At 35.8% G+C, this 116511-nt stretch overlaps 3 protein-coding genes across 5 annotated transcripts; 2 read left to right on the top strand and 1 right to left on the bottom strand.

The window, feature by feature from the left end:
- Positions 1-4772: 4772 nt before the first annotated feature.
- On the top strand, positions 4773-57641 carry LOC306873848 (short transient receptor potential channel 5-like; the record flags this gene model as incomplete). Its single annotated transcript, XM_079423351.1, has 10 exons — positions 4773-5159; positions 10637-11158; positions 40137-40473; positions 43332-43471; positions 45382-45704; positions 50313-50508; positions 51862-52074; positions 54489-54530; positions 54748-54837; positions 56760-57641. 10 exons carry the CDS (start codon positions 4773-4775, stop codon positions 57639-57641), a joined length of 3132 nt encoding a protein of 1043 aa, XP_079279477.1.
- A 3766-nt stretch (positions 57642-61407) lies between these two features.
- Positions 61408-67088, top strand: LOC306873863 (protein canopy homolog 3). The gene is made up of 6 exons (XM_079423377.1): positions 61408-61627; positions 62142-62268; positions 62680-62776; positions 63100-63222; positions 64729-64846; positions 65506-67088. The coding sequence occupies exons 1-6, from the start codon at positions 61528-61530 to the stop codon at positions 65772-65774; spliced, it is 834 nt and encodes a 277-aa protein (XP_079279503.1). The 5' UTR covers positions 61408-61527; the 3' UTR covers positions 65775-67088.
- Positions 67089-69469: 2381 nt separating this feature from the next.
- Positions 69470-114751, bottom strand: LOC306873855 (dachshund homolog 1-like). Of its 3 annotated transcripts, none has more exons than XM_079423365.1 (12): positions 114135-114751; positions 91725-91840; positions 83039-83152; positions 78764-78883; positions 78313-78482; positions 77231-77372; positions 75781-75852; positions 74508-74638; positions 74284-74431; positions 74051-74188; positions 73895-73960; positions 69470-71406 (listed from the first exon to the last, which is right to left on the bottom strand). In XM_079423365.1, exons 1-12 carry the CDS (start codon positions 114584-114586, stop codon positions 71369-71371), a joined length of 1707 nt encoding a protein of 568 aa, XP_079279491.1. In that variant the 5' UTR covers positions 114587-114751; the 3' UTR covers positions 69470-71368. The 3 variants fall into 3 exon arrangements, with proteins under 3 accessions (XP_079279491.1, XP_079279492.1, XP_079279493.1); XM_079423366.1 differs by having other exon boundaries at positions 77231-77369; positions 114135-114725; XM_079423367.1 differs by having other exon boundaries at positions 74508-74548; positions 114135-114725.
- Between the last annotated feature and the right edge of the window lie 1760 nt (positions 114752-116511).

Below are 116511 nucleotides of genomic sequence, written 5' to 3' on the forward strand. Positions count from 1 at the left end.
GAGGCTATTGTTTGGTAAAATCATTGTTGGGTACCACAGAATGACTTTCTTTCAATATAAGATGTGTAGTTGTGATGTAACAGAACTAGGGAGGAGACTTGGTTTTATCCATTGGCTGATTGGAAGAAGGCATATCTGAACGTGATCTTGAGGTCAACTGCAAAGGTGTGTTCACACTTGGTCGGTTTGGTTCAGTTAAAACCAACTCTAGTGCGAATGCTCTATTAGAGAAGTTAATTTAAATAAGTGAACACTCCCATCTGAACTTTAGTGCACACACAACAAGCGGACTGAGACCTACCATTTCAGGGGGTCCATTTCCAATCTCTGCTGCAGTTTGACTGATATATGAATGCAACAGTGTGAATTTTGACAGCCATTTTTAATTTAGTTTTAGGCCTGGTTTCACAGACAGGGTTTAGACTAAGCCAGGATTAGGCCATAGTTCAGTTAGGACATTTAGGTAATTTCTCTAAGCATGCTTAGAAAAAAACATTACTGGTGTGCAGTTTGAAACAAAACAAAGGCACTGATGTATTTTAAGATGCAAAGTCAGTGCAAGTTTATTTCAGTTGAAACAGCTAAGACTTACATTTTAGTCTAGGACTAGGCTTAAGCCTTGTCTGTGAAACCGGGGGCAAGTCTTTTAAAGTAGTCTTAGTTTATTTAGTCAACCTTGTCCAATTTTTGTTAAGTCAAATTTTAGTAGACTAAGGCCCAGTTTCACAAAGGACAGGACTTAGTTAAATTAAGATATTTAAGCATCTTTTACAAAAATGCCTTAGAAAAAAAACATTAAGATGTGCATTTTGACATAGAACAATGACACTGACATATTTTAAGATATGTCAGAGCAAGATATTTTCAGTTGAGACAGCTCAAACATGTATTTTAGTCTGGGACTAGCTTAAGCCTTCTCTGTGAAACCAGGGGGTAAATGTCTGAGCATTTAAATCTTGTTTTAGTCAATGAAAACTTAGTCACATTGGCGTCATGCTGTATAATGGTTAAATTAATAAAGCAAAAATATATAATTTTGCTTAAAATTATAATTCCAATGATTTGTAGTCATTTAAGACAAATATGTTTAAATTTTAGGTAATGCACTTTCACCAATAAACACAAATCAATAGAATGTGGACTCCTAATAGTAATTCCAATAATGTTCTTCTATTAAAACAACAGCGGTTGAGTAAGTGCATTTATTGGGCAACTACAATTGCAAACAAAATAGTCGAGATCTCATGATAGAACACCGACTGAATGACACTTTCATTTAAACCGAAAATCTCACATGGAGATTGCTAAACTCTAGCTTACTTGTTTGTCTGTGTTGTCTGTGATCATTATCCCCACTTCTGCAATGAAGAGTGAACGCGTGTGCATGGTTGCCAGATTGCAAAAATTAAGCAAATCACCGGGCAGAAAATGTATCGTTTTAACAGAGAAGCTCTGATTTAGGGATTTGAACTCTTGATATCTTGCAACCACACACATGAAAGCTTGTGTAGTAGAGTCACGCAATAATATTTTGTCTCTTTTCTTTTTAAATACAGTACATTTTAGTCTCATCTTTTATCGTCAATGATATTGCATGTTGGTATAGTCATTGTTATTGTTTATTAACATTATTGTCGTCTCGCCATCGTCTCATTTTAGTTATGGGAAAAAAGCTTGTCAATGAACTTTTTTCATCATAGTTTTCGTTAAAGAAATTAACACTAATGTGAACCAAACATGAAACAAAGACATCTAAACAAACCAATAACCGAATATGATGTCACAAGATGCGACTCTTAAATGGTATCACATCAGTATCATCCAATATTGAGAATTCTGGTTTCGGATCAGTTTTGAAAAAAATGGTATTGGTGCATCCCTAGATTTTAGTGGACTAAATTACTGAAGTCCAGCATTTGTCACCAAAGAGAAGTCATTTCAACAGGAGGTATAACATTTTTATTAAAAATTACAAGCTCAAAAAACATGCATGGATAGGTTGTTCACAATAAAACCTGTGAGATCCATTAAGGAATTAGATTTCCGACTTTAAGTGCAAAATGCAGTGGTTCAACAGAAAATACATATATAAATATTGAAATTGACGAGCTGAAAGAATGCTAATAAATTAAGTCATAGTTCTACTGTAGTTCCCCAGATTTTTTTTTTTTTTAGACATTATAGATAGCATGATGTCTAATTTATGAGTGGATTAGGGGATCTGCATCTATTAGACCACATAATGTAAAATTCAATGCAAAGTGTAAATTGGGTGCTAATGAGTCTGAGTGTGCTGATAAGTGTGTGTGTTCATGTGTGGTGTCAGTTGAAGCGAGACCATATGGAAGACGCCACCTGGTGTGTCTGTTCATCTTCTTCAGAGAAGAAGATCAAAGCAAGATGCAACATCATCACGGAGTCAATCTCAGTAATTACTCAAGTTCTCTCATTTATTCTAAAATTAGTGGGATATTTTTCACTCACTGATCGGCACGCTTTGGAATGATTTGAGATGAACTGTCAAAACGGGTAAACATCCTTTTGAATATTCCACTGGTTTGCTTACCAATAACACTAAATTGAATGTTATCATACACAGAAAGCAGAAAAACAGAAATAGAAAATAAATGCTTGTCGTGACCAAAGAAACAGCCACTTATGTGGAGCTTCCTTAAAGGCATAATCTAGGTTGAGTTTATGGGCCGCATCTGTGAAAAGCTGTCGATTACCACAAACAATAATTTCACCCCTCTGTATAAATGAATGAGAAACGCATTCATAAGTGTATTATCATAATAGCAGCCTAGGAGGCAAGCGGGTCTGCAGTAAATGTTTAATGTTATTATTATAAGTATTGCTCACCAACACTATATGTGCAAAGTTAAATAAATTTTTTTAATTAAAAGCATCACCAGCTAAAAATATAAATCTAGTTCCATATCAAGATACAGGAATACCATGGGAAGGATGTAACACAACACAAGTAACCGTATAGCACTGTTTACATGGAGCCAACAGCCAAGTTTTGCAAACTACACCCACAGGAATTACACTAGTAAGGCATATCCAGAGGTTCTAATCTCACTTCAAAATTATTTTACATTTTGTTTACCTTGAAAGCATCGCCAGATACTGTCCATAGACAGTGGCCAAGTAAATGTGGCCAACGTTCATTCAACATTTTATATGTACAAATATAATGTCATTGCCTTGTTTGGAATGTATTAATATTTTGTTTAAAATGTAATATTATCTTCACCTGTTGTTTTGATATCATAGTGGTTTGATGATGTTCTAAACTGATGCTGAATGTTGATTAGCTTGAATGGTTTTGTTTATGGACTAGGGATGCAACTCTGAAGCAAACAGCATTGCGTCATTTCCATATCCATTCTGACTGGTCATGCTGTCAGCCTTTTTTGTTGATCTGAAAGATTATAATGTGTCATTAATTATATGGATTAATGCTTGGGATTTGTGTCTTTTAAGGTGAAAATACTTCCTGGAGTTTCTAACAGATTTGAAGATAGGATTATGCACAAATATGTCACAAAAGTTTGTCGCCACCTACTGGTGAAACAATGTTACCTGCAGAAAAATTTGCTGGATGAATCAATGAATGAATCTGAATGAATCTGTTCAGTGAATGTGTTTATAAGATTTGACTTACTTAAATCTGATTCTGATTCAGATCGCGTAATTAATCCTTCCATACACTCTTCTAACAGACACTTCTTCTTTGTATAAATATAAGAGTAGCCTTAAAGACAGACCAAATTATGTAAATATTAGTAAAACAAGGAATGCGATAATGATTCAAATGATCACTGCACTCAGCCCTCAGATGACATGATTATAAAATATCAACACTTCACCTTTATCTAAATGATTTTCTAAAAAAAAAAGTGACAATAGAGTGTGATAACACCATTATGTTTACACACACACACACACACACACACGTTTGTTTTTGTGAAAAGTGGGGACATCCCATAGTCATAATGGTTTTTATACTGTACAAACCGTATGTGCTATTGCCCTACACCTACCCTACAACTAAACCTAGCCCTCACAGGAGACTGTGCATTTCTACTTCCCCCAAAAAACTCACTCTGTATGATTTATAAGCATTTTGAAAAGTGGGGACATGGGGCAATGTCCTCATAAGTCACCTTCACCTTGTAATACCTATGTCATACCTGTGTCATTATACAAATACACACACACACACACACACACACACACACACACACAGACAAACACACACCTGAATTTGCTCTATCTTTTTTTTAAATAATGTATCAAATGTGACCAAGCTGAATTACTGGCACCATAGTTTGATGACTGAACATAATAACAGAGCTAGCTGTTGCTTGTGGCCACAATGTGACCATTAAGAAAAATGACTTGAGGCATCAGTCACTCCCGGAAACCTATTAAAAAGTAATTTCAAGTAAGTGTTTTTGTAGATGTACTGAATATGAATGTTTACCTATTATTTTCTCATTTCTGTCTACAAGTACACTTCTTTTTATCTCTGATTGAATTTTTCTCAGGTTAAACTTCTAAAAGCATCTTTTAATGCATTTCAAGATCACTGAAATTACTTCTGTGGAATGATATGTATTTCATAAATGTACACTATTTCCACTGCCAAAGAGCAAGTAAGCTGACTCACTGTTTATCAAGTGCCCATTTCCTGTTTGTTAGTGAATATTAAATAATTACAGCTTCTCTGTCTCTGTTTTTTTTCCCTTCTACCAGCATCCATCATGAATCCCATGTCACATCTTTACTACAAAAAGAGCAGCTACTCTCCGTACCGGGACCGAATCCCTCTACAGATCGTCAGGGCGGAGGTAGAGCTTTCCCCAGAGGAGCGTTCGTTCCTTTTGGCTGTGGAAAAGGGTGACTATGCAGGGGTCCAGCATGCACTACGTGAGGCGGAGGTCTACTACAATATTGACGTCAACTGTGTGGATCCATTGGGCCGCAGTGCGCTACTAATCGCTATTGAGAATGAGAACCTTGAGGTGATGGAGCTGCTTCTGGATCATGGAGTGAACACTGGAGACGGTCTGCTCTACGCCATCCGCAAAGAAGTGGTGGGAGCTGTAGAGTTACTGTTGTCCCACAGGAAACCCAGTGGAGAAAAACAGGTGAATTAGTATTAATTTCTATCGTGGTCCAGGCTGGTTTATGCTTTCTAGTCTAGACTTGGTTTAACAGTGTTGGATAAGTTAGTTAAGAAGCCTGAGAGGGATACCAGCACAACATATGCTGGTGACCAGACATACTGAACTTTTAAGCTGAATTATAACTTATGGGCTTGAAATTTGTTAATCAATGATTCTTTTGTTGAAGCCATTGTTTTGAATTATTTATCTTGTTTTTCAAAGTATCATGTTTAAAGGTGCCATAGAATGCTTTGATACAATATTTTAAATTGTTCTCTGATATCTACATTGAAGATATGTGGCTTAGGGAAGGGCACAAATTCTCCAGAAACGGTTTTACATGTGCATTTACAACCCTAGGATTTGTCCCTATAGTGGTCTTGTCCGTAATGGTCTGTTATTGGCTTATTTGGAAGGGTCATGAATAATAATGTTGAACTCTGCTCTGATTGGCCGTTTCGCAGTGCGGTTCAATGTTGAGCTCTGCACTGATTGGCTGTTTATAAATCAATTTTTGATCAATTTAAAATTTTGACTGATTCTTTAAAAAGAAGAATTTTGTGCATTGGATTCATGTATAGAGGACAACGCTACAGAATCTTTGTCTTTGTATTCTTTCGTGTCTTTAAGCTAATAATTCAGCTAAACCAAAATTCCTCTTGCTGTGGCGATGTACATTTGTTTGCAAAACAAGAATGCTTTTGTGGTCTGGTTCTTTAGTACCGCATATTATCCACATCAGTGATAAAATTAACTTTATGATCATCAGTGGCACTGAACGCCATTAAAATAATTTGATACAAGTACTAAAAAATAGAACCTATATAACAACCAGTTCTTGATTCCCAACCCTGCACACATAGTTGGGACACACAGTACATATAAATATAGTGATTGCATATGTATTTTGTCGGTGTCTTCCTACTTATGCAATGCCATATCGCTGTTTGTGTGAACAGTGTGTATGCAGGTGGGAACTGTTCATATTTGTGGTTGTACTCTATGTGTTCGGATGAGTGGGTGTTCCAAAGCTAATAGAAAAGATGAGATGGCAGAGATTTATCTTTCAGATTTGATTTTCACCTCACGTGGCACCACAAATCTTTATTGGATTGCATTTTGTTATCCTATAATCTTTCCCCTCATTCAATGGTAAGATTAACCTGAAAAGCTTGCATTCCTGTATTCTCATAGATCGAGTTTTGAGGCATGATTGATTTGGTGGCTAGTGGAGGATGAAGGGGAACGTAACTTCAAGCGAGTTCCTCTAACATACACTGAAAAAGGACATGTGATAGCAGTATTCACTGTGAACCGAGGTTCGATTTGTACAGTGTGGTGCCAGAAGGAAGCTACTGCACACAAAATGCTACCACTACCCTTTTTTAAGAATCAATGATGCATATAGAATCACTCTCATCTACAAGTGAATAGCTGACGTAAAGCTGAGCAAGAAATGTAGATTCTGCAAAAACTCGTTAAATTATTTTTTTAAAATAATTTTTTCATATACAGCAGTTCCGTTGAGAAGCCTTCACAGTTCTTCTTCACTTAAAAAATATAATTATTTTGCCAGACTTTATTCAGTTGTGGAGAGTGGTTCTTTAACATTAAAGTAATTTGAAAACTTCTCACTCACATGTAGACAGTTCAATTCTCAGCTCTGTAAAGTAAGCATGTGTGATCTGAACAATCAGATCTGTTTATACTTTATCAAGTCATATGTTCTCTCTGGACAAGGTGCTCAACAGTTCCACTTTTCTCCATAAAAACACCACCCTAACATACTGAGTCCCCTAATAACTGATCAATAAACACTAAAAAGCCTCCAACTTTTCTCATTTTGCACAAAACACATTAAATAAAGCTTTAATTCATCATTTACTCTCCCCAGCCAGTCCCATGCAAAGCTTGCTGGAAACTGCCCAGTTTCAGCAGTGTTACTGCCAAAGAAAAATATTAATGTTAAGGATTATTGGATTGAGTAAATTTCTGTTTTACAAATTTAGACAGATTGCATGGAGTAAAAATAAATTGTGATTGTTCAAGAGCTGTATTGCGTTAGTGTATTTTAATTATGTAAATTGAGCAAGCAGGGTTTTTGTGAGCGTTTAATGGAATATAATTTTTTTTACATAATGTCAAATTATTCTTTTAAACTAAAAATGATTGGCTGTTCAATGTGTCCCACCCTAAGTTTCAATAGAAAACAAGTCAACACAGGAAAATAAATCTGAGCTTTTCTAGTGATTTATGAGGTCTTTAAGAGTTGTGGTGCTGCTGGCTTGCTTAAAAATGTATTATGTACTGTGAACATAACATACATAAGTAAACAAAATGTCCCAAAAATGTTGCCATATTATGCCTTTATTTCGACAGGACAGTGAGTGGGCAGGAAGCAAAGTGGGAGAGAGGGAGAGGGAGACAGGATCGGGAAAGGTCTGCGAGCCAGGACTCAAATCTCTGGATTATTGTAATATAGTTATTTCCATTTTATATATTAAACATGGTTTAACATGGTTAACATTTGTGCTGGTTAAAGCAGTGTTTCCTAATGGAGGTTTGTGACCCCTTGGGGGTTTGTGAGTTGATGAAAAACGAATAATGAAATTCAATGTAAAATTAAAATAAATAAAAATGGCTGCACAATTATTTGAAATAAAACTGAAATCATATTAAAGCTGAGTGTGATTATCAAATCAAAGATGGCAATGTGTTTGAAATAAGTTTAGAGTCTGTTGCATTAAGTAAATGCTCCTTCTCACCAATCTCTGTATGTGCACAGTTTAACGTGCATTTTGGGAATGCATTGTGAGCTTGGTTCATTTTATATTTGCACAATTTCCAAAATTTCCATGGATATAATTTACAGCATTTCACCAGTATTCCACCAAAATAAAAGCTTAAAGATTAGAATTTTTGAAAGTGAAAAATTGAGACAAAAATTTTGGCATTATAACTTGCAGTGTAAAATAAGTATCAGACCTATAATTATCAAATATTATTTTTTATTTTACAGGACAATTGTAATTTACATTTTTTTATTTTAAAATGTAAAATAAAACACTAACTAAAGACTAACTAAACACTAAAGCAAGATCTGTTTACTTGTGTGTCGTGTGGTCATAAACCAACATCAGAGAAATATAAGCTTGCGAATGTGATAATAAATCATTAAAACATTAACTTCAAATCTCAAGTAAATATTTTACGACTACGGAGTTCAGCTGCAAAATGTTTGGGAAGCCCTGGGATAGAGTAAATATGTGGACAGATACATTTTTTGTACTCTATTATTATTCTACAGCTTCACTGAGTTGCACTGGAGCAGCAATGATGTTTATGCAGCTCAAGGTAGCTTTGTTGCTCCCTCTTGGATTAGACGTGCTCACTTTTATGAAGTGAAGTGCTATATCACTAATACAGTTCAGAAGAGAGGCACAGGGTTCCTATACTTTTGATGTTAGAGTGAACAAGCATTAGGGGAAATAAAGCCGGTAGCCAGGTTTGTTCTTTTTGCTTCATTATTTGGTTTTCTAAAGTGAACTCCGGTGGTGCAGATACATCAAGTGAGAGATTGTTGCGGGAAGTGCCGTGAGGCCTAAATTGGAATCTAGCCCGTGTACCATGTGCCCGCCGTTCACAGAGCATGGGTTATTTTGCATTGCTATCACTATAGCAACCCTTGCAGCCACTTGGGGGTACTGGGGGAGGACTGTTATACTAATGGACTGAAAATAAATCTCTAAATAAAACGCGTTTGCAAACAAAATAGGATTGAGTATTTTGGTCATATGCTGGCAATTAAAAATGAATTAATGGTATTATGCATATGATATGGTTATAAGTGTGTTTGTGTGTTTACACGCAGTCATCTGCTCTTGAAAGTACAGCCCTTGACTCCTAAACGAAGGTAAACAATCAGAATAAAAAGGAAAGGAATTACACAATGGTTCGTGGTAAAGCATATGAATGAATGTGAATGTGATGGATGGGGAGAAAAGGTACAAATGGGGTGAAAGACAGAAAGAAGGAGAGGTGAAAGAGAGGAAAGGCTCTAACAGGCTTGTGGTTCATCTTTCTTTATCTGCCTCCATGGCAGACAGCTGCAAGGACAGCATGATATATATGCAGTTCTCCTCCATCATCACTTGTTTTGTCTGTTCACTCATGCTGTAAGCAGTCTTTCTCTCAAGTTTAATCTTTCATGCTCTTGTGTTGCATCTGTGTTTGTGAAGAAAGGAGTGAAAGACAGAGGAGGTGGGGCTTAGGACTGTCTCACATCTTGTTCTGGAAATTATCTTTTCTGTCAAGTGAACATTTCTTCCTTCATCCCTGAAAATATGCATCAAATATAAAGCTCCAGTCTTGGCCACTCATTCTGACATGTGTATCTTTGATCTGCTTTCTCTCTCTATTCTGTTCTCTATTATAGCTGATTGAAAAATAGCTTTAATTACGAACTTTTAATTATGAAAAATTACTCACGGTTCAGTGAAGGAGTCAATTGTGAACAATCCATTCACTGAGTCTGATTCAAAGTGATAGATACGCATCAATCGTTTATTTTATATATTGTGTTTGTGCTATTTTGCAAATTGTCCATTTTGTATATTTGTGCATTATTTTTTATTATCTGTGTCCTGTCCTGTCGCTGTCATTCTGTCGCACTGTGGAGCTACTGTCACTAAAACAAATTCCTCGTATGTACAAACATACCCGACAATAAAGCAAATTCTGATTCTGATTCTAATTCAAGAGGGAGTAGCGGGTTCGAAGCAGTTTTGTGAATCCTTTTGATCGACTCATTATAAAGAACCAGTTCATAATCATTTGAAAATCATTTTTCATGTTCGTTGCTGATTGCAGCTTGGAAATGATAATATCAAAATTAGACTGGATGAAATGGCCACACAAAAAACTTCTGTTCAATATTATAAATACATTTTTAATTATTGTTGCACACTGTTATTTTTGTTGCATTTGTGAGTTGGGTTTTCTCTGTACCGCCTGTTTTTATGGTGGTTATCAGTATATTATAGATGTAAAATCAGATTTGAGTAAATTTTCTGTTAATTTCACTGCCAATTAAATCTGTTAAATGTTGCTCTTATTTTTTAAAGAAAAGTTATGGCAATCACAGCTTCTGTTTTGTTTTGTTTATTTTTCTTCAGTGTAGTGCCTTTTTCTCACTGACCAGCTAAATGGTCAGTTTGTTCCCTATTTAATCTCATGGCTGGTACAGCAAGCAGCTGGGATATTAGAGAGCTCATTTGTGGTTTTTAGTTCCTATGAGGAGAGCTGGCTGCACTCTCATCCAGTCATCTGTATTCTGCTGCTTCGCTGTGTAGTTTGTGTTTATATTCTGTGTGGGTTGGTGGATTGCCATACTGATAGACTCTCAGCAGCAGCTTGTGCAGGTGTTTTTCATACTTTCGTTCTTGTCCCCTCTTTTTCAGGTTCCATCATTAATGATGGACGCCCAGTTTTCCGAGTTCACACCTGACATCACTCCCATCATGCTCGCTGCCCACACAAACAACTATGAGATCATCAAACTCCTGGTCCAACGCAAAGTCACCATTCCTCGGCCGCATCAGATCCGCTGTGACTGTGTGGAGTGTGTGTCCAGCTCTGAGGTGGATAGCTTGCGTCACTCTCGGTCCCGTCTCAACATCTATAAAGCGCTCGCCAGCCCCTCTCTCATCGCCCTCTCCAGCGAGGATCCCATCCTAACCGCCTTCAGACTGGGCTGGGAACTTAAGGAGCTCAGTAAAGTGGAGAACGAGTTTCGACAAGAGTATGAGGAGCTATCTCAACAGTGTAAGCTCTTTGCTAAAGACCTGCTTGACCAGGCACGTAGCTCCCGTGAGCTGGAGACCATCCTCAATCACCGTGATGACCAGAGCGAGGAGCTGGACCCGCGAGAGTGCCGAGACCTGGCCAAACTCAAGCTGGCCATTAAATATCACCAGAAAGAGGTGAGGAGGCTTTTTGTAGCTTCTTGAAAATGTAATTGTTGCTGGTCATTTCTATCCAGTCTAATGTCGAACATACAAATAAATTAGATGTTCACCTACATTTTCTGTAAATTGAGTGTGGGGGGTGTGCTGAATTATCATGAAAATAACAAAATTTTAATTATTAATTTTAAAATTGTATTTGTCCAATCATAGTTTTTATATTTAAAGGTGCTGTATGTAGGATTGTATGTAGCGGTTGAACTAGGTATTGCAGTCCAAATTCAAAATATTGGAGAGGGTTTTTTTCACCCGGCCCCTCCTCCTCATACTTGACGCACACGCAGGTTGCCAGATTAACGACACCAACAGGAACGAGCGCACATGACGATGAATGAAATGAAATATGCTGTGTTTTCCGCCAACTGGCAACCCGGCGTGCCGAAATACAGTTGGGTAAACTGGCAGTGGGCGGGTTCACAAACCAAAACACAAAACAACATTCTGGGCCGGAACGCACATTTTCAAAGGAGAATAACTGACTATAGCATTATTTTTCAGATAAACAAGTATGTTAACTTAGCATGTTTCTTAAATACCTGCAAACATATTATGGTATTTTTATGCTTTAGTAGAGTCAAAAACTTACATACAGCACCTTTAATACAATTTAATTTTGTCTGATTATGTGGTGAAATATAATCTGGACATGTTTTTTTGACAGGTTTTGTGCAGTGCACCCAAATACACCAAGAAAAGTATTTTTTGTACTTTATAAATTTGTAATTTATGCATTTCTGTGGTATAATTATGCAGTATAAATGCATCGAATTTGCTTCACCAATGCAAAATTTTACTTGAGCAGCTGAAAAATGCTCAGTGTAGAAAATACTAAGGTAAAGTGAGAAACTTTATGAATTTCTTTGATGCATAATTCCACTCACTTTTTTGCAATTTAATAGTATTCTGCAGACCTTTGGAATATTTTAGTAAGTGTTGTTCCAAACCTAAAGCAATAGACAAAGTGACTTTCTGGGTTTCCCTCTAAACTTTCTGATCCACAGGGGATATAATGTGTGCTGAAGACCAGACGTTTGATGTGATTAGAAAGACAGGAGATAGAGACAGTGAGAAAGAAGCACTGGGCAAATGATAGACAGTTGCTCTGTTCTAAGACCTTGTGAGCTGCCACATTGCATATTTGCCTATGGGCAGCTGCCTTCTAATTCAGCATCCAAATAGTCTTGGATGAGATTTGAAACTCTTTAGGGAATATCGATAAATGCACCAAATAAATAGTGGTTTGCAACTGAGACTTGACTTAAAATTGATTTCAAATCACACAATTATCTAATAAACAAAAATACATCACACACAAATGTTGGGTTGAATGATCTTTTTTTTTTAATTACCCTGAACCATTTTGATACTTCTCAAGTACTGATTGAAATATATAGTTATTTATAGTATAATCTAAATTTCTCTTATCCTCATCTGCCATCTTGGATTTATTTTTTTCACTGAGCTTGTCGCAGTCAGAGGTGGGTAGAGTACCCAAAAACTGTACTCAAGTAAAAGTAAAAGTACTTCTAGAAATATTTACTCAAGTAAAAGTAAAAGTAATAGTCTGAATAGTTACTTGAGTAAGAGTAAAAAAGTATTGGATAAAAAAACTACTCAAGTAGTTAGTTACTAGTTACTTTGGATCATATAGGTACTGAATATAGTCTATTTTTATTTAGATATATAGATTACACTTATGTAATGTGTATGTGTATACACACACACACACACACACACACACACACACTGCCGTTCAAAATATATATATATATATATATTTTTTTTTTAATGTAATTTATTTCAGTGATGCAAATCAGAATTTTCCTCAGCCTTTACCCCAGTCTTCAGAGTCACATAATCCTTCAGAAATCAAGTTGATTTATTATCATTATCAGTGCTGCTCTTTTTAGCTTTCTATTCATCAAAGAATCCTGAACAAAATGTGGCAGGTTCCAAAAAATATTAAACAGCAAAACTGTTTCCAACACTGGTAATAAATCGATATATTATAATGATTTCTGAAGGATCATATGACTCCGAAAACTGGAGTAACAGCTGATGAAAATTCTGATTTGCATCACTGAATTAAATTATATTTTAAAGTAAATTAATTATGTATTATCCTATAACCTCTGACACTGAAACCTCTGAAAACGCCTCACATGACTGCTCTGAACATAACGAAACAAATGCATATTGACAGATCTTCTGTTCTGCAAAATGTAAACAAATGTAGCCTATATTTTTGCAAGCGTAAATATTGTAAAAATATGAATATTAATCGTGTCTAGAACAGGCCGCGCGCCGCTGCGTAGAGCTAACGCGGGTTCCGTGGGTGTTCATTTCATACTCTGTGACAGCTTATTTAATGTATAAATTATACACTGTATTTAATGTAAGGTACATGTACAACAAACTGGTAATGTCATAGTGGTATCGTGGCCTATACGTGTGGAACAGTAGACAGCACACGCGGTGTTCATCTAATAAAAGATCTTCATATAGCTCTAGCAAACAAGCCTTTGCAGATTTGCTTTCAACTGACTGTAGATCCAAAGCCACGTCTTCAGCGCTCTTGATGTTCTTAAACTCTCTGTTATCTGAGTGAGAACCGCTTCAGAGACTCAGAGCGTGCGGCAGGGAACTGAACGAATCATTCAAACTGATTCGCGAACCGATTCACTGGTTTGCCAACTGGTTTGATAAAGCCTTTAAACAGAATCGACTCAAAAGAATGAATCATTCACGAATGGGCATCGTTCATTGCCCAGAGAAAAGTAGACGGCGCGTTTGGAATAAACCAAAGCATTTTTAACTTGTATTGCATTAAGTTACAGTAACGAGAGGAGAGTCGCCCACAGTAACAAAGTAAAAGTACCGTTTTTTCTCTAAAAATATACTTGAGTAAGAGTAAAAGTACCCAGTTTAAAATATACTCTAAAAGTATTAGTTACCCAAAAAATATGCTCAAGTAAATGTAACTCGTTACTACCCACCTCTGGTCGCAGTGCATCACGGGATTGCATTCTCCACAACTATACATGATGTTGCCTTAGAATTTGGCTAAAAGAAGGCAGCATAATTAAGTTTTTAAGCCTACCTTTTGGAACAGCTTTCATACTGGAAGCACTCCAATGATGCTTTAAAATGTTACCTCCGTAAGCAGATGTAAAATATTTGCAGCATTTTGTTGAAGCAGGCAGTGTATTTTAGGTGTACATATGCAGCAAAGAAAGTACCATAGTATTGAGTTTGAGATAAACATAAGCAGCTGCAACATATTTTAAGATTTGCATTTGAATTAAATTTCTTTCAGCATTTTGATTTGGCTGCTGTAAGTCATTGTAATACAATACGGTATTAGTGTCCAATTAGGTGTATATATTTTGGCCATTCTGCACGAAATGTACACTATTTTTAAAGAAAATATGCATTAAATGGACAACTGTGAAAACTTTTACATTGCTACAGAAAAAATCTGTTTATTCAACTTTCTATCAATCAAAGAATCCTGAAGAATCCAGCAGCACGACATTAATAATAAGAAGACTAATTTCTTGAGCACCAAATCAGCATATTAGAATGATTTCTGAAGGATCATTTGACACTGAAGACTGGAATAATGATGCTGAAAATTCAGCTTTGCATCACAGAAATATTTTAATATTTTACAATTATTTTCATTTGTAAAAATATTTCCCAATATTACTGCTTTAGATGTGTTTTTGATCAAATTAATGCAGCTTTTGTGAGCATAAGATATTTCTTACGAACCATACTATTGAACAATAAGTTGCAACGTAAGTTATCCAGGAAAAAAACTGGCATATGGGTTACAATGGGACTAAAGTTATAAAAGGAAATATGCATGGTTAATTTAACACTTACATTAAAGGTTATAAATGTCTTCAATCAAACAATGTGAAAAGTACCAGCCATTCCACCAAAACAAGGATAACATATTGATGATGCATGGGAAACCACCTCAAGTTACATTTCCTTGCTTTACACGCTTCCATGTAAGTCCATTTTAAAAACCGTCTTTGGCTTTCCAGGGAGATTCCAGTGAACATTTTCATTCTAAAATCCAAACGGTTTCATTGCAGAACTGACACATGCTCCAAACTGAGGATTTGAGAGCCTGCGTCAGAACGTCTCGTTTCTCTTCCTGTCAGTCAGAGGTGATGCTGGCCCTGACCTGCGAGACTGCTCTACCAATTAGCTCTAATTGTTTTGTGTGCCTCAAGGAAAGCTGCTGTGAATACAGATCACAATGCTGTACGTGTACACACACGGGAAAGATGGTCAAGACAGATGTGGGGCTTTGAGCAAAGAGATGCAATACAACTGAAAAAGAGAGATAAAGACTATTATGAGCCCATTTAGTGTGCCTTTATATTTGTAGTGATTCAAGTTTTATAGAATGAGATTAAATATTGAGAAAAAGGTTACCAGAATTATACTCCAGATTCCGCGCAGTAATTTGTATTAATTTGATATGAGAATTAAATGAGTCAGAAAAGATGATGCTGTAATAGTAAACAGGGTTGAAAGGGTGAAGAGAGTGCAGAGAATCATATACATCTGGTATAAAGCCACACAGGCTTGCTTGAAACATTACTCAGGGTCACTGAAGTGACAGATAATGCTGCTTATGGATTTCATTATACGCTCACAGGTCTCAGGAAGAGCCTTTGTGTTGCTTAGAGCTGTCTTTAAATGGGACGATACCGGTTCTGCTCTTTTGTTGTTGTTACTGCTAAAGGATTGTACAACCTTGCACACAAACATCAACAAGACATCTACTTGGTTTTTGTCTTGAAGATGTAATTAATGCTGATTCTTAGGCTTGGGAATTGGAACAATCTTCAAACATTAAGTATCAACGGTGGCTGAGAGAGCTCAACGCGCTGCAACTTCAGAAAACACATGCAAATAGAAAAAGCACCAGCAAATAAAGAAAACATCTTCATCAGTTAGACAGCAGGTGGTGCAAATGCTCACAACACAAATAAAAAAGAAACACACTGTAAATGCTCACAATACAACCAAATAAATTGTATTTGCAATGCGTTTCTTTGTTTGGTTGTGTTGAGAGCATTTGCAGCGTGTGTGTTGTCAAATTGACGAAAGTTGTTTTCTTAATTTGCAGGCGTTTTTTTCTATTTGCAATGCGTTTCTTTGTTTGGTTGTGTTGTGAGCATTTGCTGCGTGTGTGTTGTAAAATTGAGGAAGTTGTTTTCTTAATTTGCAGGTGTTTTTTCTATTTGCAGCACGTTGAGCTCTCTCGGCCACCATAAGTATCAGTGTTATTTAGTATTTTTAAATTCTATTATAGTGTTTATTACGAATTTGTAATGGACTTTTTTATGTAGTTAGTTTTTGTTTTAATTTTAGTTTCCTTTTGAGTAATTACGTTATGTGCTTTTGTAATTTTTATACTTACTTAGTCCTGTCTGTGCCATCTGGTGCATGAGGCTACAGAAAGTGTCCTCCACTTCGTTCTGTCTACTGCTATCCTGGGGGCCGTCTGGAGAGTAAGCTCTTTTCTTTTCAGCTCTTTCTCAACTGTTCTTCGCCATGTTTCTTTCAGTCGCCTGCGGTTTCTTCGCTTCCTTGTGGTGTCCATTTCAGGTCTGTTCTGGGTAGTGAATCGGCTGGCATGCGGCAGACATGACCAAGCAAACTCCATCGGCATGACTGGACTGACTCTTGCACTGACTTCACTCCAGTCCTGTCCTGTCATCGTTGGAGATGTTGTTTGGCAAGAAGACTCTGAGAATCTGTCTTAAGCACTTGTTCTGAAAGACCTACAGCTTTCGCTCGGTGGCTATTGTCGTCTTCCAGCATTCTGAGCCGTAGAGAAGAACACTCAGGACATTGCTCTTGTAGATCCTGATCTTGGTGTGCAAGCTCAGTTTTGTGGATCTCCAGACTTATTTGAGCATGGCGAATGCCTGGTTTGCCTTACTGATTCTGACATTCACGTCAACATTGCAGTCACCATTTGCTGTCATTTTGCTGCCTACTCCTGCACATCCTCCAAGGATGTTTCATCTATGCTGACAGGAGTATTGACTGTGGCATTCTTCCTCATGACTTTAGTCTTCTTGCTGTTGACCTTTAGCCCGATGGTACTGGCTATTTCGCCGAATTTTTCTGTCTTCTGCTGAATATCCTGGTGCTTGTGAGATAGCAGACCAAGGTCATCGGCGTAGTCCAGGTCCTCCAGATATGAGGTCAGGGTCCACTGTATGCCTTGACGCTTTCCTTGGGTGATGCTACGCATGAGCCAGGCAATGGCTAGGGAGAATAGGATAGGAGACAGGATGCAGGCTTGCCTCACTCTGGTTTCCACCAGAAAAGTTTCTGTCAGCTCTCTGTTGTGGATGACACGACACTCAAAGCTCTCGTATAGTGACTGGATGACACTGACCAGTTTCTTCTGAATGCTATAGTGTTGTAGAATCTTCCAGAGTGTTGCACGATGCAGACTGTCAAAGGCCCTCTCAAAGTCAATGGACACGAGGTATAATGGACTGTTCCATTCATTGGACTGTTCTAGCTTCTGGATCTGTAATTGTAATTTTTATATTTTTATTTAATTATTTTTTTTATATTTCTATTATTTAAACATGTTTATTCTAGGTATTTTCCATGTATTAATATTATTTTATTTTATTTGGTTTTATTTTTAGATTTTCATTTTAAGTTTAGTATTTTTGTTTTGTGATTTTGCCATTTTTATTAGATATTATTAATTTTGATTCCTGTTTTAATTTTAGCTATTTTACTGCGTCAACTCATTATATAACTTGTTTTATTTCAGTTATTTTCCAAGGCAACATTGAATGTACAGAATAGCTATTACTACTGTCAACTCAAGCTACTGTCAAATGTGCATTTCTAAGAGACAAAAAAAGTTATATTAATAACACAAACCTGTAACTGGAAAAGTGCAAAGAATTTAAAAACATGAAGTGTTTGTCAAGTTCTGACCATAAAGAATAAAATTGACCACAATTAATGGTCTGACTTCTGCAACTTTCGCTTAGGAGCAAAAATCTGACTTTAAACTTGAAAGAAATAAAGATCTGAAATTGATTGTGATAATTGCTGATATTGACTGATATGAAAAAATTGATCGTGATAATTTTTTGGGCCATATCGCCCAGCCCTGTTGTTAAATATAAAACTTTGATGTGTAACTCATTGTTTGTACTATGAACATGAATGAAACCTTGAATCTTGCAATCAGGCTTACAATTTTTACCTGGCAGATGAATAAACTGGCACAAAACCCATAGATAACAGATATACTATAGGACCCTCCTATGCTTCTTTTTATGTTGTTTCCTCATCATTCTTTTCTTCTCTTGTGCCTCTCCCCCTCACCTCCTGTCCTTCCATCATCTCTTCTTTTCTGTAATTTTGGAAAGTTGATTTACTGCAGGGGAACATCAGCACAGTCAGCATCCCCCACCCCACATCTCGCTCTCTCGCTTTTTGAATCGATATTACATACCCCATATACTCTGAGCATCGTTTTGTTCAATAACTGCTGTGCTTCAATCTCCTTACCTCGCCTCTTATCTGATCTGCTGCTTGAATGCAGCGCTGTATTCATGTGCATCGATAGACACAACTGCTGCTGATAGAACTGGAAGAAGTGGGCTTTGGCCAGTGTTATTGAATGGGACTTCAAGGTGGTTGAGCGTTTCAGTGATTTAAAGTCACCAATAAATCAAAATTAACCACTCTTATTGTTTTATGGAATATTGCAGTGTTTATTATAAATAATTAATGTAATAATATTTAATCAAAAACATTAACTTCTCCTCCCCTTCACAACAACATATCTTCTCTGTAAAAGCTGTAAATATTATTTGGGGATAGGACTAGGGATCCACTGAAATATTTTTTTTAACAAACTGAAATTGAAGTTTTGATTTTACTGAAAATGAAAATAACTTTTTTTGGTATTTATTCATGTTGTGTGCATTAAATAGACGCTCACACAGTCAAAATGTATCATCGGAGAAACGCTAATTAAACATCAGTCATTTGAACCTCCAAAATGATTTCAGTGGAAACCAGAAATGATTTATATATTTGTATGTTTGTTTGTTTGTTTTTTTCCGGCTGAATATTTTAAGTAGCCTAAATTATGTCACTAATTTCAACATTAAATAAATGACATGATTTGAAACGCACTCATTGAACTCACTTTAAATCTCTTGAATGCTCGATTCTGTTTTTTTTAATTGAAAGCATTTCAATTAAGATCATCATTAAATGCAAAAAGTCCTGCTGTGCTTAATGGGTACACTTTTGTACCCTTTAAGCACACCCCTGTTCCCATTAAGCTCACATCATGTTTTATTAAAAATTCTTGTTTATTTTAAACAACATTTTTAAAGAATAATTGAATTTTTTTTTTTTGAAGGTACAAAATCAATTACAAAAGAAAAAAAACAGAACACTAAAATCAAGCAATAAGGCATTCAATTTGATCAGTTATATATTCATAATGAAGTGTTATTTAAGCAACATCTAGACTAGTCCACATTCAGCGAAGTAACATATATATAAAAAAAAAAAATTTACAAAGTAGGTAAGTGTATGAAGCCTAGTGTTTTAAAGATTTGTTCTCATTTTAAAAGTCATTTGAATGGATGATATTCCTCTTTCATCTTTGGGCATAAACTATAGTTATGTCTAGATTTTGTCATCTTAAAGCTGTTAAAATAAGTTATTAATCATTTTATAAAGATTAACTTAAAGTGACAGCCATCAGTTTATATGAAAAAAAAAAAGTTTAAACATTAATCTGTTAATTTTACAGTAAGTAGTGAAATTTACCCAAAATAAAGGCTTAAACATCTAAAAAATGCACATTTAAAGGGCTCCTCTTTTGGTGAAAGTTTTTAGACAGCTTTCAAAATGGCCGCTAGACATTGTGAACACATGGAGACCCATATCTCAGTGTGCAAGAGTCTGATTGACTTGAAATTACAGGAGGTATATAGTAACAAACACATCAATTGGTTAAGACATCAAGTAGGAAAATGAATAATATTTTCTTTTTATAATCTGAGCTCAAAAATGGCAGTGTGCTTAATAGGTATGTTTAGCCTACTTCTTGACTGTATATTTTTTTCCTTACATATTCATACTTTCCTGATGGCTATTAATTACTTTGTGTTTTTAAGCTGCAAACTAATGCCAAATATCATATTAAACATCTCAGAAGAGAAAAAAAGAAGAATAATGTAGCAGAAACGGCATTCTTTGAGCCTGTCATGCTCTAAAAAGGTCAACATAGCATCATAATAAAAGTCTGTTGCCTTATGATAACATTGTGTGAGGAACAGACTGAATCGCTTTCATTGTACAGAAAAGAGCAGCTTGGACATTGTGCAAAACATTTGCTTTTATGTTCCTAAAAAGAAAGTCAACTGGGTTTGGAACAACTTGAGAGTAAGTAAATTAATTTTTACTTTCGTGTGACAAGTGGCAGGCTCTCGTAGGCAGGCACTCGTTCTTCTTCACATTGGATACTGGATGAACATTGGATATCGGCCTGTATTTTTAGTTCTGCACCCTGCCGGAGGAATTGCTCGCTCTGTTCTCACTGACGGCACCCTGGGACTAGAGTACGCTCCCTCCGCTCTCTCTCTCTCACAGCATTTCTCTCGCTCACTCTTTCTTACTGATCCAAGTCAAACACACAGATGATGGGGGGGGGGGGGGGGGACGAGAGATAGATAGAAAAGACAGCGAAAGTAGATCTGACTGAGAATAAATTGTTGCTGAATAATACAACACAAATCAATTTCTCACTCTGCCTGGTCGGCAGGTTGGATCGCTCCCGGCCAACTGAGCAGCAATGGCTGCTTTTGTTCTAATGGAGCGAGGGAGGAGAGAGAAAGAGATTTATTCTTTCTCTCTAGCACTCTACTGCTCTATTCTGCTGTTTTGGACCTTGTGTGTGAAGTCAATCAATGCTTCTCTGCTTTGATGACTTGTTTCGTTACAGAAATCCAAGATAAGCTGTGCAAAATAGTTTGCTGTAGTTTTTGGCCCTTGTATTCATAGCATAATAAAGAGATTATAGGAAATTATTGGGCATGTGGTCCATCAGATGTTTGAGTTAAGTGCAGTGTTATTTTAACATTATTCATGTACATTTATAGTACTGTGTTTATAAATATTTTAATTGTAAATGTAGTTTAATTTGTAGTAATTTTGGTGTTATTTTTTGTCATTGTTTATATTAGGCTATATTTTTCTGTTTAGCTTTAGTCTAAGGAATTTCAGTACTTTTTATTATTTAATTTAATATTTTCATTTTAATTTAGTTTTTTTTTATTTCTGTTTAGCTTTAATTTTAGTTTTAGCTTTAAACTCTACTTTTTTTTTCAAAGTTGTAAATAAAACAACGATTATTCAAGTATGTGTATAGTTGTAGTTAACAATAACAACACCAAGCTGTTACATTTTTTCCCCCTTTGATCATGTTTTTAACATTTATAAATTGTACATTTTATAGTTTTAGCCTTTTCCACATTAAAAAAATATTACCTCTAAAGAAATACTATTATACAGTATTTTTGGACAAAGAATTCTGTACTTACGGATTTTTACCAGAGGGGATTGTTGGATACCAAGGATCTATGAAAACTAACCAGATCTTAGACACGTAAAAATTATTTTACAAAGTTGTAAATAAAACAATGATTATTCAAGTATGCTTTATGAGAAAATACCTTTTCAGTTACTCCAATTTCCAATTTTTTTAATTATTATTTGTGAAATGTAATATTTATTTTTAGTTAACAATAACAGCACTAAACACTAAGATGTTAACCCCCCCCCCCCCCCCCCCCCCCCTTTTAATCTTGTTTTTAACATTTATAAATTATACATTTTATAGTTTTATAGCCTTTTCCACATTGTATGCTGCCTGTGATGGCAACATTACGCACTCTCCTGATACTCAACATTTTGTGCAACCATGTTTTATCATTTAATAGTACAAGCTTCCTGTGCATAGTTATCTTACTTATGATGCCATACACTGTTCAAAGTTGCATACAGTATGTGCTGTTTTGCTAATTCATAGTTCCATAAAACATTAATATGGGCTGTAAATTGGACTAAGCAGGAAGGATGACGCATGGGAAGGAGCCAAGGAGGTAACAGGAAGCTAAGAGGCAGAGAGACAGAGAGCTTATTCCAGCCACAAAAAAAGACGACTTTCTGGCTACAGTAACATCAGGCTTATCCCCGGCAGCTTGTGTGTGAACTGGAGTTTCAGCCCGCTGCCCGTCTGCTTCTACACACTACCCTGCCTAGCCTTTCCTTGTCATTTATTCATCTCACTCGGTAAGAATAGCAGGGCTACATAAATTAACCAGTGTCTCTGTGACAAGCAGATTAAAGCAGACAACTTAAATACACAAGGAAGTTATGACAACGACTAGGGATTTCTCTGTGACAACCTATTACACAAAATGTTAACAATATGTATTTGTTAATGTGAATATGGCTACTAGCTCCACCCACTGCAGTATTCTGTGCTTGTGTTAATATACTAGAGTAGGCATTGTGGGTAATTTTGTTAGTTTTTTAATGTTGCTGTTTGTATCAAGAACAACACACTTCTATTCTAATACGCATGGATATGTATATGTTAGGTAGCTTCAGCCAAATGCCCATAGTGATCACAGACACAGAAGTCAGGATCTTGAAGGGGTCATCAGATGTCCATTTTTCACAAGTTGATATGATTTTTTAGGGTCTTCAAGGGGTCATATGATGCTTTTTTAAAGATTATTATTTTGTGTATTTGGTGTAACAGAATATGTTGACATGCTTTAATGTTCAAAAAACATTATTTTTCAAATACTGTACATTATTGTAAGTCCTCTATGCCCCGCCCCTCTCAAACACTTCGTTTTCTACAAAGTCCCTCCTTCCAACAAGCACAGTCTGCTCTGATTGGCCAATTGGCACAGTGCATTGTGATTGGCCGAACACCACAAGCCGCATCGGAAATGTAATGCCCCTTTCCATAATCGCGAGCTTCATCTTTCAAAATTAAAGTAAAAACAGTTAATAATGTAGTTAGTTTTACCATCAGTTCAAGCCCGAGAGGGGAACAGAATCGCATGACAGACACAGTGATGATGCTCGTATGTGTTTGCACACAAGCCGCAATTAAGACTATTTCTAACGGGCTGTATACTCCTCTGTGATGTGACCGTCTCTCTCTCTCTCTCTCTCTCTCTCTATTTCTCTCTCACACACACAAGCCGTGATTAAGATAGCTGATGTGCTGAGATGTGACCCCGTCTCTCTCTCTCTCTCTCTCTCTCTCTCTCTCTCTCACACACACACACAACGCGCAAAACTCTGCATTTGAACAGTCAATAGCAAATACTACTAAACTAATAACTAAACATACAGTCGCTGATTCAGAAGCGCCAGATTGTTATAGAAAAGTCAAAATTACCTCCTCTGTAAACTGTAATCTTCAGCCGTGAAACTGTCTAACTAGCATATATTAGAAAAGGTAATTTGCAAAGATTCATAAAAAAACCCCTTTATATTCACTTCTGTAGATGAAGCTGGATCACAAATGATTTGTGCGAACATAGATGCATTTAGGCAGATCGGGGATCGGTGCATTCCATTCAAAACAAAAGTAACGTTAATCCTCTGCGTCTTCAGCGGCTCAGATGTTGGGAGTAAATAACGACTGCTATGTTCATTATTATATCCAACAACAAAACACCTCAATTGCTTAATTGGAGACAATGGCGGACAGCTCACAGCTCACTCAGGGCGGGTCTAAGGTAAGACGGCTTGTCAATCAACTATCGTGGGAGCTGTCTGTTCAGAACTACGTCATTCTGACAGGAATCTCAGAACAGTCTGATTTGAGAAAGGAGATTTTAAAATAGGGATTTTATATTCAGTGGTGGTGACTGTTTTTAAATGTCTTGTCTGTAATAGTATACATATGCTTGATGATGGTGTACACACACTTCCAACACACATTTATTTACAAACAACATGTAAAGTGAATTTTGCATCCGATGACCCCTTTAAGAAAATATGTTTTGATATCATGACAAAATAAGACTAAAAATGCACAGTCATCATAAAAGGTATAATATAAAAGTAAAACTTTCTATTAAACCATGGTGTGAACAGTGAACACTGCTGTAGGGAAACCGGGTGAATGCACAGTTTGATTAATTCAGAAGATTCTTTAATTTTCTCAGAATCTGATGTGTGCTGTTGTGACATTCATGCATATTCTGCGTCATCAGTTTCAGCAAAGCATGAATTATATTTTTAAACTTACTTGCCTCCTAGTACTAAATATACCCTATAAATACTTATGTATCGATTAAACCACTTCACACCTCATCAAGCACTACTATGTAGTTGTGATTCACCCGCACGATTTGTTAACCTAAAATCAATAGTTTTACAATTCTCAATCTGCTCTGTGCACATTTCTCATGTGCTGTTGTGATTAGTCAAAAATTCAAAATGTGAGGACACTGATTTGAACATTTCACCTTCGATTTGTACTTTGTACTGTTGTGGTTAGCTCGAAGTTGTTTTGTGATTAAATATGAATTATGAGGGATTTCATCATATAAATGGCTGAATAATACACCAGCATTGTTCATAATTCAATACAGAGTTTTAAAGCGTTTTTTACAGATTGCACAGAGGAACATTGGGACCTTGTGCCATGTCGTTTTTGCAGCTGAACATGCCAGCGGGCACAGCTTACTAGAGTGACACAATGCCTATTTATATAACCCTGAAACAGCATTTTTCAGACCTGCGAGGACAGCGGCCATGACATCTGCCAAGAGTTAGCCAAACTCAATAGTGCTTTATCCATACAGTCCCTAAATTTGGTCTCCATCCTACTCTTATTCTGTCTCATCAAGATGCTCTTTGACTTAATTTTTTTCCTCAGCTACATCCTCCTCCTCCTATGTAGTTTCTTTTCCGCTGCTACAGTACAAACAGGGACAGAAGATCTCCGGGGAAAAAGCTGGGAGCGATTAGTCTTCACTCCATTCTTACACTTGCATTTCTGCATCTCTCACTTTTTCACTGGCCTCCGCCTCCATCTCATAATCTTTCCCTCTCGTTCTTACTCTATCACTGGCAGAGGTTATTTTTATCTATTCTGTGGGTTTACTGGTGAGTGAGTGTACAGGTTGTAGAAGTTCTCGCTGGTGGATTGTGCCCTGGAGAATATGTCCTGATGATTCCTCACTTAGGAAATCAGAGGAAGTGTTTACAGCTTAGTCAGGTTGTCATACTGTACAACACTGGGATTCTACTTCTGATGTCTGTTACTAAACTAGTGTTTAGTAGAGCTTGGTTAGTAGAACGAAACATTTATTATTGCTCTTGAGAATTTCTTGGTCATATTTAGGCACAATCTGTGAACACAGCCCTTTAAAGGTGATTGAAATCATAATTGGAATTCACTGACTTTCAGCGCATATTTGGTATCTTTGAGGCCATTTATATGCTAGTGTACTCCTAAAGGCTAAGGCATATATTTCTGTCCTTCTCTTCCTGAAAAGTGGACCATAAAAACAGATGGTGCATCTTGTATTTTAACAGGCAAATTCAAATGTTCAGTCAAAATCTCACACTAGCAATAGGAAGTAGAACTGAAAAATAAATTGTATTTTAATCTCTAATCCTCTGTGATATTTACGTCATTTATTCTGAAAAAAATACATTTCTGTTATCTTTCATAAGTTACAAGACTCAACAAGCTTTCCCCCAATCAGAGATTTTTATGAATATTTTGATAGTTTTTTGGTTTGTTTTTTAAAGTAATTTTAATAATTTAGTTGTCTTTTTGCTAGGTTTCTTAAAAAAAAATTCTATAGTTTATTTTTTATTTACTTTTTAATTTATTTTTATTATTATTTTAGTACATCAAGTTAAACTAAATGAAAGTGAGAAATGTTGCATTAGCAACTAAATGAAAAATAAATAAAAAAATAAATATTGAATAGAAATGTGTTTTTTAACACAATAATAATACTTTTAATAATATTTTTTAGGACTTTGGGATACCTCTTCAGAATGATTTGTATGGTTTTATTGTGGAACTTGACAAATTTGTCCATTACCCATATCTGTTGTATAAACTAGATACAAACTAGTTATGTATTTTTTATTTATGTTATAATGCTTTGAAATGTCTGTAGGCCTGACATTATTGCATACAGTATGCAGTTGGCCGGTCCAATCTCATTTCCTTTAACATCCTTCCTCTTTTAATTATAATTATGTCAGTTAGAGTGTATGAGATGAATGTACTGCAACAATATGAAATTAATATTGACTCCCCTGTTGTAAAAAGTCATATCATGATTTGTGAACTTTGGCTGGAGTGGCACCCGACACTTCCCGCAGCCAGCGGTGCATTATCTGCCAGGTTGCTCATGCTCAGCTAAAGAGTGAATGACATTCTGCTAACAGCGATCGTGATCTGTTGTTTGGAGCTCTGCCTGCTCTACAGAATTGCAGTGGCACTGCAGCAACAATGCAGCTGGGGAAAATGGAGAGGCTAAGTAAATTAGCATTTAAATCACATCTGACCCGAACTGTGTAAAATGAAATTGAGCAAGCTGAACGCTTATTAGGGGAGGTTGAAGGAGAACTGCATGGTGGGGAGGGGGAGATTTGAGGCGTAGGGTTTGCATAACTGATGTCTCCTAAACCACAGTAGCTCTTTTGTTACCATTGAAGCTAAGCTAACCCTAAAATTTGATCAGCTACAAAAAAAGTTAATATTAAAACATTGCAGTTTAAATAAGCACTTGCTACTTGCCACAATGATATAAGATAATATAATATAAAATAATATAATATTTCCTAAACATCCACATTTCATTATGCATGTGGACATTTGACTAATTCTTTGTTGCACTAATTAGTCATTAAATATTTTATTTATTTAATTATTTATTGTTATAGATGTATGTACACATGAGAATTAATCAAATTACAAAATATATTTTGAGACAAATGTTTTTTTGTTTTTGTTTTTTTTTACTGATTTACTGGTAATTAAATTAACAGTTTTTCCATAACTAAAGAATATGTAAAAGAACAGTGTTCCTGCTGTTGAGGCTAAAGGCACGGTAATTGATATAGACATCATGATAAATAGCTGAATTTTCCATTTGTTGACATGGCATGGTTAGATTCAGATGGTTAATATTTATATGGTTTATATACAGTCATGGCCAAAATGTTCGGCACCCTTGGTAAATATGATCAAAGAAGGCTATGAAAATGAATCTGCATTGTTAATCCTTTTTATCTTTTATTTAAAAAAATCACAAAAATCTAACCTTTCATTGGCTGATAAGAATTCAAAATGGGGGTGGGGGGGGGGGGGGGGGGGGGTATCAGTATATCAGTATGAAATAAATGTTTTTCTCTAATACACATTGGCCACAATTAACTGCACCCTTTTATTCAATACTTTTTGAAACCTCCATTTGCCAGTTTAACAGCTCTAAATGTTCTCCTATAATGCCTCATGAGGTTAGACAACACCTGACAAGAGATCAGAGACCATTCCTTCATCCAGAATCTCTCCAGACCCTTTAGATTCCCAGCTCCATGTTGGTGCTTCATCTCTTCAGTTCACTCCACTCATTTTCTACAGGGTTCAGTTCAGAGGACTGGAATGGCCATAGCAGAAGCTTGGTTTTGTGCTCAGTGACCCATTTTTGTGTTGTTTTTGAGGTTTGTGTTTGGATTATTGTACAGTTGGATGATCCAAACATGGCCTATTATAAGATTTCTAACAGAAGCAGTCACTTATTGATTTTTTTATCTGTTGGTATTTGATAGAATCCATGATGCCATGCGTCTGAACAAGATGTGCAGGACCTCCAGCAGAAATATAGGCCCACAACATCAAAAATACAGCAGTATATGTCATTGTACACATGGGTACTTTTTATCCCTGTGTTCACCAAACCCATCTTGTGTGTTTGCTGCTAAAAAGCTCTTTTGTTTGTTTCATCTGACTATAGAAGCCAGTCCCATTTGAAGTTCCAGTCGTGTCTGATAACTGAATATGCTGGAGTTTGTTTTTGGATGAGCTAGGATAATTTTTCTTGAAACCCTCCCAAACAACATGTGGTGATGTAGGTGCTGTTTGACACATTTCTAAAGGTTTTCTGACCCCGAGACTCAACTATTTTCTGCTGTGGTCCTTGGAGAGTTTTTAGCCACTCAAACTTTCCTTCTCACCATGCATTAGGACAACATAGACACACGTCCTCTTCCAGGCAGTTTCGTAACATTTTATGTTGATTGGAATTTCTTAATTGTTGCCCTGATGGTGGAAATGGGAATTTTCACTGCTCTAGCTCTTTTCTTAAAGCCACTTCACTAATTTGTGAAGCTCAGTTATCTTTTGCTGCACATCAGAAATATATTCTTTGGTTTTTCTCATTGTGATGGATGATTAAGGAAATTTGGGCTTTGTTTTCCCTCCTATTTATATTTCTGTGAAACAGGAAGCCATGGCTGGATAATTTCATGTTCATAATCACCCTGGAGTGCTCAATTTTGAATATGAATGGGAATATACTTCAGAGATATTTTACTCATCAGAATTTCTAGGGGTGCCAATAATTGTGTCCAATGTGCATTTGAGAAAAAAAAAAACATTTATTTCATAATGATATTTCCCTCCATTTTAAATTCTTATTATCCAATGAAAGGTTAGATTTATTTTTTTTTTTATTTATTTTTTTTTATAAAAGATCAAAAGGATTAACAATGCAGATTAATTTTCACAGCCGTCTTTGATCATATTTACCAAGGGTGCCGATATTCTTGGCCATGACTCTATATAATAATATTTATAATGAAACTAAGATATTAAAAATCACCCCACACTCGCCCTGAACACCTCTCCACACAACCATTCACACCTCCAGCAACCCCCCTCTCCCCCACACCTACAATTCAGATCAGCAAAGATGACGTGTGCCAGGTCTTCAGAAAGAACAAAAGAAGGTAAGCACCAGGCCCAGACGGTGTGTCACCAGCCTGCCTAAAAATCTGTGCTGACAACCTGGCCCCCATCTTCACAAAGATCTTCAACAGTTCACTGGAGCTGTGCGAATCCCCTCATGCTTCAAATGCCCCACCATCATCCCCGTCCCAAAGAAACCCAAAATTACTGGACTTAATGACAACAGACCTGTGGCTCTAATGTCTGTGGCCATGAAATCATTTGAAAGACTGGTTTTGACTTATCTGAAGGCCTCCACTGGACCCTTACTGGCCCCCCTGCAGTTTGCCTACAGAGCAAACAGGTCTGTGGATGATGAAGTCAACATGGGACTGCACTTCATCATGCAGCATCTGGACAGAACAGGGACTTATGTGAGGATCCTGTTCGTAGACTTCAGCTCCGCTTTTAACTATATAAATATTAAATATATAATATCATCCCGGACACTTTTCAGAATAAACTGACACAGCTCTCCGTCCCCACCTCCATCTGTCAGTGGATCACCAGCTTCCTGACAGACAGGCAGCAGCTAGTGAGGCTGGGAAAATTCACATCCAACCGCACCATCAGCACTGGAGCTCCTCAGGGCTGCGTTCTCTCCCCACTGCTCTTCTCCCTCTACACGAATGACTGCAGATCTAAAGACCCCTCTGTCAAGCTCCTTAAGTTTGCAGATGACACCACACTGATCGGCCTCATCCAGGACGGTGACGAGTCTGCTTACAGACAGGAGGTTAAGGAGCTGGCTGTCTGGTGCAGTCTTAACAACCTGGAGCATAACACGCTCAAAACTGTGGAGATGATCGTGGACTTCAGGAGAAATCCCCCTGCTCTCCCCCCACTCACCATCATGAACAGCACTGTGACTGCAGTGGAGTCATTCAGATTCCGTGGCACCACAATTTCTCAGGACCTGAAGTGGGACATTCACATTGAGCCCATTGTGAAAAATGCCCAGCAGAGGTTGTACTTCCTTCGCCAGCTGAGGAAGTTCAACCTGCCACAGGACTTGCTGAAACAGTTCTACTCTGCCATCATTGAATCTGTCCTCTGCACTTCAATAACTGTCTGGTTCAGCTCAACTACCAAATCTGACCTCAGAAGACTACGGAGGGTAGTCCGGACTACTGAGCGAATCATTGGTACAACCCTCCCCACTCTCCAAGAACTGTACTTATCCAGAGTGAGCAAAAGGGCTGTTAAAAATCACTCTGGACCCCTCACATCTAGCACACTCCCTCTTTGAATTGTTACCATATGGTCGACGCTACAGAACTCTGAGAACCAGAACGGCCAGACACAGGAACAGTTTCTTTCCTCAGGCAATCCATCTCATGAACACTTGACAATAAACGCGGAACACACAACACTATTATACATGATTTATTCACCACACATACTTATTTTTTCATTTCAAATTTGCGCATATCGGACCTGTACACACATACTGTAATTGTCTATATTATATATTGTGTTTTTGCTGTTTTGTACATTGCCTATTTGTATATTTGTATATTATTATTTTATTATCTGTGTCCTGTCCTGTTGTAGTCTTTCTGTTGCACTGTGGAGCTGCTGTCACTATAACAAATTCCTCGTATGTGTAAACATACCTGGCCAATAAAGCTCATTCTGATTCTGATTAAATATATAATATTAATCAGATTTTATAATATAATATCATATTTATTATAACTCCTGTAAAACCATTTAAATTATTATAGTATCTCCTTCAAGCAGTTTAAGAAACATTGAAAATCATTATATTTTTAAGTTATATGAGATGCACACAATCTGTTATGTAATGCCGAAAGAGCTAGTAGTAGCTTACCTTACTGTAGAAACATTTTTTCACACTCACTGTGTTCTGATTATAAGGAGCTTAATGAGAAACTGTCTTTTTAGAGTATGATTCGACTTGAGTAACTTGAGTAGATGCCACTGACATGCAGATAACTCATACTAATGTGACTTAAAGTAGCCTGTAGCCTGTACCCACCGCCTTGTCAGGTCTGCAAGTTCCATTACTCAAATAAAGTCAAAGTGGCAGCTAAATAGTTCTTGTTGAGTAATCTAAAGGGAGTGCTTATGCACCTGAATAACCTTTAGTCCTTTCTACATGTCATGTGGTTCATTGTTTCTTTCTGCATGTAAAAATAAGACAAATAATACACATTTCAAGGATATCCAGTTTTTGTTTTACTCTAATATTTGCCATGAGCCTCAAGACAGCTTTTCTGTGTGTATAATGAGATTTTAATGACCATTTTTCACAGATTTGAATATAAACCATTGTTGTATTGCACTGAGGATGAAAACAAAACATCATCCCTTCTATCCCTCTCTCTCTCTCAGGCTTTTGTACTTCAGTATGAGTTTTGATTCATCTCCTACTTTTACGCAATTTAGTCCACCGGTTCATATTGAGAAACTTTGATGCGCAAAGCCTTTTTTACAGCAGAGCGTTTCAAAGGGATTTGGGAAGCATTGTACCCTTAAAGAGACAATTTCCTAGAAAATAGCCGTTTTAAAAGATTTAGGAGGTGTTGTGTGTGGGGTTTAGGGAACGGCTAGATCACCAATGGCAACTTAATTTGGCAGAAATAAAAAAGCCGCTGATCACAGTGCACTTCTGCAGTTTTTCTGTAATCTTTTGAGATTGCAGTGAAGAAAACATTCAGATGTTGTTTGGTGGCTGCAGTACACATTGCAATGAAGTTGTTTTTTAAAGCGGTGGTTCTCAAAATGGGTCATATGTCAGTACTAATGAGGGTCAAGAACAGGAAAACAACACTAAAAGCAGATGATACATGCATATCATAGTTAATTTTGGAAAATAAATAGTATTATCAGTATTTGAAAGGAGAAAATGCTTACTTTTTGGTTGTTGTTGATATTGAATACTGTTTGTCCAATGAAACTGGACAATTCTATTAATAACGAAAATGTTATCCAGTCAAGTCTCTTTTATTTATATAGCACTTTTAACCATGTAAATTGTGTCAAAGCAACTGCACAATATCAAAAAAGGAAAATAGTGTCAATAATGTAAAATGAAAAGATTAAAAAAAGATTTTCAGTTAAAGGCATTTCATTATTGAATTCAGTGATGTCATCATCCAGCTCAGTTCAGTTTAAATAGTGTCTTTGCAATCAGGTCGACGATATCGCTGGAAAGGAAGTGTCCCCAACTAAGCAAGCCAGAGGCGACAGCGGCAAGGAACCAAAACTCCATCGGTGACAGAATGGAGAAAAAAACCTTGGGAGAAACCAGGCTCAGTCGGGGGGCCAGTTCTCCTCTGGCCAAACGAACCAGCAGTTCAATTCCAACTGCAGCAAAGTCAGATTGTAAGGGCTCAACTGGTTCCAGTGGTCTTTCCCGATGGCTGTCTAAGTGGCGGGGTCCTCACTGTGGATCTGTCTCTGGCGCTCATCTCGGTGTCCTGGTCTCCGCTGATGTTCAGGGCTGTAGAGGTTGTCTCTGGGTGCTGATCCACCATCTGATCTGGATACGGACTGGATCTGGTGACTGCAGTGACCATCTGGGCTGGATACGGACCGGATCGGGTGGCTACGGTGACTGAGGAGAATAGGCATGAATGATTTGTCCTTTGTGTAGTAAATTACTGGCTGCTGAGAGCATACAACCACCAAAATTCAATTGATATTTAGAAATCAAGCCATCAAACTGTAAAGAATGTATATAATATTTTAAATGATACACTTTAAAATAAAGGTCCTATAGAGGGTTTCGCTTTCCTTGAAGCGTTCTTAAACGAGTGTAAAGAACATTTTTATGATCTAAAGAACCTTTTTCCACTATAAAGAACCTTTTGTTCAATGGAATGGTTCTATGGATGTTAAATGTTCTTCATGGAACCATGAATGCCAATAAAGAACCATTATTTATAGATACATTATTGAAGCAATAGATATATTGTTCAAAATTAAGACTTAAGTACTTGGAAACCTTCTGGTTGTTAGATGTTAGTGAAACATGTTCATAGTTAATGTGATGAACTGCACCTGTTGCACACTTGTGAGAACGTGAGGAGAACTGACTTCTTAATTTCATGCAAAGACCAAAAATGAGTCAGAAAAGTAAAGTCGGCTGTGAAAAAACCTGTAAAATAATTTGTTTGCAGATGCCATGGTCATATTTTGCTATATAATGCATTCATGCATTTTTAAGCGTGACCTCAGCATTCAAATAGTGTTGGGCACACATGCAGTCTGTCATGCAAGTGAAATGCACATCATGCAGAGCAGGTGTGCACAGTGTTGGGGAAAGTTAATGTATTCTTTGACTCTGCAATAGTCAGCGACTCTTCAAGAGTGAACCAGCCTAAACTCTTTGCATTATCAGAGCTGGAGATCAATCCTCATTAGCATACTGCTCCCTAGCAACCAGAACATGGACAGGACATCTGTTGTTCTATAATCGCTTTCTGTCAAACAAGGCAGAAGAACAACAGATTAACTCATAACCTGTCCTTCTGTTCACCTCCCGAACTGTCTCATAAAGGTCGCCCCGTGTGAATCTAAAGTAATAGTGTTGATTCATACTAGTGACTTGAGTTTTTGAATGGGCGGACTAGCAGTTATGGGATTTCAATTATAAGTGAATACTTTTTTCATTTCTTCAATAGCCTAGACTAATTCTAAAACACTGTAATTTAATTTATTAAAGTGGATATTATTGCAATATTGATTTATTTTATTATTTATTATTACTGCATAACTTGGCACCTTTCAGTTTCAGTTCAAGATATGTTGCAAATGTGAGTTGAAGATCTTCAAGTGCTTGTCTTGTAGTATACCATACAGTGTAAACTAAAACAATGAATACTGCGAATGAAAAAAACAAACAAACAAATAGGTTCTCCTTTTAAAGGAGTAGTTTACTTCCAGAATAAAAATTTTGTGACAATTTACTCACCCCATGTCATCCAAGATGTCTTTCTTTCTTTCTTCAGTCGAAAAGAAAGTAAGGTTTTTGAGGAAAGCATTCCAGGATTTTTCTCCACAAAGTGGACTTCAGTGGGAGCCCACGGGCTGAAGGTCCAAAATGAAGTTTCATTGTGGCTTCGAAGAGCTCTACATGATCCCAGCTGAGAAATAGGGGTCTTACAGTATCTAGCAAAACGATCGGTCATTTTCTAAAAATGTCTATACTTTTTATCTACAAATGCTTGTCTTGATCTAGCGATGCACATTTGCGACTTCACGCATTGCGTAATCACGTTGGAAAGGTCATGCATGGTTAGTTCTTCATCTTTGTACTCTGGTTCAAAAAGGAGGGTAGGGTGAAAAACTCCATCTCGTTTTCTCCTCAGACTTCAAAATGTTCCAAAATCGTTGTTTTACCTCTTTTTTTTGTAAAGGCTGTTTGACTTTCTTTACACGTTCGCTTTGTAAAAACTGAGTCGGTACTTCCGCCTTCGTCACACATGACCTGTCCAACGTGACTACATAATGCGTTAGATCAAGCTAGTGCAAGACAAGCATTTGTGGTTAAAAAGTATATAAATGTAAATTTTTTGAAAATGGCCGATCGTTTCACTATAGATAAGACCCTTATTTCTCGGCTGGGATCACCTAGAGGTCTTGGATGCTGCATTAAAACTGCAATTTGGACCTTTCATCCATTGGTTCCCATTGAAGTCCACTATATGGAGAAAAATCATGAAATGTTTTCCTCAAAACCCTTAATTTCTTTTCGACTGAAGAAAGAAAGACATCTTGGATGACATGGGGAGAGTAAATTATCAGATTTTTTTTATTCTGGAAGTGAATTAATCTTTTAAAGAGCCATGCTTTTGTTTGTCTTTCACAGGTTTTGACAGTTCTGTGGGCAATAATTGAGAAATGTCTCTGAGAAAGACACATTTATTTATAAATTAAATGCAATTCAGTCATAATTTCTGTTAAATAGCTTCAACAAAGCAAACTAAAATCTTTGCAAACTACCCCTAATTGGAAATCTCTGTACGGAGATTTGAGAAATGGTGTTGTGTTTCAGTACCATAACAAATTAGATATATTTTTTTCCTCCAGTTAGCCTCCATTAACTTCTGGAGATAAGCTTCCATAGACACTTACTGTTCAACAAAAGCAGTGCATTTTCAAAAGGCTACTCTTCTTTGACGTCATTTGTGTGTGTGTGTGTGTGTGTGTGTGTGTGTATGGACATTAGTAATTTATCCACACCCATAAATTGAGGATAGTGCTATGTACACAAGTAAGACTGATCTTCAATGCACTTTCATTTGTCTCCTTGCCAAACAGAGTGAACAACATGCCTCCTTTCATTCAGTCATTGTCTGTCAACAAACTTTTACTCATGGTAAAATAAGCTGTAAAACCTATTATGTAGCTGAGCTTCTGTCATGGTACTGAAAAATGTAGTTAGTTTACTAGCATCACTGGTTTTAGTTTGTTACTCCCCAGGACTGCATGGAAGTGAGCAAGAACAATTCATTCACTTCATTCATATCAAAGTCTAGCAAACTACTACAGCAAACTCATCAATCTTTACAGTGATCCAGTTTCATTTATCTTCAATGCAGTGTTGAGGTTTGAACAGCACCCAGACCGTTCTCACAGGTCAGAATACAAGACGCCATTTATTTACTTGCGAGCCACGTGTTGTAAGTCATTACTACAGTCTGTAACGGTGCATGCTGGCTGGGATGCTATCAGTCTCATTTCGTGGGCAGGTTGAGGAATGGTGTTGTTAGCTAAAGGGCCGCCTGAAGGTTAGTGTTCATATTGATGGATGAATAAGAGATTTAGCTTATTGCTGTAGCATTACCCTCACACCATGGAAGAAATACCAACAAGTCAGGTGTAGGGAAGCGAGCCAACCTCACAAGCGGTTCATTATAAAATCAAACCTGAAGGAAATTACTGTCCTACCTCCTTTCTCAAAGCTCTTTGTTAAATTCACTCTTGTGTCCTTTTTCACCTTTGGGGTTCAGGTGCTTATATTAGCTTACTTCATTAAGTGGAGGTTGATTGTCTTTTCCTTCGGGACCTTTTGTGATCTTTGCAATAAGGTTGAGTGAGGGATTGTGGGAAACCAGTGATTAGCTGTGGATATTCAGAGGGGCACTGTTGGTTCAGAAGCCACTGATCTCTCAAGCTTGCTATACAGAAACTCTCGACAACGGAAACTTTTAAATCTGAGAAAGAGTTGTTAGTCATCTATCATGCAGTGTTGTCATCCCACGCAGAATTTTCCATTACAGCCACTAGATAACTTATCACAAATGTGCTATGAAATATGAGGCGAGTCAATTCTTGGCTCGCTTCATTTCAAAGCAGATGTTTCTGAGGATGCTCTCTTACAAGCAAGTCTACAGCAATGCACTAAACTGGTAATTAGTTTTGTTTACACTCTGAAGAAGCTTTTCTCAATTTATCCTCCACTTGCTTCTTTGAGAATGATTGATAATAGAGATACTTTTTGCATCATTAAAGAAATAGTTTACCTTAAAATGAATATTTTGTCATAATTGAATTGCCTTTGTGTTGTTGCAAACCTATATAACGTATCTGTGTTTGTATTTTTTTATTCTTAGCATTATTTTTTATGCATTTCCTGGCCAATCTTTTTAATATAATGAAAATAAATGAAGACTGGGGCTTTAAAGGGGTCATTGGATGCAAAATTCACCTTAAAAGTTGTTTGAACATAAATGTGTGTTGGAAGTGTGTGTACACATCCATCCTATAATGATAAAAATCCACCCAGTTTTTCTGTTTTTTTTTTTATCCCCATTTTAACATCTCCTTTCTCAAATCAGGCTGTTCTGAGATTCCTGTCAGAATAATGTAGTTCAGTACTGACCACTCCCACGATAGTTGATTGACAAGGCCGTCTTACCTTAGACCCACCCTGACTGAGCTGAGTGAACTGGTTTTTATGAATCTTTGCAAATCACCTTTCCTAATAATGTGCTAGTTATCCAGTTTCATGGCTGAAGTTTACAGTCTTCTCGTAACCCCACGGAAGAGAGGGGCGGGGTCAGCAGAGCTTATTAGCATTTAAAGCAACATGGATTATAATGGCTTGATGAAAACAGAGCTGATTTTGACAGGGTAAAGAAAGTGTTTTTTTACACTACCATTGAGAAATTTTAACCAAAGTATGTTATAGACTTTTTATTAAAGGGGTGGTTGATTGCAATTTTACTTTTTTAACGTTAGTTAGTGTGTAATGTTGCTGTTTGAGCATAAACAGTACCTGCAAAGTTGCAGCGCTGAAAGTTCAATGAAAACGGAGATATTAAGTCTTTTAAAATTCTGGCAGTTTAATGCCTACAAAAATGGCTCATAGGGACTACAACGGGTTACTTCCAGGGTCCGATACGTCACAAACCCAGATAAACCTCGCCCTCGGGAACATGTAAGGAAGGGTGCGAGGCCATACTGTGCTGCTTTAGAGAAGAAGAAGAGAAAATTAGGGGTGCATGTAAAAATCTATTCATATATGTATCGTGATTCTGTCTTCTAATGATTCTACTGGATTCACAACTTTCAAAATCAATGTTCTAAAACAGCCGTTCTTAATAATGTTTCTCGTGTCTTCCTGCTCTGCACACACTCTGCATCTCTCTCTCTCATTCAGATCATCAGATCAGCTTATTTTCACATAGCAATGAGAAGCGTTATACATGGGCGGGTGTGCGGTTGCTATGCTGTATTAAAGCTTTAATCAGAATAAAACCTATTAAAAGCTAACAGAAGCAGTAGAATTTACAAACAAGAGAGTATCTAAAAGTATGAGACAACAACAAACAAACATACCATTAAGAGCCGTGCTTGCACAGGTTCTGCGCTATACTCTTCACTAATATCCTCTGCGTTTCAATCGGGCTCACATTGATAAGCAATATTGACGACGTCATTGTTTACAATGCAACCGGTGCATTGTGGAATAAAGGTAAATTGCGTGAAAAATAATGTTTTTTTTTTTTTTTTTTTTTTAAATGAAGCATAAACACGTTAGACTGCACCTCATAAACACAATCAAGCCTAGAAAAAAAAAAACAGTCAACCACCCCTTTAAGACTCTAAAGAATCATATCAACTTGTGGAAAATGGGCATCCGATTACCCCTTTAAAGTTTCTAAATTACATTTTTCAGTGATTAATGGTTTGCATTTGGGTCTGTTCCTTACACAAAGTTATTAAGGACTCAGAATATACTAATGTACCAATTTATGATACTTTTGTGTTTACTTTTTGAAGCTTGACAGCTCCAGTTCACTTTCATTGTCACTGCATGCTTCGACCATTTTATTAAGCGAAATTTCTCCTTTTGTGTTCCATGGAAGAAAGAAAGTCAGAGGTGTTTGGAATGGCATAATCAAGATGAGTAAACCTTTCCTTTAGGAATATAATTATCATAGTGCCGTTTGCATTTGCCAGTTCTGTCTGTCTTCCTGTCACCACATTCTTATTCAGCTGCAAACCATGAGTGATATTTCTAAATGTGTTAACACAAATGGTTCAATCAACAACAAATGCAGAGAAATGAATCACAGTATTTGTCTGTTCTTTAAAACGAGATATGTTAATACAATAAATCTACGTAGAGTACTAGATGTATCTTTTTTTTTTTTTTACAAAAATCTAGACAGTAACTTTCATTTTCTTTTGGGCATCTGTGTAAAGCAGTGACATCTGATTTGTGAACTAATTGTTCTTTTGAACTGCTGGTTCATTTTAATGATTTGGTTGAAAGGATTCTGAACATATTTTCAAATCACTTGGCTGTAATAAAGAAATTAGGGTGTAAACCTTTTGTGCTGGTGAACTTAGAGACAAGGGAGAGTATGATCCAAATGCAGTATTTATTAAACAATAATTCAAGGACAAGGAACAGGAACAGTAGCCAAAAAAACAGGCACAGAACTGAAGAAGCCAATATAACATCCAACAGTGGACAAGACCTGACAATGAAATACAGAGGTTTAAATACACACAGGGTAACAATATGGCAAAACACACTTGAATACAATCAGAGAGTAATAAAGGAATCCAAAAGACCTACAAACTGGCTACAAAGACACTCCAGACAGGAAGCAACTTAAAAGTCCAAGTGAAAAACAGGGAACACAGGCCAGACTCATTACAAAGTCTTAAAAGTTAATTGTTGTATTTAAATCATAAATGCATATTTCAGAAATAAATCCATGCATCATAAAAATGTAGGATTTCTATTCATGCATCAAACAGAGCACCCAAAACATTTTTAAAAAGTTGAAATGTTTGCACCATGAGTGGTGGATTTTTTTTAAGATGGCATATGTGAATTTGAAAATATATTTTTTTTCTTATGAATTTTAAGAAACATCTGATTTGGATCTAGTGGACCCTAATTATAGTCAGTCAACTAGTCAATCATACCACCCACCAACAAATGGATTATGAAAATATGTAGTTCCCTTCCAGGAACGTCGAGCTGCGTCCGGAGACGCTATGGGAACGCCCTCAGCGTCATTCCGCTCTGAATATCGTATGTAATCAGTCCAATAGAAGGGCGAAGCGTCACGGGCGGGGTGACGTCACGACCAGGAAGTATATAAGCACTGCGAGACGCAGCTCTCGTTCCCTTCAGGGAACCTGGGTTACATACGTAACCTAGGTCGTTTTACCCATCTGTAAGATAGATGAAAGATTACTCATTCTTGTCAGAGTGAATAATGTTCTTTTTTCTCCCAGTTAATTGGTCCTTCTGCGTATGGTTGCCATTATGCATGAGCATTAACAAATCCTTTAAAATCCATTTACAAATCTCTCTCTCTTTTTTTCCTCCAGTTTGTGGCGCAGCCAAACTGTCAGCAGCTGTTGGCCACACTATGGTATGATGGTTTTCCTGGCTGGCGACGCCGTCACTGGGCAGTTAAGCTGGTCATGTGTTTCATTATCGGCTTGCTCTTCCCGGTCTTCTCGCTGGTCTACCTGCTGGCTCCAAAAAGCACACTGGGGCTCTTCATTAAAAAACCCTTCATCAAATTTATCTGCCACACAGCCTCCTACCTCACCTTCCTCTTCCTCCTCCTCCTAGCCTCACAGCACATAGCACGCACCAACCTACACATACAGGGCCCTCCGCCCACTGTGGTGGAGTGGATGATACTACCTTGGGTGCTGGGTGAGTATGATTGGATGTGTCATGGGGATGTAGGTCATATAGCATGTTTAAATTTTGTTAATGAAATATATTATGAAATTCTGTGCAAGTCAACACTGTATTGATATTCTTCAAATATTCAGGTCAGGGATTTTTACTTAACCCTTAACCCAAGTAATAAAGTTCTACAGCTAATTAAGCCTTAACCATTAAAAACACACTGTTTTCAACTTTATTTTGTGAATTATTTGAACTTTTAGTGTGATATTTATTTTAGTGTTTTCATGGTTTTTTCTCTCACATTGATTTACATCGAATACATTCAAAATATAACTAACATCAATTGAAATATTTGATTTAATTTCAGTTGTGGATGGTCTGCATGAAAATTTAGTTTGATGCAAAGAATCCTAAAGAAAGTTATTACAAAGAAAAAAGTTTTTCTCATGTACGATAACCAATAAATTGTTAAAATTCAAATACAATAATATTTTGTCTAAGATAAAATGACAAATAAAGTTCTAAAAACTAAAATAAATATAGAAGTGAATTTAGGCATGTGCTATAATGTACATTAATATTGGATTTTTTTTTGTTGTTATATTTGCTAAGATCACATTTAACTGTTATTAAGTTATTAAATTATTAGTGTTTCTAAATGTTAACTTTGAGTGTCAGATGATGGCAAAGCTAATCTAAATGTAAATGCAGGGAAAATAAGTATGCACAATTAAATATGTAACATCAACTGATACAATAAATTAAAATTAAAACACTAAAAAATAAAATAAATCTACAAGTGAATTCAGGCATCACTCCATTATGCACTATATATTATGTACTATATTAAAAATAGAAATTAATTGTGAGATTAGCTAAAGATTACATTTAACAGTGTAATTAAATTATTAGTGTTTTATGCATTTTTTTATTTATACAGTTGTATATACTAAATAATGCACAAATCTGTACATAAATCTGTTTCAGATTCATATCACAGTATTATTATTTATTATTATGATTTTCTATGTCCTATGTATGTATGCATGTATGTACCAAGAGCTCCTTAAAGGGTTCATATGACGTTGACAAAAAGAACATTATTTTGCGTTCTTGGTGTAATGCAGTGGTTCTCAAAGTGTGGGGCGCGCCCGCCAGGGTACACAAGTACTGCGGGGGGGGGGGGGGGCTGAATTTGTATTTAACCTGATCACGTTTAATAAAAAAACATTTTAAGTTGAATTAACGCAGCATGTCCACAATTATTCAAACAACAAACAAATTATACAGAGAGCAAATAACATATTATCAAAGAATATAACTGAATTCAGTCTAGCGTGAGTGTAAGCACACTAAAAAAAGCTATAATCAGTGATGTTGTCTGCAGTGACTTAATCTCTTATTTACATCAAATGTACATCAGCACTTTGTTGTTTCCAATGAGACAATTCGCCGAAGTGCACTGATCAAAATTTTTGAGTATCAGCGATGTTAATATTTAGCAAAATCCCCTTAAATAATAGAAATATTAAAGGAAAAATAAACTAAATATCACAAAAGCACAAATATATATTGGTTCGCATATAACTCTGTCTTCATTTGTATGTTAATAATCTATACGAATTTGAGCTGTTTAATGATGACGTCATATACGTTTAAAGCCGGCGCGAGAAAGCAAAACAATGAAGGAGGCAGAGGATCAAACATCTTCCAGAGTTCTTTCTGCACCTTCACGTTTTGAATCCCAACTGCTGGGAAAACATGACTAAAACGCTATGCAAAGTAACATAGCACTTTATTTTATTTCAGAAAGTATTTTTTATGCTCATTTTGTTGAACATTTCACTATTATATTCATGTGCAAGTTCAGGGTTTTGGTACTTTAAATATAAACTGTACACAATATACACAAAGTTTAGAAAGATGTGATGCATTGTTTTTGTTAATATGACTCATCATATGCAGTCTCTTTTAAGGGTATAATCAACTATTTTCCATTGTCTAGTCTAAGATCTGTTTTTTTTTTTTTGTGTGTGACAGTCTGTATATTAAGTGTATTATTCAACTTATTCCCATGGTCTAGAGTTAAAAACAAAAAACTAAAATCGCAACACATAGCAATGTCGAATCGCAATACTTGTAGATTCTTTAAAAAAAATTGCAATACATATCGTATCGGCACCCAAGTATCGTGATAGTATCGAATCGGGAGGTAGGTGTATCGTCCCATCCCTACTAATATTTAGGTTGAACTGTTCTGGAACAGTGTTGTAAATACAACTTAACCACTGATTTCTAGTTGTGTCCTCTTTTGGAAGCCCAAACAAAGAACCTTCGCTTTCACAACGAAACACAGCATTTCCAGGACATGGCGCCGACGTCAGCAACAATACTACAGTGAGAATAATAGTTCCGCCTTCTTTCACTGCGTATACATTTGGGCGGTGTTTTGCAAATCTTCCCACACCGTGACGTAGATGTGGGGGCGTGTTTGAATGAGCCGCTTTAGGGGGGGCGTGGCAGAGTCTTAACCTTTATAAAGAATATATCTTTGGCTTTGAGACTTTAGTGTTTGCAACTTCAGGGATCTTATCTATGCACAAACAGCTTGTAACACTCCAAAGAGAAAGGAAAACTTGAAATCGCATCATATGACCCCTTTAAAAAACCACAACAAATTCCTTATGTGCTTGCGCACACTTGTTGAATAAAGCTAATTCTGATTCTTATTCTATATGAACATGCACAATTAAAAATGCAATATCATCTAATATATAAACAATTATATCAACTGATACAATAAATTAAAATATTTTCCAATAACCAGTATATTCTGTATTCCAAGTTTAGGCCATTATGTTTGTGTGTTTTGCTCATAGGCTTTATATGGGCTGAGATTAAGGAGATGTGGGACGGAGGTTTTAATGAGTACGTCCATGACTGGTGGAACCTGATGGACTTTGCCATGAATTCTCTCTATTTGGCCACTATATCTTTAAAGATCGTCGCATATGTCAAGGTGAGCTCCTGCTGTAAATGTTTTGCTGTCGATTCAGTCATCCACGCTCACACTCGAATGCACGCGAGCACATGCACGCAGACACACTCCAGACTTCATGACCATCTGCAGCTGTGTTAGTCACCCTGCATGGAAGGGGTTCCAGCCCACTTACAGCATGTGTGTGTGTGCATACTTGTGCAAAATGATAAATGGTCCAAGCCATATAATTTATGTTTTGTTTAGTGTTTGGACACGTTTTCAAGAATTACATTTACAGGCTATGAATGTTTGTGTATGTTCCTGTCTACATGTATTATTTTTTTAAAGAACGATTCCAAAACGTGGGAATATGCTGTAAAAAACAAAAAAAAGGCAAACTGTAAATAACTATTTCATTTTTTTTTTTTTTTTCAGTTTTTACTTTTTACACATTTTTTTCAGTGTCACTTGCTGTTTCTTTTTAATTGTTTGTGAAATTTACTAGCAATTTCTGAGTGAAAATTGTTTCTACACCATTTGTTTTGTGTGTTGGGGGTGAATTTATTAGACAGTTAATATTGTGGTCTTAGTCCCAGTAGAGAACAGAATTTAAAGCAAGAAGAGCTCAGCCATGCCTGGCACTGAAAAGCCAGCCTTATTTCTCTGCCCACTGAAACATGGAATTGAGGGATGGTGCAGAGGGGAGAAGGCGTCTCGTTCCACCCTCAAGTGACGTTACGCAAGGCAAAAGCTCAGGAAATGCCTTAAGAATCTGTTAGACCTTTGACTCAACTGCCTAGAAAAAGACTGAGGCAAATCCAGAACAAAAACTAATGGAAGAACTTCCACACACTGTAGTTTCCGCATTGAACTTTTCCATTATTCTTCACCAAACCATTCCAAAAATTTCTAGAAGGAGTGATTTGAACCTACTTATAGTATTGTATCATTTGTGTCTGCTGTCGGTATTGTTACAGCACCTGATTCACTCAGTGAATTATGCAAATCACGTTAGTTAATGGTGCAATCACATGCTGATTGCAATTTTTATTGCACCACTGCAATCCAGGCATTTGAATCCACTCTTTAAAATGGCAAAATTTTACAGTATCTATAGATATGTGATAGTTATTACATTCTTCTCCATCTTCTGATCATCATTTGATGAATTACTGCTGCCATGATCACTAGAAAATAAACACAAACATTCCTTTTAAGTAGCGCAGCATTAACTGCAGCAGGCAAATAAGCCAATCCATTCACGTATGTGACTCCGATCCATTGAGCCACATTTGCATAAAAAGGAGGCTTATTTGTCCAGAAACAAATGACAGTGACTTGGCAATGAATATAAATATGCATGATGTAGCGCTATACCAGTGCATTTAGCACCTGGTTATGTTGGATTGTGGGTGTTAAAGTATGTGAATAAGGCTAAAAATGGACTTTACACAAATCCGCCAAGACTTGGCTAACCATCTGTAAGCATGATCACAATGCACATACACCAATGATTAAAAATTAAAAAATATGTAGCGCTATCATTGTTAATCATAAGAAATATTTCTTTGAGCAGCATATCAGCATATCAGAATGATTTCTGAAGGATCATGTGACACTGAAGACTGAAGTAATCATGCTGAAAATTCAGCTTCAGCATCACAAGAATAAATTACATTTTAAAATATAATAAAATAGAAAAATAGTTATTTTCAATTGTAATAATATTTCTCAATATTACTGTTTTTACTCTATTTTGATCAAATAAATTCAGTCTTGCACTTCTATTGCATTATGTTTACATAACTAGAAGTAATTGTGTTTATATACTTGTGTAAAATACTTTTTAAATCACAGGGTTTGGTGCTGATTTCAATGCACTAAAGTGGCACAGCATATACAGTAGTTCTTACAATGAAACTAAATAATGATATTTTTGTCCTCTCTAGTATAACAGTTCTCGTCCACGAGAGGAATGGGAGATGTGGCATCCGACGCTGATCGCCGAGGCTTTGTTTGCCATCGCTAACATCTTCAGCTCGCTTCGGCTCATCTCCCTCTTCACGGCCAACTCTCACCTGGGCCCGCTGCAGATCTCACTTGGCCGCATGCTGCTGGACATCCTCAAGTTCCTCTTCATCTACTGTCTAGTGCTGCTGGCCTTCGCCAATGGACTCAACCAGCTATATTTTTACTACGAGACCGAGGCAGCTGATGAACCCAACCACTGCAAGGGGATCCGCTGTGAGAAACAGAACAATGCATTCTCTACGTAAGTTTGTCAGCTTTCTATTTTCTTTTCTTTTTTTCAACCTCTGACATCTGTTTGTTGTATTATTCTGTTCATTTAGTTCTTTAGTTCATTTGGACGGTTCATTTAAATGAATCATTTAAAAACAACGATTCACAGATTCATTTTTGACTACTGTGCAGCAGTTGTCAAAGTTTGAGTTAAAATAATTTGCAAATTATAAACAAACACAACAAGGCTGTAAAAGTGGACTCGTGAGAAGATGAGTTTACCTGTTCCATGTGATGATGTTTAATGTCTTCAACAACCTCAATTTAGCCGCTTGTTAGCAGCTTTTAAAAAAGTCACAAAGGAGGGAAAATATCTTCAGCTTGTGTTAACCACAGACCTTGCTTCAGACATTTAACCAAGCACCCCTTCAAAAAACCATTGACTTTGGGGTGATGGAATTGGAAGTGCTAAATGCTAACTTGTTTACATCCTCCCTGCAGCACTCTGTTGCCCCCATATATATCTTATGTACTGTAGTCAACTACTTTTTAGTAGTTTTATGTAGTCAGTTTTTGAACTGTTTTTGAACAATTTTATATTGTTAGTAGTTTCAAGGAAGCTTTCTCAATGCTGTTTGTTTACAACATGCATTCATCCTTTCCTGTTCTGCAGCTTCAGGTCAGCCTCAGTCAATGCCTGATAGGGCAGCGCTGATGCTGCTTCTGAATATTCATTAAGACCTCTTGCTTTACCAGTGATTTTTTTTATCAATGACGCATCGATAACCGCACAATCATCCAGCACTGCACAATAATGCAGGTTCAAGAATCATCTCATGAATATTTATGAGAGCTAATGTTGAGAAAGAAGAAGATAAATCTGTTCTGTGTCCCTCAGAAAACTGCAGCTGCTCTGTGAAATATAAACACCTGAAACATAAAAAAAAACCTGAGCATGTTGTTGAGACCTCTGGGGATTTTCTTGCATTTCCATCAGAATTCCATTTTTTGCCTGCAGCTGTATGTGGCATTACCACACTGAAGTATCAAATCCCTCAACCCCTATCACATCTGAAGCAGCACAAGCTCCTTCAGGCTTCCTGTGGTGTTTTTCTGAGGTTCAGTCACAGAGACTCTCCTTCACAGATTAGTCTTTGATATTCCATGTGGCTTGGGCCTTTCATAAAGACACAGAAAAAGAAAAATGTAAATAAAAAAAATGTATTTCTCGAAAACAGAAAAACTATATATATATATATATATATATATATATATATATATATATATATATATATATATATACTGTATATATAGTAGTCAACATTTGAAGTGGATCAAAGAAACTTAATCAAGGTTGTCCTAAGACTTGATTGCATTTTGGTTTTAGGACAACTTTGATGAAAGGTTTTGATCCACCTCAAATGTTGACTAGTGTGTATATATATATATATATATACAGGGTACAATTTGTGAACAAACCAGAGGGATGATTGTTTTCTTGAAAATATATCACAAATCATAGTGGAGCTATAAATATATAGATTATTTTTGGCAGCTGTTACAGAAACATATTTACAATAAATATTCTGATTTGACCTTGACATTAGATAGCTATTTATGATCATAATTGGTTTCAGTGACACTAATAGGTCTTATTTCTGCCAGAAATGCAAAATCAATCAGGAGTTAATTATATTTTGAATAACGAGACACAAACCTGTACATATTCAATCGCATTTGTTTCCATTTATTTTTGCTCAGTGCTTTGCAAACTAACTTACAAACTTTTACTCCAAAAGTGCGCACATTATGTATTCACACGTTGACCTCATATTTCTTTAAATAGAGTAGAACCATAATTTCTTAATGACTCGCAGAAAGACGATTCTCTGCCGATTCAATATTGCGTGATCATCTGCATTCTGTCTCATAATTATGCATGGATTAAAGCGTGTGAACCAGGATCACGAAACCCAGATGGTCTCTATTAAGCGGGAGCGCTGACAATTATATATAAGGATATACAAAGAGTTAATTTGCAAAAACAGATGACTCCGTTTTAAAAATTATTCAAAATCATGTTTTTTATCCTGCATTCCAATTAATATCATTCAAACTGTAGTTGGGTTGTTTTGATAATAATTGAAATAATTGAAAATAATAATAACAAAAACAAAATACAGCTAACTGTATACAGCTAACTCTAACACAATAAAACACAATAAAAAATGATAACAATTAAAAAAAGTTATCTGTTTTTGCAAATAAACTCTTTATATACAGTACAGTATATACAGTATATATATTTCCAGAAAAACATAACCTATAAGTTTTTTTTTTTTCTTTTTTTAAGCCTGTATGGGGAAAATTTGTACACTTTAGGTACTAAAATGTACCTTTTAAGGTACTAATGTTCACCCTTTAGGAATAAATAAGGTGCCCCAGTGACAGCTTTTGTACCATTTTTTCTGAGTGTAGGGTAAGGAAAATAAACTTGATTCAAAATATATTCTCGGAAAACAGGTGTTCTCAAATAAATGAGAATTATATTTTACATTTAATTGAAATGTCATTTTTGCTTCTGAAGTATCTTGCCTTATGGATGTTTGGATATTTTTTCTAGAAAAATTCTGGTTCAGAATAATTTTTTTGTTCAGTGCATAGATGCTAAATTTATTTCTGAAGACAGATCTTACACACACCAGTACCACTCAAAATATATTCATGTCTTCTCTGTATTATTCTGGCCTTTCAATTCGAAAGCTTCAAATGTCAAATGTCGGCTGAAACGGCTCAGGATGTGGAGGGCTGCTGGCTCTAGTGGGCTGCCAGTTGTTATGTCACTATCTCTGACAAGTCAGTGAGGTGCTTGAGGCAAACCTGTGTGCCTCCATTAGGGCTCCGCCACGGCAGGTCTGTCATGGCAGTCCTGTGCTTAAGCTGCCGGCCACGCTCTATTTTTTATTAGTTTATTGTATCAGTGACATTGAAAGTGCCAAAAATATAACATGGATGCAACCTTCTAAATCCGGCCCATGTGTTCAAAATGGACACCACTATTCACAGCTTGCACACAGATATATCGATGTCCTGCTCAGAAACATCATGTCCATTCAAAGCGAGGGGCCACTTGTCTTGTCACATTTTTAGCCACAGGGATTTAAATAAACCAAGCATCAAGTGGTAATCAAAAACATATAAAGAAATCAAGCATATGTGTATAGTGTGTTTAGATAGATAGATAGATAGATAGATAGATAGATAGATAGATAGATAGATAGATAGATAGATAGATAGATAGATAGATAGATAGACAGATAGACAGATAGATAGATAGATAGATAGATAGATAATTGTGTGTGTGTGTGTGTGTGTATAATTGTTGTAAGATTTGTAATTCTAAATCAAACTTTTATATATATATATATATATATATATCAAATTTAATAAATATCTGTACAGTATACATATATATATATATATATATATATATATGTATACTGTACAGATATTTATTAAATTTGTTATATAAATCAGTATTGTCTTGGTTTACGGTGTGTGTGTGTGTTTTATAATAATTGTAAATCATTTAATACACACACACATACACACCTATGACTCATAAATGCATAAATTGTATTAATATTTCAAATATTCTGTACTACACACTATATACATACTATTACATGTTGTTGTTGGGGGTGTTTTCAGGCGTGTTTATCTTGCCTAGGGCACAAAGTGAGCCAAGGCTGCCACTGCACGTGCTGTTGGGAATTAAAGGCAGTGAGACATTACAAGTCTGCTATAAACACAAAATAAAACTGGATTTTATGATTTTCACACTGGATTCCCAGACACAGCACTTTTCATTGTCAGCGTTCTCTCAATAGTCTTGCTGTATGTTTCTCTTGTATGTCTGTGCCACTGAAGTTTCTCCCATCTAACTCTATTAAACGCAGTCTAATACCTGCTTCCATAGCTGATCTACAGTGCTATATCCTTTCAGTTCTTCTGGAACTCCTCTTTCCTATTTTCAGGAAACCACATTGTATTTATCTCTGGTAAGACTTTTGATGAAAGCTGATGATGTTGAATATTTAATGCGACAAAAAAAAAAAATCACAATTCCTTTCATCCTAAGGGAGCTTGTAGATGCACAAACTTCGACTCTTAGAGGCAGCCAGACATCGCCTTCTGAAATTTTTGCTCCTGTACATTGGAATACTTAGCTTCTTATTTACAAAGCTGTGACAGGCTCGCATCGCATTGCTTGTGCATGTTTATGTGCGTGTAAACCATCAGTTGGTGAGATTCATTCAATTTTAAATAGATTTTCAGACTGCCAGTGCAAAGATGATTTTGAAGTTTCTAAATGGAACAGCAATGGAATAAATAAAGCAATGTGAAAAATGAGATATATGTAATATATATTCCTGAATTAAATATAACTGGATAAACCTAACAAAAAACTAAATGGATTGAAATATATATATATAAATATATATATTTATCCCTGGAGCTTTGTAACCTTCTCTGGCCCATCCTAAATGCGTCTGTGATGTTGTTGCACAATATTCTGATTCATGTGTTTTCTCTCTCTCTTTCTTGCCTTCTGCATCTCCATCTATGTGTCTTTCAGGTTATTTGAAACACTTCAGTCACTGTTCTGGTCGATATTTGGACTCCTGAATCTGTATGTAACAAATGTAAGAGCTCGGCACGAGTTCACAGAGTTTGTTGGAGCCACTATGTTCGGCACCTATAACGTCATCTCATTGGTGGTTCTCCTCAACATGCTCATCGCTATGATGAACAACTCCTACCAGCTCATTGCTGTGAGTACTGACCACAATAATTAAAAAAGCCAGAAATATACTGTAATTTACACAGTTTCTCATTTTGCATGTACACATTGCAAGCAGGTCCCCATAGTACAAACTTAAAGGTGTCAATGTAGCACTTCCTGATTAATAGAAATTATAGACTTTTTCATGTACTCATGAAATTTTAGGCTTTTTCAAATTTAAAGATGTATTTTTAATTAAAAAGTATTATATCAGTCAAATTTTGATTGAAAAGTTTGAGGTTGGTAAGATTTTTAATGCTTTAGAAGTCTCTTGGTGAGCAAGGCATCATTTATTTGATCAAAAATTATTTGGCAAATATTACAACAATTTAAAATAATGTTTTCTATTTCAATATACATTCAAATGTATTTTTTTTCCTGTGATGGCAAAGCAGGATTACTCCAGTCTTCAGTGTCACATTATCCTTCAGAAGTCATTCTAATATGCTGATTTGCTGCTCAAGAAACATTTCTCAAAACTGCTTAATATTTTTGTGGAAACTGTGATACATTTTTTTCAGGTTTCTTTAAAGAATAGAAAGTTCAAAAGAAAAGCGTTTGTTTGAAATATAATTTTTGTAACATTATAAATGTCTTTACGGTTACTTTTGATCAGTTCAGTGCATTGTTGCTGAATAAAAGTGAAGAAAAAAAAAATTATTATAATAAAAATTCTGACAGACCCCAAACTGTTACGGGATTTAATGGTTGCAGTAAAAATAAACAAAGGATCACGAGAACGAAGTAGCATCAACATCCTTTAATGAACGTTACATAACATTAAATAACATTAAACTCAGGCTAAGACAAAGGGAGAACTGAGGACTTATGAAGGAACAAGAACAAAAGAGCAAACAAGATGATTGATACAAAACAGGTGAATGGAATAAACGATGATTAACTAAACTAGGACAGGAAAAACCAAATAAGGGCAAACAGGAACTAAACGGAAACCAACAGGTGACACAAACTTTGGTTACGCTTTATTTTAAGGTGTCCTTGTTAGGGTGTAATTATACATTTAAACACCGAGTAATATTAATTAACTACTTGTACTTACTATTTGGTTAGGGTTACTTGCATGTAATTATGCATTAATTGTTATTATAATAGTAAGTACATGTAACATGTAACAAGGACACCTTAAAATAAAGTGTTACCCACACTTTTGATCATTGTGACAAATTCTCATTCATAGGTTTTTAAAAATGTACTCTACTGTATAATATAAATATAAGTTTTTTTTATGCATTCTAGATACAATTGGTTTACGATCATATACTTCATTGATTATCATCATTCAGTTCATATTGTTAATCATTTATTTGTCAATGTGTTTTAGGACCATGCTGACATTGAGTGGAAGTTTGCTCGAACCAAGCTGTGGATGAGTTATTTCGATGAGGGAGGGACACTCCCCCCACCGTTCAATGTCATCCCCAGTCCTAAGTCATTCTGGTACCTGTGTCGATGGGTACACGGGCGGCTCTGCGGGTCGGAGGCTGCTCCGCCTGAAGAAGACCCCCATAAACATGAGAATCTGAAGGAGTTTACGGTAAAGAAAACAAGCTGAATCCATCTGAACATTCACACTGTGATTTCATCTGAATCTGATCAAGTGGTTCTGGTTTAAATGACACTTTAAGCACAATACAGCTGGCTCATTATATAACTGATTACCCATTACAATGACTAACAGCACAGCCACACACATATATCAGCACATTGAATGCTAAAACAGCTCATTTACATTTTTATTGCTTTTGAACTATTGGTTTTTGACTCGTAGTGGGATACAGTAATTGTATTTAGACTGGTATCATCATGCATTACTTTCAGGTATCACTGGGTGAGAGAAATACATATAAAAACCTTTGACTTTAACAAAGGCAGCTGCTCAAAAATCCAGCATGTCAGTCTCAGTGAGAAAGTGTTTACACAATTTTGTACATTAAGTTTATATCGTATTTGGTGTTAATTGGTTGCTATTACAGTTTTGCCATTTCTGAGATTAAATGATCTTGATCTCCAGAAACAGTGACATGAATGTAGCAGTGTATGTCTGCAACACCATATAACTCAAACATATTATGCACATATGCACTAATCGGGTAGATGTGAATAACATAAGCATGCTTTCTTTTTTTTATTAACATCAAGATTATAGATTAAAATTAACATGAATTTAAAAGTGCAATTATTCTGTGTCTCTAAAATGAGGTAAGAAAACGGCATGCAATTATTTTAAAATGACTGGTGGCATGGTATTTAAAATAGCTTTAGTTGTAGTTTAGCATGTTTAGCAGGTGCATTTAATGTCAACTACCCATTTATCAGTCCTACTATGGCAAAGGCTTTGGTGCATGAATATTAATTAGGTTAGATAACCAGGAAGGTTACCTAGCAACGTCAGCGTGACCTAATTAATATTCATGAGACAGGTCTTTGCCATATTTTTGACATCACAACCAGCTTGTCAGCCCCCCTTCCCCCACAAACTTCAACTACTGGCTTCATTTAGAGTGGCCTGAGTGGTAGCAAATTTCATTTCAATTGAATCAATGAAGTGGAGTTTCATATAAATTAATTAGACTTCTATGAAGGAACATTTTTTTTTTTATTCAACAAGTTTGTGTTTCTCCTTTGATGATGTAATGAGGTGTAACATGGCCTGAGTCTGTCTGGAGTTTAACCTCTTGTGTTGCCATGCAACTCCCCTTGAAACTCCCGGGACTCTCATCATCTCTGTTTCGAATATATCCTCCCTTGTTCCACCTGACGCACTTTTATTACAAATCCATCTCTCTGCACGGCATTTATTGGCCTGCATCAATACAGATGCTCCTGCACTCTCTCGCTTTCTTTTTCTCACACTGTCACACACACACACACACACACACACACACACACACACACACAGCTGAAGCACATTCACTCGAAACTCTCTCCCACATGTTTGCGGGCATTGCTGAGCTGGGATCAAACCTTGATCATTATATAAAGCTGCCTACATGCAGAGCTAAGAGGAGAGCAGCTTTCCTGCAATATCTGATAAGAATACTAAGAATCTCTCAGCTTATACTGCAAAATCATCTGCATGTGGAAGTGCTCATCTGATTTTGTATAGCAGCAAATAGCATTCCAGTTAGAAAGCATCTGCAGGACTCATACATCTCAATACAATGCAAAAACAGGGAGTATAACTGCACATGAGAATTTGCATTGAAATTGCATTTGAACATTTTTGATTGATTCTCCCATTGTGGATGCGATAGGAAAGTATTGATAACAAAACCCAATTGTTCCTTCATTTCCATGAAATTAGTTATTCAGTCTTTTTACTGTCAGACATTTTTGCAGTTTAGGCTGATGCAGTTTGTCAGAATTTTTGTCAGAATAATCATGAACATTATTATTTTTAGGACAATTACTAATAATAGTGCAGTGTTCTTAGACAGAAAGTACAACAAAATCCACATTTCAGAAAAAAGTTATTAGATTACCTTAACAGATATGATTTCTTTATAACAATAAAAGCACAATATTCTCAAAAAAGGAAAGGTTATTATTCTGTCATTGGAATGTTGATCATGATGAATGGGAACATTGATATTGGGTGACAAACACAATTAATACTTTATTCTACACTAAATTATACATAATGAATGTATACATTATATTAAATTAATTAAAATTCATTATAATATATTGTAACTGATTTAAACTTAAATGCCATGTTAATGTGTCAGTTAAATAATAGTAATTAAATAATAATAATAATAATAATAATAACAAGTAAATAATGGAGACTCATAGCACACAAATGGCAGTTTCTTGTGAATGGCCCTGGATTTAAATGAATAATTATCTAACAAAAAACAAAAAAAAACTAATAAAAAAGTGGAATGTTAGTTAATGAGCTCAATTACCCTGCATAATTACAGTGTGAATATTTGTTTCTCCTTTCAGGAAAAGCATGCTGACAGGCTGATACAGAATCAGCATTATCAGGTATGCCAGCAGATAAAGCTCTGCAATTACACACATGCAAGAATACAAACAATGTGCATGTAATTGCATTACATCGCTTCGCCTCTGGCTTTCTTTTCCCTGTCTCTCTTTTTCCTTGCACCGTCACACCAAAGATCCAGCTGTACATTTCCAGATTAACAAGATTAGGGAGTTCTATCTGATTGCTTGCTTTCTCTTCTTCTCCTTCAACCCTCAGGAGGTCATCCGTAGTCTAGTGAAGAGGTATGTGGCGTCCATGATCCGCAGCGCCAAGACAAGCGAAGGGCTGACGGAGGAGAATTTTAAGGTGCTTCTGAAAACGACTGCTCTCTATTTATCTCACATAAATATCAGGAAATGCATGCTTATAAACAAAAACTCTGACACAAGTAATCATTCTTCAAATGCCCCGGTGTTGACAGAAAATCTGGAGATCTTCTTTCATATTTAATTCTTATAATCTTTATTTGCAATCATTAGCACATATATGTGTCCCTGGACCACAAAACTTAAGTCTTGAGTGTCATTTTTTCGAAATTGATGTATACATCGTACATGAATAAATAAGCTTTCCATTGATGTATGGTTTGTTAGGATAGGACGATATTTGGCCGAGATACAACTATTTAAAAATCTGTAATCTGAGGGTGCAAAAAAATCTAAATATTGAGAAAATCACCTTTAAATTGTGTAAATGTTCTTAGCAATGCATATTACTAATCAACAATTAAGTTTACAGTAGGAAATTTACAAAATATCTTCATGGAACATGATCTTTACGCAATATCCTAATGATTTTTGGCATAAAAGAAAAATTGATAATTTTGACCCATACAATGTATTTTTGGCTATTGCTACAAATATACCCCAGCGATTTAAGATTATTAAGATTAAGGTTTTGTGGTCCAGGGTCACATATATTTTTTAGCTGTTAAAAATGTGTCAATAGGATTTATAAAATATTTGTATAGTAAAAATATAATAATAATTAGTAGGCCTATGATTTATACAGCTGGTTTTCATTTTAATGTAAAATACTTTTTTTTTGTCAAATATGCTGAAGTAAATAACTGTTAATCGATTAAAAGTAAGTTCCCTTACTGTATATTCGGTGAAAAACTGTAATACATCTTTACAATAAAATCCTGATAAAAGTACAATTTTTAAAGTGAATTTTAAGTGATTCCTTTATCACTTATGCACATTAGTTTTTTTCTTTTTTTACATCTTATGTTGTTAAATTAATATTTGTTTCCTTATTTTGTGTTACCATGATGGTGTTTTGTATTTGTGTGTATAAGTGTACACTCTCTATATTTTAATATTTACTAACTTTCATGTGGCTTTCAATGTTTTGAGTTAGTATTACATCAGTTAATGCAATATTTTTTTTCCAGTTAATTTGTGTTCAATCCATAAAACTTCAAATGTTGCTACTGTATTTTTCATGGTAAAGTTCTGACAGCCACAACTGCTGTTTATTTACTGTAAATTTCACATTTACAGTAAACGGCGTTGTTATTTACATTATTACACCAAACACAGCGAAGACATAAAGCAACATCAGGAATGTCAGTCCATTATAGTCCTTTAAATTTATTTTCTTTCTCCACTCACAGTGAAATCCAATATATATTTGTGCTTTTGTGATTTTAGATCAATATTTTTTTATTTAATATTTATATTATTTAAGGGCATTTTACTAAATATTAGCATCGCTGATATGAGATAATTAAAGAGCTGTGCATGTGATTGTCGGAGGCCATCTTGAGAATCGAGAAAGCTTCGGAATACGGCTCATAAAAAGGACGAGGATGTAAATGCTTTTTACAAGTTGGAATCTAAATTTACGGTTATATCGCGTGAACATTTCACATGAACGCTTAAAACAAATACAACTCCACTATATTTCTGTTTAATATGTAATTAATCACAAAACTATCTACTTAAAATTAAGTATCCTGGGGAGGATTGAGGGGCACAAGGAAAATCTGGAGGGTATTGACCCAGCCCTGAGACCCAGCCCTGTGGCGGGGGGTGCTGCAGCCCCCTCAGTACCCCTAGTTCCCGCGGCTCTGTAACAGTACATCAAATATGTAACACTGAAAATGTTTGGAGTTGTTGCAAACTTGCGAACAAGTTTAGTCATGAAACATAACTTTTATTGTAGAAAAAATGCATATATTTTTCAAATGCATTATGTAAAACTATAATTATGCTCTGCCTTAGGAGCTGAAACAGGACATTTCCAGTTTCCGCTACGAAGTTTTGGACCTTCTCGGCAACCGAAAGCCGCCCCGGCGGAACTATTCCTCCAGCAGCGAGGCCACGCTTCGAGACGAGGTCAGCGACGATGGTGAGGCCTGTCACCACAGCGACGGGAGCAGCATCGGGGCCAAAGGTGTGTCTTTCAAAACCATTACGCCCTCGGATCCGTCGTACGGAGTCTCTGCCCTCTTTTGCTCCATTTCCGGAATGGAGGTCGCTACTACTACGACAACGACGGCGGCATCGTCTGTGTACAGAGAGGGTAAACCAAAGATCAACGGACTGAGGAAGAACCCCTCACCCTCCTCTTCCCTGTCTTCAGTGGCTCCAGCAAGACCTGCACTTTCACGAACTTGGAGGCGCTTTTCCCGCTTCTCTAGTTCCAAGAAGAACTCCTTCAGACGGCTCGGCCTGCTGTTCTCACGCATGGGCAACCACCTTCCGCAGCCGGCAGGTGTCACCGCTGCGACCTACACTATCTCAGATGGATTGCTTCACCCACCGGGAGCTTGGCAAGACTTGGGCTTCACCAGGGGAGCCGGTCCCGTCACCAGAAGCGAGACCAACCTTAATCAGGTGGACGTGGGTGCTTTAAATGAGGGCGACGGTGCCATGACGACCAATGGACAGAGAGCTAATGGAAGGGATGTTTTACTGACATTAGGACCTCTGTCCCCACCCTCTTCTCTGCACTGTGCTTCCAGTTTCTCCGCCTCCAGCTCCCGCCTCCTGGACTCAAATGAGGACGTATTCCAGGGATTGGTCGGGCCCTGTGGCGGACAAACGCCAGACTCCTCCTGCTGGGTAACGGAACAGGATGATTCGGTGACCACGCAGCTATAGTATTGCTAGTATTACTGTACAGCACTTTGATAATAACAATAATCAGTGATGATATCAATAACTATTACCTTAACCACAACCGATTCTTCTGTTCGTTCTTTTGTTTGCTGCTGCAATATTTGTCATTTCTTTCGGAGATTTAACCAAATTGAAAGTTATTTACAAGACAGATGGGATGAGTGAATTAAATGACAGATGAAAGAGATTCAGAGGGGACAGAAAAGTGCAATGATCAGAGAAATGCTGGCCAGGTCGATTTTTGTATCTTTATTACATCACATTGTTCACCCTACAATGAAAATTCTGAAATCTGTTAATCAATTTCATGTAATTCCAAACCGGTATGATTTTTTTTTCTACTGCAGAACACAAAAGAAGATATTTTGAAGTCAAAACTAGTTTTGGCTACCATTGACTTCTATGGACTACTATGTGTTTTCTTACCTTGGCATTGGATTACATAAAACTAGATGATACCGTTGTGTTTGTGTTTCTAATACAACAGCTGAGGGAGCGACTGCAAATTTGACATTTGACTTTATTCTGACCCACATGATCAATTTCTTTATATGTTTTTTTTTTTTCTGTTTGGAAAGTCATAGAAACGCTATTGTAGAGATTTTGCTTTTACTGTTGCGGCAAGTGGGAATGCAAAAATTATATTAGTTGTAGTTTCCATTCACCACTGTAGAAGTTACCACTTCTAAGATCCCCAGAAATGTGAAAATGGTCCATTGTATGGACAAATGAGACATTTTTAAAAATGTTTTACAGAAGACAATAAGTTCAACAGGTTTGGAATGACATGAGGGAGAATAAAGTTTATTTTTAGGTGAAATATCCTTTTAACATTAAAACTCACTATTTACTTTCTCAATACATATTCCAGATATCATTGTGCATGATTCATCAGCGCATGTTATTCCAAAGAAAAAAATGTTTGTCTTCATCAAAAAATTTAATACCTTGATAATTGTCTTTTTGGCTGATGTTAAGTAGACTGTTCAGGATGGTAATATTAATTAGCCATTTAAACAATTTCTTATTGAATTCTTAGTGCAGTAATATAATGCCAGTTAAAGTTCATTTTAAAAAGGTTACTACAATAATAGCATTGCAGAGTGTTATTGTTGGGATCTAACCAATCCAATTGTTTTTTTTTTACAGTAAATATCCTATTTTATTCAAAATGTCACATTACATCAGTAAAATAGTTTGTGAGTGCTGTTTCATGTTGACTTTAACCCCAAACCACAGGAGCCTACCAATTCATGCCATTCAATTCATAATTCAACTTTATATCTCCAATGTGACCAGAAGCATTGTCAGTTCATGTATTTCTTTTTTATAGAAAGTTCTCATCGGAAAGTGTACTTGAGCAAGAAACACATCTGATATGGACCTACAGTGTATGTTTAAGGACATCATGCTCTTGGTGAAACAGGTTTGATGTTTTTTTTCCCCCTCAGTTACTGATCAGTGAGCTGTTGGCACTCATGCGGTGAAGGTTTTTCACTTTAGTGCTACGATACGTGCACATTATAGTGTGATATTACTCGTGTTATGCACCCGGAGGGCTGAAGTTATGCTAGAATCTAACATGACTGAAATCTTATTTTTGTATTTTGAATAGCATGTACAAATGATTTAATTTCAAGACTGTTTTAGTCTAGACAGACATTATTTATACATTATACTATTATAATGTTTTTGGAGCTGTTTTTTTTTCTTTTCTTTGACTGCTTACTTTTTACTGTATGTGAATATTAATTAGTATATTATAATAATCAGGTATAGGGGAGATGTCCAGAGACATGCATCGAATAAGACATCCCCCTGCTCTGCGATGATGAATGCCGATAAACCATGTACAGCGCCATGCAAAAATATTCAGACTTTTGACCAACTCTGCTATTTTACTGTATTATAAATATGACATTGGTGATACTTGTATTTCGAGGTAATTTTTAATTCGACATGGTTTTATGTTGGAGAGTATAAATAAAAAGTGGTGAAGGGACGAATATTATCTAAAAATTAGCTTAATTAATCAGTTTGAAACTACTTAACAATATGGTATTTATATTAAAAAATGTTCAACAAAAAGAATATTGTCCTAAGGTGACTATTTTAACATTTCTGAGTGATGCTGTCAGCTTCCAAAATATTAAACTGCAGGGGCTGAATGTAACAAAACAATGTCACATTTTAGGAGATTTGTTTCAATGCATTCTAATGAAACCTCAAAAAGGACACAATTGCAATGTGGAACTGTGTAATCCAGTTACATGACAGAATTGGTCAAGGCCTGATTACTTTTGGCAAGGCGCTGTAAATGCTTATGTAAACACTTGAATGAAATACATGCTCCTCTTGTATGATTCGTACCACTTTCTACTTTTCCTTGGAAACGTGTGAACATACGATGAAGATAAAAAGTAGTTCTGACAGCCAGAAACTGAACTCAAGGGAATGCCGAATATGCAGATTCAATAAAGCTGAATAACCCTGCCATTGTCTTTGATTTCTTGCCATTTCTCAACAAGATATAAATGTAGATGCTCTACTCTTTCCTGGCTGTAGCTCTACTGTAGGATGTACAGTAAAGTAAGTAAGGCCCAGATTTTTGGCAGTAACAACAAAGAACCTTAATATACTATACAATGTTATCATGGGGAACATTTGTAATGCCAGCACCATCATACGATAGTTTTGTCAAATTGGCACTATGATGTATTGCATGGTACAATGATTTATGTACTATGGTATATATGTTAGAATGATTTCTGAAGGATTATGTGACTGAAGTAGTGGCTAAAAGAAATACATTCTAAAATATATTCAAATAGAAAAGTTACTTTAACTTGTAAAACATATTTTGCATATTTTTCTAATTCAATTCATAAGAGACATAAGAGACTTTTTTTTCATGGTACATGAATCGTGTTTGGTGGTATTTTCCTCAGTACTGTATTCACTGTAAAAGACTTTACCAGGGTTGGGAATAATTTATTTATATTGAATCGTTAATTGCCATTTCTTAACAAATGCAAGTCATGTTGCTTACGGAAACATTTTTCCTTTGCCCTTGGAAGTGCTGATTCTTATTCAAATGTATTTTTGGTCGAGATGAGAGTTTTATGCATGTAAGATGTACACAGTGGTTCTCAACTTTCAATTTGGGCTCGTGAGTTTACATTACACATCAAGTGGTGACCCAGTACAATAGTAAAAAAAAATATCTTAAAAAGTTAAATAAAAATGTCCTTTGATAAAAATAATAATAATAATTATTATGAGTACAAATTTATTAGTATTACGGAATTATTAAAAATGCCTCTGCAAACCAGTGGGAAATTTGTGAATGACAGAGAAAATATTCTAGATTAGCCAACACTGTCACTGTAGTAATTGGTAAACGTGACATGCTAATTTATGAGTGCAATTTTCAAGAATCTAATTATGTGGATTGTAATGCCCTCTGGTGGTTGCACAAAATATCCACTTTTTAAAACACTTTCTTTAGTATATTTTATTTGTATTAACCTAATTTCAAAACGAAAACGTATTCTAGAACCGGATCCGCTTATTCTACGACATTCAAGAGCATGTACTTTTTCTCTCTACATTTGAATGAAGTGGGCTGTCAAAAATACACCAAGCCGTTCTTTCATAAACATCTCTGGTGCAGGATGTTTTGGATCCCGCCCACATTTGTGATTGGCTCAGTCATGCCACTTCGGCGTTCGTGATTGGTCCGCTCCGCGCAGCGTCTGCGTCAACCTGCCACAGCGGAAGTGAAAGCTTCAGAAGAAATAGTGGCTAGATAAATAAGCATGTTCGGTATTTTAGTATTGCACATTGTAAATATTTCCTACTAACAAAAATGAATGTTTTTATCTGCGTCGTGTTGTTTCTCGTAAGTGCCGCAGCTGCTAAGAAAAGCGGGGACGATGACTGGGTCCATCTGCCAAATAAATGTGAAGGTAGACTGTGCTAATTTATAATGAATCAATGTTTTGCTTTAAATACAACATAATCGCTTGTGCACTTCCACACTTATTTTCATCGCTTGATAAAATCATTTAAGGCAAACGCAGACACATATTTTACACGATATAATAGGTCTGAGATATGTTATCATACTCAGTGTGTCAATAGCAATCTGCTTATTTGTTTTATAACAGTTGTAAGTCGAAAGAGACCATTTGTTTTTATTTTATTTTATTAATTATTTCTCGTTTTATTATTTAATTATTATAGTTATTCATTTAAAATGTTGCATTGACATACTGGGAAGAAAACAAGGGCGGCAGATTTCCTCTTCACTGGATGTGTCACAAAACCTAGTGTGATGCCTCCCTAGGCTGCATGCTTGGAACCTTGAATGGGTCTGTAATGACAAACAATGCTGTCTATGTAGGCAGCACACTAGGATTTGAGGCACAGCTGCTTTCTGTTCCTCTTCTGGTGCTGAATATGTTCTGTATGTTTTTATAGTGTGCAAATTTCTTAGTATTGAAATGAAGTCTGCATTTGAAGAGACTGGCAAAACAAAAGAAGTGATTGAAACCAACTACCGCTTCCTGGACGATAAAGGTGCACCACCAATCAAATATGTCAAATCGTAAGTCACTTTTTTTTCCTTAATGCAAACTTTGACCATAAAAAGATCATTCATCCAAAAAAGAAAATTCTGTCATTTACTCACCCTCAAGTTTTTCCAAACCTGTATGAATTTCTTTCTCCAGTTGAACACAAAAGAAGATATTTCTTTTGATTCTCTTTTTTAACATTCTTTTGATATTTTGTTAACCAAACAGTTGACGGTAGCTGTTGACTTCCATGCACACCCCCCCCCCCCCATACTATGGAAATCAGTGGCTACTGTCAACTGTTTGGTTAACAACATTCTTCCACTAATTCTAGTCTAGAAATGCAGGAGTACCATGAAGTAATCATGGCATACTGTTTTTGGATGCAGTGTGACTTTTTGCACTTTCTAACATTTTATTAAGCAATGTCCTTTGCTTTTCAGTGATATTCGTTTCATAGAGGTGGTGGAGAATGTTTGCTCAAGGATTATGCAGTACAATCTACACAAAGAGAGAGATGGAAGTAATCGCTTTGCAAAGGTCGGCTATCACTTTTCCTTTTCTTCTACCACATTTGTTTTTGCAGCACTATTTCAGTGATTTAACTTTTTTTGTTTTATGAGTGAAGACATGGAATTGGAATTGATTTAGTGAAGTTGCAATGGCAATTTCATATAATAAATGTAATGTGAAAAATAAGCTTTGAAATTCTAAATGATAATTAGTAATAAATGGATGTATGTAGTATGTACTGTATGCAATTTAGAATTTCAGTCAGATTTTTTTATTTTTTACTATATGCTGTGATGTGTTATACTGCATTACAGCTGGTGAGATCTGATAATTTGTCTTTCTCTGCTCAGGGTATGTCTGAGACATTCTCTACCTTGCATAACCTGGTTAATAAAGGTGTGAAGGTGGTCATGGACATTCCTTATGAACTGTGGAACGAGACCAGTGCAGAAGTGGCAGATCTCAAAAAACAGGTATGTGAGTGACTGAAAAATCTTAGAATTAAAGGCCCGTTCACACCAAGGACGATAACTATAAAGATAACGATAAAGAATCGTTCTCAATATTAAAGAATAATAATAATAAACGATAAAGGCACAGAGAAACGATGTTGTTGGAATCACTTCCAGATCGATTTTTTGATGAACAATACAAACATTGACATCCAATCAGAATTGCTATAACGAGCTCGAGAATTTAAAGTGGCAGACGCACATGCGCTTATGCTGCATTCACATGCTATCGGAATTATGCTGCGTTCGAGTCCTCCTGGGACGTTCGTACTTGCAAGTTGACAAGTCGTTATTATGACATCGGGTGCGTTCAAGTCACTTTGGTTGGAACAAGATGGCGATTGAACTTTTCCACATAAAATTCAATGATTTTTTAAACTCTACATCTATAAAATGATGAATGAAGAATGTGTGTTTTTTTGTGTTTTTATTTCATTCGTGAAGGTGATGCAAACTGAATAATTATATATTCTATTATAATTATACAATAATATAATATTTTGTATGTGTAAATTATAGTTTTATTGTACATTACCAAATTGTTTTTTAAATTAATTTCAACAACATTACTGACGCTGTATAACTTTAGTCTTTGGCTGCGTCCACTGCATCAGACACATTTTTTTCACTGACACGTGACGCCACCAACTCGGAAACTCGGGGCTTAAAGAAAGTTTCCCACTCGTAATAACGACTTTGTGGTGGCGTTCATGTGCGTATGACGTTAATACGATGTATCCGACATGACTTGAACATGTTCACTTGTTCACATGTTCCTCTCTAAGGCCGTTTATGTCCAATTTCCGACTAGGAAGCTGGTATTTACGATAATTCGATAGCAAGTGAATGCAGCATTAGACAATATCTGTTTATTCTAAGCACATGCACGTTTGCCGCTTAAAGCCCCGTTCACACCAAGAATGATAACGATATTAGCGTCCACACCAGCGAACGATATCTGTTTATTCTAAGCGCATGCGCGTCTATCGCTTTAAATTCTCGAGCTCGTTAATATAGCAGGATGGATTCTGATTGGATGTCAATATTTGTTTCGTTCATCAGCTGGTAAAAAAAAAAATCGTTCTAAAAGTGATTCCAACAACATTGTTTCTCTGTGCCTTTATCCTTATAGTTGTGGTGTGGACTCTGCTATTCTTTAATACTGAGAACGAGTTTTAGAACTGTGTCTTTATCATTATAAAAAAAAAATGCATCAGTTTTCACAAAAATATTAATCAAAAAAACTATTTTCAACATTGATAAAAGTTCTTTATGTAATTTTTAAACAATATTGTTTAACTAGTATGCTGTTTTTTTTTCTTGTAAAAATCTGTTTCTTTTTCAGGCTATAACTTTGATTAGCATTGGTTAATGTGAGTGCGAATAAAAACAATGTATGTAAATGCATGTTTGTGCAGTATATGTACAGGTACATGGAAGTATGAGACGTGTGTTTTGTTCCCTCAGTGTGATGTGATGGTAGAGCAGTATGAAGAAGTCATTGAAGACTGGTATAAAGGTAGCCAGGAGGAAGATCTCACTACTTACCTGTGTGAAAAACACGTGCTGAAAGGACAAGACACCGGTAATGTGAAACTAACAGCTGCTTTACTCCGTCACAAACTCTTTTATAACAGTTAAACCACTCTAGACATAATATTATGACTACTTACGGACTAAACCTCTTGATCTCCTTTATCGGCACCAGCTTTAAGAGCTGTTGTTTCTGGGAAGACTTTACAGGAAGCTACTCAAGGCCACAGGAGCAGTAATAGTATAGGGACATTCTTAAAAAAAACTTCTTTTTTTTATCCAAGGAATTAATACATTTTGCTAAGCATATTTTTACAAAGCATATCTGCATATTCTGTCTGCATGTGTGAATGTGCAAGTGTGTTATTTAAGTAAAAACTGTACAAAATGTAAACATATTTATCAAATGTAATACAAAATAAGTAATGAATCCTCAGTAAAAAATACCAGTTGGGTTGTAAATGAACAAATACAAATAATTTGCAGTCTGTCTTCATAAGACCAGCTTGTTGCTTCCTGTCATAAAAGATGAATTTGGCATTGTACTGGCCTTTTTTGCCATTGCTATAGCAACCAATATAGATCTGCCACAAAAAGACATCACTTCCTGAACACGCAGCTCTGATTTGATCACTTGTTGCTAATAACAGTGAGGACAGTCAGTATAAAGATCAGGACTGTGCAAACACATACTTCTGATTCTCTCTGCAGACTGTCTTAAAGAGAACTGGTCTGGGAAAAAGGGAGACACAGCAGCTATCGCAGAGGACAAGAAGAAAAAGAAGGGCAAAAAGAAGAAGGGTAAAGACAGTGAGGATGGGCAGAAAAAGGAGAAGAAGGTGAAGAAGAAGAAGAAGAAAAAATCCAAGCTGACTGACACTGAGACCAGCAAACGGAAAACTGAAGAAGCTGCATACACCTCAGATGAGGAGGAGATCCAGAAGAAAGTTCCTCTTACTCAGGATAAAACTGAACTCTGATTTATTTTATTTTACTTTTTTTTTCTTTTCTTCTGACACTTATCTCCTTGATATCTAAATTTATGACTAATACTGAGATGTACATCGAGTTTTAGTCTATTAGAAGGTAATATTGAGGTCCTCATTCTAGATCACTTGTTACATTTAACTCTAGAAAGCTAAAATCAAATGCCATTTCAAATCCAAAAATGGAAGCTAGACCAATCAAACTATACTGTAGCTCGGATGTTTGCTTGTGTTTGTTCTCATGCTGGGAACATTGTAAACAAGCTGAAATCTTCCTTTCAGGAAAATGTCGGTCTTTGAAGACTCTAGTGTTTTGAATCAATCAAGTTGGCAAGCTTTTGGAATGGATTCTGGAAATCCTTGTGGTTCTCATTTCTATTACTCTGACTCATCTCACTTACCCCCCCCCCCCCCCCCCCCCAAATTTAGTTTAGGTAATAGGTTATGAATTTAGTTAAGCTGTTACTTTTATTTGCCATTGATTTCATAGTTAAAGATCCTTCATAGATTCCCACTAAGGAAATACATGGAGCTTTTTCAGTATTAACATAATTAGGTGGTACAAATTTTAAAAGATGTTTACAAATATCAGATTTTTTTCTGTGTAGGAAAATATTTTTAGGTTTACTTTTATGTGAGGCAACAAATGCATGAAAGATTGTGTTTTCTGATTCAACATAAACTGTGATTTATTTTTCACCCCCCCCCCCCCCTAAATTAATTGTTTAATTGTTATTTCTATTATTCTTTTGCTTTGTTTTTAAGTCTGAAGTTTAAGTTTGAACAGTCTGAAGTTGGCATCTCATAAAGTCTCTAAATTTCCCACATTTCTCATTTCAGTAATACAGATAATGCGAGAAACCCTGAGAAACTACTTGGGACCTTTTCTTTCTTTCTTATCCAAATAAGGGTGTACCATTTTTCTTGATATGTTCATATTTGTTTTTGCATTTTCTGTGTTTATGTGTGCGATGTCACTTACAGGGAATGTTTGAGTTACATTTTTATTTAATATTTTCTTCAGCCGTAGTTACTTAAGCAGTTTATCTGATATCAGGCTTCGCTATTTCCAAAAGCTGTGTATGTGTGTGTGTGTGTGAGCTCATGCAGGTGTTAGTATGCCTATTCTGATAACTGTTGTTTGGAGTGTATGCAAGTTATTGACCTGAGGTTGAACTGTATATGCAAATGTTGTAAATGGAGGAACATGTGCAGGGTTTTGTGTTTCTTGGCAGCAGCTCATTAGCTGAGGCTTTTGATAAGTGTTTTTTGTGAGGTGTAGACTGATGAATAAAGAAATTAAATTAACAAGAACTCTTGGGCTGATTTTTTAAAAAACAAAACAAAACAAAAAAAAACGTCAGAAGGAAATGTTTTTAAATGGTAGTTGTCCAAGCTTCACCACAAGGGGGTGGTAACGCCGAGAAAGAAGAACAAATCCTTGCTTGATGTGAGATTGTAGTCAAGTTTTATTCGAGTGTGCACGTGTCGCTGGGTCGTTCTGTTCTGTATGATTTTTTAGTTTGTTGCTATATATATATATATATATATATATATACTGCATAAGGTGTAAACATTGTATTTAAAACTAACTGTTGGTAACTTGTTTTATTTGAACAGTGTTATGCACTGCTATACTTATTTATATCCATTAACATTTCTTTCTCATTTTTATTAGAATTAATGTGGATAAACGACATGCTGCAAGTCTACCAATGCTCTTCAGACGGATATAAATAACGTTGTGTTATGAAGAGGCTTCAGCATTGCTCCGTCTGTCACGAGGCCTGTTTATCAGTAAGTGACCCTGCTGCAGTGCAGAAGGCTTTGTCTGCATTTCCACTTCTCAATGTCACATTCCTCTTCTGTTATGTTTGAGCAATCTGTATTATTTGCCCTTCAGTATTGGAGCAAATGGCTATTCACTTGCACAAACACATCTCAATGAATAATTCACAAAAACAAACATCTTGCACCCAGGCTAAAACCTTTTCATTTTTGCTATCAGTAAGACTGGGAGATTCTTCCTATGGCAGATGGAGAAAATCGAGAATTTGATTGTTCTCTAATCTCCGAGAATAAAAATGCAGTCTGAAATTGAAATATTGATCTTTTACATTGCAATCACCTGGTATATTACACGAGAGACAGTAGCCTATGTGTGAGCAAGAATATGAATCTCTCTTCTCTGGGTCTGGGCCTTTGTTTTGTGTCTGTTTATTTTTTATGTTTCCAGTTTTCAGTGTTTGACCATGTCTGGCTATATGAAATCATTTATACGCCCCTGCATGGTTTCCCCTGGATATGGTGCCCAAATAATAATTAATTTCTCTCTTTACCACATTTGAAATCATACATCATCCTTTTTGAATATCTGTTTAACTGATGTAGAATATATATTAATTTTGTTTATTGAACTAATTTAAACCTTTTTTAATGTTAACATTTAATTTTAAAGAATTGAGGGCCTTTTTACCCTATTCTTGCCAGAAGTTTATTAATATGTTTAATGCAGATGTTTACTTAAAATGAATACATTACAAACACTACTGAGTGATAAAGACATAATTTTATAATACAAATGAAAAAATGTTTGCGTATGTACAGTCAGTACTATTTGATATATATACATACCATTCAAGATTTAAAAATAAAAAGTAAAAAAGAAGGAAATTAATAGTTTTATTCAGCAATGATGCATTAATCAAGAGACAATAAAAAAGTCACTAAAATGTAATTAAGTGCCACAAAAAATGATGATTATAAAATAATATAAGAAATATTTCTTGAGTATTAAATCATCATATTATAGTGATAGTGACTAGGATGAAAATTCATCTTTGCCATCACAGGAATAAATTACTATTAATTTAAAATATATTCAAAACTTTAAATTGTTATAATATTTCACAAGATTCTTTTTTTTCATGTATTTGTAATAAATTTATAACCTTTATAAATGTATAACCTTTACAGCCTTTATAACGCTTGATTAAAAAAAAAAAAAAACATTCAAAAATCATACCAACCCCAAACTGGAATGGTAGTGTAGGACTATAAATAAATATGTTAGTTAGGCCTAGATTTTTCTTGGATCATCTGAAACCATAATTTAAAGAAACATTCTCATTCTTCTACACAGTGTAAATCAAAAGAGTGAAACATTGGTCATTTTAGATGAGGAAAAACATCCTCTGTTATCTTCAGATGTCAAGTAAAAAGTTATTCACAAGTTCAATGACTTAATCATGGTTTAATAATTTCCTTTCCAAGCGTTGCCTCCCTTTCCATCCCATCATGCCCTAATATGGGAATCTAGTTAAACAAACATTTTTTCATGTCTTATTTAAGCTTTTTCCTCAAAATGTGTCTTTATTTGAAGGTTGTGGTGCATGAAATGGGTCTATAACTCACTGAAGACAACAAGCTTCTTCAAATCACATTAAAAAAAATCTGGGCTGCCTTTTTTATGAGAAACAAAATAAACTCATGTTTCTATTGTGAATATTATGGGCATATCAGTCAATCAGTGCGTATGACTATCTATAGTCATAGTCGCACCACCCTGAGAAAACAGCAGCCACCCTCAATGCATCCTGGGAATAATCTGACATAGGCACATTTCTGTTTACCCCGCTCGAGGCAATTGAAAGAGCCCACAACTTGTCTCATCATTTTAAAGAAAATATCAAAACAATTTTCTGTATTGGTCTGCAGTTGTAAACAAATGTTTTGAAGTGTATTATTAGAGTATGTTTCACACACAAAAAAAAGAAGTTTTTTTTCAGGTTTTTTTGCTTCAGAATTTAATGTTTAATGCATGCCGTTTCTTTGTAATAATTTGTTAATGCTCGCACAATATCCTGTATGCAGTTCCTTTAATGCAGAGACTCAAAACTTGTGTACAGCTAAAATAATATATTTCCCAGGATGTTGAACTGAACTGAATACACAAACAAACGCAACAGTCTTCTTCAAGTTTACAAGTACTGATATATTTCTCACAAAACAATCCCAGCAAAGCAGATGCCATTTATGAATCCTAAACACATATGTTTATCTTCCGCTCCTATCTTTTGCTAGCTGTAGTTTTGAAACCACACTTTTCCCACGTTCCCAAATGGCCATTTCCCATTTTTAGGGAGCAATTCCAAATCAGAGTAAATTGTTTTCAAATCTATTTATGGTCCCCACAGATTTATGGTCTCGGGTGATATTCCTAAAGTATGCAAAAGAAAAATATTACAAATCCATGTTACAGTACTGTACTTTGAGTCATGATACCCTTGTTTGAATATCATACAGCTGGAGCTGTTGGAGTGCTGTTTTAGACTAGAAATATCAGAACAATACTTAGCTTGTGTCTGGCCACGAGAAGACCACAAACTGAATGTTAATGAGGACTTTGATACGTGTCAGTAAAGGCCGATATGTAGCAGCGGAGGCATTTAAGCACTAATGGGGTCTCATTTGCATGACCTGAATCGATAGGATTGTTTGATGGCTTTAGCTTCATCAGGAACGCTATTGACGACAAGGTGACCGGTGACATGAGCATCGCTTTGTTTATTTGTGTTGTTGGTTCATTCTGGTGCACAAAATGGTGACAGACATCGATCTAGACCTTTCAAGACATCATTTAGCATTCGAATGCCTATAGGATGGATGGCTCATCCTGACAACACCAGCAGGGAATTCTGTTCTGCGGGAAGTCTGTTTTCCTCTTTAAGTAACTCACAGACTAAATAAAGACTCGTGTGTTGGGGAAAATGCCAAATGCATAAGAAAATATCCTCTGCGGCCTTAGTGTCTAGTTTTAGCTTATGCTAAAATGGTTAGTGAATCAAATTGCTGTAAATGCTTGAGAACAGGAAACCACATCAACAATATCCATGTTCTCCTTTGAATAATGAGGGTGAAATTTTCTTTGACTTTGACATTTTGAATGAGTGAGGTGGTGGTAATACTGCATTTCTCATTAGGAAAGATTCAAACACATTCGGTAGTTTTTCTTTCTGAAAGCCAATAAAATAATGGAAGGTCTTACAAAGAAAACTCCCACATAAGGTTGCTCAAACTGAAGAACAGGTGAACATTTTAAACAGTATTAAGAAGCTAAACTGACCTACAAAGATAGATAAATGGACTGTAGAACCAGAAGATGGACATACAAGAGAAAAGCAATGAAATGTAAGATTCCACACTCTTTAGAGTCTTTAAACAAGAATGAAACGCAAGCCAGATGCATCTATTTTCCTCCTTTTTTTTTTTTACATTTTCCTCAGCCTGTCCTGAGGGCATTAGACTGTAGGTCACGGTCCTGAAGGGATAATGCCAAAACAGCATCCAGTTGCTTCAAAACAAGTAACAGTACACCAACAGTGCTCTCCACAGAGCTTAATTGGAATTAAGCACAATGAATGTAGATAAAACAACAGTCGAGGATTCTGGAATGTTGTGTGGATGGAGCATTTGATTGGGTCAAAGAGAAGATCTTCGCCAATGTAGCTCACTGCATAAAACCTTGGAGTCCTCTCTTCAGCATTCGGAAAGTGTGTGATGTGGAGAACATCCTTGTCCACCTCTTCTTAGTACATTATTGGATTTTTTGTGTATGTTCTGCTTTCTGTAAGAAAGAAAAACAACAGGAAGGTTTGAGACCAATAAACCACAGGTTAAATTACATCAGTATGGGAAAATTTTTTACCCGTCTAATGTAAATTTAAAGACTGATAAATATAAAAATTAAACGCCTGAAATCTTGACAACTTTCAATTTTAATTCAACAATTATTTAAGTATGTGTAATAGTTTTAAACTTCTCTGGGCTATATAGTGGGACTTATATATTTAATAAAGGTTTTACAATTTCTAAAAGTTTGGGGTCAGTAAAATACTGATTGATTGATTAGTGCAGGGGTGCCCATACTTCTATGCAGTAAGGATGCATTCAATTGAAGAAAAGTGACAAAGACAAATGTATTCATTTCAAATAAATGCTGTTCTTTTGAACTTTCTATTCATCAAAGAATCCTGAAAAGAAATGTATGATGTTTTCCACATATTCCACAAATTACTGAAAACTGGAGTAATTCAGCTTTTCCATCACATGATTTAATTAATTACATTTTATAATAGAACACAAAATAATATTTGACAATATTACTGTTTTACTTTATTTTAATCAAATAAGTACAGCCTTAAAAAAAAAAAAGTGAAGTGATATGTGGCCAAGTATGGTGACCCACGTTCGGAATTTGTGCTCTGCATTTAACCCATGCTAAAAGTGCACACACACAGCAGTGAACACACACACCCGGAGCAGTGGGCAGCCATTTATGCTGCAGCGCCCAGGGAGCAGTTGGGGGTTCGGTGCCTTGGTATTGAGGGTGGAGAGAGCGCTGTATATTGACTCCCCCCACCTACAATTCCTGCCGGACCTGAGACTCAAACTGGCGACCTTTGGGTTACAAGTCCGACTCTCTATTCATTAGGCCACAACTGACCCATTGGTGAGCATAAGAGACTTGTTTCAAAAAGTGTAAAAAAATAAATAAAATACCAACCCCAAACTTTGGAACGGTAACAAAATTATCAAAAATCAAATGAACTCAGGTTTATTTTTTTAGTAAGTTTAGAGACATGAAAGTGTATTTTTATGTAAGTTCATAAAGGTGGGCCTAGCGTTTGATCTACATAACTGAAATATAAGACATAGATAATAAAAATAAATAAATACTTCTATTTCTAAAATTTTATATATAATTTCAATTGCCCCTTTTCTCTAAAATAGTCCATTTTTGCACGTCATGGAAAAAAGACATTAGACAATAAATGAACACCTCCAGTCCAGTGCTGTGCCAACGTGTACCAGATTTTCTCGTCATTAGGGAGCCATTTTAATAAAATTAACACAAGGTGTAATTCAAGTAATTTATCATGTAGCTTTAGCTGTCTCACGGAGGGGGAGAGAGCGAGAACGGCCAGCTGCAGAAACAGATAAACGGGTGGAAGGGCGGCACTGGAATATTCATGCGGTGAGGCTTTGCTTACACAGGAAACTTGCAATTAGTCCCCAGTCTTTTGATTCATCTATGTGTTTATTTGCTAATGGCTTCACTCTGAGACAGAGGGAGCCGATGATCTCATCTGTTTGGAGGACACAGGCGAGTGACACACGGTGTTGCTGAGAAAGACTGATGGGAAGGGGAATCGAGGTCAAGACAACAAATCTGAATAAGCCACAGCTGAAACTGCACATCCATATACATACATACTGTATACATGAGTGTGTTTTGTGCAAGGACCTTTTTTTTTTAGGTTAATACTTTCATTCAGCAAGAATGCATTATATTGATTAAAAATTACAGTAAGAATTTTTTTTTACATAGTTACAAAAACTGTATATTTCAAATAAATGCTGTTCTTTTATCTATTTATCAAAGAATCCTGAAAAAAGTTTCCACAAAAATTGTAAGCAGAAAAACTGGTTTCAGCATTGTCAATAATAATAATAAAAAAAATTCTTGAGCATTTCATGTGACACTGAAGTAATGATGCTGAAAATTCAGCTTTGCCATCACAGGAATAAACTACACTTTATTGTTTTTATTTGACATTTTATTGTTTGTATTTCAGTAACTGTATATTTAATCAAATAAATGCAGCCTTGGCAAGCAGAGGAGAACATAAAATGTGTGGAATATTAGTGTATCAAAAATTAATACTAAATTAGTTCATTTAGTTCAGTCACACTATTTCAGTTTTATTTTTATATATGTTAATGAAACAGACATATTGTTAACATTTAATATGTTTAAAATACTACATAATTAAAATAATAAAATAAAATGCAATTAATAAAAAAATCATAGTATTACTGTTTTTGCGATCAAATAAATGCAACTTTTTTACTGTTCTTTTGCCCTCTGTATATTATGTTTTTTAATTTGTTTTTATACACAATTTACATTGTGTGTGTATATATATATATATATATATATATATATATATATATATATATATATATATATATATTAAGTATATACTTAATATATATTTCTATGAAAAGAGGCCAGTTCTATTAAATATGTAGGTTTCTATTAAATTTAATACCTTGTAACAAGCGGTTGTCCTCCGGGCTTCTGCATCGCTCCGTCTCCATGTCCAGACTGATTGGATCTGTGTTAACAGACAGCGACAGCTGACAAAGCCTGCTGAAAGACTATCGGCCTAAATGCAACTCTCTGAGTGTGTGTGAGAGCGTCTCACCGTGTGTGAGAGCGCCAGATGAGGTGGCCTGCTGTAAGGCCTGCTCGATCTGCCCTCTCCGCTTGGACTCATATTCCAGCGCCTCCTGTAACCTCCTCTTTGCCTTCTTCTCCTTCTTTAGTCGCCTCTGAATGGTGGCTGGAAGAGAAAATATCCATGCGTAAACATAAAATGGAAATAGACGATTTCTGTTTTTTCCGTTTTCCAATATGTATTAGAACGCAACATTTTACCTCGACTGTGTAACTCAGAGGTGAGTTGTCTCTCTAGACTCTCTCTCATCTCTCTCTCTCTATACAGCTCCATCTTGAGCTCTCTCCTCTCCTGCTGAAGCTGTTTCTCCTGCAGATGGGCGTTCTCCAAAGCCACCTTTAGCAGACCCTGCAACACATGTCCACATGTAATTGATGCTGAACGTGTGCGTGTGTGTGTCTGTTGCATTTCTTCATGGCCATACCTGGACATTAGTGAGCAGTGTCTCAACGGAGGAGAGGCCATCTGTGAAAAGAAGGGAAGCAGGGAAGCCAGAGGACAATGATTGAGTTTGGACCTTCTCAAAGATTGTTGGTTTCACTGCATTTTGTTCAACTGTAAAATAATAAACACAAAGGGATGAATTCAACTGATCAACTGACTGTTAAAAGAATAGTTTAGCTATGAATTCAAATTCTGTCATTTACTCAATGTTATACAGGGTTATTAGTTTACCAAAACTAAAATCATAAAAAAAAAATTACTTGAAATGAAGCGTTACATAAAATTGCAGTTAGTTGGCAAGGAAACATTTATCATTTTCATTTAGTTTTTACAAATTTTTTTTACTTAAATTTAAACTTAAACTGACAAAATTAATAATATATTTTTTAAATGTCTATATAGTTTTTTAAATTTTAAGAAAATATTAAAATAAAATAATTATAAACAAAAACTATACTAGCGTGTCAATGACACTAAAATAACACTGGCCTCAGATGTGATTTATTGTAAGCTGCAAAGGAGGGTAAGATTTTCAGCAAATCATTTTTTCTTTTTGAAGAATATGCTTAATATATAGTTATAATTTCAATTACATCAGTTAATAAATCTACAGAAAATCCCTGTTCTTTTAGCTTTTGGTTCTTTTTTTGAGAGGGCATTTGGTTTTTTAATGTTTTTGAAAGTTAATTGTTTATGCTCACCAAGGCAGCATTCATTTGATTAACAATGCAATAAAAACAGTAATGTTATGAAATATTATTATTTATAATAACTGTTTTAATAATATATAGCAATTTAATTTATTCATGTAATGGCAGAGCTGAATTTTCAGCCGCCATTATTCCAGTCTTCAGAAAGTTCAAAACAACAGCATTTATTTATAATATAATTTATTGTAACATAAAAAAATATTAATTTATTAAAAAAAACTCACTGAACCTAAATTTTACAACAGTAGAATCTGTATGTCGATTTATGCTTTTTATACATTTGCTAGTAGAGGATGAAGCAAGGCATGAGCATATTATTTTAATTGTTTTGAGATTACTTGTATATAAAAACTAGAATATCCCATTACAACATACAACATACCATTACATCACCCAACTAAACGCAATGCAATATAGTGGCTCTGTGCAATAATTGAACTATGATGAGAGCAGAAGAGGTCAGAGGAGAGGCTTTTATGTAATGTTATGTTATATTCAATTTTATTTTTTTTATTAAATTTCGTGTATGTTGAGGAAACTCACCCCTATCGTTGGAAAGTCTGCTCATATGCAGAGTTGAGTCTGTCTCACTTTGTTCATCATGAACATCATATGCTACAGAGAGAGAAAGAGATATATAAAGACAGCAGATAAATGAAACAAGAAGTTTCAGAGTAGCACAGACTATTGCCAACATATATTGCTTTGTGCTGTTATTGTGTGTGCAGCAGAATCATTGCAAGCCTTGTTGATTAGTTTAAAATGTTTTCCTCAATGTAAATCATATAATGCTGTTTTCTATGGACATTATATGTAAGATATTTTGAAACAACAGTAATATCACACTTCAAGATGAAGATGCTAACCACAGTAACTGGGTCTCTGTATATACACTAACATTCAGAAACCACATTTTGTATAGCACATTGTGTTTGATAAGGTGTTCCAACTAGACTACAGGCCAATGACAGGCTTATGTTCAATTATATCTAAATAAAATAAACAATCGGCTACGATTGATGGCTTCTAATGCTACTGTCTGTATTTTTTTTACTCATATGCCACAATAATGCATTTGAATTACACTACCGTCCAAAAGTTTGGGGGGGAGTAAGATTTTTAATGCTTTTTGTGCAAACCATTGTACATTTTTTTTAGGATTCTTTGATTCCAACACTATTTACTTGAAATAGAAATGGAGTGTCTATTTGCACTAAATGCAAATATCCCGCGTTGTTAGCAGAGGCTCCGCTCACCAACGTGTGGTTGGGTTAGACAACATTACAAAAGACTGCTGTCAAAGACAAGGTCCAGTGGCGTAAGTGGTCAAATGCGTAGTGCAGACTTTTTGACATGATTGACCTGAATTCAAATGTCCCTTCCACATCTCATATCACACGGAAAGGCATTTATTTAAAAAAAAAAAAAATAAGGAAAATAATCAAAAAGTTCAAAATGAAGTATTTAGTAGGGTTAGGGTTAGTGCTTTATTGTCCCAATAAGTCAGCATCCATTTAATAATTTTAATTAAACTTATGTTTTATTGTGAATATATTGTGTAAATTATAAGTTATTATTGCATACTGTTTTATAATGTACTACAATAATGAGGTGCAGATATTTGACACTATTTGCAATTAGTAGTATAAATAACAGAAAATGCTGCTATATTTACATAGTGTAAATAAAAGCTATGACTATTTCTATTGCTAAGAAAATGCTATTTTCGCTTAGTGTAAATGGCATCTAATTGAAAATTGCTGCTGCCAAATAGAAATATTTTGTATCCCTTTAAATATCTGTACTGTCAATTTTGGTCAAATTAATGCATCCATAAAAAATAACAAACATTTTTTTTAATTACCCCAAACCTTTAGTGCATATTCATTTGTGAGATTCCCTTAGCAGAGATTGAGGATCGTTTAATTAATAACTGTAATTAATGACATGTTATGTCATTAATTCAACTGACAGCCTGAATATGCAAACTTACCTGTTTTTTGAGGAGAGTGTGTGTAAGGCTGCGTGGGGCTGCTGGGAACTGAACTGGTTTGTTGAGGTGAGGGTTCTGTTTTCTGAAGAACATTCCCGTCTATGGATGGTGTAAGAGAGGGGCTCTCATCAAAACACTCCTGCTGAAATGAAAAAGAGAGACTTCAGTCTTGCAAACCTATATAAACACTCCCCACATGACAACGTCTTCATTGGCCCAGTTCATCTGAAATCCAACAGAATCAGGTTGCTTTGAGGTTCATATCATCATTAAAGGTCCTTGCACACCGAGTCCAAAATTTTCGTATGGATGCAAAATTGCAGAAAATGCTTGCTATGGATGCAAAAATGCAGAAAATCGAACCTGATCTGAATTTTTTTATGACAGACGAATGTTTCGGAGGCAGTGTGTAAACGTGCTTGACACAACATTAGGTCATATTTATTTTTTAACGTGCAAAAAAATCTCAGTGTGCAACGGCCTTAAGGTTTTTCAAATTCAGATTTGTGGCAAAGCTAGTAAGTTATGAAAGCTTGTTTCAGCCACAGGATGAATTGTCACATTTTACTCACAATTCTGCATTTGTATCTCGCAATTGTGAATTATTTTTGTAAATAATTACGATATAACTCTTAATTGCAAAATTTTTAACTTGCAATTCTGAGAAGAAAAGTAAAAACAATTACCTTTTAAACTGATTTGCAAGATGTAAGCTCAGAATTCTGAGGGGAGAAAAAAACTAAAAAAAAAATGCAGGATGTAAACTCAGAATTCCTAAAAATTTAATTTGCTAGAAAAAAAAATTAATTGTGAGATAATTATTATTTTTTTTAATTACGTAGCAGAAACAAGCTTCTATACTAAGCTGTGATGTGGAACATGGTTAACAACCTAAAACAGGTCTCAAGCTACCTGACCTTACCTAAAGCAGTTTACACCCCTTTGGATCAAGTGGACCAGAAAATTGCCTTAAATGACTCGAAATAAATAAAACTCAAGCTAGAATTGTGTGAACAGTCCCTGATGACCTTGCAGCAAAAGAGCTGTGTGTTTTAGTATCTGGTGTGTACAGTATGTCCTACCTTGATGGCAGATGTCTGCCTGGAGACGGGGCTGTGCACCTGTGCACTGGCAACCATGTTGGCAATTGTATTAAGGTGGTTCATCTGGTTCATTGCCATGGCAACAGAGGCGGGAGGAAGTCCAACAGGAAGCAGGGGATGGGGCATCATCATGAAGGGCAGGTCCAGTCCTACGAGAAGAAGAAAGAATCATGGAATAACTGCTTAAATTTAGGCCTGTTTATCACACAAATCTATATGGCTTCAGATTAGACCTGAAAATTTGTCATATGGACTACTTTTAATAAGCTTGAATTCTCCAATCCCTATTAATTGGCCCAGTCATTGAAAATAGAAAGTCAAAAAGGTTTGAAACGACAAAAGGGCGAGAAGCTACAGGCAGAATTGTTATTTTATATTGAATGATCTCTTTAAATACATCAGGGTGTGAAAGTGAATGGTTAATTCTCACTGTTGGCCAGTAGATGGGTGTGTTGGAGAGAGTTGAGCTGAGAGTTGTTCAAGATGTGCTGTGTTTTCTCTGAAGCAGGAGATGAATGCTTCTCTTTCTCCCAGGACAAAGCGCTAAATCCTGTTTAATCATAAAAGAATATGAAATAGTGAAAAGAAATATTCGCAATATTGGTAGTCAGGTAGTTACTTTAAAACATAGCTAACATAACATAGCTTTTATATTTGAACACATATTCATATTGTATTCATATATTTTGCTAAGTTTTTTTAAGTTACATATAGTTTTCATTTTTATTGATTTCCATATTAATATATAGATTTGTATATGTGCCGTATGTAATTTTTTTTATCAATTCAGATTCACAGATAGTTTAGTTTAATTCATTGATTCTAGCTGATTGAAGCTAGTCTAAACTATAGTATGACTAAGCAAAGCATAAAAGATACGTTTAAATCTATTAAAATACACAAATATAACAATATATAGAATTTAGTAACATGGGTAAAATATACATATATACATAAACTGTATTTAGAAATATATTTATGTTTTGATTTTTATAAGCGACTTTAAACTTCATACTGACACCTACTCGTGTGGATGTTACTGCAGAACTATCACAAGCATTCTTGAAACCCCAAATAACTAGGCCTATGACTAAAGTTTGTTAAAAGTACTATTCAATGCTTTTGGTTAGCTTTGAGTGCACATTTAACCACATACTGTACACATTGACACACAAATATGCTTAGACAAATTAACTTTGAATGGAATCCCCCAAATAAGTGAGCAGAATACTATAGAATGGGCATCTCATTAGTTTAAATGAAAAAAGGAAACAATAAAATGTAAGTTGCCCAGAGACCAGCAGCAACAATGAACTGAACTGATAATCTATCATCAGCATTCATGTCAGTGCCATTGGGAGCAGATGGTGTTTAGGTGGCAGATTTGTGGCGAAGGAATCAATGATAGCGCAGGATGAAGTCGATCCCCCTAAGAATATCACATGCTCCAACCAATAAGGTCTTCACACGACTGGACAAAAATAACCTGATTAAAAACAATAAGCTCCCTCATTACGACACAACCCAACACTGCAGATACATTACAACACCACGGCAGCTTCGCAACCTGGGCCCTTCACCATGATATAAATACTGTACAATAGAGCGGCCATCTGTGCGACAATCTGCACGTCCGTGGAAATCAAGACTAGTGTCAACACAAGCTCACATATCTTGTGGGACTGGAGTTCTAACGTAAGTGAGAGGGCGCTAATTCACAGTAATCAGACAGATGAAGATGGATGAGAGGAGGGAAAGCAAGAGCAACCAGAGACAACAAGAGCTGCAGCTGTGCTGCGAAACACACTAAAACAAACACAAACATGCACACGTACACACACGTGCATACCATATATTCTCCCGTGTCAAGTACTCAAATAGAAACGGCTTTCAGCTTTTGGTCGGATGTCTAGAACAGCTTGTTTTGGATGACTGACATTCTGAAAGGAGCTGGTGTAAAGAGAAATACACTGTAAAATGGTTTTTGAAAAAACATAAATTCAATGAATTACTTGCAGTTTTCTGTAATTATGTGAAATTTACAAGTCATTTCTGAGTAAAAGAAAACTGTCTGAGTTGCTTCTACAACCATTTTTATTTTCAGTGTATGATGGCAGACCTTTCTGCGAAATGTCAACAAAATCAATATTTTCTTTTTTAATAAACATTCCTGGTCTTATTATGTGTGGTTCATAAGTGCATGTTATTCAAGATACCTATTATTTTGGGCTTGTAATTTTAGACAGATCATTTTCATAATGAAATAGTCCAAAAGTCCATTACATTACAAAAAAAGGCGATGCTAGAAGAATCATTTTTGGTTCCACAAAGAACCATTCAGTCAAAGGTTCTTTAAAGAACCATCTCTTTCTTACCTTTGTATAATATGAAGAACCTTCTTTCGCCACAAAGAACCTTTTGTGAAACAGAAAGGTTCTTCGGATGTTAAAGGTTCTTTATGGAACCATTTAGACAAAAAAAGATTCTTCTATGGCATCGTTAAGCGCCTTTATTTTTAAGAGTGTACAGGGACAGATTAGTTATTAATGAAGACTTGTTTTATGTGGTTCCTTGCACACTACTATTTTATGACAGTAAACACGCTTTTACCAAAAGCATGATTTGTAAACTAATAAATTTTGATGTTTGGGTCACATAACCAGCTCTTTTTTGATGTGGTAAACTTGCTCGGTAGCTCACCTGGTAAAGCACTGCATTTTTGATGTGGACCAATCAAGTATTAGTCCAATGAGCCACGAGACTTGATAAAACAGCTCAAAGATGCAAAGATTTGTAGAAGCAAGCTAAAATGGCATTGATGCTTCAGGAAATGTGATTTTCTCTCACATTTATTTCATTAACACTATAGGTTAGGTAGAGTGTATGCGCTGTTATGAGAAAAAAATGAGCCATGATGACAAAGACAAAACTGTCTCATAAAAATGGTTATTGCTCACTTTTGAGTATTTTTGGCCAGTAATTAATTACAGTAATTTGTATCCCAGTAATTAATAAACACCAGATGGTCAGCTTGTCTAGATTGTTTGATCAAGTGAAAAATGCTTTAAAAGTCAGCTAGAAGAGATTTGTGTGTTTCTACATGTTTGCTCTCACCAAAACAAACACACACATTGGCTGCACAAAAAAAAAAAACTACTGATTTAAACAGCATCTTAAAAATGAGGGCAACTTCAAACAGACAAGATGAGAGAGAAAGGAGGTGGATGAGTGAATATACAAAAATGCTGACCATATGCTCAGAGGGAAAGAGGGGCAAACAGATAATGTGTGCGTTACACTATACACGAGTTCCCTGCTAAGCGCACGCGGACGTGAAAACAAGCACACATGTGCTAGCACCCGTATGCAGGCACACAGCGTACACCTGCTTCTGTTAACGCAGGCAATCACCCGTATGACAGGTTTCGGCCATCTTGTTAAATAATGCATGGAATTTTTCTTTCAACTTGTCAAGGCAAGGGAAAAAAAGTATCTCTCACTGCTTCACTCCGCTCTTCTGATGTCATCCTTGATGCTGATTTTCCTTGACTGCATTCCATCTTTCTGATGAAGGCCGTTTTTTTCTACTCTCCTAAATTCTGCTTGTCCACAGCTGTTCTCTCTAGGAATGCTGGGCTCTCTTCCTCCTAAACTCTTGTGAGAATGGCTTTTGAAGTCCATATTATTTGTGTTAGTTTTAGATTTTATGTGATGCCTAAAAAAATCTGTCTAGCAAATACTGCTGAGTGCAAACACTAACATAAGTGAAATGTTCCTTTTTGTTGTTTGAACTTTCTATTGATCAGAGAATCCTTAAAAGAAATATACACCAAATAAAATATAAAGCAGCAGCACACATTGACAATAACAAGAAATATCAGCATATTAGAATGATTTCTGAAGGATCATGTGACAAAATATATTAAAATAGAACACATTATTTTAAATTGTAATAATATTTAATAATATTACTGTTTTTAATGGTGTATAATTACATATTTTATTTTTATTAATCATATATATATATATATATAATTTTATTATTTTGTGTATTATATTTTTTGTGTATTATACTTTCATATTTCGTTTTATTTTTATATGTTGCATTTGCTATCATAAAAACATAATAAATATAAATATGAATATAAATCATATAAATATAGAGAAAATATTTTTTTAAATAAAGTTAAATAAATAAGTTAAATCAGAAAAGCCACAAGGCATATCAGTTGCACACTTTTTAAATACTTTGCATCATCCACACATTTTGTTTCTACTTATGCATGTACACACAACACTACTGTAGAAATGTAACGTTATCCATTTACGCATTTTTTAATTTTGCTTGGCTTGTATGCACACACACACACACACACACACACATGCACCCCTGCAGCAAATGTCTTTTTTCATCTCTAGAGCTTGTGTACGATTAACTATTCTTCTGTCTGTTGTTGGTCTTCTCTAAATGCACAGTCAGGCAGCAGTCATTAATGTCACCATTAGTCTCTGTAAACCAAGCACAACCCTGCAACATGGGCCCCCTGAGCGAGCTCCATGATGGGGCTCATTTCACCCAAAAGGCCCAGGTTACTATTGCAAGGCCATCTGTCTGGCACATCTACAGATTGCACTTTAAACAAGCTGCCTTAAAGGAACACAAACACACATTAACAAACAAATCGTGTATGCACAAGCCCTGTACCTGTATTAGTGTTGAGCTCATCTGAATTGAATTCTGAGCCGTTGTGGGTCTTGTGTAGATTCATCATCATCTTCTGTATCTTCAAAGCTTCAGCCATGGCAGCTGTTGTTAGACCTGCAATACATTCAAGAACAATCACAAACACAAACAACTGTGAACACGCACAAAACACTCCATATCTCACTGGTTTCTATACAGCAATGGAGTAATCAAATGGAGACACACCTTCAACTCACATGTCTCCTCAACAGTATTATTAAAGATATCAACAATCTCAAATCTCAATCCCAAACTGAGCTCAAATTTGCCATGATTTTCTCTAATCAAACGCTAAAAATCATTTTCCATCCAAATCTATTATGTAGATATAAACTATAGGTGAAAAGTTTGAGATAATAATTATTTTGAAGGAAGTGTCTTATGTTCACCAAGGCTGCATTTATTTGATCAAAAAATGTGAAAAGAGTCATTTATTTGAAAAGAGTTTTTGTTTCTTAACATGTTTGTGGAAACTGTGATACACTACTACTCAAAAGTTTGACGGTAAGTAACATTAAAAAAAAAGAAAAGAAAGGCTGATCAAAAGTGACAGTAAAAATCAATTGTTACAATTATTTCTATTTCGGGTATTTCAAGTGCTTTAAGTGAAAAATGGTTTTCAACATTGAACACAGAACCATTACTAATATTTAAGCACTAATAATAATTAGTAATAAAGGTGCACCAGAATATTAATCAGAGATTTACCATCACAGGAATAAATGACATTTTAATATATATTCAAATAGAAAGCAGTTCTTGCATTTATATATATATATATATATATATATATATATATATATGTATATGCCCATTTTTACTGTATTTTTGAATAAATAAATGCAGCATTGGAGAGCATAAGAGACTTCTTTCAAAAGCATTTTAAAAAAGCTTAATTATAGCAAACATTTGACTAGTAAGGGTGTTACTGAGACAACAATGGAACAAAAAGCCTTTACTTTTTGGTTTTGAATACCTTAATACATATATTTCAGGCTGCTAAGAGATGTGCTATTTATGAAGCACATTAGCCTAAAAGTTACAGCAATAAATTCCTTAGTTGACAGTAAATGGATGTTGTCATCAGCAGCAGGGTTTAGTCAGAGCAACTGGAGGGTCACAGTGAGATAAGGGACCTGAATTAGCTCTCTGTTAGCTGGACTGCATTATTTATATAAGCATATCATGGAAGCAGTCAAAGAAATAGCCATTTGTCAATCAATCACTTTAAACTCCTCCCACCAGCAGCACAATTAGCCCGGCAAAGAGCTATGGCCTTGGTTTCCCCTGGATACCATCAAAAAAGAAAAAAAGTATTGATTAGCAACAGACAGTCAATTCTCTAGACTAGTGATTTATGTTAAAATTGCTGCCTCTCTCATTATAATTCAGATTTTTCATTACACAACACTGTTACTCTAAAGATGTCCATTGTGTGTGTGTGTGTGTGTGTGTGTGTGTGTGTGTGTGTGTGTGTGTGTGTGTGTGTGTGTGTGTGTGTGTGTGTTTGTGTGGTTTTGCATATGAGTTTGGGTGAGCGTGTGTATTGTATTTGACAAGGTCACAATTTGGTCCCACTTCATATTTTGTCCCTAATACCTGTATACTTACACAGTAACTAGATGTGTGCGTAGTATGTATCCACAGTGTAAGTACTCATTGGTACATAGTATCTACAGCTGTAATATTTCTGTAACTACACCCATGTAACAACCCACTGAATGGTATGTATAAGAACAGATGTGTAACAGGACATTGGTAATAACACTGTTTTCACTTCCCTAAGTACTCGTTTAACAGGAATTATATAACTCCATTTGGTAACACTTTATTTTAAGGTGTCCATAATATAGAGTAATTAACTAGTTAAGTACTTAGTAGTAGCCGTTGTACTTACATGAATCAAAATGTACTTACAGACCGAGTCTGTTACACAGCTATTTATGTAACCAAAAGATTGTTACATATGTGTTGCAGACTTTGTACAACGCAATTATAAATGTAAGTACACAGACATAAGCCACCTAAAATAAAGTGTATCAATATTGTACTTAAGTGTACTTCATGTGTATCTATATTGTACACCATATCCAGCTGCACCTTAGTTTGATTTAACCCACTAGTACACAGCTAAAATACATGTAATGCATTTCTAATTACATTACAGTTAGAGAATATTACACAGGCATAAGCTACTTAAAATAAAGTGTATCAACATTGTACTTAAGTGTACAAGTAGCTGTGTAACAGGCTCGACCTGTTACATATGTGTAACAGTAGCTGCCTATTACATCTACATAATTACAAACTGTAATTACAGGCTGTTCCATAACTTAGTTACATGGTAAGCACATTTTTGTTTCATGTAAGTACAACAGGTACTACTAAGTACTTAATTAGGTAATTACTCTGTATTATGAAACCTTAAAATAAAGTGTTACCCTACATTTTGTAACAACAGTATGTATTAGAGTAATTGGAACAATTTGATCCAGGGGTTGGAAACGAGTAGGTTTAGGGATATGTAAAGTGGGAGGAGTTGGATCTCGAGTTAGTGGAGTTGGTGCTCCACTGTAATACCAGTGTACTTACATGGTAACTCCTCAGGAACTGTCCACTTAATATAAAGTGTAACATTCTGGACACCAACCACAATTTATATGTAAAGCCTAACTTACTGGCCGCTGCTGTGTAACATCAAAGTAATTACATGGTAAATCCATAGGAATTGTCTACTTGATATAAAGTGTAACACTTTCTTTACAAAAAAGTGCTGTTAGTCCTGTTACACATACCATTCAGTGGGTTGTTACATATGTGTAGTTACACAAGCATTAGAGCCGTAGATACTATGTACTAATGTGTACTTACATTGTGGTTACATACTATGTACACATCTAGTTACTATGTAAGTACATAGGTATTAGGGACACTTAATATAAAGTGGGACCCAAGATTTTCCCTCACATTGTGACAAAGGAAGAAAAAGAAGAAAAGTGCAGGTGAGGCTGACTGCTGATATATAAGGAGAAAAACAATGGACCATTAACACTCACATACACAAAGACACAAGTAAAGAGCGGAATATTCCCCTCAGAAGAGCATTGGCTGCTTGGCTAATCATGACTTTAACATCTCTATAAAAATGCTGACTGTCTAAATCTAGTATACAGCTGTTGCATGAGTTTCGGTGTGGACTCATGGGAAAAAACAATCTTCAGAGACTTGAAGTGAAGTACATAAGCTTTATGAGAAGGAGAGAACTGAGGGGAGAACTCTATTCCTTAAACTCTTACGGTATAGCAGAAACAAAGTCACAGCCACACACAGCCTGTGTGTTAAGATTATATGAAAATTTATATACAAAACGTACTCGGTTACTTATGTAACCTCGGTTCCCTGATATACGGGAACGAGTACTGCGTCGCTAGACGCTATGGGGGAAAAACTCCATTTTCTCTGAGGACTGAATACTTTTTCAACCATGCAGTGTGACTGCACGGCCATTGGTTTGTGCAGTAAATAAAAACGAACCAATGGCTCGTCAGCAGCGCTGCACGAGCCTATGGCGGCAAAGCCCGCCAGAAAGGGTGGGGCCATCTGGCTATATAAGCGGGCGCTTCGCCATAGGAAGTCAGGCCAATTCGACTGAAGGCCAATTCGACTCGTTCCCGTACCTCAGGGAACCGAGGTTACGTAAGTAACCGAGTACATTCCCTTTCGATACTTCACTCGTACTGCATCGCTAGACGCAATGGGGAACAAATATAATCCCGCCATGCCATGAAGAGGAATGACTGATACAACTGGCCTTGAGCAATAAAGACTCAAAGGGACCAATTATGAGCAGGAAGAATCCTGCAGGAGGCATGAGAACTGAACTCGTAGAGGTCAGCTCTGGCCTGGATAATCGTTCCAACAGTCATAAGTACAGCCTTAGCACTAGCAATAGGACCAAGAGCGTTCTTAGGAATCAGGCTATGCCTGAGAATAGACCACTTAGATAGGCGTGTGCCACTTTAAGCAGATAAACCCGAGCCTGCAAGGCCAGAACATCCAAGTTATAGGACCTGGTAAATGTGGACGGGGCGGCTTTCAACGAAAGCAGTCTGTTTGTGAGGGAGCAGCTTCAGCGACTCACACGCAAAGCTGTCAAAGATAGCTTTCTACTCCGGTCCGCCCAAGAGGATATAGCCGCTCATGTAACGAGGGGCGGTGATTCTCACGTGTAAAAACACTGGCGGATCAGAGCGCTGCGGTAAGAGCTGGCGTGGGGTCATTCAAAACCGGTTACTTAGCCCCGTTGCTCTATTGTTTCATTCTCCGAGCTTGCTGAGAGAGGAGAAACGGAAGAGCGGAGCTGCGTTCATAGAAGGCCAGCGAGTGGAGAAGAGCGAGACTCATACTCGAGTGATACTCATACTCATACTCATACTCTGTCTCAGTGAACGCGCAGTCTACAGGCGAAGCACTCACCGCCCTTCTGCATCGTGCAGAATTCCCTGCGCGAGCCACACTCGCAGTGCGACATTTGCAACAACGTCTTTTGAAATTTGCTCTTTCAGAGAAATTTGATTTTAGACTTACCGGATGGCCGCAGGGGGCGAGGCTGGCATCTGCACAGGTCGCTGGAGCAGCTCGAAGAGCAGGCAGAACAGCGAGAAGGCGCAGAGGAAAAGGCAGCTTCTATCCACAGCTAGGCGTTTCTACGGCGAGCATCTTCAGTCCCGAGTGTCAGCGAACGGATGATCGTCGTCGCTGAAGGAGAATTGATCTGATTTCCTATGGCGAAGCGCCCGCTTTCCAGATGGCCCCACCCTTTATGGCGGGCTTTGCCGCCCTAGGCTCGTGCAGCGCCGCTGACGAGCCATTGGTTCGTTTTTATTTACTGCACAAACCAATGGCCGTGCAGTCACACTGCGTGATTGAAAAAGTCTTCAGTCCTCGGAGAAAAATTAGTTTTTCCCCCATAGCGTCTAGCGATGCAGTACGAGTGAAGTATCAACAGGGAACTTGCTTTTTAAAAAATTAGCTGTGAAACTGAGCTGTTTGATGCAGCTCACCTAGGAGTAGTTCCTCCAAAAAACATGTATTGTCTGTAACTCACAGTTACAACTTAGAGCACCGTAACTTAAATTGATCTTTTTCTTATAGAAAGTTGTCAAATGGTTTTGGAGGACTTAAAAGCACACAAGTTACACAGACTACTTTATGGTACTTTTTGTCATTTTTTGAGCTTTGCAACAATGCAAATCATAAGGTCAATTTTGTTATGGAAAAGAACAGCTTGGACATTCTGCTAAATATCTCCATATGCATTCCATATTTAAGTTTGGTATGAAGAATTAATTGCTGGGTGAAATATTGCAGGTAGAGAGAAAATGCTCAGCCATATACACAAACATATACTGTATTAAAAAGTTTAAAAAGTTTTGGGTCAGTACGTTTTTTTGGGTCAGTAAGTTTTTTCTGTAAAGAAATGAGTACTTTATTCAGCAAGGATGCATTGATTTGCTTTAAGTTACAAAGACATCTATCATGTTGGAAAAGATTTCTATGTCAAATAAATTCTGTTCAAGTGTTCTGTTTTCAACACTGATAATAAGACGCGTTTTTGAGCAGTAAATCAGCATATAAGAATGATTTCTGAAGGATCATGTGACACTGAAGACTAGAATAATGATGCTGAACATACCATCACAAAAATAAATTACATTTTGAAACATTCAAATAGGAAGCAGTTATTTTAAATAGTAATACTATTTTACAATATTGTAATTTTTGTCTTTATTTTTTTCTCAATAGTCGCATGCATGATGAGCATAAGAGACTTTTCAAAAACATGTAAAAAAAATAATAATAATAATAATAATTATTATTATTAATAAATGTAGCACTTTAGTATAGGGGCCAATTCTCACTATTAACTAGTTACTTATTAGCATGTTTATTAATAAAATATTGTCTGTTTATTAGTAAAGCACATACTCTGCATGACCATATTCTACATCCCTACCCAATACCTGAACTTACCTTACTAACTATTAATGAGCAACAAATTAGGAGTTTATTGAGGCAAAGGTTGTAGTTAATGGTTTGTTACTGGCCTTAAAATAAAGTGTGACCAACAAATCTTACCAAACACCAACTATTGAATGGTAGTGTGTATATAAAAGTATTTTTCTTTAAGGTAGCTTTGAGTTACTGCGTGTGTATAAACACATCCTAATAACCTATTAAATGAAACTTTAATACTTGTATCTCCCCCCTTTCCTCTCTTCTCCTCTCCTTTTGGCACCACCCCCTGCTGTCTGCCATTGCTCTAAGTGACAAACAATCCAGAAAATTCCAAAACATACCAACAAGGCTAGTTTGCTGCAGTTGTAGATTAAAGAATATGAAAATGAAAGATTTAAATGAATGTCAAATTAAAATTTTACTTACCTAATCTGAGAGAAAAAAAAAAAGGATCATATTAAAATCTCTGACATTTGATTGCATTTTATCTTGGCAAATCTGAGCACAGTTTGAGACATTGTTCAGATCAATTCTGAAGCTCTAGAGAAACACTCTTAACACTTTTTTCTCTCTCAGGCAAACAATCTGAAAAGCATTTGAGTTCCTGTCTAAGAGAAACAACTGAGATATTAAATGCATTCCTGATGTTCTTTCTTCTCTAAACAAACAAAATGCAAAGCAAAATAGTGTCATGTCTCCATTATGTTTTCTGGTCTGTTGTATGTTGCTGTTAGAATATAATCATTGATTCACTCACCATGTTTTATTTTTTTACCCAACTGTCATTGCTCCAAACAATGACTGAGCACTTGGAAAATCAAAGCAAACTGCCCTACTCTCATTCCTAACGAGTCCTGACATCTGGCACTTGATGATGCCAAGACTCTAAGTGACATCTCCACGGTAACTGCTCAAACAAGGCAGAATATCACTGCACAGTCTAGCGCATCCTCCATGGTGACCCCACAACTTTGTATGTGTGTGTGTGTGTGTGTGTGTGTGAGAGAGAGAGGCACCACAGTTTTGCAGTGCCATTACTGTACACATACACGTGCTTATTAGCATACAGTATATAGCAAATTATTTTCGCAAAAGGTCTTAAAGTAAAGTCTTAAAAATGTTGATCTCTCTGACATCATATTTATGGGAGTGACCATTTTTTGACCACAGTGAATCAGGGGTCGTTATTATATTGTTTACAATTACACTGGCCTCATCAAGCTAAATAAAGAAAGGAAAAATGTAATATTCATATTTTTTTACACAAAGCTGTATAAATAATGTAATGTGTTATTACTGTTATATAAAACTAAAACTAGCACTATTAAAATCATTTTTGTTAATTTAAATGAAGCTGAAACATATAAAGTAAATAAAAATATTAGATATAACCTTAATAAGAAATTAGATGAAGGTTAGAAATGTTGCCTTGGCAAATAGGTTAGATGAAATAGGATGAAACTGAAGTATTTAAAAATAACTAAAAGTAAAAGTGAAATAAATAAATAAATAAATTATATATATATATATATATATATATATATATATATATATATATATATATATATATATATATATATATATATATATATATATAAAAAACAAATAAATTAATAAATAAAATAAATAAAATAAAAATAATTTAAATCTAAGTAGAAATCTAAATCTAAGTAAAATTGAAAAACACACAAAATCACTCAAGCTTAAATTAAAAACAAAAAAATATAAAAATAAAACATATATATATTGTGTATATATGTATATATACTTAAATACTGTATGTGTGTATATATATAAATATATATATATATATATACACACACACACTGTATATGTGTGTGTGTGTGTGTAAATACAGTAAGACTAACTGTACTTATTGTGAAGGTTGAAACTATATGTCTTAAGGCTAGTAATCATAAATAATTACTGGTATAACCGCATATAGGATAGAAAAAATAGGTCATAAAAACTATGTCTATGATGGTTAATGCCCAGGTATTTTGGATCTGAGGTGGGAAAATATGATTTCATGAAAGTTAAGTAGTTTCTTTTTCACATGATAAAAAAGTAAAAAAAAATACAGTATTAAAAAAGAAAAAGTTAATTATATTTTATCTGGCAAAAAAGTCACTGTTTCCAGAGAATTAGCTATAATTATCTAAAAGTGGGAAGGACATGTTCCCTTGCAGGTATAATCATTGCTACACTCCTGATTCTGGCAGAAATAAGACATTTCTTGGGGCAGATTTCAGCACATTTTCAGCATCCACCCTTCCCAATGTGATACAGTAGAGATGAGAAGCAAGGACGGGGGATGTGAGGCTTCTGGCCAGTGAGAGGAAGAGGGAAATAGAGAGGGATGAACAGATGGATGAGTGATCCCGCTGGGGTGTGTCATTCATCACTGTCACCCGTAAAAGAAGGTGCATGAAAGATGACCGAGCTGAGCGGCAGAAAGGGAGAGAGAATGACAGATGAGCAGAAGGACAGCAGAGGAGGGAGTGATTTAAGCATATACTTTTCATATGTGTTGAAGGGGGCTGTGAGTGAGTAAATTGAGGCTCATCTAAATTTACAGCACACTGAACGTGGTGAAAAACGAGATGGGTGTGTGTACACTTATGTTTACCTGTGGGTGACAGCAGGGCTGGAGACAGAAGGCTGTTTGCTCTGTGGTGGAGGTTTCTGGGGCTCTCTTGCACACCGGCCCCATAGGAACGCTTCGGTGGTCGACCTGGACGAGAGCTGTGAAGGGTGTAAACACACATTAGTATTGTGCCCATCGTTAAGGACAACACAGACATTGAAAATTAATATACATTTAAAGCAATTAAAAAAAAAATGTTTTTACTAAAAATTTTTACTTTTAATAACACTCTACAGGTACATCTAAAAAAAATTAGAATATCGTGAAAAAGTTAATTTTTTCTTGTAACTTATTTCAAAAAGTGAAACTTTCATATATTTTAGATTCATTGCATGTAAAGTAAGACATTTCAAAAGTTTTTTTGTTTTAATTTTGATGATTAGAGCTTACAGCTCATGAAAGTCAAAAATCAGTATCTCAAAATATTAGAATATTTACATTTGAGTTTCAATTAATGACCATCCATACAGTATAAATTCCGGGTATCTCTTGTTCTTTGAAGCCACAATAATGGAGAAGACTGCTGACTTGGCATTGATCCAGAAGACGAACATTGACGCCCTCCACAAAGAGGGTAAGTCACAGAGGGCCATTACTGAAAGGTTTGGCTGTTTACAGAGTGCTGTATCAAAGCATATTAAATGTAAAGTTGACTGGAAGGAAGAATTTGGGTAGGAAAAGGTGCACAAGCAACAGGGATGACCACAAGCTTGAGAATACTGTCAAGCAAAGCTGATTCAAACACAAGGAGTGGACTGAAGCTGGAGTCAGTGCATCAAGAGTCACCACGCTCAGATGTCTTCAGGAAAAGGGCTATCAAGCCACTTCTGAAACAGAGACAACGTCAGAAGCGTCTTACCTGGGCTGTGGAGAAAAAGAACTGGACTGTTGCTCAGTGGTCCAAAGTCCTCTTTTCAGATGAAAGTAAATTTTGCATTTCATTTGGAAATCAAGGTCCCAGAGTCTGGAGGAAGAGTGGAGAGGCACAGAATCCATGTTGCTTGAAGTCCAGTGTGAAGTTTCCACAGTCAGTGATGATTTGGGCTGCCATGTCATCTGCTGGTGTTGGTCCACCGTGTTTTCTGAAGTCCACAGTCAACGCAACCATCTACCAGGAAATTTTAGAGCACTTCATGCTTCCTTCTGCTGACAAGCTTTATGGAGATGCTGATTTCATTTTCCAGCAGGACTTGGCACCTGCCCACACTGCCAAAGGTACCAAAAGCTGGTTCAGTGACCATGGTGTTACTGTGCTTGATTGGCCAGCAAACTCGCCTGACCTGAACCTCATAGAGAATCTATGGGGTATTGTCAACAGGAAGATGAGAGACACCAGACCCAACAATGCAGATGACCTGAAGGCCGCTATCAAAGCAACCTGGGCTTCCATTACACCTGAGCAGTGCCACAAACTGATTGCCTCCATGCCACGCCGCATTGATGCAGTAATTCATGCAAAACGAGGCCCAACCAAGTATTGAGTGCATAGAAATTAACATACTTTTCAGAAGCCTTACATGTCTGTTTAAAATATCCTTTTTTTATTGATCGTATGTACTATTCTAATTTTCTGAGACACTGAATTTTCGGTTTTCATGATCTGTAAGCCATAATCATCAAAATTTCAACAAATAAAGGCTTGAAATATTTCACTCTATGTGTAATGAATCTATATATGGGTTTCACTTTCTGAAATGAGTGACAAAAAATTATTGAGCTATTTCATGATATTCTAATTTTTTGAGATGTACCTGTACAAATTATAATATTAATACAAAATATTGTTTAAAAAAATAAATTAAAAATAACACTTTTAATTTAAATTACAGCAGCAATTTTGAAAGGAAACATAATTTGGCATTTTTCATAATGCAAAAATTACATAACATGATCACTGCCAATGGCACATAATGCAAAACTGATAACGGTTTTGCATTAAATTGATTTAAAAAATAAATAAATAAATTATACACTACCATTCAAACTTCTTGATCAAATTAATGAGTCATTGCTGAATCAAAGTATTTATGTAAAAACATCTGTTGAACAGTAGTGTATTTACACTTAATGTAAACATGAGTTTCTAACATTTGGAACTGGAAAGGCTTTATAAAGGTCAAAGCAAGAAAAGCTTTCTGAAGGTTCAGGTGCAGACTGTTCAGTAAACTTCAAAATGGATGCTTTTGTTTTTCCCAAAAGCTCTTCAGTTGCTCTGACATTGCACTTTGTCTGTCACCTGTCAATCAGGGGATATGAAACAGCGTTCATAACACAACCAACTACTGATGAAATAAAGAAAAACAAACCCTTCTGAATTCAGTTGAAATAGCCAAACCAGAGTACAGAGACTGTCCAGTCAGTAAGGGTGATGGGAAGTAACAGGAGGAGAAAGAGAAAGGACAGCCGGTAGCTTTTCTTGCCTGTCTTGCTTTTGTTTGTAACTCCAAAAGTTCATCTCAGGGGTAGAGACACAATCTCTAAGCTGTCAAAGGTTAAAAGACACCGAGGGGCTTTTGCCCTCGAAGAATGTGGAAGAAAAAAGAGAGGGACCTTTAAACAGAGGTCTGTGACTGACAGAGAAACAGACTGAGTTTAACATCCCTCCATTGATTTATGTGGTATGTAGATGACGACAAGAATGTGATCTGTCCTCTGATACAGCAACAATCATGAACCCATATGTGAATAACAAATAAATGACATTGACATACAGTGAGCTAAAGTTAACCAGTAGCATTTTTATTTAAAGCAGGGATATTCTACACCAGGGATCTCCAACCCTGCTCCTGGAGAGCTAACGTCCTGCAGACTTCAGTTCCAACCCTGCTGCAACACACCTGTCTGTAATTATCAAGTAGCCCTGCAGACCTTTATTAGCTGGTTCAGGTGTGTTTGATTGGGGTTGGAGCTGAAATCTGCAGGATCGTAGCTCTCCAGGAGCAGGGTTGGAGACCACTGTTCTAAAACCTTTACTACACACTTTTTTTTTATTTCTTCCCTAATATTGTGATATCAATTTAAATCAAGGTTTATTTAAAAAAATGTTGTGAGTTGGTGGTGAATTTGTTTGAATACATACAATCTGAATATGTAGCTAATGAGACAAATTCAAACGAATCCGTTACCAATTCAACAAAATGAAAATGTGCACCAATTTAGTCAAGATTGCCTAATTCGGAGTGTCTACACTAAGTGCAAATGGCCTGCCTTGCTGTAGAGTTTATTTACACTAACTCCGCCCACCGACATATGGTTGGGCTAGACAACATTAGAAAAGATGGCTGTCAAAAAAATCTCCACTGGCTTAAGTGGTACAATGTGACTTTTTAACGTGATCGATCCAAGTGCGAATCCGCCTTTTGCCGAACTCTTTCTTGTCCCTTTTCACATCTCAAAACACATCGGAAAGGAATTTACAGTATGTTCAATAAAAATTAAGGGAAAAAATTTAAAAGTGTCGGGTAGGGTTAGGGTTAGGTGTAGGGAGAGCTTTATTGTCCCAATAAGTCAGCATCTTTAATTAACACTCAATATGTTATTATTGCATACTGTTTTATAATACAATACTGAGGAGCATAATATATTTGCCATTATTTACAATAAGTAGAATAAACAGCAGAAAATACTGCTATTTAAACATAGTGTAAATAGAAGCTATGGCTATTTGCACTTAGTGTAAACAGGATCCATAGCTGTTTGCACTTAGTGTACCTATCTCTAAGAAAATATGCTATTTTCACAGTGTAAATAGCATCTATTGCTATTTGCATTTAGTGTAAATAGCATCTACTGATATTTGCATTTAGAGTAAATAGAATCTATTGATATTTGCAGTAAATATTATGCAAATAGCCGCTGCCTTTTTAATTTGCTGATGCCAAAAACTAAGGTGGAAAAACAGGCTGATAACTATTTGTTTTACAATTAGGCTATTAATTAAAACAAATATAAAAGAATACAGACACACTCAAACTAAACTTTAAAGTAACACTCCAAATAACATAAATACAAAAAATAAATGCTCCCAATTACAAATACACAATTTTTTACAGGTGAAATTTCAAAATATTTACAAAATTTTAATCATGTAGCACTTGACTATCCCTGTTGATTAATGCCAAAAAAGAACTGCCAGCAATTAATCGATTAAACCGGTGTTTTGCTATTCCAAATGTTTAATACTTCTGTACATAAATGTGTCCTGTGTATGTTGTGGGAGTTTATGTATTGTCATTACTGTATGTACAATTATGTGATTAATCTTCAGCTAAGGCTAGACAATAAAGTTTAACTAAACTAAACTAAACTAAATTTCCTTTATGTTTGACTAACCTCCCTATATCAGTATATTCATACTGTCCTTCATCAAGATAGAGAATGCTGAAAAGCAGTGTTGGGAAGGTTACTTTGGAAATGTAATAGGTTACAGATTACAAGTTACCCTATTCAAGAATAGGGGAAGTCGTGGCCTAATGGTTAGCGAGTCGGACTCGTAATCCAAAGTCTCGGACCTGAGTCTCGGACCTGCAGGGATTGTAGGTGGGGGGAGTGAATGTCCAGCGCTCTCTCCACCCTCAATACCACGACTGAGGTGCCCTTGAGCAAGGCACCGAGCCCATTGCTCCGGGTGTGTGTTCACGGTGTGTGTGTGTTCACTGCTGTGTGTGTGCACTATGGATGGGTTAAATGCAGAGCACGAATTCCGAGTATGGGTCACCATACTTGGCCGTATGTCACTTCACGTCACTTCAAAATGTAATATGTAGTGTAACTATTTCAATTACATTATTAAAGTAATTATATTTGTACAGTAAATTTGATTACTTTTTTACTGATTACTAAATTACTAACATTCGAAATTCTCGTTTTTGCATCTGTAGTAAGCATTTTAATAGGAAAGGATGAGGAATACGAAATAAACGGGGGGAAAAAAACGCATACAAACATTTCGGACTCAGTGTGCAAGGACCTTTACTAAACACTAAAAGACTGTCAGAATTTCAAAATCCTTCATCACTTCAATTATTATAATAATAATTTAATTTTAAAGCACAGCCACCACAAAATCAGACATTAGCACCTCTTTTTATTTTGAGATTGTTCTGATTTTTGATTTTTACATTTCCAGCATTGGAACACAATCAACCAATCAAAGGTATCAGAATAGCTCCCCTTTACTAACCGGCCTTTAAATGGTCGGAGATATTGTGCACATCAAAAATAGACAAAGCAACAAATTAACATTATTCAACATATCCTAACTTTTTTCAGAAAATATTCAGACGTAACCCCCTTTGTAATATTTTCATAAATCACAAATTTAATTACACTTTTATTTTCAGTATTTGTAATGGATTACAGTTACATTTATTTTATAATTAAATTACGTAATGCTGTTACATGTAGCCTAGTTACCCCCCCAACACTGCTAAAAAGCCACTGATATGAAATAGTGAGCAGACTAATATGCTTGTGGTTCTGATGTCCCAACCCCAAACCTTGTGAATGAACTGTTTAAAGTAGACGTTTACATTTTCTGAAGGAAATATAAAAATCAATCTGTGCAAAACTGTCACGATTCAAAAGAGCACACGTTCAAGTCTATGCATGATTTGGGTTCCTCTTTCAAAAGTATATGAGATCTTTAATTTTTTTTTTTTTTTTTATTGGCTTCCAGAACACTTTGAAAAGTAATAGCTCAGGCTCTCATCAACAAGCCACACAATTTTGCAATTATTCATGTCTGTATGATAAACGGTGCAGGGCGAGCTAGGCACTGAAATGTAATACTCTAGTATTTTAAAAGAGCAAGGAAAATCCTGTTTTCTCTGATATGGCCACTTTGAAATCTCAGAGTATTAACACAGGCTCAGCACAGTTTAAATTTTAAACAGAGTCAATTTAATAAGGCAATGTGATTTTGAAACAATAAGGATCGTGTATGCTTTTTGCACGCTTAATTAGTTCGATGCCTAAAAGAGCCACAAGCATATGCGGATGAATCCCAACAGAGAGAAAGAAAGAGAAGGAAAAAAACCATTTCCACGGCAGTTCAGCTGCTCATATCTCTCTTTTCATCCCGGTGTGTAATGTTTATACATCCACTAACCCACTGTGTGAGCCTAACAGGAATGTGTGCAGTGCGCGTGGGACGGTGTGTTGATGTACAGGGGTGTGAATGGTTTCCTCTTTCTTAAAAGCACAGACAAAAGGAAGAATTCTGTTTACAAAGCTTACAGTAATACAGCTCTTGGAGACGCTCATTCATTGATCTCTTGATACCACTTCTCTCTCCCTCTCTTTCTCTCACTCCGTCTTTCTGTGCACACACACGGAAACACAAAAAAGCTAATCCAGATCTACTGACAACAGCTCTTTTGTTCTGTATTATCAGAGAGAAAAGAATCCTTCTCTTTTAGTGAACGACAGGATGAGCCGCTGATGGAAACGATGCAGTCATGCAGAGGTCATTGGCGCACACAAACTCTCCGAAAAATAACTGATTGTAGGCACTGGAAACACTGGCGTCACATAAGACTGCATTTCTGTAACTCAACAGGTAAAGCAAGATGCGACGAATGCCAAGGTCACGGGTTTGATTCACAGGGAACAAAAAGACTTGCCGCATTTGCTTTTATAAGTGATAAACTGATTATGTCTATAATCATGTAAACATTTTTTACTGCTCCATAGCACTTTTTGAAACTTTTTTGTTAGTGAATTAAACGTTCTGCATATATAAATTTTACAGATGTCACAAAACTTCCATGGTAAGAGTGTTACAATTTAACATTTTTTAAATTTTTATATTTTATTACTTTTTATTGCATTTTAACAATACACATGTACATATAAATTTCCATGTAACAGAGAAAACACATACATAAAAAAAGAAGAAAAAAAAGCTTCTCAATATTTTACATTGATATAAAATATCACCTCTTTTTTTTTGTCTTTTGTCTTTTTTGTTTTTTTTGTCAACAAATTTCCAACCACATTTTAAAAACAATTTGAAAGGTCCCCAAACTCCATCAAAAATTATGTATTTATCTCTTAATATATAAGTTATCTTTCCATTGTAACATATTTGTTACCATTTCTTTCAGCCATCGTCCTATATTTGGTGTATATATACTTTTCCAATTGAAAGAAATAAGTTGTTTCGCTTGAAGAATACATATATTTATAAATATACACTCCATCTTTTAACTTGATCTCCTTAGGATATAAATGAAATACAAAGATTAAAGGTGTAGGTGGTATGGATCTTTTCTATCATTCCTTTCACATCTTTCCAAAAATTCCTAACTTCTTCACACTCCCATATACAGTGATATAGCGTTCCTTTAAAGTCGCTGCATCTTAAGCAAGTATCTGGGATATTTTCATTATATTTATGCAATACAACTGGAGTTATATAAATCCTCATCAACCATTTATACTGTAGCAGTTTCAGTCGTGTTCATTGTTAGTGATTGAGCTTCCTTGCATGCTTCCATCCAGTCTTCCATCTGAATATCATCCTTAAGATCTGATCCCCAAGCTTCCAATTTACAGTTTGAAGAGTCCTTTGATCCTGACACCAGCATATTATATAATGAAGAAATTAAAGGGGTCATGTGATGAGATTTCAAGTTTTCCTTTCTCTTTGGAGTGTTATAAGCTGATTGTGCATAGATAAGATCCCTGACGTTGCAAAGACTAAAGTCTCAAAACCAAAGATATATTCTTTATCAAATTTAAGACTCTGGCACGTCCCCCTAAAACGACTTCTACGGAGATCTCATCTGTTCTCTTTTTTTCAGTCACTCCTGACACTTTGCTGCATATGGTTTGTGTACGTTGGTCCTAGCAGCACATAAAGCAAAACGTATTCAAATTCTGAATTGTTTACAGCCTAGAGAGCGAGTAAATTGCGCTTCTATATAATCACTAAAAAGCTGTCACTCACTTCAATTTATTGCAATCTCACAATGTTCCGTTATAATCAATGAAGCTCTCTGAACTGCAAATAATATCTTATTTACATCGTGTCTACATGTGGCGTTTAGCATTGAGTGACTTCTGACTGTCTCACGCTGAATCCTTGAGGTGGCAGACTTGGATTATCTATTTATATCTGTATTAATATCTTAATATTATATCTTATATTAACAATTTGCACACACAAGCATTATCCGATCGACTCCTCCCGACCGTGGACGCAAGCTACATTTTCCTGCCTTTTTTAGTTCAGTTTTTCAAGGTTTTCTTGACTTTTCCCCCCTTATGAACAACACATTTTCATACACGATAAAAACTCCTTGTGTTTTCTCCAGGGCTGGGTATTGTGACCAATTCTGCGATTCGATTCGATTCTTATTTTTATGGTTTCGATTCGATTCGATTTAGATTCGATTCGATATCGATTAGCTATCAATATTTCATTTAAAATGTTAGTTTTGCAGACCCATATTTTGATATAAATGCTGGTAACTGAAACTCTCCTACTTAAGTTTTTTACTGAAATACACATCTACATTAATAATAGGGTGCACACAGGGTGAACCGCCTTCTTGATCATGGTGTCTCCCCTGCCAGGTAAGTATATCTATAGATGGTGACACCTTCAGGACGAGAGGTGAATATTCATATCCTCTTACGTGAACCTCGTAAGAATCGATTCGGGGATTTCCCGAATCGATATCGTTGCGTTAAACTGAAGATCGATTAAAATCGGAGAATCGATATTTTTTACCCAGCCCTAGTTTTCTCCATTTGACCGATTTGAGCATCAATAAACAACGCAAAACACAGGCATCTTGAGTTTCTGCTACTGATTCCTATGGAGAAAAAACTACTTCCTGCCCTCCAGCTGCATTTCGCACCACAGCAATGACGTCATCTGCAAACAACCTATAATGTACAGTATTTGAAAAATTATGTATTTTTTTAACATTAAAGCATGTCAACATATTCTGTTACACCAAATACACAAAATAATGATCTTTAAAAAGCATCATATAACCCCTTTAAACCTTTACTATAACAATTTCTTGTCACTTTTTTTTTTTCAAAATAGACAATGGCGGCATATCAAGGGAATTATTTTGTGATTTGAGGATAACATTTCTTATTTGTAAATCCTTAAAGAAATGTTTTGTAGGAATATTGTATGTATTAACTATTTCCTCAAATGACATAATATAGATCTGCTATCTTTTGAATGCCCTTGTCAGCCCAAATCTTGAAACCTGTGTCTAATTCATTGCCTCACAATTTAATATGTTTATCTTTATTTTAAACCTTTTTTTATGCGATTAAAGTAAAGATTGAAGTATTTAATCTAACCATGAGCATTGCAAATGTAAACAAAATTTTTGTTTGTTTTTTTTTCATGTGAAAAAAAAAAGATTTACAGAATGGTGTTGACATCTATTCTATTTATTAATAAGAATATTGTGATTTTCTAATGTGATACTTTGCATTTTATTTGTGATGCATAAGATAATGTTTCATTTCTTTGTATACAGTCTTCTTCGTGAAGCCAAATTACCACAGTGGAGGAGAATAACGTATTATCTACTCTAATCTAATCTAATTAAACATGTTCGCTCACATACGTACAGCAGGGCTATTATATGAGATCTTGATGATATTTGCTGCATCACTGTGAACACAAAAATAACAATTTATTGTTTTGTTTACTCTAGAGTATAGGAGAAAATATTATAAAATTTTAGCAAATACAAGCTCTGCATATAACATATATCAGACCACACCCAAGAGTCTGTTACTATGGAAACCTGTTCTCAATCAATACTCTGTCATCGATTATGATTGGTGGCAGATGGAGGACAAGGGAGGATTCCCCCAGAGATCAAAGACATATTGCTAAAGCTCAGGCTCACACACACACACTAACACACAGTTCAACAACTATTAATTTTGTCAATCACACACAAACACACACACACACATACAGATAGGGTAGCGCTGCTATTTATTGCCGTGATAGATATCAAACAGCTGTCATAGGCGTTGACCACAGGTCTCACTGCAGTTCCTCTTTACATCCATAAATGTTCACTAACTATATCTGTTAAGGTGAATCTCTCAGAAACATGCCCCAGAATTTGTTCACATTTCACCCCAAAATTAAAAGGAAAAAATTCTGAATTGTCCTATATAAAATAAATAAATAAGCATATTTGTCCAATTTTAGGTTCATTAAAAGTGTGTTTAGGACCATTGAAAATATGCCATTTGCTTGTTGATTTCCCTGAAAAGCATAAACATTGTGTGTCTATGAAGGTTTCAAAACATTGTATATTTTTTGAGTGTTCAGGAAATTACACGTCATCTTAATCATTGCTTTCCATTACATTTAAGCATGCATGTATTGAAGTAAAAAAGGTGTTGTTTTATAACAAATCTTATATAATATAGCAACAAATATTATATTATAGTAAATCTTATTTTAATATAGCAATTTTTATTTTATTTTCTATTCAATCTGAGGGAGTTACTAAAGAAATCACAACAATCAAAATAAAACACTTTTTAAAAAGATGAAATATTTGTTTACCTGCATATCATGAGGACTATGGTGACCATTAACCAATGTCAGAGAATCGTGAACATGCACTTAATGTGTTACTTAACATGTGTTACTTAATTATTAATGAATTACTTTAAAATCTAAGAGGGTACTTCAAGTAAATATATTAGGTGAAAGAGGTATGGCTGACAAAAAAAAACAAACAAACACATTTTGGGAATCCCTGCTTTGCATGTAAAGTACTTAATTTTTTTAATCTGATTATGTAATCCAGATTACATGCAATCAGTTACTACCCAGCACTACTAACATATACAAAACCATATCTCCCTGAACTACAGTAGATACTATATTGCAAATATATTTAAAGTTGTATTTATATTTTGTTGCTTTGCTTTGTTGCATGATACACCTGAACTGACATGCTTTGATAAGACAAAGCATCTGTTTCTTTGTTTTTTCTACTATGAAGTCATAGTGCCCAGGTCTGGAGGGAGTCCCTCCCTTTATTGATTGGTCAAGGTTGTCGTCTTTACTTTATTTCTTTCCATTTGAGCTTGGTATTGAATTTATGTAGCCCTTTGCCTCTTTTCTTTGTTACTATCAAGTATGATAATAAGGATAGACAGGCAGCACATACATAAACAAATGCTCTCTCTCTCTCTCTCTCTCTCTCTCTCTCTCTCACACACACACAAGCTTAATCACACCTTAACACACCCATTTATATACACATACACAATGACATCTATTGACTTTCTTCTGAGAAATACAATAGCCCCATCTTTCTCTGGCTGGTTTTGTGAAGACCACAGACGAGCTAATTACAGTCTCTCATTTTCAATTGAGTGAGAAGAGCAGGAGAGGAAGGAGATGGCAGAGAAAACATGCAAAAGGAAAGAAAAAATTGCTATAACAAAAAACAACAAAGAGAAAAGTAAGGGAGAGAATAAATTAGAAGATCACAGTGAGACAATCTGAGACTTATTCAGCGTTCCAAACCGATATCATTTACAACCCCTGACACTTTATATTTGTACAGAATATTATGGAAAGAACACAATGCTCAAGCTATGAAGTCTGACTGTCACTTACTAATACGTACTAATACAAGCACACACAACACACAAGAATGGTAGTGGCGATAGGCAAGAACAACTCAGAATATTTAAAATAATATATATATATATATATATATATATATATATATATATATATATATATATATATAGTATATAATATTAAAAATAATTATAAAAAAAAAATATATATATATATATATATATATATTTTTTTTTTTAATAATTCTTATTTTTAATATTATAGATACCCGTATGATATATATAACAGGTGTATACATTTTTTTTTCCAAAACATATATAATTGTTCATTTAAATGACAGTAAGTGCATTTTGAAGGCTGGGTATGAAAGCAGAGGGGGAAATGGACAGAGCGAGAGAGAGAAAAAGAGGCACAGTTTATCTGCTGCTCTGTTGCATCACCACACAAAGACTTCATTCATTCTCTTTCTAAAAAGAATCACAGAGGCAAACAGAAAACATAAATGCTGATTTCTATTCATAGAGTGGAAGAGGAAAGGGGGCACAACAACTGGTGGCTTAAAGCATTTTTTATTAATGCTTGAGTAACTATAGAAATGTCTTTAAAAGACAAAATGACCAAGTAAATATAGTTAAATATAGAGTGTTATTTGCTTTCATAACACACTTATGGTCTGTTTTAAATATTTTTTAAGTGAACTGTGTAAACATATGTTGGAACTTTAGATTTAATTCCATTACGAAAAATATCAATAAAATAGTGTAATTGTGTCAATTGTGATTCAAGTCTCTGGTGCAGATAGGTGGTTGCTAGGGTGTTCTGTGTGTTGCTAGGTGGTCAGGTGGGCCAAGGCTCCCTGACTCACTGTAAGCCTTCAGGGTTGTACAGTTTGTTTTATCATTTTGCCAGGTGAAATCTTACACATCCGATCACTTAAAGAAATAGAACTGCCAATTTAAGTTATAGTTATTCATGCTACAGATATGGATAAAAGCGATAAAAGTGAGTTGACCAAAATCAATACTCACAGTTTTTGCAGTTTATTTAAATCACAAAAGTATGAGAAATAATAAAAGTAATGCTTACAGTACGTTAGCAAGCGTCACTAATGACCACAATTCTGCATTGACTGCTTGCCTCTCTACTCATGAATACTTCTCCTTCTCTCTCTTCCTGTCTTTCTTTTCCTCTTTGCCTCCTGCATATTAAAACATTTACTTATTCAATTCTCTCTACTTTCCTCCCTCTCTGTCCTTTTTAGATAGAGGACATATTTGCAAGCCAATAAACAATCCTCTGTGTGTGTATGTGTGTTGGGAAAGTGTCAAGTCAGCACAGTCAGGGATGACACCTTGTGATCGGTCAGAGAGACGCGAGCAGCATTCTCAAAGGTGCTACAGGGCGAGAATGGAAAAACTGGGAGAATGCGTTACAACACAACAGACAGGACTGAAATAAAGCAATAGGCCATGAGAAACATGCATTACAGCAATTTTAACATGATTAAAGGGTTTTTTTTACACAACAAGAAGAAATAAATAATAAACTTATGCCAGGAGCACATGCATGAAGTGAGGATCGCTGATCTTCTCACACTACACGACTGTCTGTTGTGTGCATACTACACAACGGGTCAGCAACAGAGGCTCACACACGTTACACAACTTTTCAACAGAAAGAATCACAGGCAATTCTGTATGGTCTACAAACTATATTTCACAACCAAACACATGTGAGAAGTGATACAGGAAAAAATTAAGATCACATGTGAGACAGGAGTTCTCGCGCAAGACTGGATATCTTCCTGCAGTCCACAAGAAGCTTGTGATGCAAGCTGTCTTTATGCTGATTAGCAGCGAAAAAGAAGAATATGAGGGAGAGGATGGTTGCTTCCAGAAGCCATGCTTGCTGATGTTCTGTTGCAAGACTTTCACCTAATAGCTGTTTTTTTTTTCATTTGTGGTTTATAACTCTTGGCAGCGGCTATTTGCACTAAGTTCCAATAGCAATAGACGCTATTTACACTAAGTAAAAATAGTATATTTTATTCCGAGTTTCTATTTACACTTAGTGCAAATAGCCTATCTTGGTGGCAGAGGCTATTTACACTAACTCCACCCACCAATGCGTGATTGGGCTAGTCAACATTACAAAAGACGGTTATCAGTTGGCAGTTCAAGTGGCACAGATGATAAAGCGTGTGTCATACTCCTTTTGACACGATCGACCCGGGTCCGAATCCGCCTTTTGGCAAACTTTTTCTCCCTTTTCAAATTTGAAATCACATCAGAAAAGCATTTCTTTTTAATAAAAATGAAGGAAATAATCAAAAAGTTGAAAATAAAGTGTCGGGTGGGTTTAGGGTGTAGGGAGGGCTTTTGTCCCAATAAGGTGGCATCCATTTCATAATTTGTATTAAAATAAAAATTTACACTCAATAAGTTATTATTGCACTGTTTTATAATGTATTACAATACTGAGGTGGAGATCATTTCCATTATTAGTAGTATAAATAGCAGAAAATCCTGCTATTTTAACATAGTATAAGTAGAATCTATAGCTATTTGCACCTAGCATTTATCAATATTTTCACTTAGTGCAAATAGCTGCTGCCATTTTTAATTAGTGATAGATGCTATTTACACTAAGTGCTAATAACACTGGATTCTATAGTATAGCAGTATATTCTGCTATTTCACAAGTTCACCTGCCCATCCAGTCCTGATGGTTAATGGTAAACGAACTTGGCTTGCTGTCCTTAATGGAGGCTCGAACTCGAGGCTCGGCTTGAGCACCGAGTTCAACTCCCCATTTTGGTACTACCTAGAGGAAGAAAGACAGGAACATAGGTGGAGATGGGGAGGTGGAGGGATGCCGGAAGAATTGACGCTGGGGCGGTGCAATGAGAGCTGCTTAAATAGGCTTGAAATTATGATTGACAGGACTGAATGATTAGGCTCCTCCCGAACCTACATTTGGAACTTCATTTATACTACTTATTGGAAAGTGTCAATTATCTGCACCTCAGTAATGTAGTACATTATAAAACAGTATGCAATACATATTGAGTGTAAATTACAATTATTAACTAGATGCCACCTTATTGGGACAATATAAGCCCTCCCTACACCTACTCTAACCCCACACAATACTTTATTTTCAACTTTTCAATTATTTCCTTATTTTTATTGAAAATAAATGCCTTTCCGATGTGATATGAGATTTGAAAAGGGAGGAAAAAAAGGGGATTCGAACTCGGGTTGATCACAACCTATACCATCTACGCCACTGGAGCTGTTGTTACACGATCATCTTTTGTAGTGTTGACTAGCCCAATCACACATTGGTTGGCTTTGCCAACAAGGTGGGCTATTTGCACTCAGTGTAAATAGACACTCTGTCTTTTTTTAATTCCTATTGGGAAAAAATTTATGAGAATAATACTTCCAAAACCAAGGCCGGTAAAAAAAAGTGGGCGGACACTGTTATAATCTAAAGGGTGGAACAACTATTCCCTCAAGTTATTTAATACATTGTGGCTTGATCAATTAGATTTCAGATAAAAAACAAAACATCTATTTCACGAGCGAAAATCAGGTAAAAGATTGCAGAAAAATGAGAGACATTTCAAGCTCTTTTCCGTACAATGACAATAAATGAGGAATGAACATTCATCAAGCACAACTCTTATGCATATAGTGTATGTCCTCTGAAGATCTGAGTGAGAAACATGCCAAAATGTAAACAGTTATTCACTGAAATAATAAAAAAAAAAAGTTTGACACGTTTTTTATATTATTTTTATTTAATTAACCTTTATTTAACCAGAAAAGACTTTCTGATATTAAAAATTTCTTTCACAGGAGTGTCTTGGCCAAAATGGGCAGCAATACAATCCATTTCATCACAAATTTAAACAACACAAACAAACTAAATCAAACTAAAACAATTACATATGTGTGTGTACATATAAAAAATACTATAGTGCATATATCACATAGACTACCATTATGATCACTTTATAATGCTTTTGTATCAAGCTTTCACTGTAATTGCATCAAAACCAGTGACAAAAAAAAAACAAAATCTCCATTTTGTTCATATAGGTTAGACATGGAAAGATATGACAGTAAGTAAATGATCAGATTTTATTCATTTTTGGGTGAACTGCTCCTTTAAAAGGAAGGCAAAAGAAAAAAAACAGGCTTTGAAAGATATACTGTCAAGTTCCACTTTGTCATTTTTGTTTTCTTCAAGCCTCTAATGGAGAGGTGAGTAGGAAGAGAGGGCTTATCATGTGTCTAACATCCATCCATAACATCCACACCTCAACAGGAAAAAGCGTGGGGAGGGAGTGTACGTTTTTCTGCTCGACTGTCTTAAGGGAAAACTGACTGTTTTACAGCAGCTTATCTGCTTCACTCAGATAAGAGAGCTGAACAGAAGTCTGGTTTATTTTTTTCAGAGAAACATTATCAGAACACATCTATCCTTCCGCATGTTACCCGTCTACACAACCACAATGCAAACACCGTGGCATGACACACTCAACAGAAGTCATAAACAGGTCATGATGCTAAGGCTAAAACAAGTGAGGTGGAGGATCCGTTTGTCTGAAAACAAGCTGACTCTTGTTGCGTCTAGACGAGATCATTCATTTATGCGTCTGTGAACTGCAGGTCATGAAAAAAAGATGCCAGATTCCTCCTGTTTCATTCAGTCTCTCGAGAACTTAATGTGCTAACCTGTCACTTAGCACCTCACAATCAGCTAATCGCTCGGCGTAACATACAGAACTTCTCTTTGTGATCCCACTGCTAAATAAAGCTCTTGTCTCACCACAAACAATAAAAAAAGCTCTTAACGCTTTTATTCTCTTTTTGGTTCCACCTACGTCCATAAAAGATTATACACAATCTTTGAAACCAACTGTAACTGAAAACAAAAGAAAGAGGAAGGTTTATATACCAATCAATATAATACCAGTCAAAATGTGGGGTTTAGTAAGATTCTGTTTTTGTCAAAAGTCTCTTATGTTCACAAAGGCTTCATTTATTTGAAAAAAATATATACATAAACAGTAATATTATGAAATATTACTTCAATTTAAAATAGCTATATATATATATATATATATATATATATATATACACACACACACACACACAGTCATGGCCAAGAATATCGGCACCCTTGGTAAATATGATCAAAGAAGGCTGTGAAAATTAATCTGCATTGTTAATCCTTTTGATCTTTTATTTTAAAAATTTACAAAAATCTAACCTTTCATTGGATAGTAAGAATTTAAAATGGGGGGAAATATCATTATGAAATAAATGTTTTTCTCAAATACACATTGGACACAATTATTGGCACCCCTAGAAATTCTTATGAGTAAAATATCTCTGAAGTATATTCCCATTCATATTCACAATTTTGAGCACACCAGGGTGCTTATACACATGAAATTATCCAGCCTCGGCTTCCTGTTTCACAGAAATATAAATAGGAGGGAAAACAAAGCCCAAATTCCCTTAATCATCCATCACAATGAGAAAAACCAAAGAATATATTTCTGATGTGCAGCAAAAGATAATTGAGCTTCACAAATTAGTGAGGTGACTTTAAGAAAAGAGCTAGAGCAGTGAAAATTCCCATTTCCACCATCAGGGTAATCATTAAGAATTTCCAATCAACATATGTTACAAAACTGCCTGGAAGAGGACGTGCGTCTATATCGTCCTAATGCACGGTGAGGAGGAGAGTTCGAGTGGCTAAAGACTCTCCAAGGACAAAAGCTGGAGAATTTAAGAAAATAGCTGCGTCTCAGGTTCAGAAAACCTTTAAAAAGAAATTGTCAAACAGCACCTACATCACCACATGTTATTTGGGAGGGTTTCAGGAAAAATTCTCCTAGCTCATCCAAAAACAATCTCCAGCATATTCAGTTATCAGACATGACTGGAACTTCTAATGGGACTGGTTTTTATGGTCAGATGACACAAACAAACAAAAGAGCTTTTTAGCAGCAAACACTCAAGATGGGTTTGGTGAACACAGGGATAAAAAGTACCCCATGTGTACAATGAAATATACTGCTGTATTTTTGATGTTGTGGGCCTATATTTCTGCTGGAGGTCCTGCACATCTTGTTTAGACACATGGCATCATGGATTCTATCAAATACCAACAGATAAAAAAATCTGTGACTGGCTCTGTTAGAAATCTTATAATGGGCCATGTTTGGATCTTCCAACCGGACAATAATCCAAACACAAACCTCAAAAACAACACAAAAATGGGTCACTGAGCACTAAACCAAGCTTCTCCTATGGCCATTCCAGTCCTCTGACCTGAACCCTGTAGAAAATGAGTGGAGTGAACTGAAGAGAAGAAGCACAAACATGGAGCTGGGAATCTGAAGAATCTGGAGTGATTCTAGATGAAGGAATGGTCTCTGATCTGTTGTCAGGTGTTCTCTAAACTCATCAGGCATTATAGGAGAACATTTAGAGCTGTTAAACTGGCAAATGGAGGTTTCAAAAAGTATTGAATAAAAGGGTGTCGTTAATTGTGGCCAATGTGTATTAGAGAAAAACCAAGGGTGCCGATATTTTTGACCTTGATTTTATATATATATATATATATATATTGTATTTTTTTTTCCTGTGATGAAAATCTGGATTTTCAGCATCATTACTTAAGTCTTCAGGGTCACATGATCCTTCAGAAATCATTCTAATATGCTGATTTGGTGCTCAAAAAACATTTTATATTATTATCAAAGCTGAAAACTTGTGTGGCTTATTATTGAAACCATTATACAAGTTTTTAAGATTCTTTGATGAATAGAATGAACAGAATTTATTTGAAATAGATTTTTCCTTAAATTTTACATTTCTTTACTGTAATTTTTGATCAATTTAATGAATCCTTGATGAATAAAAGTGTTAATTTCTTTAAAAAAAAAAAAAAAAACACACTGGCCCCAACCTTTCGAACGGTAGTGTACTACATGCAATTAAAATATTTTTTCATGATTAAGACTAAATTCTCAAAGGAGTTTTATATCATTTCTAATCAGGAACCAAATCTTCTAATGGTCACAGTCTGAGCATAAACGGGCTCTATCATCTACATGTTCCTGATATTCGCCTGGTCTGTACAATAACTTTCTAAAGAGGAAGTTTGTAATATTTACAACCTGATTCTTCACAAAGAGGCAGTGACGCAGAAGTCGTACCATCCAACATCCGCCTCTGATGTGGACAAATGTAATTAAGTGTTATCAAAATGTCCACTTCACGCTACACATTAACCTCACTGAGTGCAACTGCACCCCTAGTGCAGCTCATTAGTACTGAATGTACTGAATGACCTCAGCTGAGACTCAATAAGGAATCAAATGAATGACTGCTGCTCTCATAGTCATTCACACTCACTGCTTGAAGCAGCACATAATGCCATGTTTGGCCTATTTTACACTGCATGCATTTGCAGTGGCCCCCCTATTAACAGGTTACTGGATTCACACTGCAGTGCCTACAGAAATAGAGAAATGTACAGAAGATTATTTCCACCATGGAATAAAACAAATTAAAAAAGGCAATTGTGACTTTTTAATCTCATAATTCTTACTTTTTTTCTTACAATTCTGTCTCAAATGTGTTTTACTTTTTTCCTCAAAATTAAAGAATTGCCAGTTATAAGCAATTACCTTTTTAATTTTTTTTTTGTTGTTTTAGTAGCGCTGAGATACTATTATAGTTTTAATTTTTATGAAATGGAATTTATTCTTATATTTTCCATTTTCTTTTTAATTTCAAAATTTTTTAGTAATTTTGTTGTGTTTCATTGTCATTTATTTTTTTATATGTCTATAGTTGTTATTATTATTATTAATAATATTTCAGTTTTAATTATAGTTATTTTAGTACATCAAGGTAAACTAAGTGAAAATGAAAAATGTTTAAAAATAATAATTAAAAAAAAAGGTTTCATTTTTATATATTTTATTTCAGTTAGCATTTATTTTATTTCAAACAATTCAAATGTATATAGTTTTAGTTTTAGGTTTAGTTTAGTTAACCTGAGTGGGTGGAAACAAGCTTGACATTTTCTCACAATTGTTCGATAATACTTTATATCTGGCAATTCTGAGGTTAAATCTGGTTTGTTTCTTGAGGAAAAGGCAGAATTGCATTTAAAAAGCCAGAATTGTATTAGTATTGTAGACAAATAAGCTTCCATTAAAATGGCGTCACTACAGAGTCAAAAGCTGAATATTAGTATGATCCTAGAGGCTATTCTACATTCATATTATAGCAGACATAGTAGTCATCCACAGCAGCCCCATGTACAGACTCACTATTACATCATGCATTACTTCATACTGACTCAATCATGATTCAAAAACATCTGAGGCATAGGGTTAATGTTTTATTGTGCTTAATGTTAATGGATTCCAAATTCTTAATGAATGGTAACGTTTAATGCATGGCATACTAGAAAATAAATCAAGCTACCCTTTGAGTCTTTGTATTCTTGGGATCACATATGGTGAGACATCACTGTTTATACAGAGAAATAAAATCAAGAGTGTATGTGTGTGTTCGCCACAATATATGTCACAGGTGAATAAGGAGTTCACTCATGCACAGCAGTGTAAACCATCTGCTAGGAAACACAATCCAGACAACACAAAGGTGAAATGTGACCAATACTAAATGTTTAATACAATTAAAAATTATATTGCTTTTCCTGGATTCATTCCATTTTTATTGTATTTTCCCATAAATAACAAATTATGAATGAATTATCAATTTCTTTTAGCAGTACAATAGCAAACATATGGCCACAAAATTAGCAGACATGAATAAAAAGCCATTAAACAGTGGGTTTCTACATAATTATCTACAAACAAAAAACACTACTAGATGATTTTTTTCTCTATCATTTCCTTAAAGAGTCATAGCTTTAAATTTCAAAACTTTTTTTAAATGACTACAGTTTCCTAATCTCACCAGAGGCAAGAGTTTTGACTTTCACACACCATAAAAATATTTCCTGCAAACCTCTGAAAGTATCCGAAAGGCCCTTTGAAATCTGATGGCAGGCTTTCTTCAAAACACATGACCTAATATGACAATATATCTCCCCTCTATTCAGTTATGGTCTCTGCACAAACAGACCGCAACAAAGAGAAGGATTAAGACATCACGTTCAAAGCGCCAAATTTTAACCTATTGTCTGCTGTGAATAAAGCGCGACCGTAACTTGACTCTTTAAAGGCTACATGATCCCAGTGTTTTCACAGCACTGTACAAAACATGCTAAAATATATACAGTCATGTAGTTGATCACTAAGAGATAAACAGAAGCTATTACTCAAATTAAATGTTTAAATTCATTACATTACTAGGCTCCAAGCAAATATTGTCTTTGTTAGGTCAAAATGCAATCTAGTTGGTTCTCTCTCTCTCTCTCTCTCTCTCTGTTTAGAAGTCTGTTATTATTAATGTTAGTAATGAAACTTAACACAGGATGCTCAAAACGCACTTAATGAAAAACAAGCAGAGAGGTCGGAAAGCGAGTAAACATCTTCCTATCTTGACCAATGCATATGCGTTTACATAACGGAGAGAACTGGAAAATTAATCTGTGTCACGTACATGAGGGTCTAAGGGGATTGAACAGGACAGGCATGCACTGGGCTTCAAAGAATGGCGATTACACTTTGGCCACAAAAAAATCCACAAGCTGACGCATAACGTGTATTCACAGAACTAATGGTTCCTGACGGAACTATTCCATCTAATTAGAGCCAGGGTTTTCATTCAGGGGCCTGTGGACCCCTGGGGGTCCCTGAAAGTACTTTACGGTGTCCATGGAGAAGATAAGCACATTGTGATGTTTTAATGCTATAGCAAATTTTCACTAAATGTTTTACCAAGAAAATACATTTTTCATATGAGCAGTTGCAGGACTTTGCATTAGTGCTGTATTTTTGGTCTGGATCTTTTAAGTTATTCAAAAATCACAAAAAAATCTCTCTCTATCTTTTCACTTTCTGTGTTAAAGTTATTTAATACCTTTTGTGGGGCTTAAAGTCACATTAAAAGGCTTCATTTTGTAATAAATTAATTAATTTGTTTGTTGCGATTTACTTTAACATTTGAAAAACGTTTGGCTGCCAAATCAGTGTCAGTGTGGCATAACCAACATGCAGGAAGCCCCAAGAAAACTATAAAACAAAAAGAAAAAAAAAAAAAATCATAGTGAATCAATACCAAGTTTTAGGTTGCATAAACTTGTATTCAAGGTACCGGTAGTTTTAACTAAGGATATTTAATTTTTACTAGGTTATACCTTTTGACATTTTTGCAGAAATTAAATATTCTTGTATGAAACAAGGATGAACACAAAAGTGCCATTGCTAAGAACTTTCTTTGAGCTTGGGTTTTAACCTAGATTTAAAAACTAGAGTCAAAATTGGGGCTCCACTTGTTGCTTTCTGTTGACTGCCATTTGAAATGACTTATAAGCAGCATAAGGGGACACTATTCCTCCATCCAGCCATAGTGTAAAATACAGTCTTCCTCTGTTTTTTCACACATCTCTGCTTCACTGCGGTGCGTGTTGCGTTTAAGAATAGGAAATTAGGGATTTCTGTAATTCTGGAAAAGTACTAAAAAATATTTCTTTCGGAGTCTATATGCAATTCAAAAGCTGATGCACAATCACCAGTTATTTAAAGTTTAAACAGAAAAAAAGTTATTGACCGAACAAACCTTGCGTTGGTACAGTCGTTGTATAGCGCTTCGAAATCCTTTCTGGAAATGAGTTTGCAGCGGTTCACTCCGGGCTGGATGGCACCGAGTCCGCGCAACACGCGCACCTGCTCCACGGTGCACACCACCGGGTTTATATCCAAACGCTTGAGTTTCGTGTACACGGTGTGCAGTCCGCCAACAAGGTGCTTCAAGAAAAGGTCGAAGACTTGCGGGAGACAAATAAGCTCCTGTCCATCAACGCTGAAAGAAGCGACTTTCACTCCGTGCACCTCCGCGATTTTGCATTCGTTCGTCGCTGCGCCGCTCGGAAGCGTCGCGTTCAGCGAGTTGGTCGGTCGCGGAGAGTCCGCGGGACTCGAGAAGAACGGGTCGGTTCTGAAGAGTTTATCGGACACCGCAGAAGTCCCAGAGTGAACCGGAAGAGTCGCAGGAACGGCCATAGTGGTCATTACAATTATTATTATTTTCAATATATTCTTTTAGGTCTTCTACTTTCTCATCACTCTCTTTTATATGCCTTCCTCGTTTGAACTGCGTCCACTGAGCAAACCTGGCAGCACCGAGCAGAGCGCCTCTCTTTACCCGTGTGAAAATTCAGATCAGCGGAGCGCTTCTCGGTCCGGTTAACTCCGCCTCTCGCTGGAAGAATGATGCTCCATTTTGCCAACCACATGTGCTCCAATTTATGGGTAAAGACTTCACTGGAGGTCGAGAAATGTCAGCCCTCCTCCTCTATTGAGCCAGTCTTCAGCTTCTCTCAAGCTGTTAAATGTTATATCCCATATCTATATCTGACCGTCAATCGCAAAATCCTTCTGAACATTTTTTTCTTAAATTGTTAGTAAGCAGAGTTTATTTATTTATAGCCAAATTTATTGGGAAATGTTGTTTGCACGGTCTCCTCCCACCAAGGTATAAATAGCATTTTACTTCTATTTACATTTATTGTGAATAGCTTCTTTCACCATTTGAACTTAGAAACGTACACACAGAGATGCTATTAGTTGCTATTTATGCATGGTCATTTATAAAAAAAAAAAAAAAAAAAAATACATTTTGGCACTCCACAGGATCATTTCAGTGCAGTGTTATTCTATATATCTGTCTATCTAGGGATATAAAGTACTCTTGATCCGCTTTTTTCCATGAACCTCTGGCCAAAAAAAATACAATCTTCACAGAAATTTCCACTCACACATGTATCACATGTGTAATACACTCTAAATTGTTCATTCACACTAAATTGTGTGCAATAGTTCTATGTCAAGAAAATAAAGCGTGAAATAAGAAGCATGATCTTTAGGCAACAGAATGCCATCTGTTCAGCATCATTGGGAAAACACGCTCACACATCTGGATGCGTCTGTGGAAAGACTTCTGTGCACCCCTCTCCTGGGACTTACGAGGAATCCTTTGAGAAAAATGCCATAAAAATATCCCACACGTCGTTTATAACCACATTTGTGTTCCCATCAGGCATGCCATCTCTTTATTCACATTAATAAAGCAGTTTTGTAAAGTATCTTAAGTATTGTGTAGGGTAATGGTAAATGAATAGTTCACCCCAAAATGAAAATTCTGTCATCATTTACTCACACTCATGTCCTTTCAAACTTGACTTGCATCTGTGAAACCTTTTGTCCATACATTGAAAAAGTCAATGTTGTTTTGACTCAAACATTCTTCAAAACATCTTTTCTGCAGGAAAAATGAATGCATACAGGTTGGCATGACATGAGAGTGAGCAAATAATTGCAGAATATTAATTTTAGGTGAACTATGCTCTAAATCTATTTTCCTGGGTATGATTATAGAGACAGATTTATTGTTGTAGAAACTGTAGCAGATTTAATTGTATGTTAATAGGACACACGTATTAAATTCGAAAAACAGAAAACATCTACAAGTTGCCTCAGACTGTATGCAGTTTTGTTATAGGGCTTGCATGCTATTCATTTTCAGTTTGTTTTGTATTTAGAGATTTGAAAGACTGGCACAACTAACTTAACTCATGAGCTTTCAATGTATACAAATGCACAATACTAAATGACTCAGACTGCACAGGTGAAGAGTAGGAAGAGGTTTTTTGAAGTAGAGTGAGCCATGAAACCATTATAAAACAGTGACATAATACAGATTTAGTTGCATTTAGTTAACAATTTATCAACATTATGAACACATGAAAACTAATTTTGGGTATCGAGAAGCAAAATTTCATAGTATATACTTCAAGCATCGCAGACCAAAGTCAATAAAGAAATAAAGTGTCAGGAAGATGTAGATGACCTCAATGACACTTTGACCTGAATTTGTATTTCAGTGTAAAATGTAATTATGAACAGTAGGAATGAGGCTTTCTGGGAAACAAGGCTGG

The sequence above is a fragment of the Barbus barbus genome (assembly GCF_936440315.1).
Source record: "Barbus barbus genome assembly, chromosome: 8".
Taxonomy (NCBI): domain Eukaryota; kingdom Metazoa; phylum Chordata; class Actinopteri; order Cypriniformes; family Cyprinidae; genus Barbus; species Barbus barbus.

What these genes read in the sequence shown, in the direction of transcription:
- LOC306873855 (XM_079423365.1), bottom strand. Translation starts at nt 114,586, where the DNA reads ATGACCACTATGGCCGTTCCTGCGACTCTTCCGGTTCACTCTGGGACT. An exon ending in ACACTCTCCTCAAAAAACAG is followed by an intron (nt 75,853 to 77,230) that starts GTAAGTTTGCAT and finishes CTCTCTCTGTAG; the next exon opens with CATATGATGTTCATGATGAA. An exon ending in ATCTGGCGCTCTCACACACG is followed by an intron (nt 73,961 to 74,050) that starts GTGAGACGCTCT and finishes CTGTTAACACAG; the next exon opens with ATCCAATCAGTCTGGACATG.
- LOC306873863 (XM_079423377.1), top strand. Translation starts at nt 61,528, where the DNA reads ATGAATGTTTTTATCTGCGTCGTGTTGTTTCTCGTAAGTGCCGCAGCT. An exon ending in TCTGCCAAATAAATGTGAAG is followed by an intron (nt 61,628 to 62,141) that starts GTAGACTGTGCT and finishes ATGTTTTTATAG; the next exon opens with TGTGCAAATTTCTTAGTATT. An exon ending in TGGCAGATCTCAAAAAACAG is followed by an intron (nt 63,223 to 64,728) that starts GTATGTGAGTGA and finishes TTGTTCCCTCAG; the next exon opens with TGTGATGTGATGGTAGAGCA.